The sequence below is a fragment of the Plecotus auritus genome (genome assembly GCF_963455305.1).
Source record: "Plecotus auritus genome assembly, chromosome: 6".
Classification (NCBI taxonomy): domain Eukaryota; kingdom Metazoa; phylum Chordata; class Mammalia; order Chiroptera; family Vespertilionidae; genus Plecotus; species Plecotus auritus.
This window is the reverse complement of record NC_137773.1, coordinates 24,107,517-24,251,695: the sequence shown is the minus strand read 5'-3', so window position 1 is coordinate 24,251,695 and position 144,179 is coordinate 24,107,517. Positions and strand designations below refer to the sequence as shown.

The 144,179-nt window shown below is 38.4% G+C and overlaps 1 protein-coding gene across 2 annotated transcripts; it reads left to right on the top strand.

Moving 5' to 3' along the window:
* Positions 1-60,475: 60,475 nt before the first annotated feature.
* SPINK5 (serine peptidase inhibitor Kazal type 5) lies at positions 60,476-130,223 on the top strand (the record flags this gene model as incomplete). Of its 2 annotated transcripts, XM_080673928.1 has the most annotated exons (34): positions 60,476-60,530; positions 61,750-61,775; positions 66,609-66,736; positions 69,207-69,279; positions 82,837-82,964; positions 84,717-84,780; positions 85,795-85,922; positions 87,384-87,450; positions 90,378-90,505; positions 91,708-91,795; positions 93,033-93,160; positions 94,406-94,481; positions 96,896-97,023; positions 98,309-98,387; positions 98,722-98,849; positions 101,193-101,241; positions 103,598-103,725; positions 105,542-105,629; positions 108,014-108,141; positions 108,783-108,846; positions 111,279-111,406; positions 112,830-112,926; positions 114,363-114,490; positions 115,407-115,479; positions 116,080-116,207; positions 116,895-116,973; positions 119,046-119,173; positions 119,954-120,026; positions 120,943-121,023; positions 121,126-121,253; positions 122,050-122,149; positions 123,994-124,124; positions 126,873-126,963; positions 130,160-130,223. In XM_080673928.1, 34 exons carry the CDS (start codon positions 60,476-60,478, stop codon positions 130,166-130,168), a joined length of 3,255 nt encoding a protein of 1,084 aa, XP_080530054.1. The 2 variants fall into 2 exon arrangements, with proteins under 2 accessions (XP_080530054.1, XP_080530055.1); XM_080673929.1 differs by lacking the exons at positions 120,943-121,023; positions 126,873-126,963; positions 130,160-130,223 and having other exon boundaries at positions 123,994-124,128.
* Between the last annotated feature and the right edge of the window lie 13,956 nt (positions 130,224-144,179).

Here is a 144,179-nt window from a genome sequence, read left to right as displayed (position 1 = left end):
CATGCCAATAATCTAACTCCTCAGAGGGAAGCAGCTTTTGGAAGGATTTTGCAATAGAAATGTGGGGATTAGTGGATAATGGGGCCAGCCCTGTTGAGAACACTCACAGAATCTGATTGGAAGGTTCTCATGGCACAGAGAACGCTGTGAGGTAAAGCAGATGGCACAACATCAGAGAGCAGTGGGTGGATAGTGAGCATAGAGTTGAAAGGCAAAAGACTGACCGGGAATGCATGGTTCAGGGAACTTGAAATGAAATCCCAGTCTTTCAGTTCAAAGTAGACAATTCCACTTGGCTGCCAGAATGTTTTTGAACAAAGCTCAGTTTGGCAAGCGAGATGATGCAAATTTGTGGTCAGTCTTTACCAAGAGCACAGTTGATGGATCCATCACAGACTTATATCAGAACCAAGGCTAATAATCCCAGTGGAACAGGGTACATCAGGAAGAGCTGGGGTTTTGAGACTTGATACACCTGTAAGGAGCAGGACATACAATTTAGAAGAGACTCAGCTGTAGGATACAAGAGGGCTATGATATGTGTAGGCAGCTTTGGCCAGAACTCTGGGACTTAATTCTTTCTACCTTTTACCAACCACTCTCTACATCCAACTAGTCACTAAATTTTATGAAGTTTACATTCTAAATAACATTGACTCCATTCCTTCCATTTCTATGGTTACTTGACTAAATTGAAAATGGTCTGCTCGCCCTGACTGGTTTGGCTCAGTGGATAGAGCGTCGGCCTGCGGACTGAAGGGTCCCGGGTTCGATTCCGGTCAAGGGCATGTACCTTGGTTGCGGGCACATCCTCAGTGGGAGGTGTGCAGGAGGCAGCTGATTGATGTTTCTCTCCCATCAATGTTTCTAACTCTCTATCCCTCTCCTTTCCTCTCTGTAAAAAATCAATAAAATATATTTAAAAAAAAAAAAAAGAAAAGAAAATGGTCTGCTCTTTTTTCTTTTCAGCTCAGTCTCTAGCCCCACTTTTCCCCTTTAACACATATTTGGAAAAATTGTCAAATTAATATTCTAAGGAAAATAAATAAAATCAGGTTAAACTTCTTAAGTACTTCAAAACCCACCCCTTTACCTATAAAATTCACCCAATACTGCCTACCATGGCAAGTAAAGATTTTTATGATTCAAATACTTTTTTTTCATTGATTAATGCCATGGACCCCACTTTTTCATCCTACAAACATTCATTGGATATTTACCTTGTATTCATTATTTGATATCCACTGGGCAAAGCACTGTGTAATATATATATTGAATATCATATATATTGGGCATATCACGATGCAAAGGACATGGTGAAGGCTTTGAGAAGCTAATTCTAGTAGACTAGACCACTATATAAACTCACATATAAACACACAGTTTCATGGGCATGAGAGGAGAGATGTCTCTATTTCAGGAAGTCAGGGAAGACATTTGAGTAGTTAAGTAGAAATTGTCAAGTGGACAGAAGGAAGGATGTTATTCCAATCATGGGTGATAGCACAGACAAAGCCAGGTGATCTCTAAGAATTTATCATGGGTAAGGAAAGAAAAAGTCTGGTGTGTGAGAGTGTGGGTGGTTGTAGTGAGGGGCAGTTACTGAAGAGGAGACTGGTAAGGTCTGCTGGGCTAGATCTGAAGGCACATTTATGCAACACTAGTGATTATGAACTTTCTCTTACTTAAAGACCTCTGTGGTTCCCTATTACTCACTGGAAGAATAAGGAAACAATAATATTTGCATGCCAGATAGATAACCCTGGTGCCCCTGTGTGGGATGAGAAGGTGGAAAGAGACTGGAAGCACAGAAATCAGTATAGTGACCATTGAAATGGGCTTGGGTTTTGAGAAGAATAAGAATGTGAATTAAGGTGGTATTGATGGCAATGAGGAGAAGGTGATGGATTCCAAACAGAATCCAAAGTTTGAGTCATCAAGATTTCTTTAAATTTCAGTGTATTCAACGTGAACAAAAGGAAAGAATGTGATATGATAGTTGAATGAAGCTGGTGGACAGCATGAACAGGAGGCATGGTTCTTCATTAGGAAACACCAACCCTGATGGTCCTGGACATTCAGTTCAATAAGTGAGAATTTTAGTTGTTGAACAATGAAACAAAACACAATGGGAAACAAAACACAGCGAGTAGCCAAACAAAAACAGGCCATCTTCTCTTTGTAGTACTCACAATGACAGAAAAATGAGGATCACTGTTAACTATTTTAAGACCCGAATCAAGATGAAGGTGGAACTTTTAAGAACATGCAGATAATCACAAAGTGAAGTGAAGGAAAAGTAAATACTAATTAAGTGGAACTCCTACCTAATAGGATTTTCCAGAAATATGTATAATCTTGCCATTACAAATCTTGTATCACTCCTCTTTTCACACCCTACACTCAGCCATAATTGTTTGTTTCTTCAATATGTCAACCTCTTTTTACCCATGCACAAATTCTTCTGTCCCTCTGCTTATAGTTGTATATTTGGAGCATTATCCCTTCTGCTGTGCTGAGAAGTGAAAAAGACAGTTTCTCTGCCAGAGACAAAGTGGATTTCACCCTGGAGAGTGAGAATGGAGTTAGAATTGGTCTGCTGCAGTGAAAACTTTAATTTTAAAAATCAGATGTGTTATTTTAATCTATGAATTATATATACACATACATATAAATTACACACACACACACACTCACACACACTCACACACACACACACAGCGTAGTCCCTCTTTATCTGCCTGCAGGGGATAGGATCCAAGACCCCTAAGTGGATGCCTGAAACTATGATAGTACCAAATTATATATACTATGTTTTTTTCTTATACCTATACTAGAGGCCCGTTCCATGAAATTCATGCACAGGTGGGGGGGGGGGGGGGCGTGTCTCTCAGCCCAGCCTGCACCCTCTCACAATCTGGGACTGCTGGCTCCTAACTGTTTGCCTGCCTGTCTGTTTGCCTGATCACCCCTAACCCCTCTACCTGCCTGCCTGATTGCCCCTAACTACTGACCTGCCTGCCTGCTTGCTCCTAACTGCTCACCTGCCTGCCTGATCGCCCCTAACCGCCTGTGCCTCAGGCCCCCGCCGCGGCGGCTTCATCAGAAGAACGTCCAGAATGACGTCCGGAAGGTTGTTCGACTGTCCGGTCTAATTAGCATATTACGTTTTTTATTATAGACTAGAGGCCCGATGCACGAAGATTCGTGTAAGAATAGCCCTTCCTTCCCCTGGCTGCTGGCACCGCCTTCGCTCTGGCCTGGAGCCACCTTTCCACCTTCGCTCCATCCCGGAGCCGCCTTCCACCTCTCGCCTTATCGCGTTAATTTGCATATTCCCTCCTTATTGGCTGTGGGCACCACCACCATCTTTGTCAAAGAGTTATGGTCAATTTGCACATTCTGTCTTTATTAGTTAGGATACCTCTGATAAAGTTTAATTTATAAATTAGGCACAGTAAGAGATTATCAATAATAAGTATTAATAACAGAACAATTATAACAATATACTGTAACACATGTTATGTGAATGGCTTTGGGGCTATGACTAAGAAAATAACGCGTGATATTTTGACGGTCAATCTGATAAACAAGATGATTGCTTGAGGAGGAATATAGGGGGCAACCTGGGGGGGCAATCTGAATCTGTACCAGTGACCAGTGTCCTAGTGCACATTCTTATTAGCCTGTAATTAAGTCACTGCCACTTTCTTAGGCAATAGTCTGTTTTCCTGGGTGCTCCCAGTTTGCAGGGGCCACGGGCCAGGAATTTGGCAGCTTGGCTGGAGGTGGGGGGGTTGCTGGCGCCACAGGCCAGGCATTTAGATACAATCTAAGTATCTGACTCAGGAGGGGCTGTGAAAGCCTGCCACATAAGCCTGGAAGTAAGGAAACAAATAATTTAGAAATATATATAAGGAGTAATCTCATGTATAATAAGGGCTTCAGGCTTTGGATCTTCAAATCCCCTGAGCCAGCAGCGCTGTTTTAAATAAAGGGTTTTTCCTGAATCTCCAGTACTTGTATATTTTCTGGTTGCCTGGTAAATTCTGCAACATGCTAAGTAACTAACCCCCAGTATCTCTGAGGTATTACTGTGTATAGTGGTTTGCATTTTCTTGAGTTTTACATAAGATCATGCAGTATGTAATCTTTTGTCTAGTTTCTTTCCCTCGGCATGGTTATTTTGAGATTTACCCATGTTGTAGAATGTATGATCAGTTCATTTATTTTTATTACTGAGTTAAGTATTCTGTTGTATGACTATAACACTTGTCTTTACCCATTCACCTGTTGATGGACATTTGAATAGATTCCATTATTTGACTACTAGAGGCCTGGTGCACAAATTCATGCATGGATGGGGTCCCTCTGGGTGGCCTGCGGGGATCGGGCTGAAACCCGCAGTCAAACGCTGCCTGCAGATCCTACCTGCTGCTCCCGCTCATTCTGACCCCACTGTGCCTGCCGTGGGCTTGCGCCCAATCAGTCCCGATCAGGAGAGGCTTGCGCTGCTGCAGCAGCACTCGCCAGCCATGAGCCCTGCATCTGGCACCCTCTCAAGGGGAGTGGCCTGTGGGATTGGGCTGAAACCCACTCTCTGGCATCCCCCAAGGGGTCCTGGATTGTGAGAGGGCACAGACCAGCCTGAGGGACCCCAGCAGTGCAGGTGCACAATTGGGCCGTGGAGGGACTACAGGAGGGGTCCAGGGCGTGTCCAGCCCGTATTGCTCAGTCCTGATCAGCCGGACCCCAGCAGCAAGCTAACCTACTGGTCGTAGCATCTGCCCCCTGGTGGTCAGTGCACGTCACACGAGCAGTTGAACAGCCTTAGCATATCATTAGCATATTACTCTTTAATTGGTTGTACTGTTGTTCTGCCGTTTGGTCTGTTTGCATATTACCCTTTTATTATATAGGATTCCAATAAAACTGCTTTAAGCATTACAATACAAGTCTTTATATAACAATACAGACATACCTCAGAGGTATTGCAGGTTCAGTTCCACATCACCACAATAAAGCAAATATCACGATAAAGTGAACCACACAGATTTTGGAGGTTTCCCTGTGCATATAAAAATTATGCTTGTACTACACTGTAGTCTATTGAGTGTGCAATAGCATTATTTTACTAAATAGTGTATATCCCATAATTAAAAAATACTTTATTGCTAAAAAATGCTAACCATCATTTGAGCCTTCAGCAAATCATAATCTTTTTGCTAGTGGAGGCTCTTACCTTCAATTTGTAAAAATTCAGTATGTATAAAGTGCAGTAAGCGAGATATGCCTGTATGCTTTCATTTCTCTTGGGTTAATATCTAGGAGCAAAGTGGCTGGATTGAATAGTAGGTATATGCTTAACTTTAAAGAAATTGCTAAATTATTTTCCAGAGTGGTTGTTCCATTCTGCAATGCTACCAGCTTTGTATGAGAGTTCTTTCAAATCTTTAACATCAGAATGGTCAGTCTTTTTCATTATAGCCTTTCTATTAGATGTATAATCATATCTAATTGTGGTTGTACTTTTCATTTCCCTAGTTACAGATGATGGCAAGCATCTTGTCATGTGCTTATGTGTTTTTTTTGTTTGTTTGTTTTGGGGTGAAATATTTGTTCCAATTGTGGACGAAAAAGGGCCACATGCTAACCTGACTGACTCAGGGAAGGCCTATGTGGCAGCCTTGCAAACTCAAGAGACCTAAGGTAACCACAAAGGATGGTCTGAAATTAAAAGCCTTTAATTAAAAAGCAGTTTTTAGTGGTAGTCATATCCTAGGCCAGTTTCTTCCTTGGCAAAGATAAGGTTCAATCTTTATTGAACCTATTGTCTTTTTGCATCTAAAATAACAAACTCATGAAATGTTTGGGTAACTTGTAACTCCCCTTTTTCTGGACCCCTCAGGGCACAACCAAAGCACCTGGGCACCTTCATTGTTATTATTATGTCAGTTGTTGACTGTTAACTATTCTGTACCACCTAAGTAAAAGAAGTGTGTGTCTATAATTTTACTTCTTACCCAATCCCAGAGGTTTTCCCACTTTGCTCTCTCCCTCTTCCTTAATCTATTACCAATGGATTTCATGTAACCCACTTATGTCTCCTCCTTTTATAGTAATGTATAAAACAAGGTAAAAAAAAAAAACCCACCATTCTCAGTAGCATTATCCCAATACATTGAGATTCTGTTTCCTGGCAATTGTTTACAGTTGGCTCAAAAAAACTCACAAAAATTCTTTACAGGTTTGAATGTTTTTATGTTAACAAAATCATTTGCCCATTTTTCAATTTGGCTTGAAATTCTGTTCTTATTATTGACTTTTGAGAATTCTTTACAAAAGAGGCGTGGGAAAACTTTGGAAGTGATGGACATGTTCATTATGTTGATTGTGATGATGGTTTTGATGGGGAGCATAAGACATTTTTGGGGGGCTAGCAATCTGAATTTGTTCCAGTAACCTGCCTTCTACTGCACACTGTTGCTAGCCGATATTTAACTCCATTTGTGAAAGAATGTAGGAGACTAGCAGCCGGACTCTGTACCTAGTTAATCAGTATCCCTAATGCACATACCTGATAGCCTGTAATGAAGTCACTGCCCCTTTCTTAATTATCTGGTTTTGCAAGACCTATTTACCTAAATACTTCCAATTTACAAGGGCCATAAACCAAGAATGTAACAGCTTAACTTGAAGGAGGTCACTGTCGCCATCCAGGATAGACATTAGATACAATCTAAATTAACCATTCTAACTAATTCAAGAGGGGCTGTGATTCAGAGCAGCGCTGCTGGTTCAGGGGACTCAAAGATCCAGATCCTGAACAGCTTAGACAATGAGATTTTCTCCTTATATATTTCTGAGTTTCTTTGTTTCCTAACTACCAAGCTTCTGTAGTGTTTACAAGGTCCATAAACCAAGAATGTAACAGCTTAACTCGAAGGAGGTCACTGTCGCCATCTAGGATAGACATTGGATACAATCTAAATTAACCATTCTAACTAACTCAAGAGGGGCTGTGAAAATCCACTACAGAAGCTTGGTAGTTAGGAAACAAAGAAACTCAGAAATATATAAGGAGAAAATCTCATTGTCTAAGTTGTTCAGGATCTGGATCTTTGAGTCCCCTGAACCAGCAGCACTGCTCTGAATAAAGGCTTTCCTGAACCTCCTGAGCGTTCAACTGTCTTCCACGCCAATTCCATAACAGTTTCACATATGTAAATATATGTCCAAAGTTATGAATTTATATATTTTTTAATATTTAAGGTATGTCAATTATATCTTAAAGAAAGAAGGGGGCTATGCATATATGTTATTTTATATGTTTATAATAAACAGGGAAATTTAGTTAATTGAGAATGAAAAGGGATAAGGGGGAACGGGCTTGCAACCTAGTTCAGTGTCAGGTTAAAACTGTAGTCTTACTTCCCCACTCTGATTGACTTGGGTGGAGCTTCAGAGCATGCCCCCAAGGCCCGCCAAGACTGACTTGGGCGGAGCTTCAGGGGCCCGCCACAGGAGGAGATACATAGGTCAGAGCCTCCCCACAGATTCAGTTCAGGCTTTGGATCTGGAATTCCCCTGGACTAGCAGATCTGCTAAATAGTTTAAACTCTCCTCCCTCAGAGTGCTGACTGATTGATCTCTTGTGCATTCTGCCACAACAAGTGTTCACAATAACCATTTTAAATAATTTTGAAATGGTTATTCAAGTAATTGATGTACACTTATGTCTTCAGGTTGAGATCTTGTTATGTAGTCTCAGTGTAACCGGACAATCAATGTGCTGCCTATTACTATTTGAGCCATTTAAGCAAAGACAGGGTTGAATCATATATATGCATTTATTCCAATACTTCCAGCAGTATGGGAGAGCAGCAGGTCATCCACAAAAATCTTCTCTGCAGCCCTCCATAAGCCAGCTGCTTATATAGGGTAGGACAAAGATTACATGGGGAAGTAGGGATTATAGGCATGGGGAAGTAGGCAATGTGGGCTGGAGTGGGACTTCATTGTTTGGGCAACAAGGTTGTTAATCTTTCCATGATAATAGGAATTCTTGAATGAGAATGGACCACATTCCAAGGTTGACTCCCAGGTCCAAGGTTGACTCCAAGGTCCTGGGGGCATACAACTGCTAACCAGATTAGAATGTCCTTTGTTTAACCAAAGCAGGGCAATCATGGTTAACAGAGCATGATTAATATTTCTCATAACCATAGTTACTCCCCAGTATTCTATTTCTGCCCCTAACATCAGTATTGCAATATAAGGTAGGTAAGTTTGTCAGGTTTACTAACTTTATTAAAAAATCATTAGTACTTAAAAAGTACTCATTTGTTAAACCAATTTGAAAAGGAAGTTAAGTTTATAAATGTAGTTTTCAAAGCCTTTGGTATTTAATTGAGTAAGTTTTAAAAAGATATCAAATGATTTTCAGAGGCTATTTTAAAGTGGATTTTAAAATTTGGTTAATTTAAAATGTTTTATTTATCAAACAACAAGCTTCACAAACTCGTTTGATTGCTTAAAAGGCAGCCTGTGAGATTTTACTGGCCAAGGCATTTTTAATCTGGTGGGGAAATCTATTACTCTGTGGTTTCTGTAGCAGTACTGCAAATAAAAGTCTGGTGACCAAAAAATAATCTCAGTACTTGCATTTGACCAGGAAAACCGCATAGCTAATAGTACCAAAGGCACACTTTCTCCCTCATTTCTCACTATCCATCTCCTCCAATGATCTTCTACAAGGATGGTCAACAATTACCCCATCACTATGACATTTATAGCCAAATGGGTATTAGATGTGAATATGTTGATTGTGTTTATCTACAGACTGGGGAATCAAAGATGAAGAAAAAAGCCCACAGAATATGACAGTGCCTTATGTCAATGACAGGGGTGGCAGTGGATGTGTCGCAGATGACCAAAGAAATACCAAGCACGCTTCCTAGAGAAAGGGAGGGACCCCGTTTATTAACACTAGTGAACTCTGGGAATAATTTCCAAATCAGAGTGAAGAAACATGCAGAGGGCTTCACTTTTTATAACCTTCTGGGGTCTTTGTCTTGCAGATATGGTTCCGCCCCTTTTCTTCGGTTTACAGGAAGGCCCCCAGGTGTTGGGGGTCCCCAGGCCATATCCAATGATCTGTCCTGGGGCCAGGGATAACAACCTTTCCCCCCACCCCCAGGGCAGTGCATTGTTCACAGTTTTTTTTTTTTTTCAGCTTTTTCATTTATTTTTTATTTTATTTTTATTTTTATTTTTTATTTTTATTTTTTTTTATTTTAATAAATCTTTATTCAGATTATTACAATTGTTTCTCCTTTTTACCCCCATAGCTCCCCTCCACCCAGTTCCCACCCCACCTTCTGCCCTTACCTCCCCCCCACTGTCCTCATCCATAGGTGTATGATTTTTGTCCAGTCTCTTCCCACACCCCCCCTTACCCCTTTCCCCCTGAGAATTATCAGTCCACTCCCTTTCTATGCCCCTGATTCTATTATATTCACCAGTTTATTCTGTTCCTCAGGTTTTTAATTCACCTGATTTTTAGGTTCACTTGTTGATAGATATGTATTTGTTGTTCATAATTTTTATCTTTACTTTTTTCTTCTTCCTCTTCTTTAAGAATACCTTTCAGCATTTCATATAATACTGGTTTGGTGGTGATGAACTCCTTTAGCTTTTTCTTATCTGTGAAGCTCTTTATCTTCCCTTCCATTCTGAATGATAGCTTTGCTGGGTAGAGTAATCTTGGTTGTAGGTTCTTGCTATTCATCACATTGAAAATTTCTTGCCACTCCCGTCTGGCCTGCATAGTTTCTGTTGAGAAATCAGCTGACAGTCGTATGGGTGCTCCCTTGTAGGTAACTAACTGTTTTTCTCTTGCTGCTTTTAATATTCTCTCTTTGTCTTTTGCTCTTGGCATTTTAATTATGATGTGCCTTCGTGTGGTCCTCTTTGGATTCCTTTTGTTTGGGGTTCTGTGTGCTTCCTGGACTTGTAAGTCTATTTCTTTCACCAGGTGGGGGAAGTTTTCAGTCATTATTTCTTCCAATAGGTTTTCAGTATCTTGCTCTCTCTCTTCTTCTGGCACCCCCATAATTCTGATGTTGGTACGCTTGAAGTTGTCCCAGAGTCTTCTTACACTATCTTCAACTTTTTGGATTTTTTTTCTTTTTGCTTTTTCGGTTGAGTGTTTTTTGCTTCTTTGTATTTCAATTCTTTGACTTGATAATTGTGTTCATCTAGACTGTTTTTGGGTCTCTGTATAATATTTTTTATTTCAGTCAGTGTATGTTTAATTTCTAGTTGGTCCTTTTTCATATCTTCGAGGGTCTCGTTATATTTATCGGCCTTTTCTAGGATATTCTTGAAAAGCCTTATAACCATGGTTATGAATTCTGTATCCAGTCGTTTGTTTTCCTCCATTTCTTTCGTTTGTGATCTGTTTCTTTGATGCCGCATTTTCACTGCTTCCCTGAGTTGGTAGGGTAGATTTGTGTGCTAGGTTTCCTATAGGGCCCAGTGGGTCTGCCTCACCAGTTAACCTGAGGTGGACACTCTTGGTGCACCCCTTTGTGGACTGTGTGTACAGCCTTGTTGTAATTAAGTCTTGATTGTTGTTGGTATCACTGGGAGGAATTGACCTCCAGGCCAGTTGGCTGTAAGGATCAGCTGTGTCTATGCTGGGAGAAGTTCGGTGCTAGAGACAGCCTTATAGGATTAGACTTGCCAAATTGCAATAGCCTCTGTGCTCAGCTTGGATGGGGTGGAGTCTCAGGGTGGAGCAGACAGTCTTGGCTTCCCGTCAGCCTTGCCCTTGCGCGCACGCGCGCGCCTTCAGACCTCTGCCTTCCCCGGCTCCCGAGTCTCCGCCCCAGAGTCCAGATTCCCCCCACAAGAGCGTGGGTCCCCAGGGGCTCACCTGGAACTGGGGTTCAGTGCAGTCATAACTGGAGCTCAGTGCAATCAGGAGCTTCTTACTCCCTTCCACTAGGGAAAGCCTGTGGCAACTTCCGCAGCCTTTGTGCGCACTGGCACGTGCGCGCCTTCAGACCTCTGCCTTCCCCGGCTCCGGAGTCTCTGCCCGAGAGTCCAGATTCCCCCCACAAGAGCGTGGGTCCCCAGGGGCTCACCTGGAACTGGGGTTCAGTGCAGTCAGAACTGGGGCTCAGTGCAGTCAGGAGCTTCTGACTCCCTTCCACTAGGGAAAGCCTATGGCAACCTCCGCAGCCTTTGTGCGCATTGGCATGTGCGCGCCCCCAGACCTCTGCCTTCCCCGGCTCTCGAATCTCCGCCCGAGAGTCCAGATTCCCCCCACAAGAGCGTGGGTCCCCAGGGGCTCGCCCAGAACTGGGGTTCAGTGCAGTCAGAAATGGGGTTCAGTGCGGTCGGGGGCTTCCTTTCCCCTTCCGCCAGAGAAAGTCAGCCAGGCTCTCAGCCACCCTTCCTCTCTGCGCGCACAAAGCCCCTTTGCCGTACCTCCAATTCTCTGTGAGCTTTTCTCTTTCCTTCTAGTTGTAGAATTTTCACTCAGCCAGCTTTCCTGTGGTTCTGGATGGTGTCCGTTCTGTCTTTTAGTTGTAGTTTTGAAATTGTTGTGCGAGGCAGCAGTTTAGGTGCTTACCTATGCCGCCATCTTGGTTTCTCTCCAGCTTTTTCATTTATAAAGTCTGTTCAGTTTTTATGGCCTGATATGACTTGCAAGACCAGTTTCCTCCTCAGATGAGGAGCTGGAATTTAAAACCTCAACTAAAGACATCCTTAATAAATAATGTAACCACTTTATGGATCATAATTTTTTACCAGATGGATTCACAGTTTCTTCCAAATATATATTTTTGTACCCTTTCCAAGTCGCTCTTTGGACTTTGCTACTTATGGTTAGATTACATGGCCCATCTTTCTCTCCCTTTTCTCAGTTTCCTGAGGTCTCTTTTTTCTCTCAGTACATTAAGACCTCTTCTCCGCTCTTGGCAAAAAGGCAATCTCAGAGGAGTACTTAGATAGTAATTGTGTATGAAAGTACACCCATAACTTTGATATTTTAAGGAACTGGGATGAGGTGGTTAGCTCTCTTTCCTGGCTGGGGAGCACTGATTTTCTTCCTCCCAGCAAAGCAGTATATAAAATAATTTAATAAAGGATACAATTCTTTATTTGCCACCACAGAAACTCTATAAACAGTTGAACAACATAAAGCAAATCATGGGGGAGGGGGCACAGTTTCATTTTAATGCAAAAAGCATTGTGCATGGAATCCATGGCCAGACACTGTCAGGACATCAGTTACTTCATCGGTGCAAAGAAGAGGCTAAGGACAGATTTAGCACCAGCATTCCTTGACCCTGATGAAAACACATAGCAGTATGGGAGAAGGGGGCTGCCTAGCAATGTTATATGCATTTAGAGATTCTCAAGTTGGTGGAGAGCAAGAAGGGGGAAAGATATTTGAGACTTAAGTGAAACTGGAAGGCTAGGGTAAATAAAGATTTTCACTCTGAACACCCTTCTGAATCCGAAGTTTATTCATTACAGAAAACAGATTACCTCCCTTCTGTGAAAGTAGTTTTGTTTTTCTTTTATACCACCAAACTAAGACCTGGGAAGATTCACCAGGAAGTCTTTACCTTTTTGATTAACACTTCCAAGAGCAGAGGAAGGATTACAGTGAACTCACTGGGATCTCCCTAAGAGATCTAGACTTGAAGTCTAGTCCTAGCCACAAGGTTCAGCAAACCCTTTTGTAAAGGATTTTTGGCTCTGCAGATTGGAGCTACTCAATTCTTTCATCTTGGCACTAAAGTAACTGTAGGCAATACTTAAAAGAATGAGTGTGGCTGTTTCCAATAAAACTTTATTTATAGAACCAGACAGCAGGCAGATTTGATCCATGGACCATAGTTTTATGATCTCAGTGAATTTGAAAGACCATTGGCATCAAAATCAATTTGCTGGTAGTCTGGTCTCAACCCTGCTCTCAGCCAAGGATGTAACTTCAGGAAATCCCCTTTCCTTTTCTGGAACTCATATTTAATACTGATTAACCCTTTCTTATGTTGCCATAACTTTATGGGCTGCATCTATTTAATGCTTATAGCAGCCCAACAACCAAGTGCTGTTACTAGCTTAAAGCACAGTTAGTGAGTTTCAGAGTGACAATTTAACCCAGGTCTGTTTATCTCTAAAGCTCATATTCTTAATTATAACTAAACTTTCTCCTTGTAAAGAAGTGGATTTGAACTTAATGTTCCCTATTGATCTTTTATAGCCGGCAGTTCATTTTTTATGGAAATGGAATTCTCTGTAAGATGTCAACTTTTCCTTAAGAGATTTGCCAAATTTTTGTTTTATTAGCTGTAAGCTTGTTTTCACATTTGATCAGCCTCTGGAATGACAGACTTGAAGGAAACACATGCCTCTCTGCTGAAAACAAGGTTAATGAAGCTTCCCCACCCTCTACAGAGTGATAGATCCTCCCTTTCCCCAACTGGTGGGCGGAGTATGATCATCTGCGCTGGGACATCCCCGAGACATTCAACCACCAATCAGCGCATTCTGAGTGCCCTGGTTCCCACCCCTTCCCATTCCGCCCTGGGTCCAACCCCTTCCTGTTCCTCCCCTCAAAAGGCGTATTCACCGCTGCACGTGTTGCTGTTCTCCCAGTCTGCAAGTCAGCCTGGCTGGGTCCTTCCTTCTCCTCCTTCCCCTCCTCTAATCCTGGTTTTTCTACCCTCCTCTGCAATGAATCTCACTCGTTAGTGTGGAATAAACCTCCTCTTTAACATGCCTTGGTCTCTGACTCCTGTTTCCTGCACCTTGAACCTTACATCTTGTGCAGTGAAACCCGGGAGGGTGCGAGCATCCCATTTGACCGTTCATGGTTCGGGGTGCCCCCCTCTTCTCTCCTTGTGGCTCAGGACCCTCAGCCTCCTCCCCCCAGCTCGGCAGCATCAGCGGTAAGTCCCAGCCCATGCTAATTCCTGGTGGTTGTTTCTCCAGAATCTCTGTCTGTAAACCATGGCCCATGTCAGAGATTGCCTTCTGGGCATAGCCCTCCAGGCCCCTCCAGGCGGGGTTCCGAACCTGGGGAGGCAGTGAAGACGTTCCTGTCCCCGCTCTGTTCTCCATCCTTTTGGCCTCCATAGCCTTGGCTCAAAGACTGGGATGCTGGTCCTTAGCCTTCACTACCCAACCCCAGGGTTTGGTATGGGTAATCAAAAATCCAAACCAGATCCTAGGATCCTAGCTCACCTCTAGGGTGTCTCCTCACCAATCTGGCTACTTCTGTAACGTGGCATGGCCTCAGTATGAATTGGAATGGGTCCAGATGACCTGAAAAGCGGGACTTAACATTCTCACTGACCTCAGTAATTTCTGCCGATGAGCCGGGAAGTGGCCTGAAGTCCCATATGTCCAGGCTTTTTTTAAAATTTTATCTGCGCTACCGTCCCTCCCTCTGCTCCTTCTGTTTCACAGCCCAGGTTCTCCTAGCTCGCAAGAAACCCCCTAAAACCAGTCCTCAGCCCCCTCTCTCTGTCTTCTGACTCTTTTGACCCAGCCGATCTTTCATTTACACCCCTCCTGCTCCCGCTGCCCTGCCTTCTGCTCCTTCTCTTCCTCCTCCTCCTTCTTCACTGCGGCTGCCCCTTTCCCGGTCAGCAGCCACCGCTGTGGGAGCCACCGTCACCGCCTCAGGCCACGAGCTGACCAGAGGCCGCCGCGCAGCACGAGAGCCACCTGCCCACCATCCCGCTAGCCGCTCCAAACAGCTAAGTGAGATTTCTGTTTTGGTTTTCTCTTCCCTTGTGTATTGTGAGCAGCTGCCATGTTGGCCACATGGCCTGCCGTTCCCATGGGGGCTGCCATCTTTAAATAACAAGTCCAACCCCTCTCTTTAAATAGTTACTGAGACCTCCCACAGCTCGTCCCCGCAGGCCCAGCCTGATGTAGCCGCCCACCACCACGCTCCTCCTCCTCCCCTGGCCCACGGCCCACTGCCTGCTCCGCCACGCCCTCCCCTAACACCTTCTCAGACCCAGGTCCGAGATTCAAATATGGCCTTTAATGTTTCAATGCCCGTGAGGAGCAGGCAGAGTAAGCCCACCTTTGACAAAAAGCGAATCTGCAAACCCAAGCCTTGGTAGCAGCTCTGAGGCCGACGGCAGCCATGCATGGTCCAAAGAGGACTGTGAGTGGTGGGGGTGCAACGAGAGGACGAACGCCACCTGGAAGATGCTTCAAGTGCAGAAATGAAGGCCACTGGGCAAAGCAGTGCCCCAGCCCCTGGCTCCAACCAAGCCCTGCCCGGTGTACAGTAAAAGTAACTGCCCCTGGAAAAGTGATGGGCCCTCTGCATCTCAGCGTAGAGGGGCCGCCCTTCCAGGTCATGACCTGCCACTGGCCATGACTGAAGACTGGCCGAAGACTGAAGATGCCCGGACTCACTGACCCCCATCACCCTCGCCGAGCCCAGGGTAATGCTCAAGGTAGCAGGTAAGCAAGTCTCCTTTCTGGTCGATATGGGGGCTGCCTTCTCTGTCCTGCCCTCCTTTTTCTGGGCCACTCTTCCCTTCCACGATCTTGGTCCTGGGTATTGACGATGGCAAATCACCCTTTAATGCTCTGAAAACTGCTCTGGCCTCAGCGCCTTCTCACGCCGCCCCTCCCCCACTCCACCCTCCCTAGAGAACAACTTTCTTGCTGGCACAGGGTTATCAGAAACGTAGATCTTTATCTCTAGGGAAAAGTGGCAGTTTTAATATTTCAAGCGGTTAGAGGCCTGGGAACAGACGTCAGGGCCTGTTCCCTCCTCCCCCTGCCTTTCCTAAATATTTTAAATAGCATACAATACTGAAACATTAATAGCTAGACATGTTTAGAAATATTTAATGGAAGGTATGTTGAAAGAAAGAAAGAAGTTCTAAAGTTAACTGTTGACAGGAATTTTAAAAGGACCCACTCACCTGGACGATTCTGCCCCAGGGGTTCAGAGACAGTCCTCATCTGTTTGGCCAGGCCTTACCCAGAGACCTCTGACAATGCTTGTTAGAACCCAGCACTCTTCTCCAGTATGTAGATGATCTCCTGCTCTGCAGCCCATCCCTGAACATGTCCCATTGGGTCCCAAACTTTGCTCTCCTAGCTAAGCCCCTATACCAGGATGCTAAAGAAACACCAGTAGGCCCCTTCTCCTCACCCTCCCTCATTCGCCAGGCTTTCTCTAAGCTCCAGAATACCCTTCAGTCCCCAGCCCTGAACCTGGCCACTCTCCTTCCCGCTGCCTCCACCCAACCTGTGGCAACGCACTCCTGCCCTGAGGTCGTCGAGGCCCTCACTCAACCTCGGGTGGGACTCTCAGATTTTCCTCTCTCTAATCCTGACTTTAACATAAACTGCACATACCCTACCACCTACAATCATCGGGTAAGATCAAGAGGATCAACAGCTTTCTTAAAGACCATCTAACTAAACTCTCTCTAGAAATTCGGAGCTCCTGGCCAGACCTCCTGCCCATGGCCCTGACCGGAATTCAGGCTACACCAAGGAGCCCCACCTTCTTAAGCTCCGGGAACACGCTGACAGGTTTCTGCCCAGGCCAGAACCAGCCGACCAAGACTCCCAAGGACCAGCCCTCCAGCCAGGGGACTCAGTCCTCCTCAAGAACCTTACCCCCAGGTTGTATTTCAGCTCCAGGCCCAGAAAAGCAACAAAACCAGACAAGTGACACTGTGGCAGCCTCAGGACCAGCTATTACCTCCCAAGTGACTCAACAGGATCGCTGCACCCCTCGTCCAGCACGGAAAACACTCCCTGTTTTTTGCTCACTTATCCAATGGCTCCTCCCATCATTAGGTCCACTGGTATCTATTCCTTTAATTTTGCTCTTTGGCCCCTGTCTCATGTGCTGTTTCACTAGTATTTTTTGCAGAACAGAATGCAGGCGTTCACCAACCAGAAGGTGGGAGAGATCTATCTGGCCTTGAGTTCAGAACCTAGCACCAGAATCCTTGAGACCCCGGATAGATGCCCCTAACGACGCCCCCTCTCAGCAGGAAGTAGCTATGGAAAAACGGACCTTCTCCCTCTGACCTTGCCCAGACTCTCAATTTTTTGAATATCACCAAAAGCCTGGAATGATAGATCCACCTTTCCCCCAACTGGTGCGTGGAGTATAAGCGTCTGCGTTGGGACATCCCCGAGACATTTAACCACCAATCAGCATGTGCCGAGTGCCCTGGGCCCCACCCCTTCCTGTTCCTCCCCTCAAAAGGCATGTTCACCACTGCACATGTTGCTGCTCTCCCAGTCTGCAAGTCAGCCTGTCTGGGTCCTTCCTTCTCCTCCTCCCCATCCTCTAATCCTGGTTTTTCTACCCTCCTCCGTAATGAATCTTGCTCATTAGTGCAGAATAAACCTCCTCTTTAACATGCCTTGGTCTCTGACTCCAGTTTTCTGCGCCTCGAACCTTACACAGAACACCTCAACTATGGCTGCCTCTTCCTCATGGTGACACTGACTTGCACTGGAAATCAGAATCTTTGTGTTCCACTTTTTAGGAAACACCATTACATTTTTATATTTCTAAGCTAATGAGAGATGAGGCATAGATATTCATTAAGGAAGCCACTCTCAGGCCTCTAGGAGGTCATGCATGATTTTTGCATTGAAGAACTACAGGCATCCAGTATGCATTCAAAGGGCAGTAAATACTCTAATTAGCCTGTGCTCATTTAAAAGCAAAATTTCCCATCAAGTATCTTTAGAAATCCTTAAGTGCAGGGTTAGATAGGAAAAGCAAAGGCTTTGGAACTTGAGTAATACATTAAGCAATGTGTACATACTAAACTCTCAAGAAATTACAAGAATACTTTTTTGCATTTCTTTTAGCTTTTAATTTAAAGATAATTACATTTGATGAAGTTATTCTTTTAGAAGATATGCAAGATGTAAAAAGACAGCTGGAAAATAATTTGCAAGTTTATATTACTATGTATGTGATACGAGTTTTTAATCTATTGCCTTTAGATTAAATATTTCATTATTTAATTGAAAGGTCTATTAGGAAAAAACTCTATAGAAATTCTTTTCTGACCTTTTGGAAATTGAAAGTTAGGAGATGGATGTCAGGTAGTAAGTGGGATAGAAGGTGAAAGCTGAAAGATAAGTAAAAGTATAGCCAGGGAAAGAAGAAAATAGTGATGAAGATAAAAGTAATTCTTCTAGAAACTAGTTGAAAGAAAGAGGGATAAAAATGAGACAGAAAAAAATAAAAAGAAAATTAGGAGAGAGAGATCATGGAACCTGTTAAAAGGCAGGAAGAAATGTAAGAGAAAAAGAGAAGTTGAGAAATAAAGAGGATGTCAGAGGAAAAAGGGAGATGGAGAGGTCAGACAAGGGAATGGAGAAGAAATGAGAAGCTGCCCTGGAGTGAACAGGCAGGGCTAACCAAAGAATCAGAAGCTAGGAATGAGATGTGCAGATGGGAGAATAATCACCAGAGAATTAGCAAGAAGGAGAAAGAAGAAACTCAAAGGAAAGGGGAGGAGGTGGAATGTGAGAACAGATTACAGATGGCTCTCCCTAACCTCCTCTTTTTAAATTTCCCCTCCCACACAGCTTCCTCACTTCCTCTTCCTTCTCCTCTTCACTTGTCTCAGTTTCAAACCTGACACTAAAAGGAAGCAAGTTGGTGAGACACTTGAAAATAGGGCAGAAAGGCTCTGGGAGGAAGGTAGTAATCATAGTGTCTCATGACCTCCTTTGAGTTGTCAAATGAGTTTCAATTTAAATGTCAGCTTTGATTGATGACAATGTCCCTGGCATGGAGGAGCCACCTGGGCCCAGTAGGAAGGGCACAGGGATCAGATTGGGAAGCTTCTCATGCCCTTGGTAATGGGTCGTGATGTCATTTGGACACGTATTTGTCATCCTTGGGCTAAAACCATAAAGGCACTGACAACACTCTCTCTTAAGACACTGGTTTTGTCTTTTTTTTTCTTAAGTTTTTTTTCTGGGTTGATAATCACTTTCCCAATTTCTGGTGTTCTATCTCCCCATGTAGATATGTTAGAAGTCCTATTTTTCAAGGATTTTGTCCCCTGATCCTTCTTAACTTAGTCACTCACCTCACTCATTTATCGAATATTGAGCCTTCACTAGATATAGACACATGGGATTAAAATAAAGAATTAAGAGGAGCTCCTGCTCCTGAGTCACTTGTAGTTAAGTAACATAGTCTGGCCAATGTAGGGCAATGACAGTATCATCTCAGGAATGTAAAGCATGGTGTCCTTGGGAGGTCATAGGTGGGACATCTCACCCAGACTTTCAGAAGTGAGGGTTAGAGTGCAATGAATGTCTGTAAGAAAATAATACAAAAAACTGGAAGATTCATAGGAATAGGGCCAGCGCTAGAAGAGAAGGAAAATAGTGTTCTAGGCAGAGGAATAGCACAACTGACTGGAGAAAAGAAAGTAATTCAGTATAGCCGAAAAGAAGAGAGAGGGTGTGATTAAATGATGTGTGGTACGGAGCAGTGGTGTGTTGATAAATCTGTTCTTAAAAAAAGAAAAAGCCTTTATTTGTAACATCTGCCAATTTCTGTGGTGTGAATATTCCCACCATGGCCTAATCCAAGCTACCAACAGTTTGTCAACTGCCTTATAAAACTCCTGCATATTTATTTATTAAAATTTTTTTTAATTTTTATTTATTTCAGAAAGGAAGGGAGAGGGAGGGAGAAATAGAAACATCAATGATGAGGGAGAATCATTGATCGGCTGCCTCCTACATGTCCCACACTGGGGATTGAGCCCACACCCAGGCATGTGCCCTGACCGGGAATCAAAGTGTGACCTCCTGGTTCATAGGTTGACACTCAACCACTGAGCCAAAAAGCCAGGCGAAAGCTCCTGGATATTTAATAAATGACTCTAAAAGGCCAGGAGGAACCAGCCCTAGCACATTTAAAGTAAGCAGCAGCCAGATTAAGATGGACCTCTAAGTCCAAACTTTATCCCCAAAGCTCTGAATGATATTGAATCTGAAAGTAACATAGTTTCATCCTCCCATTAGGAAGGATGTACCTCCAACTCTGTAGGAGAATGGATTGATGGAGGACAGAGACAACTTTTTCACCAGTTTTTCTTAGCTCAAACCTTAATTCTGAAATTACATGGAAACATTTTGTTAGATACAAAATTATTAATTCAGCCTTCCTTTACTCTCCCCTGTCCCATCCCTTTCTCTTCCTCTGTCTTCCTACCACACCCATAATTCTCAGCTCTGCGTATAGAGAATGTGTGATATTGGGAGCAAGAATGTCTTAGACCTGCACATCTGACTTCTCTGTTTCTTTATGTCACGGATTCGTTAACTGCCTCCTAGTTCTAGAGAGACAAAAACATTTGCTGAAAAAATAAAACAAGTGAATTTTTGATTTATTAACTAGCTATTTGTTTTGTGCAGAGAGGATGGATTGATTAAAATGATTGAAAGTCGATGCTTTTTTCAGCAAGACAAGTGATATGTGAATAACAGTGAGGCATTACTTCTGATTTAGTGAATAAGAAAGTGGCCTGTAGACAAAGTAGAGTATGAAACAATGAAATTCTGCTACCTTTATTTACTGGGTGATTTAAATCTTGGAAATTCTGCCACCTATGTCAATATTTTCCTTGGCTGGTAACACAGATACTTTTGCAAGGTATGTATCAGAGTTAGTTTATAATTTTTGGAAACCTGGAGTAGCACAGTGGTTTGTTTCTGCATCCAACAAGTTGAATATGTTGTTTATGGTTTTAAAAACCCACCTGGACTCTGAAATGGAAGGATTATCTCTGAAGATGGGAAATCTCCCAGAGGTATGCAAACAGACTCCAGGGCTATTTCCTACAAGGCCATAGAGCAGTGTTCTTACACCATTTGTGTGTGCTATGGACACCTGTGGAAGTGCGGGAATGCCTGTGGTTTTTGTCTCAGATGCTTGTAAGTGCATAACTTAAAATGAATAGGATTATAAGGAAAGCAATTATATTGAAATGCAGTCATCAAAATATTATAAATTGGTGATCTAGTAATGCATCTGCTTCTTTAATATGCTAATAACTACCATAATTTCTAAGTAGTGAAGAATATCAATATTTCAAGTAATATGATATGAAAATATCTGTGATTTATATTGGTGACAAAATCAGAGTACTACTTATACTATTGCCTGTATCATAACTAAAATGTATACTAAATTTTAGTTTGAGATTACGGAAAGCATTTAAAAATGTTTTTAAAAATTATCAAAGACCACAAATCATAAGGTTAAGACCATAAAGGTTAAACATTCCTTTAGAGGAAATTTAAAGTCTCAGGTTTTGGGGTATAGAGATGGTAGCAGTGATAAACTTTAGCATTTTTTTTTTTTTTTAGTTTTTGTTTTTTTTTAATATTCCCTAGATTTTATCATCTGTGACATTAGAAGATAAAATAGATCAACATTCCTCAGCCAAGGTAACATTGGTGCTGCCAATGTATATAAAATGTCACTTAGCACTGTTGACAAGCATTATGGAAAGAGCTTGCCCATGACTATTTTATTAATCCTTACAACAAGCCAGGGGTAGGCACTACTAACATATCCGTTTTGCAAGTGGTAAAAGTGAATCACTGAAAAATATATAAGCTACCTCAAATCTTATACATCTAGAAGTTGTGTTGGAAACTCAAGAGTGTTTGACTTCAAAGTCTGTGGTGTGAACCATTTTATCACTGTTTCCCATACTTTAATCATTCTGATAGCAGGTTCGTGACTTTTAATCATACCACCTGTACTATTATTCACTTAATATTTTCACTTAATATTGTAAAAAGAAAATTCATATCACCATCATATTTGGAAAGCTTCTATCATTTGCCATAAAGAGAAGGTGTTCATGGGATTATAAATACGATACAAAACAAAACTGCCCATTCTCAATTTCTTAAAAATGGAGGTAATAATGGTATATTAATACCATCCTGAGAGTTTTTCTTTGAAGTAAAAAGATTTTAAAAATTGATAAGGGAATTATTTTTTCATTTGTGATTCAACATTACCTAAAACTAACTAAATCTTCTTATAAGCTACCCGGAGTTCCCAAACTGAGAAATACTGCCTTGCCCTGCACTAGGGCCTAGGCTAAGTTTACTGCCCTAGAAAGCACACAGCAGCTACAGTAACACTAGCACTGTGTTGAGGAAGCAAAGATTAGAAGACATAAGCATTCATCACATGTAATGGAGTAACACAGGAGTATTCCACTGGGTCTTGCCTCTGTCACTCACTGGCATGTGCCCTGACAGGGAGTTGAACTGTGACCTCCTGGTACATGGGCCGACACTCAACCACTGAGCCACACCAGTCAGGCAAAATGCACAATCTTGGATCCATCTCAGAGATACTGACTTGGTGGGTCTGGGTGGAGCTTAAAGAGTTTGCATTTTTAACAAATATCTCAGATGATTTGATGTTGATAGAGCATGGACCACATTTTGAAAACACTAGTTGAATCATTAGAAGTACAGGCTTTGGAGACAAAAGAATCTGGACTCAGTTCTTTCCTCTGTCATTAGTTATATACCTGGGGCAAATTGCATACTCTCCTGAGTTTCAGATTCCTAATCTGTAAAATTGTAATAATAATAATAATAATAATAATAATACAATATCTATCTCAGATGCTTTCTGAGGATTAAATAAGATTGTATTTGTAAAGTGTCTATGTACTTAATACAAGGGTCATATTTATTATTAATGTTATAATAATAATCCTATCTAAGCTTTGATTCCATCTTTACATGATCAGATTATTCTTTACAGAGAGGTCTCTGACATGTCTTTAGTAAATATAGCTTGTAGTTAGCTAGCTGTCAACCCCACTGGTGTTGTCAGAGCTTCACGTGGGAAACTAGCCATGCTATCTATCTATCCATGTCTACGCAGTTCCACTTTTCAACTGGAATATAATGTCCATAATATTTAGGGTGTAGAAGTCACTTCTACATAACAGGGTCAACAATAAAGATTCTCCAATCCACTGCTGCTAAGATGAAAGTATGCATGCTTTTATTATATTTATTCATTATTTCTCATCATATATGTACATAGCTACTTCTTAGCCTTGACCTAGTGTGTTAGACAGTCCTCCCATTCTACTTTGCATATGACAGGAAGAAAAATGTGCCATTATAGTAACTTGCACATCTGTTTCCACCCCCTAACACACACATTGATGAATTTATGCTGGATATTCATGTCTAGAAACTACCCAGCATGTAGCACTTGCTCACTGACAAATTGATTAGTGAACTCGGTGAATAAATTGCTGAAAATAATAACCTATTATTGTAATTCTTGCATCCTTTACAAATGATCATTTTCTGTCATTCAAGTTAAAAACCAAGGAAACATATTGTCAGTCTAAAATGTCAGGTATTGGCTTCAATTCCAAGAAAATTTATAAAGAAGATTCTATCTTCTAATCTTAGGACTTCCACTGGAGAGTTCTTTCATGTGGGTCCTCTTCCCACACTGCAGATATGCCCATGTGTTGGCCTGTAGTGAGGATATTGTTTTCCTACTCAGTATTCTCCTCTCCTCCCAACAGAAGGCTGATTCTGCTCTCTATCCATCTCCTCCGAGAGCCCAGTGCCTCTGGAGAAGCTGACCTGACCCACTGAGTCTGATTGATGTGAGGCCAACACTATTCCCCTTGCCAGTGATTAGCTCAGGAACGACCTGTACTAGTGTTAGCTAATGGGGTGTCTGTCATGGGCTTCTGGGATAGGTTTCCGTCTTCTTCGAGGATGTCTGAAGACGATCCTTTCCTCCTCTGGCTCGATGCCAGGAAATGCTGTGGCCCTGCCTGAGGATGATGTGAACTGTGCCAGTGAGTCACACAGCCTTGAAGACTGCTCCACCTCTGGACTTCCTGTTGTAGAAATAATGACTCCCTTTCTGAGTAAGTCATTATCATTGAGACAGGCTCCTTTTAAATAGATCACTTTGCAAACTGTAAATATAGTGGTTCCCAGTAAGAGGACTCAAGTGAGAAGGACCTGGTTTGACCAGCTGCTAAGGAGTCCACAGGAACAGAGGTTACTGTTGTGAGACTGTGTAAATGGAGATATAGCTTCTGACTTGTGGAATCCTGGAATGATTTGGTGATTTTAAAATACGGTTCTCTGAGAACATCAAAGAGGAATGAAACAACTGATATTCAGTCCTGGGAAATAAAATTTATGTTTCAGAAAACGTTCTTAACTAGCAACCTAGACTTCTCCAGTGCCTATCCAGGTAACCTTAGATACCTGTTTGTAAAATGAGAAACATACATAATTGACTCATCTCCCTAGCAGTGTTGTGAGGATGAAATGAGATACAGCAAATCAAAACGCTTGATTCATTTTTTAAAAAGCATACTCCATGTGGAGAAGGTGATTTTGTTGCTAAGGCTAGTAATTTACTCATTCAGTATGCTCCCTAACTCACACCCATCTCCAGATTGGTTCTTGCCACAGTTTTTCAGGTAGTCATTTGAGGAACTTTCCCCTTTTCAAAGTTTGCCAGTGTTTCCATTGACTTTCAGTGCTAATACTTCAGCATGAAAATGTCACTTCATCAAATCTGAACTCCTAGCTCATGCTCAACATTGTACATATCCAGAGGATTATAGCTGATTTTTCCTGCCTCACCTATAAATTATAGAATCATTAAAATGATCCCATCATCAGTTCACAGGCGTCTAATTCACAGGTTTTATATCTAGGATTGGTATTTGAATCCTATAAGGGAAAGATGCACACAGATTTTCCTACAGACAATCTTGGCAGGTCTGGAAAAATAAACAAACAAAAGAAAACCTATTTTTTAAAGTTAGCCTGAAACACAAATCACCAAACAGAACACTGAAAAACAGAATCCTAAGTCTTAACAGCCATAGGCCTGGGAGGTGCAATGCAGGAATGTCGGGTGTGTAAACCTTGGCAGATGGGTGCAGGAGGAAGGGGAAGGAGATGACTGTTCATAGGAAGTAAAATTAGGGCAGGTACAGTACACCCTAGATAACAGGCTACAGTTGAATCAAATTGGGCATGGAGAGCAAAACAGAAATATATGAATATACATATACATGCATGCATCCATATATATGTATATCTATGTACATATATACATACCATGCAGTACCTGTGATTTTTGTAATAATATGCTAATATTAATACTAACAGTATAGACTATAAACTATTGCTAAATATACAATCTCATATTTTTCTTATAAACCTCTGAGGCTCAGATAAGGATGATTAGTCTTTTCATGTGAATAAAGAAACCGTAGTTCAGAAAGGTGGTCAGGGTTTCAGTTGGAATTTCAACAGATATTTCTGAAACTCAGAGTCCAAGGTTCATTCCACTCTCAATCCAGGATCCCAGAGTCACAAATGTTTCCAAGGACCTTAAAGTGATTTAATCTAACCACCTTGAATTTAAGGACTAATCCTGCATTTTATTAAGTAGTAGATTAGTTCATCATTGTATATTATAAAGACAATAGAAATATGGTTACAGTAACCAAAGAGCTGTATCAATTTTTCACTATCTCCTCTCATCCCCCCAAAAAATATTCATACTAAAAGACACAACAATCATCCTAGTACCTTACTTTCATTTCTTCTAGCTCGTACATGATCAGGTTTCATGCCAGGCTAATAGAATAAAATAATACCAAGAAAAGCTTCATTTACATAACTCCTGAGAGGAGGGAACACTACATTGGATGCTGATGCCCCAGCTTTCACAGTGACTCACTGTGTGATGTTGGGCAAGTCACTTATTCTTTTCTTTTCTTTTTAAATAAATCTTTATTGTTCAGATTATTACAATTGTTCCTCTTTTTTCCCCCATAGTTCCCCTCCACCCGGTTCCCACCCCACCCTCTGCCCTTACCCCCCGCCCCCCGCCACTGTCCTCATCCATAGTTGTACAATTTTTGTCCAGTCTTTACCCATACCCCCAACACCCCTTCCCCCCCGAGAATTGTCAGTCCACTCCCTTTCTATGCCCCTGATTCTATTATATTCACCAGTTTATTCTGTTCATCAGATTTTTTTATTCACTTGATTTTTAGATTCACTTGTTGATAGATATGTATTTGTTGTTCATAATTTTTATCTTTACCTTTTTTCATCTTCTTCCTCTTCTTAAAGAATACCTTTCAGCATTTCATATAATACTGGTTTGGTGGTAATGAACTCCTTTAGCCTTTTCTTATCTGTGAAGCTCTTTATCTGCCCTTCAATTCTGAATGATAGCTTTGCTGGGTAGAGTAATCTTGGTTGTAGGTTCTTGCTATTCATCACTTTGAATATTTTTTGCCACTCCCGTCTGGCCTGCATAGTTTCTGTTGAGAAATCAGCTGACGGTCGTATGGGTACTCCCTTGTAGGTAACTAACTGTTTTTCTCTTGCTGCTTTTAATATTCTCTCTTTGTCTTTTGCTTTTGGCATTTTAATTTTGATGTGTCTTGGTGTGGTCCTCTTTGGATTCCTTTTGTTTGGGGTTCTATGTGCTTCCTGGACTTGTAAGTCTAGTCTTTCACTAGTTGGGGGAAGTTTTCTGTCATTATTTCTTCAAATAGGTTTTCAGTATCTTGCTCTCTCTCTTCTTCTGGAACCCCCATAATTCTGATGTTGGTACACTTGAGGCTGTCCCAGAGGCTCCTTACACTATCTTCAAATTTTTGGATTCTTTTTTCTTTTTGCTTTTAGGGTTGAATGTTTTTTGTTTCTTTGTATTTCAAATCTTTGACTTGATTCTTGCAATGCTCTAGTCTGCTGTTAGATCTCTGTATATTATTTTTTATTTCAGTCAGTGTATGCTTAATTTCTTTCTTCTTTTTTTAAAATATATTTTTATTGCTTTCAGAGAGGAAGAGAGAGGGAGAGAGAGATAGAAACATCAATGGTGAGAGAGAATCACTGACTGGCTGCCTCCTTCATGCCCCCCACTGGGGACCGAGCCCGCAACCTGGGCATGTGCCCTGACCGGGAATCGAACCTGGGACTGTTCAGTCCCCAGGCCGACGCTCTATCCACTGAGCCAAACCTGCTAGGGCATATGCTTAATTTCTAGTTGGTCTTTTTTCATGTCCTTGAGGGTCTCACTAAATTTATCGGCCTTTTCTAGAAAATTCTTAAAAAACCTTATAACCGTGGTTTTGAATTCTATATCCAGTAGTTTGCTTTCCTCCATTTCTTTCATTTGTGATCTGTTTCTTTGTCCCCGCAATTTGGCTGCTTCCCTGAGTTGATAGAGTGGCTTTGTGTGCTAGGTGTCCTATAGGGCCCAGTGGCTCAGCCTCCCCAGTTACCTGAGATGGACACCTTTGGTGCACCCCTTTGTGGGCTGTGTGCACAGTCTTGTTGTAGTTAAGCCTTGATTGTTGTTGGTATCACTGGGAGGAATTGACCTCCAGGCCAATTGGCTGTGAGGATCAGCTGTGTCTACGCTGGGAGGACTTCTGTGCTGGCGACACCCTTATGAGACAAGACTTGCAAAAAGCCTCTGTGCTCAGCTTGGATGGGGCGGAGTCCCAGGGCGGAGCAGACAGCATTGGTTTCCTGTCAGCCCTGCCCTAATAGGCCCCTGTGTCTCAGTGTCCCGCGGTAATCGCTTGCAAGCACCTCTGAGAGAAAGCCGCCCTCGAGTTCCACCCACTGCCAGACAGTCCAGTTTCTCCCCAAATGAGTCTGGGTCCCCAGAATCTCCCCCGGAACTGGAGTTTAGTGCAGTTGGGAGCTTTTGTCTCCCGCGCACTTGAGAGCCGTGTACTCAGTTGCCCGCCCTCTCCGTATGCACGCCTCGGTACCTCTGCCTTCCGCAGTTCCTCTGAGTCTCAGTGTGCTTTTCTCTTTCCTGACAGTCCAGTTTCACCCCCTATGAGTCTGGGTCCCCAGAGTCTCGCCCGGAATTGGAGTTCAGTGAAGTTGGGAGCTTTTGTCTCCCTCCCGCTTGAGAAAGTCAGCCGCGCACTCAGTTGCCAGTCCTCTCTGCGTGCGCTTCTCAGTACCTTGCCTCCTGCAGCTCCTCTGAGTCTCAATGTGCTTTTTTCTTTCCTTCTAGTTGTAGAATTTCCACTCAGCGAGCCTTCCTGTGGTTGTGGATGGTGTCCATTTTGTCTTTTAGTTGTAGTTTTGAAATTGTTGTGCGAGACAGCCGTTTAGGTGTTTACCTATGTCGCCATCTTGGTTTCTCCTCTCACTTATTCTTTCTGTGCATCAGTTATGTCATCTTTCACGTGAGGTAGTTATAGGAGATGACCCTTGAGGTCCTGCCTACTCAGAGTTCTGAGGCGCTGAATGGAGGTGATTGTGTTTCCAAGCAAGCACAAAGAATGAGTGACTTCTTGATGCTTCTGGAGCTTTCTTGTCCCCTTACAATTTTTTTTTTTCAATAAAAAATGGCAGAAGTGGACAGAAGCCTTCATATTTATTGAGTCCTTTTCAATGGTGTTGATTGTTCCTCTTTCTCCGGGGGAAATAACAGATGTTCACATGGCTCAGCTAAAACTAGTTTGGGAAACCTAGGCCACCCTCAGAGGAAAATGTATTTCACCACATTTCAATCCCATTAACAAAATCTTTTCTGATTCCTATCCAGTTTGACCCATGGATTCTTTTTTTAAAAAAATATTTTATCGATTTTTTTACATAGAGGAAGGGAGAGGGGTAGAGAGTTAGAAACATCGATGAGAGAGAAACATCGATCAGCTGCCTCCTGCACACCTCCCACTGGGGATGTGCCCGCAACTAAGGTACATGCTTTTGACCGGATCGAACCTGGGACCCTTTAGTCCGCAGGCCAATGCTCTATCCACTGAGCCAAACTGGTTAGGGCCGACCCATGGATTCTTACTCACTTCACTGTTACTTCATTCCTGATCCTCTCCATTAATTGTATAATTTCATTCAAATCTACTGGGTCATGGGTTCTGGATCATTGAATGTGATTGCTTCATGCACTGAATGAATTATTGTTCTAGCATGTGAGTTAATAGAGATGGTGAGTTAGGATGAAGAGGTGATAACATTTTAGCCTCAAGCAATCACACAGAACTGGATTTCTATGCATTGCAATGTTCTGATGGTTTGGACTTTGTGCATATTGTTTTCCATATTCTTTACCCCTTAAATGTTTTGAGAGGAACTTAATGTACAGTGATTTGGTGTTTGAGTCAGGAAACCTGTGTCTGGTCATGGTTTTGCCACTTGCTAGGGATATTAAACCCAGAATATTCAAGGTAATTATCTGTGCTTTAGCCACCCTCTAGACAGTGGGGCGTATGATCTAGGTAGTGTCAATTTCACAGAGCTTTTGGGAGGATCAAATAGATGATGTCATATAATTCCAAGAATAGCCTGATTACATTCAGTGGGATTTAATGACTGGGAGAGGCTGGAACCTTGGAACTCCATCCACCCACTAGATGGGACAGTGGTGGGCAGAGACTCAGCTGTAGAAGGTGCAGTTAGGAATTTAAGGCCAACCAATACAGTTTATTATTGATTAGAAGGGCATGGTGAAAGGCAGGTGGTGGTTAAGGTAGACTCTCTGGCTGACTAGTTAAGAGCATGGCTTTTAAAGTTTAACAGATCTGATTAAAATTCCCTTGTTAGCTGTGTAACTTGAAATAAGTAGTCTCCCTGAACCTAGGTTCACTTATCTATGAAATGAAAATATAGTAATAATATTTTTCTACATTACTATTGTGAGGTAATACATATAAATCCCTTAGCAATCTCCTGGACAAAGTAAACTGTATTGCTGTTATCATTAAACTGCTAGCATTAGGGGAGTTTAGTATTAAATTTGAGGGAGTGTCTTCTCGTGGAGGAGGGTTAGCATTATGGCAGGAAGTTGAAGGACATTACTTGAACACCCATCAAGTGACAGCATCAGAGAACTGTATCAGCAAGTCATTGGACTCCACCTAATGTTCTTGAATTGTGGAAAGGGGAAAGCAATGTAAATCTCCAAGCTTTAAGGTGCTGGGACTTTATTGAGGTAATAAGACCAGGGGCCACGGAGAAGTCAAGTTAGCTGCGTTGGCCTCATGAGGAGTCCTGGAGCATTAGCCTGGGATGGGTCTAAATGAGATGCCCAGAAGCCTTGACAGCTACTAGAAGAAGAACATAGCAACCAAAAGTGAGCTGATGAAAAGTCTTTGAAGACCTTTTAAAAACTACGAAGTGCTAAACTTATGTAAGACAGCATTAGCATTAGCAGAAGGAATGCGGACAAGTTTCTTCCCAGGAGAAAGAGGACAGTTGGCAGTGTTTGAAGTGGACCTGTGATGTCATATTCACACCTGCAAGGAAACATCTACTGGGAAAAGGATTTACATAGGTAGGTAGATAGTAGTCATGGGAGTAAGTTCCTGAGGCACCAAAGATTGGATATGATACTCTTCTCTAAGGTAGTTTCAGTGTCTCAGTCGGGTAAGCGATGTGTGACCTTATCTTCTCTTATTTCTTAAAGAAAATATTGATTTTGACTCTGAAATGAATTAAACCACATAGATAGGCACTGACAAGCACATGTCTCATTTTTTTCTTGCGTCATAAAGACAATTTTAAATTTCACCAGTACAATTCCTTTATGTGACAGATGAGGAAGTTGTGATGCAGTGAAAAGGAATTTTGACCTTGCCTCTTAGCTCTGTGACCTCATGCAAGTCACTTAACCTTGTGGGGCTATATTCTCCTGATAGGAAAAAGGAGAAGATAATTGTGCCGATATATTTCAGTGTCTTGTTTTGATCAAATGAATTATTATATATGAAAGTGCTTCTAAATGATGAAGTCTACTCTAGGTAAATGGTTAATCATCATATCTAATGAGATATAAATCTGCACTAGAGAATCTATTTATTTTCTGCTTCTGGGCATATGTTAACTAGTATTTGCTACTTGCCTTTCTAAATTCAGTTAAAAGTATAAATCCTTACTTTTTTCTTTCCATTCACTTAGGACTGTGCTTTTCAAATTTCATATTAATGAGAATTATCCAGGGAACTTATTAAAATACAGTTTTTATAAGCTTTTCATAAGAGTTCTGACTTAGTGGGTCTACTAGTTAGGGCCCAGGATTCCAATACTGGTGCACCATGGACCTCAGCAATAGGAACTGAAATGTATTCCTAGTAAATTACTTTGCAATAGGAACTGAAATGTATTCCTAGTAAATTACTTTGCTAATAGGTGCAATAGGAACTGAGATGTATTCCTAGTAAATTACTTTGCTAATAGGTGCTTGGCTGCCCATGTTGTAGCACATGAGCCCAAAGCTGGGAGTCTGGACACCTGAAATGTATTCCTGGCTTAGATTCCAACCCAGTACTTAGTACAAGTCAGAGTTCAATATTTACCTCGTCCTGTGACCTTGCATAGGTATCACTTCCACTCTCTTCAGTCTCCTCATCAGTAAAATGAAGAGGTTAAATGCTGGGGTTGACCAGCAGACCCTGAGCTATGGATGAATGGATTACTTCTACACAACTGTTTACTGTGAAAGAGAGGGCTAAGGGGCTGCCTGGCTAAAGGAACTGGACAGCTTCGATTGCCTGCCTTGTTAGGCTTTTATTGTAACAGCAGTTTGAGATAAAATTTATCTCTTAGATACAATCAGTAAGGTAAGTCATCTTAGGAGGACACATGTGTTTGTAGTGTCTTCTAAGCAAGGACACTCAAAAGATTAAGCATAAGGATTCCAGTAAACACCCAGGGGTCTGCCCATGCACAGACCTGTTTGGAAAGGTCAAGGAATAATTAAAGGTACCTCCGTTGGTACTCCCCTAAGTCAGAATTCTGATAAACAGGGCAGGCGGCCTTCCCCGCACTTCCCTTTTCTTAGAATGTCCTCTTCACGAACTTTCCAACAAAATCTCATGCTTCCCCATGGCTAAACTTGATAATTTCTAATATCCTTTCCAGCTTTGAATGTCTTTGAGCCTTCCAACTCTGAGGCCACTATGGAAACAAGTAATAACCTCTAGAAAAAGTTGTTTAAGCATCTTGAGAAGCTGAACTTGTTCTTTCTAGCAAGTAAAGGTGTTCAGCAATATAACTTAATTGCCAAGTTGGCATCCTATAGACCTGAGTTATCGCAGTTTTTCAGTGTGGCTAATTTCATTTCAGAGAATCTCTTCAGCTAATGGAAGAATATTGTGGTAAATTTCTTAAGATAGGGTGCTTAATTTTTAGAAGTTTAGACATAACACCTTTAAAAATCCCCATACTTTTCTCATGTTATTAGTAAATGAGCATGTTTTTCCCAAGTTAATGTATAGCCTTGGGCTTTGGTAACTAACCCACATTTAATAATTTAATATCAAAGAGAAATAAAAAGGGGACTAGTTTGGTCAAGCTACTTTCTTAGCCCATATATATATATATATATATATATATATATATATATATATATATAATTTGGATAGAATTATAGATATCTCCCATTTTAGGATTTTAGGATCCTTATATTTTTACCACAATCTATCCTTTGTTCTGCTTTCATAGTTCTTTCCCAGAACTGTGTGTGTTTGTGTGAATAGTTAAATTTTCAGTGGCTCTCTTAGGATATTTGAAAGGTCTCATTATTTCTCTAAATTCTCAACCCATCCCCTTTTGCAGGTAGTTCTTTCTTCAGCAACACTGGGACCCTTAATCTTGAATTGTCCATGTTTTAATTCAAGCTGTGTCCTGTGCTCAGAATGTCCCTTTTTTGACTCTGTTTTTACTCCTCTGAACTTAAAGCCTAGTTCAAATGTCACCTCCACTTTGTGGCCTTCCTTGGTTACCCAGCCTTAATTTAGTTTCCCTGCTCTGAACTTCCATAATTCTTTTAGAAAGAGTAAGATTCTACCAGGTGGAAAATAAAGGTCATTTCAGGCAAAAGGAATGGCAAGAACTAAAGTATAAACAAACAAACAAAAATAATTACTATATAAAATGATTTATTAGATGGTATAAATTTGAGCATTTACTATATATTTTAAAATTTATTTTATAGTCAAGTATAGTTAACATACTATATTAGTTTCAAGGGTACAGCATAGTAATTTGATGTTCATATACTTTATGATGTGATCACCACAATATGTCTAATATTAATTATGGCAATAGTAATACTAAGAATATATACATAGACCAAGCTTGTATAGAAAAAAAAGAATATATAATGAAGACTTAAGTACCCACCATTCATCTTAAGAAGTAGCATGTTGCCGAAACCGGTTTGGCTCAGTGGATAGAGCGTCGGCCTGCGGACTGAAGGGTCCCAGGTTCGATTCCGGTCAAGGGCATGTACCTTGGTTGCGGACACATACCCAGTAGGAGGTGTGCAGGAGGCAGCTGATCGATGTTTCTCTCTCATCGATGTTTCTAACTCTCTATCCCTCTCCCTTCCTCTCTGTAAAATATCAATAAAAAATATATTTAAAAAAAAAAAAAAAGAAGTAGCATGTTACCAAATATATTAAAGCTCTTGGATTTTATGGCCTTCTCTTTCCTCTAGAGATAACCACTAGCTTGAATTTGGTGTTTGTAATTCCTTTCCTCAATTTTTTATTATTTATTTATTTATTTATTTTTTAATCCTCACTCAAGGATATTTTCCCATTGATTTTTGGAGAGAGTGAAAGACAAAGAGAAATATTGGTGTGAGAGAAACATTGATTGGTTGCCTCTTGCACGAGCCCCGACCAGGGCCTTGGCTGGTGAGGAGCCTGCAACCAAGGTACATGCCCTTGACCCCCTTGACCGCAATCCAGCTGGGACCCTTCAGTCCGCAGGCCGATGTTCTATCCACTGAGCCAAACTGGCTAGGGCAATTCCTTTCTTCTTTTTAAAATATGTTTGTTCCTTACAAATGGTCATCTAAATAGTTTGTTTAGATTTTTGTGTGTTTGGAACTGCATATAGTGTTATTGTACATGATTTTATATTTCTACCACTTGTATTATTTTTTAAAATTATGTATAGTTGGTATACAATATTATATTAGTTTCAGGTGTACAATATAGTGATTTAACATTTATATACCTTACAATGTGATCACCTCACTAATTCTAGTAATCATATATCACTGTGCAAATTTATCTCAATATTATTGACTATATTCCCTTTTACCTTTTCACCCATTCACCCCTTCCCCTTCCCTCGGGCAACCATCAGTTTGATTTCTTTTCCTGTGAGTCTCTTTTTGTTTTGTTTTATTTGTTCATTTGTTTTGTTTTTTGTTAGGGTCCACACATAAGTGATACCATACAGTATTTGTCCTTCTCTGTGTGACTTACTTCACTTAATACCCTCTCAATCTATCTGTGTTGCTGCAAATGGCAAGAGTTCATTCTTTTTCATGGATAAGTAATATTCAATTATATATATATATATTATATGATATACATATTTTATGTTTTCTCTATCCACTCATCTATTGATGGACACCTAGGTTGTTTCCAAATATCAGCTATTATAAGTAATACTGCAATGTACATAGGGATGCAAATATCTTTTCGATTTAGTGTTTTCTTTGTTTGTTTGTTTTTTTATAAGGAAAATGGGATTGCTGGGTGGCATGGTATATCTATTTTTAGATTTTTGAAGAATTTTCATACTGTAAATTTCCATAATGCAAAATTGTACCAATCTGCCGTCCCACCAATGGAGTATACTAAAGGGTTCCCTTTTCAGCACATCCACTTGTTTTTTTTTACTTTTTGATAATAGCCATTCTGATTGATGTGAGGTTGAATCTCATGGATTTGATTTGTATTCCCCTGATTATTATTGATATTGAGCTTTTTGCTTTTTTGCTTTTTTTTTTTTTTTTTTTTTTTGTCTATTAGCCATCTGTATATCTTCTTTGGAGAAGTTTCTCTCCATGTCCTCTGCCCATGTTTTTATTGTATTGTTTAATTTTTTGTTATTGAGTTGTATGAGTTTCTTATATATTTTGGATATCAACCCTTGATTGGATATATCATTTATGAATATATTCTCCCATTCACTTGGTTGTCTTTTCATTTTTTGATGGTTTCCTTCTCCATACAGAAGCTTTTAAATTTGATAACATTCCATTTGTTTATTTTTGCTTTTGTTTCCTTTGCTCTGTGGGACATATCCACAAAGATACTACTAAGTGCATTATTTCCTAAGGTTATATCTACAAAGGTTATACTCGTAAGATTTTGTCCATGTTGATATGGGTATTTCTATATATATCACATTTTTATTGCTCCCTACTATCCCATTGTGTGAGTAAACCACAATCTCTATTTAAATTTCTTGCTGATGGATATTTGTATAGATTTGTTTTTTCTCTTCTTCTTTTTTTTTTCCATTTAAAAATACATTTGAATATTCTTATCACGTTTCCTGGTACAGAGGTGCAAGAGTATCTCTAAGGTGTAAATTTAGGATTTGTAGTGCTTGCTCATGAGCTATATATATCTTCAACCTTGATGGATAGTGTTGTTTTTTTTATAGATGTCAATATGAACAAAATTGACTCCATCTCTGTATCCCTCCCACTTTCTTTCTGTTCAAGCTTTAGCTCTGACTAACTTAATTGGTCTCAGCCAGCAAAGTCTCATAACTAATGAAGAGCTGTGTTCTGTAATCTTGCACAATGTTAGGAAGTAGGATACCTGTCAGTAAACACCAGAATGGCATAGCAACAAAGATAAATATCAAACTAGGTGCTGGCCTTAATAGTAAGCAATTATTTGTCATAAGACCATCAGGAAGTATGGCTCCTGGCTCCTATGGCATTCTTTTGTCCCTTTGTCTTGTCAATTGTTAGTAGTTTAGCTATATTGTAAAACATTTACTGTAACAACGGTCTAGTAATGGAGATTATCAGCACAGACCATTGGAATCTCCTTCCGCTCAGACTCCATCCCTGTACAGAGGTACGAGAGTGTCTACCCTATAGTAACTACCCTTCAGTAAATCCTGTTATAGTCTATGGAGTTGTCTCCTTCATATTTTGGTCTCCAGTTACCTTCTTGGTTTGGTGGTCACATACCTTCCTTCTGCCAGTAGTCATTTCCCAATGGGTTTTGGAATGGAATTGGTCATGATTAAACCTTTGTGTTTAGGAAGTCCCATGGAAATAAGCTGAAAAGGAAGGTTGTAATCAGACTCTGCAGTAAGTTCGCATTTGGATTTTATTCTAGAGGCAAAAGGAAGCCATCACTGTGAGACCCTGTAGGTCGCTTACCTTCCCTAAATCTTAGTTTCCTTTTCAGTAAAATGGGGACAATAACATCTTCTTCACAAGATTGTTGTGAAGATCTTGTCGTTTAGATACTGTCTATATATATAAAAGCCTAAGCAACCGAAACAACTGAATGGATGACCAAACAGGCTGCGTGGGGCAATCAGGCCGGCAGGGGGGTTAGTGAGAGCTGACCAAACGACAGAGCAGTAGGCTGCATGGGACAACCTAGGCTGGCAGGGGGAGCAGTTAGGGGTGACCAGGCCATTGGGGGGGGGGGCAGTTAGGGGTGATCAGGCAGGCAGGTGAGCAGTTAGGAGCCAGAGGTCCCAGATTGTGAGAGAGATGTCCAACTGCCCCCGAGGGGTCCCAGATTGGAGAGGGTGTAGTCTGGGCTGAGGGGACCCCCCCCTCTCGTGCATGAATTTCGTGCACCCGGCCTCTAGTATTACTATAAAAAACAATTGTGAAGTAGACCTGATGTAAACAGATTTATATTTTAGAAAGCTAATGGCAACAGGGTATAGAATGAGTGCTTTCAGGAAGACAGGAAGCTATTGTGGTCATTTAAATGATGGGAAATCCTCATGAATTTTTTAAGACCTATTTCAGGGTTTTTTGACTTGGCACAATTGCAATTGTCAGGGGGATAATTCTTTATTTGGGGTTTGCTGTTGCGTGCATTGTATGATGATCCCTGGTCTCTACCCACTTGATGCCAATAGCAATCCTTCTCTTTGCCAGTTTTGACAATCAAAAATGTCTACAGACATTGCCAAATGGCACCTGAGAAGCAAAAACCACATTTAAGAACCTCTGATCTAATTCAAAAGTTTGCTTTTCCACGAAGCCTTCCTTGTATTCTCTAGGGAGACTGAATTGTTCTCTGCCCAATAATTGCCTTCTTAGTGTTGTGGTTATTATTTGTCTGCTTCTATATAAGTCTGTACATTCTCACAAATCACACTGATTATTTTTTTATTACCGCATGCAGAACATAGGTGGACCTAATGTAGATATTAAAGATGTGAATTATCAAATAAATGATAAAACAATTATTACCAAGCATATATTTTGTCTTAGAAACTGTATCAAGTATGAAGCTCCAATGTTGAGCAGAAAAACATGGTCCCTGGTCTTGTAGAACTTATAATGTATTAGAAGGGAAGCAATAGACATGTAGACAATAAATTAACAAAATAGCTCCAGATAAGATAAATGCCATGATGGAAATTCAAATGGTGCTTTGATAGAAAATAATGAGGTCCTTCACTTTAGATTAATTTTTCAGGGAAAACAGTGACGTTTAATTTGAGACATGCAGGTTAAGATAAGAAATAAGTTATGGGAAGAATCAGGTAGAAGAAGAGCTCTACAGGCAAGAAACCAACAGAAATAAAATCCTTAAGTTAGAAAAGAGATTGTGATATCTCAGAAACAGAGAGAAAGATAATGCACCAGAGCCAAATGAACAGTAAGAACAGCACATTAGGGAGATGAAGAGCTAGGCAAATTTGAGATTATACAGGCCATTGGCCAAAGTAAATAATTTGTGTTTAATTAAAAATATAACACAAATCTGTTGGATGGTTGCTAAGAAGACACATGACCTAATTTTATTTAGCTCTTTGGCCTTAAACAATCTATGTTACCTCTGAGCCTTGGATCTCAGAATTATCATAAAGATGAAATTAATATGTATAAGGCACTTAAACAATGGTTGGTATATGCATGTATTCTATGTGATGATGATGATGATGATGGTGATGATTATGTTTTTTTTTAATGAAGGCAATTTGGCTGTGTATAAAGAATAAATTTAAAGGAGGTTATGGGTTAAGAGTGATCGTAGGACAATTACTTATGATTTCAAAATTTAGGTGAGAGCCCTAACCGGTTTGGCTCAGTGGATAGAGCGTCGGCCTGCAGACTCAAGGGTCCCGGGTTCGATTCCGGTCAAGGGCATGTGCCTTGGTTGCGGGCACATCCCCAATGGGGGGTGTGCAGGAGGCAGCTGATCGATGTTTCTCTCTCATCGATGTTTCTAGCTCTCTATCCCTCTCCTTTCCTCTCTGTAAAAAATCAATAAAATACATTTAAAAAAAAAAAAAAAGTTAGGTGAGAGACCTTGGTGGCCTGACCCAAGGATGATAGTAGAGGTGGGGAGAATGTCATATTGGTTTGTGATGATCAGAGGTTGATCTTTAAGAATAGATGATGGATTACATGTGACAGTCGAGAGAAATGGAAAAAATTCCCAGGTTTTTGGCATCATCAATTGGGGGAATAGTGGTGTAATTTACTGTAATAGAACAGGCTGCAGGTAAGGATTAGGTTTGGGTGGGGAAAATCAAGAACTATATCTTGAATGAATAAAAGCAAGTAAGCAAGCATGCAATCATTTATAATGAAGATAATACAGGCATTGATATAGGATTTTATGAATAGAATTGATAACATGTTGTGACCGATTAGATATGGCTAGATAAAAGGATGTTAAAAATGATGTGTAGGTTTCTTGCCGGGGGTGGGAAGCTCTAATTATAGGAAACAAAAGCAGAGGAGATGTGGGTGTGAGGACAAAATACTGAGTTTGTTTTTGGACAAATGAGTAATAATGACTGATAAAGGGTTAGAAGTTCGGGTCAAGAGGAAGATTGAGATGGGAGATAAATATTTAGAGTTAACCTCATATAGCTAAAACTCAATGGGTCAGAAATTAAATTGTAACACATCAAATTTAAAAGGTAAACCATGAAAGAAAGGAAAACAAGTAAAGGAGATAAAAGTATTCTGTGTGATAGAAGCATATTTGAAGAGAATAGTACCAAAGAAATGAAAAGCAGAGAGAGTTCAGAGAAAAGTGTATTAATTATGCCAAATTTTGATGAGAGCCGAAACCGGTTTGGCTCAGTGGATAGAGCGTCGGCCTGCGGACTCAAGGGTCCCGGGTTCGATTCCGGTCAAGGGCATGTACCTTGGTTGCGGGCACATCCCCAGTAGGGGGTGTGCAGGAGGCAGCTGATCGATGTTTCTCTCTCATCGATGTTTCTAGCTCTCTATCCCTCTCCCTTCCTCTATGTAAAATATCAATAAAATATATTTTAAAAAAAATTTGATGAGAAATTAAAGAAAACATTTTAAATAGCTAAAGCTTAATAATTTTCTATAAAATTGTGGGCAGGAAGCTAACTTAGATATTTTGAAAAGTAAATGAATGAATGGGAGGCAAGGAAGTGGAAGCTTTAAGTAGACACTACCTTTTATTTTTAATTTTTATTGAATTTATTGGGGTGATGGTAGTTAATAAAATTATATAGGCTTCAAGTGTACAATTCTATAATACATAATCTGTATATTGCATTGTATATTCACCACCCAAAGTCAAGTCTCCTTCCATCACCATTTATCATCCCTTTACCTTCCTCTACTCCCCATCCTCTGTAGACACTGCCCTTTAAAGGAGCTTGGCAAGATGAAAGGCAAGGGGACATTGGAGGAATAAGTTACAAGAGAAAGATAAAACATGTTTGTGGGTTAAGGGAAAAACATCCTGTTGTGGTGAGAATGCTATAAGGAAATCTGATAAGGCAATGCATTGAAAATGTGGGAGTAATGGAATAGAGAGAAGGGGTGGGAGATTAGCTTTGGAGAACTGTAGTCATCTTTCTCCTGAGGCAAAATGGGAAAAGGATAGGTCAGCTGAAGTTGCAGACATGTTTTGAAGAGGAAAGAAAGAATTGTAAGTGAAATTAATGACCTTTTTCTGATATTAAAGAGGATAATATTAATTTTCATTTAATAAACAATCATTTGCATTTGATTTTTGTCAAGACATTTTGCTGGGGTCATTCTCAGTAAATCTGCCATATGTACAGAACTGAGGCACAAGGAATTTAAATGACCCCAGGTCATAGAAATAGTAGGTAAAAGAACTGGAATTTAAAATATATGTCCCTGAATCTGGAGCCTAGTTTCTTAAATATAAGTTATGCCCCCACATGAAAATAGCTGACCTTTATTAATTAGGTTTGGAATTTTGCAAAGAGAAGTAACAGAAGCTCCAAGTTATGTGGTACTAAAGATGAGATTGTATCTGATATTCCAGCATTGAATTTGGGATGGAATAAAGAGAGAGCCAAGCTAAAAAGGAATATTTAGCCAGAGGAAGGAGGGAAGGGTGATAGAAAGAAGGTGATCAGAAAGGGGACTTTAGGTTTTGCATCTTGGAACTGGAGGATTTCTATGTAATGATGAGGGCTAGGGTGTGGCTATGTTGTGTAGGTTGCTAAGGTAGACAATTTCACAAAGAAAACATTTAGGAGCATTCAAAGAACACATAAATAGGGGTAAAACAGTGCAGGACAAACAACCCCACATACCTTCATAAAATCCAGAGATTATAACTGTTTTAAACAATTGTCAAAGATAGATTAAAATATGTGGATTATATTTTTATTCAAGAAGGCAAAATGTTTGTGTTTAGAATATTTAATCCTGGACATGGGTAAACCATATAACATGCAAAGGGTAAATTCTTAATCATTTAGAAATCTGGACCATATTCAATAACTCATTCTCTATAAAATTGGCTTTCTGATGTCACTTTATTTAAAATTATTCCCTTTACCTTTATGCTCATTAAAGTGCTGGCCCCATTGTTTAACTGATTCTTTTGTTACACATGGCCAAGTTGGCTATGCATCTGTCAGGTATAGTCGCAATAGGTGCAGGCATCCTCAGATTCCCAAGAACCTTCTCTGTTCTTTGGTGATATCTCAATTGAGCTTCCCTTCTACCAAGTTTGTTAAGTTCTTCCCTCCTTCAGCTACTGTCTCAGGAAATTCCCACCCACATTCCACCCAGCTGTTTCTTTCCCATTCAGATATTTTTAAGAGCTCTAAATATATCTTCTGCCATCTATTTTCTGTCTTCTTGCTAGAAGTAAAATTTCTCCAGTAATAAGAGCAATAACAAATCTATGGTAGTTTTCAAAATGCTTCCATAAGCACATTTTTCTCTTCACTCCAATGTGAGAAAGCTGGAATTATTTTTAATTTGATGAGAGAAGACAAATGGCTTGTCTAAGATTGTTTCTCCTAGTAAGTAAAAGTGACAAATATGAGAACCTAGGTCTGCTGAAATCAAATCTCATCCCCAAGAGTTTCATCCTTTAAAGAAATATGGATTATATGACTTGGAAGAAAAATATTTCAGGCATCATCAATTGCAACTTTCCATTTATTGCTATTATCCCATCCTCAATATCCTTGTAGAGGTTGGCAGTATATCACCTCTTGAGGCAGGCTGGTTCATCTTGGATTATTTGCTTTTCCTTATAATGAGCTAAAATTGATCTCCTCATAATTTTTATCCTTGGGTCCCAGTTCACCTTCTGTAGCTACATACGCTAAAGGAATGAGGACCCACTCTCCCTAGACAACCTTTTAGTACTTTCTGTACTCTGGTCAATGTAACTTTTTTCCTATTATCTTACAGGACATATTTTTCAAGGTTTTTTTGTGGAAATAACTCTCCTCTAAATATCAGCTTCTTAAAGAAACTGGCATTTAAACTAAATTGCATTAATCATATCTGTAAAGTATGGAATCTACAATTGAGCACAATATTTCATTATTTTATTATCATTTTTATTGATGGATATTTATTTATTTATTTATTTTTTGTTAATCCTCACCTGAGATTTTTTTCATTGATTTTTGGGAGAGTGCAAGAGAGAGGGAAAGACAAAGAGAAACATCAATGTGAGAGAAACACATCAATTGGTTGCCTCCTGCATGAGTCCCTACCAGGGTCCGGGATGGAGAAGAGCCTGCAACCAACGTACTTGCCCTTGACCAGAATCGAACCCAGGACCCTTTGGTCTGCAGGCCGATGCTCTATCCACTGAGCCAAACAGGTGAGGGTGATTGATTTTATTTTTTAAAAAATTATCTTTATTGTTGAAAGTATTACAGATGTCCCCTCCCCTTTTTTTTGATTGATTTTTGAGAGAGGAGTGAGAACAATGTCAATTTTTTGTTTCATTTATTCATCCATTCATTCGCTTCTTGTGTGTGCCCAACCAGAGATTGAACCTGCAACCTGGGGATATCAGGACAACACTCTAACCAACTGAGCTAACTGGCCAGGGATCAAGCATAGTACTTTATTTATTTTTTTAAATGTTTATTTTATTTTATTTTTATTGTTTAAAGTATTACATGTAGTAGTACATATATCTCCTTTTTTTCCCCCCATTGACCTTCCCCCAGCCCCTCCACCCCCTGTCGCATGCCCTCATCCCATCCCCCCAGTGTCTTGTAAGCATAGTACTTTAGATGTGTTCTGTTCAATGGATTGGAGCACAGTGCAGCTATCACCTCCTTTGTTCCAATGCTTTGCTACAATGAATAGTCCAGAGGTCATATGGACTTTTGGGAATAGACACTAGTGATTTCATGTTGAGCTTAGAATCAATTAGAAATTTAAATGATTGGATTTCTTATGATAATCCTATAGCCATATTACCTCTAAACCGGTAGAACTGATAAAGCCCATCAAGAATTTTGTTGCAGAAATTACTGAACTAGTAAGGGTGACATTTAGAGACTCTGAAGTTTAAGAGTTGGAACATTATGTTTCATTCATGTAAACTATAGTAATTATAAGTTGTACCCCTTATTACCTATTTAATTTTATTTTTAATTTGATTATAAATCTAACTTGTTAACAATGTTTTGTATTTCTCCACATTTTATTTTTCTTATTTTTATATTTTAAATTAAAATTATTATGCTCTGAAAGAAAAATTAAATTTTAAAAATAATTTATATTTATTAATTTCAGGGAAGAACGGGGGGAGAGAAAGAGAGAGAGATAGAAACATCAATGATGAGAGAGATTCATTGATCAGCTGACTCCTGCACGCCCCACTCTAGGGATTGAGCCTGCAACCCAGGCATGTGCCCCAACCAGGAATCAAACTGTGACCTCCTGGTTCATAGGTTGATGCTCAACCACTGAGCCACACTGGCTGGGCAGAAAAATTAAATTTTTGATTCAGTTATCCACATAACAGTTATTCTACTACCCCTTTTAGCAAGTCACTCTTCCCCCTTCCAAAGTTAGAATCTATTTATTATCACTGAATATTGATTTTTAAAAGGTTTTATTGTTGTATCAAAAAATACATAATGTGCATGTAACAAAATTTTAATTAATTCCCAAAACTAAACATACCTGATTAAACAGTATTTCTTCACACTCTCTTCCAATAACTTCCTTTATCAAGGTTTACCACTCTTTTTATCATAATACTAGAGGCCCGATGCATGAAGATTCCTGCAAGAATGGGCCTTCCTTCCCCTGGCTGCTGGCACCTCCTTTGCTCAGGCCGGAGCCGCCTTTGCTCCTTCCCATGCTGCCCAGAGGCCTGGAGCGACTGGGGGTGGGTGGAATGCCTGTGTCCCGCCCCACTCCTGGCCACTCAGTGCCTGCGTATGCAAATTAATCTGCCATCTTTATTGGACTAATTTGCATACTCACTCCTGATTGGCTGGTGGGCATCACGAAGATATGGTCAATTTGTATCTTACTCTTTTATTAGTGTAGATCATAGAGTACTTTTGCCTTTTGATGAATTTTATGTAAATGAAATTATACTGTAATTCACTTCTGTGTTTTCATCTTTTATTCAATGTCATACTTATGACATCTAAATTGGTGCTTATATTTGTAGATTGTTTAATTTCATTGCTATATAGCATTCCATTGTATGAATATGCCAAATACATTCTACAGCTAATGGACATTTGGGCAGTTACTTGTTTTGGATATTAGGAATAATGTTCCTGTAGACATTCTAGGACATGTATTTTAGTAACATATGTATGCATTTCTGTTGTTAATCAAGAGTGGAATTATTGTGTGTCTTATTTCTCTTTTCATTTGTCAGTTTGTTGATTCCATATTACACTACTCAAATTCTAGCAGGGGGTGTTATTTAGCTAAAATAATATCCCTTGACCCTAGCCAGTTTGGCTCAGTGGATAGAGTATTGGCCTGCAGACCAAAGGGTCCTAGGTTTTATTCCAGTCAAGGGCATGTACCTTGGTTGCAGGCTCCTCCCTGGCCTGGGCCCTGGTCAGGACTCATGCACGAGGCAACCAATTGATGTATTTCTCTTACATCGATGTTTCTCTCTGTCTTTCCCTCTCTCTCCCTCTGTCTCTATACAAAATAATATCCCTTGGCACAGTTATGCAGAAGTCTTTGTGGAAAGTATCCTTAGCCTATGAATTGACTGCCCTTGGACTCTATGTCCACTTTTGTCAAATTAGTGGCCAGGCCTCTCCATGCTCACAGAACAATCTAGAGCTTTTTCCTCAAAGAAATCAGTGAGGCAATTTCTCATAAACATGTCAGGCATCCTGGAAGACAAAATTATTATTGTCATTATTTGAAATTAGAAGTCATTGGTCTATTTACTCTATGGTATACATAGTAATCTCTGTTCTGAGAGGACATTGCAGCTTGTCCAAGGCCAGATAACTTGTAAGTAGTATCCAAGTGCATTGCCTGTGTCTCTAGATGTCTACTTCCAATGGTTCTCCTATACCCGGTATTAGCAGCATGGTAAATCATCATGGATAAGGAAAACGAGCACGTGGCAACACTATTCTTAGCACTACCAATCTGTTATTGCATTCATCATAGTAACTGTTATCGCCACAGAATGTTTGGATAGATAGAAAGAAGTACATATAGATACAGGTATGTAGATATACAGGTATACTTAAAAACAACAGCTTGCAGCATTCTTTTTAAACTTTTAAATTTTTTACTTTACTGTTTTCAAAATATTATAAAGTTTGGCTCATTTCCAGTAAAACTGCTTATTCAGTTTCACCAAGTTTATAGCTTCCTGTCGTCAGGTCTTATTGATAAAATGAAGATATTTGAACATACTAGAATATACCAATGGTCATTTCAGTTCAAGGAATATGATATGTTTATTACTTTTCGTAAGTATACACCTAATTCTTTGGGTATTGAACTCTCAAAGACTATACACCTCAAGAATGTTGAGTGTGTTTTCTTGTCAGGGTCTTACCTGACCTGCTTTCCCTTATTGTTGCTGGGTTTTCCCCCCCTTTCCAAAGAAGGCTTATCCCTATATCGACCCTCACTGCATAATTCCATGAAAAATGGAAGGAAAAGAGTGCTCCAGCAAAGGCATCTATTTTGCCTTAAGACATTAATCATTTTCCCCCTCTGGAGAGGAGACCTGAGGCTAAGTAGTTTGGGTTATGCAGACACTTTTCTGAGCTCAGAAATGTAGCTTAAATGGACCAGGAATCAAGGGTGAACTTCCATGGGAATCACAGAGCCCAATTCTCTCTACTCGCCTCTCTTCCCAGAAGTCAGAGACTAGTCTCCATTTCCGCCATAAGTAGGCTGCCATTTTTCATTGCATCACAAGTCTAAGATGAGATTACACTAACTCCCAGGAGTTGTTTTCAGAGCACACCAGTTAATTAGGTGACAAGACAACAGGGTGGAGTGATACTTTATTCTGCTGGATGTCTCCACACCCACAGCGGATTTGGCCTGGTGCCATTGCCAGCCACCCTCAGAGCAGTGGCATCTTACAATGCAACCACGCCTAGATGACAACAAGTTGTATTTTTTAGCTAACTTTAATGAAAAATTCCTCACATTAATTTAGGGACAAAAGAAGAAAAAGCGTCAGCTCTTCCCTCTTCTCTCTTTTCCCACCTCCACCCCAATTTTTCTCTGTGGGGGGGAGGGGATTTTGAGATGTAATGAGCTAACCTTGTAAGTGAATATACCTGATAGAGGTAGTTTAGGCACACAATCTGGACCAAGATCAGTGCCTGGCTTTTACTTAGCACCTTATAGTTCGTGAAGTACTTTCACTTATAGTGCCTAATTATATCTTCACAACAAAATTGATACGGAGATGGCAAGATTTTTGTATGTTATAAATGAGAAAATAGTCTCAGTTTTAAATAAACACGACTAACATCACTCAGATAAGATGGAGGACCCAGGTTTTTGTTGTTTTTTTTTTACTTCAAATCTCACCCCCCACCCCACCCCGCCGCCGCACTGTTTTCCACAGTTGTTTCCTAAGTGACTTAATGGTAGAATGTTCTGGTCAAAAGAGCCATCAATTAGTTCACTGTATATTGAGTACTGCTATGCTCCAAGTAATGCTGCCTTTGAAGACAATATTTAAAAAAATATATATTTAATGGACTTTATTTTTTAGAGTAGTTTTAATTCACAGCAAAACTGATGGGAAGGTACAGATATTTTCCTGGATAAGCCCCACCCCCACATATGCATGACTTGCCCCATTATCAATATCCCCCACCACAGTGGTACATCCTATGTAATAAAAACATAATATGCAAATTGACTGAACAGCGGAATGACTGGTCGTAGGGGTCGGGGCTGGTGAGCAGGCCTAAGCCATCAATTGGACATCCGCTGAGGTCTCCCAGACTGCGAGAGGGCGCAGGCTGGGCTGAGGGACAAGCCCTCCTGGAGTGCACAAATTTTTGTGCACCGGGCCTCTAGTTGATTATAACTGATGAACCTACATTGACATATCATTATCTTTGAGTTCATAGTTTACATCAGGGTTCACCATTGGTGTTGTACATGCTATACGTCTAGACCAGGGGTGGGCAAACTTTTAGACTCGAGGGCCACAATGGGTTCTTAAACTGGACCGGAGGGCCGGAACAAAAGCATGGATGGAGTGTTTGTGTGAACTAATATAAAATCAAAGTAAAGGAGTGGGGGGGAGAGCAAGAGAACCCTCTGCTCTTTTGGCTCCGCGGGCCGGATAGAACAGCCGAACGGGCTGGATCCGGCCTGCGGGTCGTAGTTTGCCCACGGCTGGTCTAGACAAATGTATAATGACATGTGTCCACCATTTGTAGTATCATATAGAGTAGTATCACTGCCTAAAAACCCTCTCTGTGAAGGCAATATTTTTATGACATTGGTTGATATGCTCAATTAGTACAGTTTAGTTGGCCTACCTTTATTTTGTCCTCATTGGGCATTTTTTAGTGTGCCTCACCTCATGAGTGCAATTTAATCTGCATTCACAATCTTGTTTCAGCTAAAAGTGAGGACTGGAATTAACACACAGACTTCCTAATTCCACATCAAATACCATTATATTCATGAATTTGCTAATGAACTAGAGGCATAAGTGGGGCTGATGACAGTAAGAAAAGGCATTCCCCCACTTGCATTCATGGGTGGATAAAAGACATTTCCTCTCTTTTAAAAAAGAGCTTAAAGTCAGCTGTTTGATTTAAGAGCTTAAAGTTAGCTGTTTGATTTTCTGACCTATTTGAAAAGGTGTCACTTTTTCATGGCTCAAATGACCTGTCACTCCATCCAGACATGTGTGTATGTTGTTTATTGACAGTGACCCAATTCCCTGCAAAGGCCTCCCACCTGGAGTCCAGTAAGTTGTCCAAAGGAAGGGGAATGGCCTGGCTGGCATAGCTCAGTGGTTGAGCCAGGAGGTCACAGTTCAATTCCCTGTCAGGGCATATGCCCCCGTTGCAGCTCAATCCCCAGTGTGGGGCATGCAGGAAGCAGCTAATAAATGATTTTCTCTCATCATGGATGTTTCTCTCTCTCTCTCCCTCTCCCTTCCTCTCTGAGATCATTAAAAATATATTTAAAACACACACACACACACACACACACACACACACACACACACACACACACAGGAAGGGGCATGGATGAGGAAATGACTCCTCTACCCTGGAGGCTATTAGTTTGTGCCCCTAAAATTAGACACTGGTTGCTGACACTTTCCACAAAATGCTGAATACTTTAAAAGGCCCAGAAGTAGATTTCCACATTGTAATCTTTAATTCAGTGTAGTCAACAGACTAACAAAGAAGACATTTCAAATAACAGCTGTACATGCTCCATGTACCAGATACCATCTAAAGGTTTTACCTGAGTTACTCCATGTCATTCTCATGATAATCGCTATTATCATTCTCAGCTTAGTTGTAAGAAAGTGACTAGAGTGTTTAGGTAAATTGCCTCTTTTTACAAGGCAAATAAGCTGGTTTTTGAACCCAGGTAGCATTGCTTCAAAACCCAACAGGTAACTTCTAAGTTACATCATCCTTCTGGCTCTCAAGTAGACTTCACTTTGTATGACTTAAATTGTTACTACTAATAATAGTTGCTTCAGCTTTTTTACACAATTGTCTCAATCTGCTCAATAATCCTATCAAGGGAGTTATACTCTTATCATGATTTGCCCGAGGTCAAATGCCAGCAAGTCACACATTCCAAAAATAAAATCACTGGTCTTCCTTGGTGTCGATTGGAGAACTGGTCTTCTCTGTCCAAGCACTATGTGGCTCCACCTGCAGGAGGTGGTCCGGGAAAATCCTGAAACACTTTGCTTTGGCACTGTGAATTGGGAGTTTTTGAAGAATGAAAATGGCCCTCATCATGACATTTGCAGTTAGATCATACAGCTCAGAGGATGGGGTACTGAGGGTGTGTGTAACTTATTTTAACATTTAAATAATTAGGAAAATAACTCAGTCTTAGCCCTCATATCTTCTTCTGTAAACTAAAGCGGAGAGTTGTCGGATTTTCAATGTCCTATCAAGCCCAAAAAATATTAAACTAACTTTTTAAAATAGAATTTTTGTTTTTAAAAATAATACCTACTTAGTGCAAAACACTTAATAGATGAGAAAAATAGTGAGAGAAATGTAAAATATCACAAATAATTCCACTAGAGAGAGATAACAAATAGAATGATTTTTGGTGACTCTGTGTCTTAATGCATAAATATATAATGTTGTAAAAAATAGTATGTTATTGAATATGAATTTTTTCTAAAGTCATATGAAACTACCAGCACCATCAAGATATGGATTAGGGTCATCACCCCAAAATATAGGATGGGGCAAAAGTAGGTTTATAATTTAGAGTAAGTGAAACACAGAATTTATTCTTATACTATTATTTATTAATTATTTAAAAAAATATTTTTATTGATTTCAGAGAGGAAAGGAGAGGGAAAGAGAGATAGAAACACCAATGATGAGAGAGAATCATTGATTGGCTGCCTCCTGAACGCCCCCAACTGGAGATGGAGCCTGCAAGCTAGGCATGTGCCCATGACGGGGATTGAACCCGGGACCCTTCAGTCTGCAGGCTGACATTCTATCCACTGAGCCAAACCAGCCAGGGCTATTTATTAATTATTGTATTATTTTCCATATGAACAACTGTAAACCTATTTTTGCCCCACCCTGTATTTCCATTTGTACCTTCTTCCTTGATTCCCAGCCTGACAACTTGATCTGATTTATGCCCCTATTATTTAAAAATGGAATCCTAAAGAGCATAATATTTTATGTCTGGCTTCTTTTACTTAGAATGATGCTCTTGATGTTCATTCCTGTTGTAGCAGGTATAGTGGTTAATTTCTTTTTATTCTTGAGTAGAAATCTGTTTGTTATCTATTCCCCAAATGATATACATTTGGATAGTTTCTAGATTTTAGTGATTATGAATAAAGTTGCAATAAATATCCTTTTATAGTTTTGTATGGACATGTTTTAATTTCTCTTAGGTAAATACCTAGGAGTGAGATTACCTGGTCATATGGTAAGTGTATATTTAACTTTATAGAAAGCATGTAGGATTTTGTAGTCTATATTTTCACAAATTTTTTTGGGGGGGAAATAATTACAGATTCACAGAAATTTATAAAGATAGTATAAGAAGTCTTTAACCAGTTTCCCCCAATAGGTAAATCTTACATAATTATATCAAAAATAGGAACTTGGCCTTGACTAAAGGCATGTGTATAGTTCAATATTATTTTATTGCATGCGTGTATTTGTGTAACTGCCACCACATCAGCATATAAAGTCTTCTATCACCACAAAGATCTTTCTCATGCTACCCTGTATAGTCACATCTAACCTGTGCCCAACAACCATCCTTAACCCCTGGCAACCACTAAATTGTTTTCCTTGTCTATAATTTTATAATTTTTAAAATGTTATATAAATTAAAGTATATGAATTTTGGAGATGGGCTTTTTTCCTAAGTCTTGAGAGCCATTCAAGTTGTTGTGTATAGACATAATTCATTCCTTTTTATTGCTAAATAGAAGCCCGTGGTGCAGGGTACTAACATTTGTTTAACCAGTCACCTATTGAGGGACATTTTAGTTGTTTTCAATTTCTGGCTATTACAAATAAAGCTACTATGAACAATTGTGTACAGGTTTTTGTGTGGTTATAAATTTCCATTTTTCTTGGGTTAATGCCCCAAGGTACAATACTGGGGCATATATTTAGTTTGTTAAGCAAATGCATATCTATTTTCCAGAATGGCTGCACCATTTTATATCCACCAGCAACATATGAGAGGTCTGGTTTCTCTATATACTTGCCAGCATTTGATTTGGTCACAGACTAAAAAATCCTATTGTTCATTTTAGCTATCTGACACTCCACTTGTCTAAAACTATTTTCTACTCTTTCCTTTTTCTATCCATGCAGTCAAAAAGTACTACATATTCAGTCATGGAGACCCCACATTATTTTGCCCCTGGAACTTTGCTTATGCTGTTCTGAAAAATCAGTCACATACTCATCCCCACATGTACAAATATCCTCAACCCTTGAGGCCCAATTCAAAGGCCACATCTTCCAGAAAAGTCATTGCCTATCTCCCAGATAGAAATAATACATCTTCCTGGACACTCCATCTCTACATTTATGACTCTTTATGTTGTATATCCTATTGAATTGTTTCTTTTCTGATAGAAGTATTATCTTCCCTACTACATGGCTAGATTATTTAGGGCAAAACAGTCTTTTTTACTTATTTTTTTCTCTCCTTACTTTCAGCAACATTTTCAGGCTTTCATTTGATAAAATTTGGCATTATTCCTACAAATTGATATGAATCTAAATGTAGTACTACCATTAATATCACATGGGCATTGTCATTCAAAATAAACAAAACCCCACTAAATGTAAAATAATGTCTATATTCAATTTTAAATTCAACTCCTGCTCCCAGATAGTGTTAGATAATTAGCTAGTGATATAGTGGAAACTAAAACTATCAGATAAAAGAAATTATCAGAGGAAAAATTTGGTTTTCATAATTACTTAAGGATTAATTTAGTCTCATTAGCTGAATTTTTCAGATAGATGAAGCTTTGTATCTTTTTAAGCCCATCTTTTTTATTTTTAGAATTCAACCTAATTTCATCAGGGCCTCTTCATCTAGAAGCCAAATATCTGTATTATGTGCTAACTTAACATGATAGACATTTTTTTTTCATTGATTTCAGAGAGGAAGGGAGAAGGAGAGAAAAATAAACATCAATGATGAGAGAGAATCATTGATTGGCTGCCTCTTGCATGCAACCCCTCCCTCCCTCCCCGCCCCCCCCCCCCGCCCCACCCCCAATACACACACACACTGAAGATCAAGCCCGCATCCTGGACATGTGCCCTGACTGGGAATAAAACTGTGGCCTCCTGGCCCTAACCGGTTTGGCTCAGTGGATAGAGCGTCGGCCTGCATACTCAAGGGTCCCAGATTCAATTCCGGTCAAGGGCATGTACCTTGGTTGCAGGCACATACCTAGTAGGGAGTGTGCAGGAGGCAGCTGATCGATGTTTCTCTCTCATCAATGTTTCTAACTCTCTATCCCTCTCCCTTCCTCTCTGTAAAAAATCAATAAAATATATTTAAAAACAAAAACAAAACAAAAAACTGTGGCCTCCTGGTTCATAGGTCAACGCTCAACCACAGAGCCACATCAGCCGGGCATGATGGACATCTTTGAAAGAACATGTTCACAGATTCAGTTGAATAATGATTTGTATGATTATTTTTTACCTCCTCCAGTAGACTGTAGTCTCTTAGATGTTGGAGATCGATCTCCTTTTTTTACAAGTTAACCAGGCTCTCACACAGTCCCAGGCAAATGTAGGCATTCAGGAAATATTTGTCATATTCATGTGGGGAGTATTATGGAATCTATTGGATATACCAAAACACCTGCCTTTGGATTTCCATTTTTAACTTTTTAAATCACATTTTAGTCATTTGGTTCCATACCTGGGAATTCTCTGATTTCATATGTATCATTCATTCTCTTATTCCTTTTATCTGCCTCATGAATCAAGATTGTGGTATGACCCAATGATTAGTGCTATTTAACTTGTTACCTGATTTACTAAAAACGTTATCTTCAGGCCAAGTCTCAGCTTGATCACTTGCAAGCCATGTGGCCTGGTATAAGTGACTATGCACAGCATTCCTGGTGTCTCTCTGAGTATCCAAACTGCCTCCTCTGATAAGGACACCAGATAGTTTTGGTTAGGGCCCACCCTGATTGCCTCATCTTAACTCAATCACTTCTTTAAAGGCCCTATCTCCAAATATAGTCGCATTCTGAGGTACTGGGATGAAGGCTTCAAGGATGAATTTTAGAGGGACACAATTCAGTCCCAACAGTGAGTATCTGAGGTAAGTTATTAAAGATGTAGATAGTGTAGTCACTACAGTGTGTGGTACTTAAGAGCTTGGGCTCTTGGGTTTGACTGCCTTTATTTGCATTGACTGTTCTCATTTGCATAGATTATTGCTTACAGGCTGTATAACCTTGGGAAATTTATAGACTCCCACCCTCAACTTATTTACCTGTAAAAAATAAATAGAATGATACCTTTTAGGTTTATTGTTGTACCTGTCACTTAGTAAGTGTACAATAACTGCTAGCACATTTCATATTTCTATCCAAAAATTTTATAAAGATATATGGGTCACTTTTTTCTAATTTTGCTTATAAATCTAACAATGTTGGTCTTGCTTATTATATATATATACATAAATACTTTACATATAAAATATACAGTACTCTTTTGTCAAAATTCAGTATACTAGCTAAGAATGAAATTGTGATTTTTAAAAAAGACTAGCTTTGTAAACCTCTGTTTTCTATAGTCAAGATTAATCCTAGGAAACTTTATAATGTACTAAATTTTCAGGTGATGGTTCCATAGAACAGGGGTTCAAGTAGTATGAACTGTAGGGAGAAGCTGGATATATATTTAAGAACCAAATATAATCTATAATAATCCTAATATATAAAAACCCAGGGTCCACAACATCAAAACGACCAAAGGCTCGACCGACCGGAAGTCAGTGTGGACTGCCCCAGCTGCGGGAGCCCGGACCCAGCACTGACTGCAGAGGGGGCTGTAGATCAGGCCCGAAGAGAGGACTGGAGAGAGAAGCAGGGTCTGATCCATAGCCTCTGTGGCAGCTGTTGATCAGCACTTGCCTCTCTCTTTCACTCCAGCCCTGGCCAGCAGCCACACCTCTATTTCTCTCCGGCCTCTGCAAGGGTTGCTGATCAGCCCCGCTTCTCTGATCAGGCCCATTGATAGGCCCAGAGACGCTGACTGGCATAGAAACCGACCAATCAGAACCAAATCTGGGTAAAGTGTGAGGAGCCAATGGCTGCCTCGGAGGCGGAGCTTTTGATGCTGACTGGCATAGAAACCACCAATCAGAACCAAATCTGGGTGAAGTGCGAGGAGCCAATGACTGCCTAGGAGGCAGAGCTTTTGATGCTGACTGGCATAGAAACTGACCAATCAGAACCAAATCTGGGTGAAGTGCGAGGAGCCAATGACTACCTAGGAGGCAGAGCTTTTAATGCTGACTGGCATAGAAGCTGACCAATTAGAACCTAATCTGGGTGAACTGTGAAGGCAGAACCTAAGGTGGGGGCTGAGGAGGGGTTTTAAGGGTAACAGCTCTTTGCTGTAAGGTGTAAGAAAGCGGTTCAATTTTTTAATGACTGGTTTGGCAGCATAGAGCATATGGCTGGCTATCAGTCCAGATATAGGGATTATGTGATTTTGTCTGTCAAGAGCATCTCCTCCAGCTGAAAAAGGCTCCCCCCACCCTCATTTAAGCAATCCTATCCTATATAATCTATTTATACTACTAAAAGGGTAATATGCTAATTAAACCAGGTTGACCAGCCATCTTCAGGATGTCCAACTTTCTTCCAGACAAAGCCATGGTGGTGGGGGCCAAGGCAGAGGCCGTTAGGGGCAATCAGGCCAGCAGGGGAGGGCAGTCAGAGGCGAGATCAGGCCAGCAGGGGAGGGCAGTTAGGGGCATTCAGGCAGGCAGGCCCGTGAGCGGTTAGGAGCCAGCAGTCCCAGATTGTGAGAGGGATGTCCAACCGCTGATTTAGGCCTGACCCCTGTGGGCCTAAACTGGTGGTTGGTCATCCCCCAAGGGGCTTCTGATTGGAGAGGGTGCAGGCTGGGCTGAAGGAACGCCCCCCACCTGTGCACAAATTTCGTGCACCAGGCCACTAGTTAAAGCATAATATGCTAATTAGACCGGACAACTGGACATCCTTCCAGACATCCTTTCCAACAAAGTTGTGGCGGCTGTGAGGGCTTAGGGCAGGCAGCCACAGCAGCCAGCAGTGGTGGGGTGATGGGGGCAGTGCCTTCTCCTGATTGGCCCAGTCGCCTCCTGCAGAGGGAGGCCAGAGGTGGCAGCAGTGGCAGGGTGATGGGGGCAGTGCCTTCCCCTGATTGTCCCACTCGCCTCCCACAGAGGTGACAACCCCCCTGAGGGCTCCTGGACTGTAATCACGGGCAGGCTGGGCTGAGGAACGTTCCCCTTCAGTTCACGATTTTTCGTGCACCTGGGCCTCTAGTCCAATACATAAAACTTAATATAGTTAAAAATTAGATATTAAAAACTTTTGTTTTTCTTAATCCTAATCTAATAAAGGCAACAATCCTATCTAATAAAAGAGAAACATGCAAATTGACCATCACTCCGCTACGCCCACCAGCCAATCAGAATGAGTATGCAAATTAACCCAACTAAGATGGCAGCGGCCACAGAGCTGGAGCAAGCAGAAGGCTTGGGATGTTTCTGGCGATGGAGGAAGCCAAACTTCCCACCCTCCCTGGCCAGCCCTGGCCTCTGCTCAAGGCTACAAAGTTTCAATTATAGAAGATAAATAAATCCAAGATACCTGCTTCCAGCTGGCCCTGGCCTCCACTTGGATCTCTGGGGGGCATGGCCAGCCTGCAAACCTCCATAGGCCCCTTGCCCATGCTGCCCCATGCCCCAAGGGAACCCCCACCCTGATCCGGGACACCCTTCAGGGCAAACACCCTTCAGGGCCCCCACCCATGCACCAGGCCTCTATCCTATGTAATAAAAGAGAAACATGCAAATTGACCATACCTCCGCTACGCCCACCAGCCATGCCCACCAGCCAATTAGGAACTAGTATGCAGATTAACCCAACCAAGATGGCAGTTAATTTGCATATCCAGGCGCAGAGCAAAGACTGAAGACAGCGTAGAAGGAAGCCAAGCACTGCAGAAGGGAGCGAAGCTATGGAGAAGCAAGCGGGGCGGCGGAGAAGGGAGGGAGGCAGGAGGGGTGGCAGAGATGGCCGCAGGAAGCCCTATTGTTGCAGGAATCTTCCTGCAATGGGCCTCTAGTCCTATCTAATAAAAGAGTAATAGGCAAATTGACCATCACTCCAACACACAAGATGGCTGCCCCCATGTGGATACAAGATGGCCACCACAAGATGGCCAGCGGGGGAGGGCAGTTGGGAGGGACCAGGCCTGCAGGGGAGGGCAGTTATGGGCAATCAAGCTGGCTGGGGAGCAGTTAAGCATCAATAAGGCTGGCAGGGGAGTGGTTAGGGGGTGATCAGGCTGGCAGGCAGAAGTGGTTAGGGGCAATCAGGAAGGCAGGCAGGCAAGCAGTTGGGAGCCATCAGTCCTGGATTGTGAGAGGGATGTCCGACTGCCTGTTTAGGCCCGATCCTGGTAGACACCTACAAGCCAGATTGGAGAGGGTGCAGGCTGGGCTGAGGGACACACCCTCTTGTGCACGAATTTCATGCACCGGGCCTCTAGTTATATCTATAAATAGCAGGGTCTGTATACTCAGTGACCAAACAGTGCCCATCCCATCTGTTCTTAGATAAAATGAGATGCTTATCTTTATTGTTTCTTAGCCTTTCTAGACCAACAGAAGGGAATTCTCAGAAGATTTCAAGGTAATAAAGTGTGTAAAAGCTGTTTTCCAATTAGTGTCTTTCAAAAAGGAGAATATAGTAGAGACATGTTAATAGGAAAAATATAAGACTGATAGGAAAGACAATTAAAAATTAAGAAATTATAAAAGAAATTGCTACATCTTCTAAGGTCTGTTGGGACAGACACATACTTTTCAGCCATGGTCATAACATACCTCTCTCTCCTAAGTCATTATGAATGTATGTATGTGTGTGAGTGCGCGTGCACGCGTGCGTGAGTGAGTGTGTGTGTATGAGGGCAGAGGATTTTAGGAAAGAGATACATTAACAATAGAATGCTGTATGTAGTTTAAAGCTCCATCATATCTGTGTTCTCTTTGAATTGCCAGAAAGGCTATGAGATAATCATATAGGGTGTAAAAGGTGAGAAAGTGACAAGCTGGGATTACCATCCAACCTAGTTCCTACTCTGGGTTTTGTTAATAGTACCATTTTGGGCTGGCAAGGAATGGGTAATAACACCTACTCTGCCATCACACAGCATTGTGTAAACAAATCAAGAGAACTAATGAATAGCAGATTGGAAAGATGTGGAAGGTGGTTTGATGGTAATTATATATTAAACTATAATTATATATTAAACTATCATGATTAGCAAGGATATCTCTACATAGAAAAAGAGAAAATTTGAGCAATGATCTGATAACTTTGAATTTTTGGAAATAACCTTTGTCTTCAATAAGATTATTGGTCTGCAAAATCTTGTTTACTTCATACTTTTCTCATCTCTTACATCTCTATCAATATCCTTGATGTGAATACAGATTCTAGGCCACTCAATACATATGTTGAATCATAAAATTTATATTTTTTATATTAGCTCTATTTCTTTTTAATAAGATGAAATAGGACTTTACATGTTTGATGAATAATTAAAAGAGCTGAAAATAAAATATGGAATTTAGAATTTAAGAAAAAGTACTCTGATAACCTAATATAAAAGTATACTGATAACCCAAACCCTCATTCTCTAAAGCCTCAGTCCCATTCATTTGAATTTAAATTTGTTGGCTTTCCCGAAATAAGAAGTAACTAACAGAGTATGTGATGAATCACATCTGGATTTACAACATTCCTGAAATGAAATGGAGAAAAAGGACTGATGCCATGAGCCAGCTGACATGTACATCCAATTTTGGGAGTGCTCACTGAATCTTCTCTTGACTACCTTCTCCTGCTGGAAGAGGTTATCAGTTCCAAGCCTCTTATTCATCATTTCAGAAGCTTCTGGGTGTCAGTGAGAAACTCTTTCCCCGTAAGAAGGAAACCAACTCCTTCAGCCTTTCCTCATAGCAGAGATTCTTTAGAGATGCAATCATATTTTGGTTCTTTTGTTCCACCCTAGTACCACTTCCACTCCTGGGAATATCCATTTGGGTTTGATTTGGGATCCATCAGAGCATATTACACAGTCACCAATTATTTTGTAAAGCATTATACTTTCTTACCACTGATAATAAGTGTGAGTGGTTGGGACACATTTCATATAGTCAGACACAGCAGATGAAAGATAAAAAGTTAGCATTAGTATGTCAATATTTAGAAGAGACTTTTATAACTGGTCATAGGGAATCAATGATACTTAACATCTAGAGATGACTTTTGCAAGTTTTAAATGGCTAATGCTTTGATTTAGTTTTGGTAGTGTGGTTTAGAACATAGCAAAATGAAAAAGAACTTATATCTTCACTTTTAAATTCATATCAGAATGTGTTGGGGATGTTATTCTATGATGAGTAAACTTTTTCTGTTGTTAAAGGTCCATGTTCAAGAGATTTGACTTTTTTTAGAATCTCAGAAATTACCTACTACAAACATATCATTATAATGACATACAATACAAGACCAACTATCTTTAACTACATAGCTTATCACATATACTGTACTTATCCTAAGCATTACAAACACACACATACACACGAATTGCCTCTCTTACAATAGCTTTACAATGTAGTTTTATTATTCCAATTTTACATATTAAAAAACTGAGGCTGAGAAAAAAAATAAGTGACTTGCCCAACATAGCTAGTCAAGAGTTGGACCCAGATCTATCATATGCCAAAGTAAGGTTCATTTCCATTATTCTGTGTTGTTGCAAAGACAGAAATAGAAACAAATTTCCTGACTCCCTGTTCCATTAGCTTTCTATTAGGCCAGCGATTTTTAACCTTTTCATCTCATGGCACACATAAACTAATTACTGAAAATTTGCGACATACCAAAAAATATTATATATTTGCCTATCTGACTAACAAATAGGTATAACTTTGATTCATTCTCACTGGACATCTATCATTGTGTTGGCTATTGTCATTTTATTATTTTACAATCTAAGGGAAAAGAGTTCAGTGCCCCTGACTAAAATAGTCAGGTATTGCATGTTTTAAGAATTCTTGGCTGCACACCGATTAAAAAACACATCAATTTTCTTTCCTATAACAGTAATGCAATTTGCACTTGCTTTCTAGGTCACTAATTTTACTAAGCAATTGCAAATAAGCAAAGCTAATAGTGTTGACCTTGAAACTAATAATTGTATTTTCATAGGAAATGAATTATTTCATGGAAAAAGGAAATATTTTGGCTTTGATGTTATTTAGAATACTGACATGATTTCAAAGTCGTCTAGCTTTAGATCAGCTTTTCTGAAACAATCTTTAAAAGGGTTTTGATCCCATAAAGTTCAAAACTTCCCTTCAATGGGTGCACGACCCTGTGGAGCACTGGAACCCAACCTTTGGAACTTGGGGAACAATGGGCTGTGTGGAAAGTTAAACCTGGAGTCTCTAATGTTCCTGATAATGATGTGTGGTTAACTCTAATATTAAGTGTTAGAACATAAAATAATCCTTCAGATTGAGGATTTTAAGAAGTAGTTATGTGCCAACTTGGATTCTACAAAGTTTCTGACTTTACTGTCTGTAATGGTGAAGCAGTGTATAGAGTTGAGAAAATACTGAACTTGTGTTCTTCTTTCTTTTACTTTCTTTTATTTTTTAATCCTCACCTGAGGATATGTTTTTATTTATTTTAGATAGAGGGGAAGGGAGGTGGAGAGAAAAGGGGAGAGAGGAAGAGAAACATCAATCCGTTGCCTCCCATATGCTCCCTGACCAGGGATTGACTGCCAACTTAGATATGATGCGCCAACCAACCGAGCTACCAGCCCAGGGTGTTTGTGGTCTTTCAAGTCCCACCTCTGCCCTCTTCCACCTAAACTGCATGTTCTTGGAAAAGTCATTTTTCCTCCTCTGAGTTTCTGTTTCCCCATGTATTCAATGCTAGAATTTTTCTGGGTTATCTTTTAGGATCATTCAACTCTAACTTACATACGAGTATGTGACACTGAATGGAGACACTTAGAACATCTGTGGACGGAAGCAACAAGAATCCTTGCTTCTCTTCTTATAAAGCAGCTTTCTCCAGATGTGATGAAATCTTTCAGTGTTTACCTGACTGGTAGTACAACTAATCTGTCTTCTTTTCTCCTCCCTCCCACTTATGAAGGGAGCCAGGTTAGAAACATGTTTCTCTACATGGTAATGTGTCTGTGCGGCTGAAGAATTCAGTTTCTATATAAGACTATGGAATATTAAACTTTGAGTAACGTCCTTGGACTCAATCTATTATTGCCCTTTGAGGAGGTATCATGAAAACACATTAGAACTACTTTGGAAGCAGACATTATCTGTTCAAATCTGCCACCTTGACAGGATCCTAAAGGATGGAAGAAGCTAAATTGATGTGGTATCTTAAGTCTAGCACGACCTTGAACAACTGGTTTTGTAACGTTGGCTGTTGTGGGTGTGTGTCATCAGGTATATATAAAGTAAGCTGCATCGCCATGGGTTCAGTCCTAGAGCACAAGCTGGCGAGCAATGCATGGAGCAGACTTGTAACCAGTTTATATCATCTTCATCATGAAGATAACCACAGTGCGGGTACTTCTGAGCCTGGCTCTTTGCCTCATACAAGGTAAGTAACTTGCATGTAATCTAAGCCTCTTGCCACAAACTACAAAGCCCTGGGCAGAGACTTGTCTCCCTCCCCCTGCCCGTACTTAGTATTCAAGATTACATAAGTGTATGTAATCCTAAAATATCTTGCCAGAGACAGAGCTTTAAAGAATTATATATATGGTTTTATAATGTTGTTGTTATCTTTAGAAATGGCAAGGAGCTTGGGATAATCTGAATTTTATCCATGAGAAATCATTCCAGCAATTCTACATTAGTACTAAAAAGCTAGTGGATTCTTCTTTATCTGACCCTCTTAGCAAGCATATCAATTCATACTTATAGGAATTATGTATATAATAGATATTTAAAACTTCAATGTATGTTTTATATATAGGTGTATTATATATATGTAATAGCATATTTATAAAAATATTAACAATTTAAATTCAATCATCTAGTCTTACTTTAAAGCAGTAGTGCCCTCTAGCATATTTTATTTGTGCTAAATGGATTAAAGGCACTTCTTATAAAAGGGAAGGGACTTTTGTGGGAGCTCAGAGGTAGGTTTCTGCATTTGCTACTTGAACTTGGAGGGAACATGGATTGCTTAGAGCTATCTTGCTGTGAAGCATTTACATGTTTTAAAAGGAAACCCTAGATGGAGTTTTAAACATTATGCACAAATGATGCCCACTTTCTAGGATAAATGTGTTGGTGGAAAAAGGTGTCTCATATTGACGGAGTATAATACAGCCTGTGATTTTAATTAAACTTAATTCTTATCATATCTCTAATTTTTGTATCTGTCATAAGGAGGCAATGTTACCAGAATTCAGAAAATTTAATTTTATGTGTATATATGATCTAAACTTTCTGCTACATTATACTTTCAAATTGTAATTGATATGATATAATTGATATTTAGGGTATAATTTTAAAAGAGGTCTGAAATACTCTGCTAATGAAAGGATTTTAGAAATTAGATATTTTGAGGGGGTCAGAAAACATATAAACATTATTTTCCAAAGTAATTGGATCTTTCTGAGTGTATACACTGATCTCCTGGGGCCATCCCCTCATTTTATTTCAATGTGTTCAAAAATAATTTGTGGTTTTCTAACATATTTCCAGTAAAGTGAGCAAGGCACTGCACTGAGCAAATTGTTTCTTTTACTTATTAAATATTTTAGATCCCTTTGACTTTGTTTTTGTTTTGTTGTTTTTTTGTGTTCCAGATGCTGCCAGTATGAATGAAAATCAGGTTAGTCCTGCTTTTTCTGTTCATTGAATTCATTCCAAGATCTCTAAAGAAAAATCGTTCATGGCCAACACCTTGATATTAATAATGCAGACACTTTATACTGATAGGTGCTACTAGCTTTTCCTAAAAACACAAAAACAGGTCTAAATGAATCAAGGCTTGAATCTCAGACACACACACATCACTGTATTGATAATAATGGGTGTGAGCAAGAGGGGATCTACCATGCTATAGGAGTGCTTTAAAATTCCACAAACAAACACATCAGTGAATTAGTATTTTTCAGTTTAACAGCCGAAAGTCATGACACACACAGGAAGCAGAAATTAGTTTTCTTGTGATTACTATGTTAAAAGGGGATTGGCTATATCTTATATAATGTCAGTGTATATACTTCATTCAATAAATATTTATTGAGCATGTATTATGAATCAGACCTTGTTTGAGATGTTGGATTAATAAAAAGTAAAGGAAAAAGGCAAGAACTGTTCTGTCATGGAGCTTACATCTCAGTGGAGGAAAACAGACAAACCAATCAGTCAATTAGTAAAAACATATAGTACATTAATAATGATTAGTCTTAGGAGGAAAATACAGGAGGATGGAAGATAGGAATTTCTGGAGGTGGTATTAGTTTGTCTTGGGTTAGTCAGGTAAGTTCTCCCTGAAGCTAACAATAGAACAGGGATCTGAAGGTGATGGGGAAGGGCCATGAAGATATTTTTTCAATTTAAAGCAGATTAGGCAGAAGCATCCATGATGGCAGAGGCCCTGACTTAGGAGAGTGCTTTACTACCTCTTTCTTAGAGGCCTTTTGTTTGAGAGCTAAAAGAACTGTTTTCTATAGAAGTTAATCATTTTATATATCTGGAAAAAATTTAAAAGGGCCAGTTACACGCACACATACACACACACACACACAACTATGCCATTAATTCAACACTTAAAACAGTGCTATGTATATAGCAAATATTTGCTACATCTCCCAAAAGTCATAAAAATTAAGATAATAAAACAGTAAAAACAACCCCTTTCTACAATGAAACTATTAGAACCATGGTAAGACATTCTCTTGCTATATTTTATTATAACAATTTTTTTAAAAGAAACTTCTTACTAGACTGTTCTAAAGAATTTCATCATAGTCTCTATTATCGCATCTGTTTGCCGATGGAGGAGAAGTGGAGAAACCTCTATGGTGTAGTAGAGTGGTATGGTAGAGTAGAAAAGAAAAAGGCTGTATTGGGGGAAATTAAACAGCATGCTCACTGGGATGTTGCAGTAAAAAGAAGGGTATTGTGCAAACTTCATTTTTCAGGAAGCCATAATTTGTTTTTAGAGTTTATGACAATTGCGGTGATTTCCAGTGAATGTATCAGATTCTGCACTGATACTTTTTATGGCTTTAAACTCTATTTCACTAAACCATCAAAAACCTAAATTTAGCCACCTCTCATGTTGGAATAAGCAAGAAGAACACCAAGAAGTAACTATTTCTCTGGAAATGTTTCTGATCACAGAATTTGGATATTTTGTCAGAAATGAAAACCATTGATTTAGTCTTTCTTGTGGTGCTGGGGATTTTATTTTTCCAGCTCAGTCAGTAACTTGTTGAAAGTTATAAACATAAGCCAGAGCAGCATGGAAAAGTCCTCTAGTAACTGCAAGGATCTCTACCATGTGCTTATATTTGTCATCACAGAGGGTCATTATAAAGCCAAAGCAACCTTGTTAGTGCTCTAACACAGACAAGGAATGATGCCAACTCCCTGGCACATTTTATTATGATGTCTGGGGAGGGACAATGGAAGACAATGGGCTATATAACAGCCACTGATGGAAACAGAAAGTGCTTAGCCCTAGAGGGCTCCAGTGTTCCTGAGCGGTGGGGAAAACACAAACAAGAGTAACAATAACCAAGAAAGCGAGCCAAAGTCTGCAAGTGAGACTTCAAGTAAACAGTTGCTGGGATTTCACCTCTCTACCTCCCATGCCTTTTTTGTCTAGATCGGCTCCTATTTCAAAACCCTCTTTATTATGGTGATTGGGAATATATTATATTTTCCCCAGAGAAAATCCCAACCACTGCTTTCTATTTTTACAGCCTTTTCCTGTTTCATAATTCAAAAGGATAGTGTTGAGTCTCATCTTAACTAGTTAAACATTGTGAACAAGTTTCTTAACCTATTCTCTAGGCCTGGGTTGTTCATTTGAAAAAAAAAAAAAAAAAAAAAGAGTGGTGCCCATCTAATTTTGACACTGGAGAAGTCTGATTCAGGAATATCCTGATTGACAACGTTCTTATTCAATTGACTGCTAGAAACTATTTAAAGCTTTATTCAAGTGTTATGAATCTTGTTTTAAAGACCTACCTCACAAAGGATGTATTTCTTTTATTATTATTATTGATTGATTGATTGATCGATCTTTTCGGAAGAGAGAGAGAAGCATTGATTTGCTGTTCCACTTATTGATGCATTTGTTGGTTGCTTTTCACATGTGCCCTGATGGGGGATCAAACTCAAAACCTTGATGTATTGGGGCGATGTTCTAACCAACTAAGCTACCCGGCCAAGACTATAATGGTTGTATTTCTTTTACAAAGACACCAGGGTCTTCTCTGATTCTTGACAAAGTTTCTACTTAGATTTTATAGAATCATTTATATCTGGTGTGCTAAGCAGTAACTTGCAATGCTGGCATAAGATACTATAAAATTAAAGACCAGACACAGATCTCAGAGGCCCACTTGTCAGTCTGTTGTCAGGAATTATTACTGTGCTACTCAGATAAGATCACTGGGTGGTGACCATAAATTTAGAGATATTTCAGTAGGTTGTCCTTAGCAAAATTTCACAGGGCTGGTCTCTTACATTATTTAGTTACCTTTTTTCACCATTAATCATTTTTCAAGTACTACCTACTGCCTCTATGTTTAAGAGGCTAGGTGAGATACATCATTACCCACTAGGTGGTAACCAACATTTAAACAAGGGTATCTCTATATACTGTTATATCTATGGTACCTGGCAAAGTAATTTTGTAAGTGTTTGTTGATTGATTGAATAGTTATTGTAAAGATATAGGAAGCTGAAAAGAATTCTATAAGTAATCCTTTGGAAGAGGTTGTATTTGTTGGAGTTGGAGCAAAGACTTGATTTAATTGTTTTCTAATGCAAGCATCTCAAAGCAAGATTTTATTTCTTTTGCACAGGAAAAACTTAGATTTCAAAGACTTGCTCTAAAGAGCCAGTGGACTTGCAAAACTAATAGGGAATATAAAGCATTTTAAGTAATAGACTAGGTGGAAATAAGGACAGTGGACTGATCTTTAAAAATGAGGGTTCTTTCTTTTCATTCATTCTTAATTCAATATAGTTTATTGGAGAACTCCTATATGTCACTCAGTCTTTTTAGGAGCTTAGAATTAATGGTATATTTTTAATACTGGGTAAAATATTATTCAGAATGATTTCCTCTCTCCTCCCTAAAGTTGGTACAGTGCTGCTGTCTGCACTGAACAAAAAGAAAGCCAAAACCAAGCACAACACTCCATGTCTTGAAGGATATCACACAGAACAGGAAAACAGTAGTTCCAGAGAATATACAAAAAATACGAACAAACTAACTAACTAACTAACTAACTAATAAACATAGAACAACTAGGCCTTCCCAAGGATGTGATAGTGACGGGCTGGAAACTGCAGCTTTGTTAGCTTTTACTAGTAAGTCAGTCAGTTGGATGTGAGGTTTATTTCATTTCAGAAGAGGATCTAGCCTATAAGTATGTTTTCCAAACATATCTGACCAAGGAGTCATTTCATTCAACTTTTAACTTGTTTTCCACTTTTTAATTGAACCACTGTTAACACTTCCGGGAGCTGGTGTCTTGGGTACATCCTTTGCTGACACAGCGGAGGCTCTTTATTTTTTATTTTTTTATTTTTATTTATTTATTTTTTTAAATATATTTTATTGATTTTTCACAGAGAGGAAGGGAGAAGGATAGAGAGCTAGAAACATCGATGAGAGAGAAACATCGATCAGCTGCCTCCTGCACGCCCCCTACTGGGGATGTGCCCGCAACCAAGGTACATGCCCTTGACCGGAATCGAACCTGGGACCCTTCAGTCCGCAGGCCGACGCTCCATCCACTGAGCCAAACCGGTTTCGGCCGGAGGCTCTTTACAGTGTCTAGTTCACACACTGTGTCCCAGTCCTCCAGCCACTTTTCAAAGTCCTTCTTACAACACATGATGACCCACTGTGTGCTAGATGTTTAATATGTGCCATCAGCATATTCCAATAATAATGACAACAGCAACAAAAACAAAACAATAATAATAAAGGAGGAGGAAGAGGAGAGAAAGAGATTCGACTTATTAAATATCTATAAGCATCAGACATTCTTTGAGGGCTTTTTACATACGTGTTATGTTTCATCCTCAGAAGACCTCTGAAATGTATATATTTATAATCCCTCCTTTTTATTGATAGGGTTAAGTAAGCCTTTGAGAAGTTAATTTGCTAAGGCTATTGGACTTGTAAATGGAACCATGAAATATAAAGTTTTTTGATTCCCAGTTCCTTGTTCTTTCCATTCCACTAATTGTTTTAGATGAATGCTTATTAGGTGAATTTGCAATCTCCAATAGACAATACACAATATACAGAGTCACTGTTTTTGTTTGTATTATTTGTAACAACTGAGTGAATGTCTTCTATATAAAGGGGGTAGTGCTTATTAAATAATATTGTTCAAGGAAGTTTTTCTTGGAAGGTCTTGCTTTGATAAGGTTTCAGTAAACACAACTTTTTTCATCTTTCCCTTAGAATTTGTGCAGTGAATTTCGGGTACTGATGAAAAATGGGAAGCTGTTCTGTTCCCAGGATAAAAAACTTCTTCAAAGCCCTGATGGAATAATGTTCCTCAACAAATGCGCCACATGCAAAACGATACTGTGAGTTAACTTTCTCTTCCAGGTGTTTGAGTTACCAGCTGATCTCTGAACTAGTAAATGTATTCTTTTTATTTCTTGGCAAATATGTCTTTTTAAATCTAAATGGTTAAATAAAAATAGTTTGTAGATCACTCTGGCATCTCTCATCAGATAAAGTTGGGTAAAAGCTACCCACCTGGAAAGGTTGAATCATCCAACATATGGTATTCCAAAACACCCAGAGGGCCCAGCACGAATACCTTATGTAAAACTTAATAGTCTTTTGAGGATGCAGTTCCAATTTGAGTTTCCTGGTTCTGAAAAATTAATTTAAGAAAGGAAGTCAGATTCCGTGGGCCTGTTAAGACCTGATCCTGTTGTACCTTAGGGACTGAGAAAAGCCCTTTGGGAATGATGTCAAACTTTTCTTGTGGCAGCCAACCAGGAGAAGAATTTAAGCAGGATACACCCTGACTCTGTGAGCTGCCAGTATCTTCAGACATTTGGGATTATGCTAAAATGAGATGAATTAAAAAGTTAATTATAGCTTGCAATTACCCGCAATTCAGAAAGAATTAGTATCCAGGAAGTTAACCAACATCTATGCAATGCTTCTTGACTTCCTTCTCTCCAATGACACCTCAAAAGTAGAAGATGGCTTGAGCTGTCAATTGCAAAACCTCAAATCAAAGTGTCCTCATTTGTTTTTGAACAGGGAGGTCGTTCTCAATTTCTGACCAACATCCAAACTTCAAACTGGTACCACGCCAATACTAAGCTTACCCGTTTAAGATAATTAGCTTTTTAAATGCCAGCCTGGTATGTGTCAAGGGATTTAATTTGACATAGTCAATAATATTGACATAATGAAGTTCTGATCACACGTGCTGCTTCTACAGAAGAGACTGTGGAAGATGAGGGAAGGCAGGGCAAGATGTAGAGTAGGGTGAGACCCAGGGAAGGTTGAAGAATCCTTTCTTATTCTCTTGGAAGCTGAATGTAAACCAGCAGGTCTATTATTTACCATAAAGTTTCCTTCTTGTTTCATTGGATGTTTTGATAGTAGACCGATACTATGAAATAATAAGTTTACTGGAAACTAATTTAAAACAAATATAAAATGCCTTAAGACCATGGTTGGCAAACTGCGGCTCGCGAGCCACATGTAGCTCTTTGGCCCCTTGAGTGTGGCTCTTCCACAAAATACCATGGCCTGGGCGAGTCTATTTTGAAGAAGTGGCATTAGAAGAAGTTTAAGTTTAAAAAATTTGGCTCTCAAAAGAAATTTCAATCGTTGTACTGTTGATATTTGGCTCTGTTAACTAATGAGTTTGCCGACCACTGCCTTAAGACACATAAGACAATTTAGCACTAAGAAGTCACTCACTCCATTATTATATTTATTACCTATATAAATGAGTTGGAATAAATTTTTTTTAACCTGGAAAGAAGGAGACTGTATGAGGCATAAACACTATCTTCAAATTTCTAAAGTTGTCCTTTGCGTCCTCAGAGGTTGCAACTGGGTCCAAAACAGGAAGGCAGATTTTTACACATCGAGAATATGGTCTTTCTTTTTCTTTTGTTTTCCTTTTTTTAAAATTGAATTTATTGGGGTGATATTGGTTAATAAAATTACATAGGTTTAAAGTATACAATTTTATAATACATCCTGTATATATTGTATTGTATATTCACCATCCTAAGTCAAATCTCCTTCTATCACCATTTATCCCCCCTTTACCATAACTCTTCTACCTCCCCCCACCTCTATTTTCCTCTGGTAATGACCACACGGTTGTCAGTCTGTAAGGTGTTTTTTTTTCTTCTCAATCCATTTACCTTTTTTACCCGCTTCTCCCCTACCCTTTCCCTCTAACACCTATGAGTCTGTTTCTATTAGTTAGATTATTTTGCTCATTAGATTCCACATATAAGTGAAATCATCTGGTATTTGTCTTTCTTCGACCAGCTTATTTCACTTAGCATAATACTCTCCAGGTCCATCCATGCTGTTGCAAAAGGTAAGATTTCCTACTAATTTGAAAGAATATATGCACCCTTATGTTCATTGCAGTGATATTAACAATAGCCAAGATTTGGAAGCATCCCAAGTGCCCATCAGTAGATGAGTGGATAAAAAAAGCTGTAGTACAGTTACGCAATGGAATAGTACTCAGTCAATAATATGGTCTTTCAAAGAGAGCATTTCCATAATGGTACAGATGGCTTTAAATTTGGTAACCACCTGGATGTTGGAAGTATTTAAGGGGGACTAATCTGCTATGCAGTTAAACGTATAGATTCTTGCCAGTAGAACCATGTTTGAGATATTTTTCACTTCTGAGGAGAGATTTATGGTCCTTCTGCTCATTTCTGGATCTGCCAGACTCGGCTGAGGAAAACAGTCAGAATTAAGTTCACCATGTATGCTGTTATCCTTAAAAGTTGGGAGGTATGTCTAAGCCATGCTATTTCTGCTCTCTTCCAGAGAAAAGGAAGCCAAAACCCAGAAAAGGGCCACGCATTTAGCAAGAGCCACTGGAGCCACTGTCCCAGCAAAGGTAAGAGACAATTTGGAGTCAATTTGCCGTATTTGCTTTCAAGATTAAGTTTTACTCTATGTAGAAGTTTTTATTTCCTACTTACTAAGTCATACCTGTTGAGAAGCCAACTGAGAAAGGAGGGAACATGGCTTAGTCCATGGGTGAGCTAAATATCCGGTACAGCTAGTCCATAGGCCCAACCCCTGACCCAACGCTCTGCAAACATTCTGGGCACTGACAGATGCTAAAAGGAGGAGTAAATCAGTGTGACGCCTGCCTTCCATAGTCCTTTCTCATTCCTCCTGTTCTGTATTAACTCCAACAAGAGCCTTCATGGGACTGTACAACTAAATTCAAATCTCAGAGCTCTTATTTATTGTCATTGTCTCTTGGACCATTTATGTATTTCTCAGTCTCATTTATTTCATCTTTGAAATGGAATGTGGGACCAAATGAGAAACCAAGTTTAAAAAGCCAGCTACAGTGTTTAACATGTGCTAGCAGGCATTTGATTCATTTTATTTCCTTTTCCTTTACTTCTTTTACTTCCTATTGCCTATCTTTTCCAATACCTGAAGAGTTCTAATTTAACTAGAGTTGTTTGTCTTTATCTAATTTACAGATTGGATGTAGGCCAATATTTGTTTGAGAAAAGTGTTCAGTGGTAAAAAACAAAACTTTTTTAAAAATAAAAAATGATATAAAATGAAAGAAGCTGCACAAATGCAACCTAACATACATCCACTTCACTTTATATTTTTTAATTTATACAAAATATTTTATTTATGCAAAAGAATAAAAATTCTAGGTCCAGATTGAAGAAAATTTCTAGCCTACAAATGTCTCACAATAAATTATTGACAAGCTGGGCTTATTGCCAGGTATCCTGACAACTACTCACACCACTCCAAGTCTTCTATTTAGCTTCTTCTCTAATATCTTCTTCCTCTTCTTCCTTTTGTGTGTAACAAGTAATGAAAATGATTTGTCATGGCAGACACGCCCACATTACTTTAACATCCCTATTCTAACTAAGCTACCATCTTCCTTGTCAGTGTTACTTAGGAATGCCTGAGAACCTCAGCCTCCACAGAAAGCCTAGTCAAATTCTTTGCTGGGCTCAGCCAGTCTCACTTTTAAAACAATAACATAATCACCACTCAGTCAATTTGAAATCCTTTTTCTGAGCAAAAAGGACCTGCTTCTGTGCTCTAAAAATCATTGGGGGTCAGAACAGTTTACTAGTAACAATCAAATCTACCTTTGTTTGTCACATTTAGAGAGTGGCTTATTCTGTAAGATTTATTCTCTCCCTTCTCCTCCTCTTTTTCCTTTATGAAAAACTGGTACATCAGTGGGGTTTAAAAATGCAAAATACAAGCAATGACAAAAAAAGACACACACACATCCCAATCTTAACAAACCTACTATTTAAAAAATATTACAAGTCAGATGTTTTCATATATAGACACACATTTACTGAGTTTTCATCAAATAGAATTTTTGAGAAATAAAATTACAGAATTTTAAGAATGTTAACGTTTTATGCCTGAGTTAGAATTTTTACCTCCAGATAAAGTTCTTAAAGTTACATGTTTTGCTCTCTAGGAAATTACTTACTTATAAATTAAGACAATTAATGTTTGGCCATCTGTCCAAAGATTTTATTTTAAGGGTTTGAGTGGATTCATGCAATTACACTGTGTTTGTTTTTGTTATTTCTCTCTCCACTGTAAAAGAGAAAAATCTACCCACTTTTTCTGATTAGATTTCTCCCATCAAAAATTAGCCTTGATACTCACTCTCAGAATAAGGTACTCTGCCTGTTCAAGCATTTTCCTCCTACAAACATCCTCTCTCTCTTGCACCATCAATTTCTTCTTCACTAAGCTGCCATTCTTTCACCTCCCAACTCTAATATCCAATCCATAAATAAGTCTTGTTGGCAGTCTCTAAAATACTTTATCAAAATTTGATTCCATTTCACCATTTTCGTTTCTATCATCCTAGTCAAATTCTTTATAATTTCTAACCTCTAACGTATTCAGTCCATGCTAGACTTGTTTTTAATTAATTGACTGATTGATTGATTCAGTGTTTCTCATTGATTTAGGTTGGCAAGTTTATTGGCTACTAAGCTCATATGTGTATATTTGTGTTTCTGAGTTCCCAATTCTGTTCAGATTAGTTTATTGCTTTAATAACTAATAAGGCAAGTTTTCTGTCTTAGTTCACTTTTTTCAAATCTGATTTACCTATGCATAGATTGTTTTTTCATATAATTATTATAAATAAAAATATCACTGAATTTATGAAAGCCCCCAACTTGAGTATAGGAACCAATGTGATTAGGATACAAAGAATTTATAAGTTAGTTTGAGTAAAATTCACTTTTTAGAATATTAACTTGCTCAAATCAAGAGCACACAATACTCTCTCCTTAATTTCTATACTTTCTGTGTATTTTATGAGATTTAAAAGTATTCTCTGCAGGAATTTTTATAATTTTTGCTAATATCTAGAAAATTTGTAAATGTATTGCTACTTTGATTGCTATTTTGTTGTTTATGGTATTTGTATCTGGTTATTGTTGGTCAAATTCTATTGATTTCTATAGATTAATCTTATATTGAACAACTTTATAATACTTTCTGTTAATTCTTATAACTTATTTGTTAATTCTATTTTTTCTTGGTAGTTGCTTACATTATCTGCATATACTAGCAGATAATAGACATTTTATAACTTTTCTTTCAATCTTAACACTCCTTTATTTCTTTTTCTTTCCTTATATTATTGGCCAGGATCTAAGAGTTCGGTTATTAAACAGTAGTGATGATAATGAACATCAAACTGCCCTCTCTCCCCTATTTTAAGGGAATACATCTAAAGTTTCTCCATTAAGTATAATATTTACTATAGGTACTTTTTCCATAAACTGTGGCAAGTTTAGGAAGTTCCCTTCTTTTCTTAATCTTATGAATATGTTTTGGTCATTATCAAATGCAGTCTCTTCAGCTATTGAAATAATTTTCTGACTTTTTCTTTCAGTCTAATGAATTAAATTTCTTGATAAATTTGCTAATGATAAACTATTATTCTTTTCTTAGGGTAAATCATACTTAATCATAATGTATTTTTAATATAATATTGGATTTGGAAAGCTAATATTTTATTTAGAAATTTGAAACTATTTTTACAAGTAAAATGAGTCTATACTTTACTCTTTTTAATTATTCTAATGTGGTTTAGGAATCAACAGACAATTGCCCTGAGTGGTCACATTTCAGGCTATGGCTGAATAAAGAGGTCAGCAAATCTTTTCTCCAAAATGCAGCTATAAATCTAAACGAACTGAACAAAACAATCATTATGACCACTCTGGAAACTGAAGAACGGCAGCCTGTGTCAATCTGACAAGCATTTATGCTTGAAAAACTGCTAACCTTTGGATTAGAACAGTGGGAGTCTGCAATGCTCTTGCTTAAGGAATACATCTTACCTCTGTTGCTTCCTTGTTGTGGAGGATCTGCCAAAGCAGGGTAGTCTACTACCTAATTTTGGGTAGTAGACTACAATCACACGCAGAGATGTTTTCGATATACGTCATGACTGTCACTAAGAGTAAGTGGGGTGGCCCGAGGTTGTAGCATGGTTGGGGCAAATGTATTTCTGGCTGAGTTCTCACACATTGGCAGCCGAGACCAAATAGAGACCAAGCAATTCACATAGTCGTGGTTGACTATAAGGCTGTGCACAAACCCTTAGAAAACACACACATGAAAAATCCCAGTGTAAAACAAATGCTGGCGCAGATACAAAAATGGCCTGATCTTTGAATGCCCTCCCCAGTGTACACTAGGTCCATCTGCACAGGGTAGAAGCCTTACTGGCTTGAGGTATTTGAGCACAAACTGTGTCTAATAATTGGTCTGCCACAAGTTATACAGATACGGGGCGGGGGGGCGGGGGGGAGGACGGGAACCTAGAAAGCCATGCTTCAAAATAATAAAAATGAATAAACCAATAGAGATTTTCAGTGAAGAAAATATATATTTGGATTAGGACAATAGTTCTAACAACAATTTAAGACTTATGGGTTTCCACTTATGTAGTATACAGATACATATATAGAACTGGAAATTCTAGAGCTGAAAAGTAACTTAAATGAAATATTCAGTAGAGAGTTCAAAAGCAGCTTTTAGATTGCATAGAAAGAATTAATAAACCTGTAGAAAGATCAGCCAAAATTAACAGTGGAAGTACAGAGAAAAAAACTGATGAAAAATGAACAGTCATGGAGTCCTTGCGATAACAACAAGCCTGACAATACAAATAGGAATACAAAAGAAATATCAGAAATAGACCAGACAGAAAAATAAAAAAGTTATTTGAAGAAGTAATGACCTAAATGGTGTCAAATTTGATGAAAAAACGATCTTTACATTCAAGAATATCAATAAGCCCCAAATAGGATTAAAAGAAAAATAGGCAATTCAACAATAATGTTTAGAAATTTTAATACTCTACTCTCATAAACTGATAAACAACTAGACATAATATCATCAAAGATATACAATACTTGAACACTATCAGTTAATTGAACCTAAACTGAAAAATAGAGAATGCTTCCCCAGTGATTGCAGAAGGTGCATTTTTTCAAGTAACAGTGGAACATTCTTCCAGATAGACTATATAATAGGATATAAAACATATCTCAATAAATTAAATGTAATTAAAATTATACAAAGTTTGTTGTCTGATCACAACAGAATTAAATACAAAACCCCCAAGAAAAATAAATTATGGAAATTTCCAAATAACTGAAGGGTCAAAGAAACAACATGACAGAAATTAAAACATAATTTGAACCCAGCCACCGTTGCTCAGTGGTTGAGCATCAACCTATGAACCAGAAGGTCACAGTTCATTTCCCCATCAGGGCACATGCCTGGGTTGTAGATTCAATCCCCAGCAGGGGGCATGCAAGAGGTGGCCAATTGATAAACCTCTCTCATCATTGATGACTCTATCTCACTCTCCCTCTCCCTTTCTCTGAAATCAGTTTTTTTAAAAAAACAACAACATAATTTGAACTGAATATAACCAAAAACACAATAATTCAAGACTCAACAGGTTTTAGCTAAAGTAGTATACAGTCATACTTTGGTATCCATGGGGGATTTCACAGATACCAAAATCCACAGATGCTAAAGTCCCTTACTTAGTCCTCAGTATCATCGATTCCATATCCATGGATAAAAGGTCACAATTTAATAATCTGAGCTTCCATATTAAGAAAGATAGAGGAAAAAAAGAGCAAATGAAGCCCCAAGCAAGCAGAAGGGACACAAAGATTAGAGCAGGAATTAATGAAGTACAAGTCATAAGAAATAAAAAAATAATAATAAATCAAGTCTAAAAGTTGGTTCTTTGAAAAGATTAACAAGCTGACAAACCTGTAGGTAAATTGACCTAGAAAAGAAAGAATAAACAAACATTTCCAAAATTAGGAATGAAATATACAGTGTAAATATATATCTTAGAGAAATCACAAAGATTATAATGGAATATTACGAACACATTTATGCCATAAAAGTGGACAGCTGAGATGAAATGGACAAATTTCTAGAAAGAAAGAAATTATTAAAAATGGACCCAAGAAGAAATAGAAGATCAAAATAGACCTATAGCAAGTAAAATAATTAAATGCATAAGAAAATACCAGATCTAGATGACTACATTTGTGATTTTCATCAGATATTGAAAGAAGAAATAATACCAATCTTTTACAGACTCATTCAGGAAATAGAGGAGTAGGTAACCTTACCAGCTCATTCTAATGAAGCCAGTGTTATCTATAATAAAAGGGTAATATGCTAATTAGACCAGATGTCTTCTGGACAAAGCCCCAGCAGCTGCTGCTGTGAGGGCCAGGCCGAGGCTTAGGCAGCTGCGGCGGCCAGCGGTGGCAGCAGCAGTGGCGTGATGGGGGCATCACCTTCCCCTGATGGGCGATAGCCTCCTATAGAGGGAGGCCAGAGGCAGCAGCAGCAAGGGGGTGATGGGGGCAATGCCTTCCCCTGATTGGCCAGTCACCTCCTGCAGGGGAGCGGGCCTAAGCCATCAGTAAGGAAATCTAAGGGCTCCCAGACTGTGAAAGGGGGCAGGCTGGGCTGAGGGATCCCCGCCCCCCAAGGGCATGAATTTTTGTGCACTGGGCTTCTGGTTCCAGTATAAAATCCAAAGGAAGATATCACAGTACAAGGAAAACTGACAAATATCCCTCATAAACAGAGATGGAAATACTTCAAACAATATATTAGTGAACATAAAAAAGAAAACCATGACCAAGTAGGAATTATTTTAGGAATGCAAGTTTGGTTTGACAACAGAAAATTTGATACACCATATTGATAGAATGAAGGACAAACTACATGATCATTTCAATAGATGAATAAAAAGCACTTAACAAAGTCCAACACTCATTCAAGATGAAAATTTACACAAGAAAACTAACAACAGACAAACTTTTTCAGCTGATAAAGGGCATCTATGAAAAGTCTACAGCTTACATTATACTTCATGGTTAGAAAGTGAGTACTTTGACCTTAAGATTGAGAAGAAAGCAAAGATGTTTGCTCTTACCATTTCTATTCAACATACTACTTCTATCCAACTTGAACTGGAGGGTCTAGCCAATATAAGGCCAAATTTCTTAATTAATTTGAGACATCATGATTGAAAAGGAAGCAACTGTCTTTAATTATAGGGACATGACATTATATATAGAAAACCCTAATGATCCACAAAAAGAAAAATTACTAAAACTAATAAACAAGTTTGGCAAGGTTTCAGTATACAAGATCAAAACTCTAGTGTATTTCTATATACTAGCAATAATCCAAAATTTAAATTAATTTCAATCATAATAGCACAAAATAATAGAATATGTAAAAAATAAAATTGCAAATGCAAGACTTGTACATTAGAAACTACAAAACATTGAAATGAAAGAGCTAAATAAATGGTGAGGTAGTCCATGGTAATTCTTCTAAAATTAATCTCCAAATACAACATATTTCCTATGAAGATTCTAGCAGACGTTTTTTATTCTATTTTTTGGGTGGAAATTCACAAGTTGAACCTAGTATTTATATAGAAATGTTGGGACATTTAACAGTAACTGACTTCAAAACTTATTAAACAGTAACGGTGAGCACAACAGTGTGTTATTGGGTATAAGGACAGACATAAAGATCAATGGAATAGGATTGAGATACCTTACATTTACGATCAGTTAACAGTGCTTAAAAAATTGAATAGCTATAACCATAAAAATAAACTTATATTCTTACCTTATATCATACAAAAAAATTAACTCAAAATGGATTATGGTCCCAAGTGTAAGAGCTATAGCTCTAAAATTTTTATAGTAAAACTTAACAAAAAATCAGGAATTTGAAGGAATGTTTTTAGATTTGAGACCAAAAGCATGATTCATGAATATAAAATTAATAATTTGGACTTTATCAAAATTAGAAACTTTGTGTTTGAAATGAGATTACTGAAACAATTACAAAGCAAATAATAGGCTGGGAGAAAATGTTCACAAATCATGTGTTGTAAAAGACTTCTATCCACAGTATATAAGGACTTCTTACAACTCAATTATAAAAAGATGAACAACTCAACTAAAAATAAACATTACACTAAAGGTATATTAATGTCTAATAAGCACATAAAATATATTCCACATTGCTATTACTTAGGGAAATGTACATTAAGACCACAGTGAGATAGTTACACTACCACTAGAGTGGCTCTAATCATAAAGATAGAAAATACAGAATATTGTTAAGATTGTAGAGAAACTGGGACACTTCCAGATTGCTGAGAGGAGTATATAAGGGTGTAGCAACGCTGAAACACAGTTTGGCAATTTTAAAAGAACTAAACATGAATTTATGTTTAATATCATATGTTATTTTGTGATGTTATGCTAATATTTGCTGTGTTTAATATGATGTTATGTTAAATATGACCTAGCAAATTCAGTACTAGAAATCTACCCCAATGAAGTGCAAACACATGCCCACACAGTCAGGCATGTGAATATTCATAGCAGCATTGTTTTAAATAATCCAAAACTGAAAACAATCTAAATACTGTACCGAAATGTCCACTAGTGAACGGATAAACAAAATGAGCTATATTTCTACAATGAAATATTATTTAGCAATTAAAAAGGAATGTACCACTGATGCTGTTAAAATATAGATAAAACTAAATAATATTATGCAAAATTTAAGAAGCCAATTATATATTTATGAATCCATTTATATGAAATATCCAGAAAAGGTAAATTTATAGAGTCAGAAATTTCAGTGGTTGCCTAAGGCTGGAGCTGGGAGCTAGGATTAACTATAAATGGGTACAGGGGAAACATTTGGAATGATGGAAATAGTGTAAAATTAGGTTATAGTGATGGTTGTATAACTCCATAAATTTAATTAAAATTATTGAAATAGTACTTTTAAAATTAGTGAATAATATGCTTTCATTGTATGTATAGCCATACATACAATGTTTATATCTTTTTTCCAGTAAACATTGCATATATTTTTATTTTCATCTCTTTCTTTCTGTTTTATAAGTCATATAGAAATCTATCATATCAGCTTTTTTGTTAATCCCCAATATATTATAGTTTCTGAGAAGTGTGTGCCAAAATCTCTTATTCCAGTTGTTGATTTACCTATCATATTCTGTTGGTTGTTGACATATGTAGAACCTGTATTATTAGGTGAATTTAAGCTCATGCTTATTTTACCTTTTCCCCTTCTTATTACTTTATATAATGTCCATTTTTTTCCTTAGGATGCATTTTAGACTTAATTCTGTATCTTAAGTATTAATATTGCTGCTCTGCTCTCATTCATTTTTACCATATATATCTTTTTTATCCTATTGTAATATTGAGTGCCTTTTTATTTTAATTTTTCTCTTGTGATCAATAACTCTTTGTTCCTATACTTAAAATCTAAACACATATTATCTTTTAATTTGTGGGGTTAGTCAATTTACACTTCTTGTTACTTGTTTTACTAGGAGTTGATTTTCACAATTTTTCATATTTTTAGTTACTAGACTTTTTTTACAAATTATTTTTGAAGTAGTTTCTCCCTTTGGCTTTTCTTTGATGATGACTTAAATGTAACATATCTTTTTGTTGTTCTTTTCATGACTACCCTAAATAAAATATCTGTAATTATAATTGATCACAATTGCTAATGTCTGTGTTTATTGTTAATATCTCATGTATCTGTCCAATTTTCCCAACACCATTTATTGAAGAGACTGTCTTGACTCCATTGTATGTTCATGCCTCCTTTGTCAAATATTAATTGCGCATAGTGGTTTGGGTGGATATCTGGATTCTCTATTCTATTCCATTGATCTATATGTCTGTTCTTGTGCCAGTACCAGGCTGTTTTGAGGACAGTGGCTTTGTAATGCAGCTTGAAATCTGGTATTGAGATCCCTCCACCTTTGTTCTTCTTTCTCAGGATTGCTGTGGCTATTCGGGGTCTTTTTTTATTCCAGATGAATTTTTGGAGAGTTCTTTCTAGGTCTGTGAAATATGCCGTTGGTATTTTAATGGGGAGTGCACTGAATCTGTCTCTTCTCCCCTAATGTGTTAGTCTGCTCTCAGTTCATTTTGTTAAAATCCCCTAAACTTCCACAGTTTGTTATTGCCCAGATTATAGATTTGAGTTGCTATGGCTACTTTTCTTCTTTCACTTTTCACAAATTCTAGCGATGTCCTCTGTTTCTTCAGATATTCTTCCTGTATATGTTTACCTCTTCTTGAAGATTTCTAAATTTATTCTTTATGTTTTTATAGATTATTTTCTATTTTAAATTAGGTGGGTGTTTTTTTAGGTCTTCTATGTGAATTTCCTAATATGATCTTCTGGTTCATAAATTCATTATGTATTTGTACCTATCCTATTTTTATTCTTAATATTGGCTTATTTATTACCATTTAAATATTTTTCATACCTAAAGCTTCCACTTTTTCCTTCCTTTGTAACTTCTTTTTTTCTTGCTTTATATTGCAGTATCTTCCCTCATCTCTCTGAAGCATAGTTATATTCTCAGTAAATTATTTTTCTATGCATTCCAATAATTGTGCTTCAGTTGATACTTATTCTGTTCATATTACCATATCTTTTATGTTGTTTTACTCCTCAAGTATACAGATGTTTTACTATAATATTCCTTGATGGCTTTAGTTGTGTGTTTTTTCCTGCTAAGGTGAGTTAGATAATGTAGAGAGTGCCTGGGAAGGCACATGGGCATTTCTTTAAATTGTCAGCTGAACCCAAGGCGACAGGCAAAGCCACGCCCTGGGAACACACTTTGCCAAAAAGGCAAGGGTGTTATCAGCTTGACCTTCATTTCAGCCCAGGTGTTGGGCAGTGGGTTTTGATATGTAAATCCAGTCAAGTACCAGGAATGCTGGGGCCTACTCAAGAATGCAAATAATCTCCTTTGTCTTGACTTTTGGTGAAACTTCCTGGTATTTTGGGTATAAAATAAACACGCTGCATGGGCTCTGGTGTTTCTCCAGCAGAAGAGGGCAGCAGTCCCACCCAGTTCCCAGCTTTTTCCTTCCATTTTGTGTCTTGTCTCTTTCTTTTATTTCTCAAACCCCAGCTCCTCTCCTCAGGAACTGGACCTGCTCTCTAGCCGCACTGGACGTGGATAAGAGCGAAATATTTTTACATCAAGATAATATTGAAGGCCAAGCTTTAGTGGCTTCTTCTCCAGTGAGTGTAAGGACAGGAAAAGGGAAGGCCCACAGCTGAAGGTTCTGGAGTCAGTGTTGCACACTCTGGTTCACTGCCACTCCACCAGGTCAGGAATCCGTCTGTAAGCTCTCAGCAATTGTCAGCATTAGGAAGAGGTGTTCTCTGTAGGTTGTGCTCCACCAGCCCTTGGGGTTTGGAGGAGGAGGAGGTGGAGTAGTAAATGCTTGCACCTGTTCTCATCACCTCCCAGCTGGGCTTTGACCTGACCTGTCATCACTCTGCTAACACCTGTGACCTAGTATGCTGCGGTTGATTTTTCTGTTGAAGAGGGATAGCAGTGATTGAGGAAATTAATAACTTTGATTCACATTTCTGAGGTTTCTATAGTTTCAACAGAATGATATTCAGAGAAAATCATCAGCTCCCTGTTATCGTTGTTTTTTAAATATGTTTTTATTGATTTCAGAGAGGAAGGGAGAGGGTAGAGAGATAGAAACATCAATGATGAGAGAGAATCATTGATCAACTGCCTCTTGCACACTCCCTACTGGAGATCAAGCCACAACCTGGGCATGTGCCCTGATCAGGAGTCTAACTGTGACCTCCTTGTTTATAAGTCAATGCTCAACCATTGAGCCACACTGGCAAAGCCCCTGTTGTTTTCTTATACTCCATCCATACTTCTCTCCTTCTGCCCAGTGAAGAGAACAATCTAGTGCCTATCACAAATACTTTGCAATAGGAGTTCTCTATGCCTAGAATATTCTTCTCTCAGATCTTTAATGGCCAGCTCCTTGTCATTAATCTCATATCACCTCAAATGTTACCATTGCTGAGAGATCTTTCTTGACGCTATATTTAAAATAGCCACTCTTCTAGGTGCTATCATATTGTTCAGTATATTTTTCATAGAACTTAGTATAATTTAAAATTCTTTGTATTTATTGTCTATTTCTTCCCACTAGAATGTAAGTTTCTTGGAGCATGTATTTCTTTTCTTTTGTTGTTTATTTTTCTTTTCATTCTCCCCCACCCCCTACCCCCGCCTGTGGTGATGTGACAGTCTATGGAATGCCTAGATCCTAGTGAGTGTGTAATGTCTTTTAAGGAAAAATAAAAAACTGAATGGATGAAAATAACACATATGGCCATTACTTATCCTGTTTTCACTCTATTTTTTACCTCTTCCTAAACATATGGCATGAATAGTGGGGTATGTCCTATAGCTTTTCTTTTCTATTTTAATTTTTCCCTCTTTGTTGGCTTCTTTGTTTCTCAATGTAATCTTCTGTTTTATAAATTCATTATATATTTGTATTTATCCTACCTTTATTCTTTCTATTGTATTACATACTAGGTTCAGGTCTATATTTTAAATGTTTCATATCTATAATTAAATATTTTTATTATGACAATATTGACATCAAAAATTTTATTTTGCAATGTGATATCATAAAGAAAAAAAATCTCCAGTTTTATTCTTTGATTTTAGAAAGCAAGTAAATTCAAGTTAACTCTATGTATTTTTTAGTTAGCTTATGTCACAATAGTGAGTTGCCAAATAATGTTTCATAAGTATTCATTTGATCTTCAACATGAATCTGTAATGCGGATAGGGTGTGAATTTCCATTTTTCAGATGAAGAAAGTGAAGTTCAAAGAGGTGAAGTAGGTGGGTGGCTGATCTGAGAGTTAAACACTAGTCTTCAGTTATTACCTAGTGCAGTTGTTTTTCTCACTGTTCAAGTTTGTCCCTAAGTATATATCATATTACTAGAGTCATGATTTGGGGATTTCTCCAAGTATCTCTAAAAGGTGTTTAATTTTATTGGTTTGATTGTCAGTAGAGAAAACAACAGGGACAAGAACAACAACAATAAATGGTTATGATGTACTGGGCACAGTTTGAAATGCTGCACATGTATTAATATATTTAAATCTCTTTATGATCCTGAGAGCAGTCTGTATGCATTTTGAAAATAAGGATACTAAAGCACAGAGAGGTTAAGTAACTTTTCCATATCACATAGCTAGTAAGTGGCAGAGTTAGAACTATGCACCTAAAAATCTGGCTGTGATCATTACCCTAACTGGTAATAACAGAAACTTTATTGCAGCTTATAGTTTACAATGAGCTTGAAAATGTATTATCTACAATACCAATCTGTAAAGAAGGCAAGCAGAATTTTATAGACAAACAGTCCTAAGTTTCAGAGAGGCGATTTGGTATCTTACACAGATAGCACGGAGCTAAAACTATACTGAAATTCTTCTCAAATCTAATTATATCTCTGTTCTTGAACCATGTTTTATTATCCCTGATTTTATTATCTCAGTGTGGTCTCCTTAATATGTTTTCCTTCTCCAGTGAGTTATATTTTTATGGGCTTAAAACAGTAACCTATGCCCTAGCTCAGTGGTCGGCAAACTCATTAGTCAACAGAGCGGCAAACTGCGGCTCGCGAGTTTGCTGACCACTGCCTTAGCTGGCTTAGCTCAGTGGACAGAGTATCGGCCTGTGGACTGATGAGTTGCAGGTTCAATTCTGGTCAAGGGTACATGCCTGGGTTGAGGGCTCAATCCCCTGTGGGGGTGTTCAGAAGGCAGCCAATCAATGATCTTTCTATCTCTCTCTCTTTTCCTTCCTCTCTGAAATCAATAAATATATATTTTTCAAAAAAACCCGGTAACCTAATTAAGTACCTAAGGAATATTTTCCCTCTTAATATTTTTATGTTCTTTAACCACATCTCTTGCAGTTGAATTGTGAAGATTTCCAGAAAGGAGAAAGAGATGGGGATTTTATCTGTAACCTTGATAGTGCAGCTGTGTGTGGCACAGATGGAAAAACTTACAGCAACAGATGTGCCCTGTGTGCTGAGAACATGTGAGTATTCTCTGAAGCAGTCTTTTTCCCTACAGCATGTTCTCTGTATAATTACATGACACATTTTTTCTTATGGTCTTTAATGATTCATTTTGTGGGAGTTAGTCATCCATAAATTATTAGAACCACTTCTTTTACTACCCTTAAAGAACAATATTTATAACACTTTATATTTTACAAAGCACTTTTGTGTGCTATTTATCAGATGGTTATCACTGCCTCTATGAAGCAGTGATATAAGCTTATATCTATACATACATATAATAAGCATATAGCTATACATACAAACAATATACTACACACATTCATCTATTTTCTATTTATCTATTTCTGATTGTATTCTGTTCCACAGAGAATTATTTAATCATCAACTTATATTAAGTTCTCAGTAATTTATAGTATTAGAGTAGGTAATTGGGACTCTTAATGTTGAAATTCTTTTCATCTCTTCAATCTTCACCACATCAATAAAGCATCTCGCTGTCCTATATTTTGTCCCATTTGTTCCTTCTCCACCCTCAATACTAGTTTTGGTTATTGATTGTATTTAACTAACAAGATAGCATACTTGCTTTGCAGGTTCTGGCTTGTGACCTCAATCTTTAATTGTCTGCTCTTCAGTTTTTGTAAATATAACAAACAATGTCTGAGAAGACTGGTAAAGGCTATGAAAGATATTTAGTCTTCAAGGTTCTGCAAGCTTATCCCTCCTTGTGAATAAGTATTTTAACCAAGGCACCACTGGATTAAATCACTCCAATCCCTCACATGACTGCATTTTCAGAAATACACTCTAAAAATTATATCTTCAACTCTTACCAAGGGACAACATAAAGAAACAGAAAGCAAAAAACAGACATGGAAAGAACATACTGGTTTTTATTAGATATGTGTTTTCTAACACTGCTGTGAGCACACTGCACATTTAGTTTCTACTCTGACTTACGTGGGGAATTCTGTGGTAGATTCTTTAAATCTCTGGTTCAGGTGTAAGTATTTCTCCCATCATTTCTGGTATGCTTCATGTACTGTGCAGTAAGTCATTCTGCTCATTGCATTTCTTAGCTTGGTCTACAAGAAGATTCTGGAATCATGTTGGAATTTAATGTTTTTGTTTCCTTCAGCTGATATTTTTTGATATAACATTTTTCTTATCACTTTAACTACTAAGTTTTTACTTTTCTTATTTGTATTGGATTTTAGTTGTTATACAAATGCTTTAGTTGTAAGCTGCCTTATCTTTATAGAAAGTAGGAAGTGTGTCCTACATTTATGATTCTATGTTTTCAGATATGCTTTAAAGCTCTATTAGATGGAGTAAGATTAATTATTAGGACTTTATGAACTTCCTGTGAAAAACAAAACGTTAGCATAACTCAAGTGAAGGATGGTATAATGGAATGCTAGATACTGTAAACTTGAATTTGTTTATTAAAATCAACAACAACAAAGTTCCTTGGGAGGCATCTAATATCTAGTTCCAAGCTTTACTTTTTCCCACACTTCTGATGGGGTCCCCTCTGGACATAGCAAAACATTTACAGGTGTGCATCTTACTGTCCCATCAATGTGATTTCATTTCTTTGACTCCAAGTTATAAACCTAGGCTCTCCCTAGAGTAAGTAAAGAAAATAATGCAATGTGATGCCTGTTTTCAAGAGCAAAGAATCACAAAACGATGAAGATAAGTTAACACTCAAATGATGAGAAGTTCTGTGATACTAAACTATGTCTATGAACTTTCAATTCCAGTAAAACCAGGTCCCAAGTTGGCATAAAAAACGAAGGGGAGTGTGAAAGCAGTAATCCAGAGCAGGTGAGCACAAATGTCAGAGTGGTGGGAACACTGGGGCTGGGGCACTGACTTCGAAGAGAAAGAAGGCTCTTTGCTCCTCCTTCGTTGGTGGGGTGGTTGGAAAGAAGTAATTCTTGCTGTGCTTGAACTGGGATACTACTTGTTTGATGAAAAGCAACTGATAGTTTCTGAAGCTAGACTAGGTTACTTTAGTAGTTAGACCTTTCAGCTCTATTTCAGCTTTCTATGAAAAGACAGAAAGAATGAAGGGAGGGAGAGAGAGAAGGAGGGAAGGAAGGAGGGAGGAAGGGAGGGAGGGAGGGAGGGAGGGAGGGAGGGAGGGAGGGAGGGAAGGAAGGAAGGAAAACTAGTTAAAAAGGAACTACCTGTGTAGTAGTAAAGGTCACTACACTCGTGTCACTTACCTAAATTGAAATCCCAGCATTGTCACTTGCTGTCAGGAGAACTTGGGCAAATCCCTTAACCATCCTGTTCCAGTGTTTCCATATCTAAAAATGAGATTTGGATTAACTAGCTTCTTTTTATGCTAAAATTCTGTGAGCCTTTGATGTTAGGGGAAGGAAGTGAACATCTCACTATATCACAGTTGACTTGTTCTTGCTGAATGACTTTTCTAAGTCAAGTTTTGGTGCCCTTCTTATAGGCACCGGTGATTACCTCCACCAAGACTTTTAGAATGTATTTTAAGCCTCTCTTTGTCTGTGTCACCCAGTAGATTGTGAGCAAGCTGAGGGCAAGGACTGTGTTCTAGCATACAGTAGTTTATCCATGTTTACTAATAAATGAATTAGTATCCATGTTTACTAATTAAATGAAATAAATAAATTAAGTAAGTAAATGAGTTCCATACTTCACCACGTGAATTATATGGAGCTACTTCTACACGTCTCAGACTGCTCTAGGTGGCTAGTACGCATTGGACAGAGAGGCACTGAGTTCTATAAAGTTTCTGAAAGCAGCATTGTAAGCATTACAATCAAGGTGGCAAATGTCACATTCCTTCCCCTGTTCTAGGATGTTTGTAGTGCTTTTCGGCCTTATGTGAGGGATGGAAGACTTGGATGCACGAGGGAAAATGATCCAGTTCGTGGCCCTGATGGAAGGACGCATGGCAATAAGTGTGTGATGTGTGCTGAGCTGTTGTGAGTATCACCATCCCCAAGCAGGCCAAGCAGTGGGCTTGATGAGGATGCCCTTGGTGGCTGTCCTAAGTACCGCTCCACAGAGAGATCAAGTCCTTATTACAAGGCATGCAATCTTTTGTTTTCATAAGGCAAAATGGTCCTTGCTCCCAGAGTGGCTTTTCTCTTTTTAATTCATTTCATTTGCTAAAGTTTCTTAAAAGGAGTGGATAAGGTGGTTATGTTAGTTATTAAATTCAAGTCTTAATTTGTTCCATTATAATGACTTGAAAATGCACAATGTCTTATAAGGCATAACGTTTTGAAAATTAAAAGGCACTTTCATATGGAATAACCTAGTTTAGTCATTTGACATGCATTGCTTTTTGGGGACAGGTATGGAGACTCTTATTACAATGAAAGTCTAATTTAAAATAATAATAATAATGACAGCAATGTCATGTGGCCGAATTTATTATGAGTATAAAAGATGGAATTTATGAAAGGGAAGAACTGTTAGGCTAATCTTTCCCTGGGTGCCTGACATGGTTCTGAGCACTGAGACCCAGGTATGAATACGATCCAATGAGTCTTTAATATTCTGGATGTTCAACAAGATACAGACTCTAATCCGTATGCTGGCAAGCCTTAAAGTACGCTGTATACATCTCTGGGATCTTTAAAAGCTGGACAGAGAAAGATTTACAGATTAATAAACTTCACACCTGCCTTTGAAAATTACAGTGCGCTGTTGTAGAATTCAAGGGCATGTCTTAACAGGTTTACAATATAGTGATTATAACTGGTTTCCAGACTGGAAATCAGCCAAATCTTCACATGTTTGGAACTAGGAGACATGTGCTTTTAGTGTTCAAACCTGCACTAATTCTGCAACTTTCATTTTCTCTTTATGCACTAGCCAAAAAGGAGAATTTGACCTCCCTAACTCCTGGTTTTTTTCTCTGTAGAACTAAGATAATAATGTAGGAAGAGACTGTAATTAGATAATAGGTGATTTGAAAGGACTTAGAAGTTCAGTTTCGTGTAGCTTTTATTAACAATGATGCTTTTACATGAAGGCAAACAAAGTACTTTACAAGGTATAAAAAGCTATACATAGGGTGTGGATGACAATATTTCCAATACTCAGTTTGGTTTCACCTTGTCACAGCATTGTTTTAATGCTCTTGGTTCTGCCTGTTAAAGGGAATTCTCCTGACAATATGTTTGTCAATCAAGGAGTCACACCCATCAAGCTGCACAGAACAAAGATTCTAATTGACTGTGAGTGAGTCAGTTTCGCACCCTTTCTTATCTTTAGTAATTTTCAGGCTCAGACATTCAAGACAGACAAAAGCTGGTCTAATGTAAGTTGATCAGTTTAACAAGTTAGGGCAAAAGATATAAAAGAACTTAACACAGAAATGAACACTAAGAATAGGATCAAGGTATAAACTGACCAAGTGTTTTCATTCTTCACAGCTTAAAAGAAGCTGAAGAAATTAGAAAGCAACAAAATGAAACCAGAATTCCACGAAGTGCTGAAAAGGTAAATTATTCACCAACACAATTTGGTTCTTGTGGCTATAAATATTAATAAACATATGCTTAAACATTTGAGGTCATTTAATAATGTCATTGTCCTTCATTATCACATTATTCTTTCCCTTAATTTCACAATTCCCCAAGTTGACAATTCCTAGTATATTAATAATTAAATTCATTTTTAAAACAGCATTTCTCACCTAAAGCTCAAAATGCACAATTTTCCTCTTTGCTTAAAAAAAAGAATGTAGTCAGAAAGTTTAGGCAAATTAAATTCCACTTAATTTTCATCAGGCTTCTCTCTGGTTTTCGTGTAAATTAATCTTGCTTTGAATAAATTATAAAAAATATACCAATATAAATTAGGAATAACTTTAAAAATGATTTTTTATTATTTAAGACCTTTATTAACAGGTTCTTACAGTTTGTTGATGTTTTGGGGGGAAAATCAAGTTGTAAAGTTTTATTACAAATTAAAAATGAGATTCTAAGTTAAAAAACAATAAAATAACAATAATAGAGTCTTTTGAAAAATATATCCACTAGTATATTTTATGTATAATCCCATTTATAAAGGTCTTGCTTCTGTTACATGAAAATCTCAAACAAATATTGAGCTTGTGGTTTTAAAAATACACCCACAATTAAGTTTTTAAAAATTATTAGATGATTTAATTTTCCATCTAGCGTGAAAACGATATTCATTTTGTTAATAGAATAGGCATTGTAGGTAATTCAGCCTGGATTTCTTAAATCACAAAGGCTAGTAAACCTACTTTCCGTAAAAGTGATAGCAGTTACTTTGCTAAATAATTAAAATTATTGATGACTAACCTTTTGTTGAGGAGTCAGAGCGCCTGAGTTTTAGTCTGAGCTCTGTCATGCTCTTGTGTGTGAAACTGAGCCAGTCAGTCATCTCTTCTCTCTGGGCCTCCATTTTTCTTGGCAGCAAAATGAGGAGGTTGAATAAATGATCTCAATTCTGCTTTCCTGTTGGTTTGGGATTCTATGTCTTGCACCTTTTTGTACTAATACAAGTATACAATTCTTGTGGATTGTAGGGCATATGTTTTCTCAAGGGAAACACAGATCCAATTTATGGTAGTCAAGGCCTGACCTTTCACTTCATATTGCTATTCAATGAAGCAAACATCTCAACTTTCATAGGGTATTCAGTGTTTCAGTTAAGAAGCATGAAGCATTCAGAGTTGTCAACAATTTGTCCAATACTCACTGAAATTTGAAAAGCAGTTCTTTAGTGGTGGTTGTTAAACTTCAGTCTGAAACCTTGGGTCACCATGTGATAATCAGCATTTTACTACTCCATAAACAGAGAGTTCTTTTCCCTTGTCTTTCATCACATCTCAGCTACTTTCCCCTCATCCTCTCTGTGGCTGGGGTCATTGTTTTGGTGGGGTCATTGGACATGATTATGTTGAATAGGACAGGTTTACTGTGATGGCTCAATATCTGCCCCATAATTAAACTGTCAGTGGGTTGCTCACAAAAGTACTTCTACAGAATTTCCTTGGTTGAATCACAACTTATAAACTGAAATTAACATTGTTTCTCTTATGGGAATCATTGAGCATTGATTTTATTACCATGCTATAATTATCAGGTGACTTCTGTGTCTGTATTCCTAGATTGTTACAACCAGGAAGTTTGGAGCACACCCATTGCTCCTCCAAAAACAAATATCTTCTTATTAGGAGGTAATTAGGATTCTCTTTTAAAGTGTCCTAAGTAATATGTATTACTTAAAAAGAGAGAGAATTCAAATTTTTAAAAAGGTCCTGAAGAGCATCTGTTCTAAAAACTTCATTGTGTAGGTGGTGGGATTTGGGTCTCAAAGGTAGTGAGATTTTATGATGGTCTCCCAGCGGGTTTGAAGCACAATCCAGCTGCTCAGGTCTCTGACTCAAACCACACTTTATGTTCATGTTTTCTTGGCTGAAGTGGAAAAATGAAGGTCACACAGTTGAAGAGAGGTCTAAAGGGAAGTATTTTTGTAGGTTATATTGTAGTAATATATGTCATCACAAAATATGTTTATTGATAGAGATTCCCAAGTCTAGAGTAATTTGTGTGTGTGTGTGTGTGTGTGTGTGTGTGTGTGTGTGTGTGTGTGTATGTATATAAATTTACCCCACATTAAATAGTAGTTTTCAAAACACAAAGAAAAACCCAAGAATACTGAACCAAAGCATCAAGAAATAGATAAAAACCTCCCAGATTTTGCAGGGAAGTAATAATCTTTTTAAGGTTTTCTAAATAAATATTCATCTTGATATTCTATCACTCTAAGGAGAGGAGTGAATGAAAATTACATTCACTCTCTCTAAGGTTTCCACCTATCCTATTACAAATAAACATCTATAAAGGACCAAAGTACATAAAAATGATGCACAATTCCATGGAGAAAACAAACTAACATAAGCCTAATGCTGTTGGATACCAGATTATTTTTTTTCCTTACCAACTAGTTTGGATTATTCTTGATTTGATCCATATTAAGTAGCATGCAAGTATCTCACCTCACAGCTTGTATATTCTACTCATTGTCAACTTTTATTTATTTTTGGTTTTGGCTGCTGCATTTTGTTGGAATGCCATGAAAGATCTTTTGTTTTTTATTATATTTTTTCATATATTTGAAAGTTAACAAGAACTATCTAGTTTTAGAAAATACTTTCTCAACCTTATCCTTTCTAAGGCTCTTTTACCTTTTAATAAATATACCACATAGCAAATATAGGCACTGAGTAATTTTACAATGTAATTACTATTTTTTATTAATTCTCATTAATATGTAATATGTGTTCACCAACACCTTTAAGATCTGACATTTTTTAACTATGAAGTTCTGGTATACATTTTCTGCATTAACATGTAGAAACGTGTTCAATGTAATTGCTTGTCTTTTTAAAGGATTTTTGCAAAGAATATGAAAACCAAGTGAAGAATGGAAGGCTTTATTGTACCCGAGAGAGTGACCCAGTCCGTGGCCCCGATGGCAGGATGCATGGCAACAAATGTGCCCTGTGTGCTGACATTTTGTGAGTACAGATGTGGTTTCTTTGGAGTGACTCAGAAGGTGAAGTGGCAATTGATTGGAATGATGATTAAGAACAGTGTTGAGGTGAACATTTGTTGTTCAGAATTTTTGAGCAGTTTTATGTTCTCTACAAATTATAATACCACCTACTAAATAGATCCTAACGATATATGTCTATTTCTGAGTACGAATGGATTTTATTACCCGGTGAGAAGGCTGGATAACAAAATACTTCTTAACATTTCTTCTCATGAATTTTGTAAGCCTTCTATGAGATATTCATAATACAAAATGAGGGTAAAAGCAGGTACCAAGACTTTGTTTCCTTCAGTAATTTTCTCATTGTGATCATCACACTTTCTCTAGATCCTTGAACTCTCTCTGTTCTTTCTCTGTGCTCTCCTATTCCAGCTTGTCTCAGTCTTGACCAGTTAATGTCTTCTTTTCCATGGATTGCATTTTAACATTATCTTTCCTTGGATAAGACCTCCTAAAATCTCTAATTGAGATTCAATTATTATAACTCTTATTGATTTTATTTCATAACTATCATTGCAGTTGGTAACTGGAAAATGTTTTCTATGACTGCTTATTGACTGTCAGTCTTCTCTACTGAGCTATAAGTTCCAAAAAGACAGGCTTTGTCTTTGTTTTGTGTACTACTGTGCTATATGCCCAGGCTAATGCTTGCCAAAAAATAGTTACCAACTTAATGTTGAATGACTATATGAATGAAGCTTAAGGCTAAATAGCAGAAAAAAGCCATGGATATGCACGCGTGCACACACACATACACACACATATATAGGGCACAACCAAATGAAAATGTACCATAAGAGGTGAATATTCAGGTATGAAAGTAACGATGATAGATGTAGGACTCATTTTCACTTTGAGGTCTAAGATGTCTTCTTAAAGAAGGGAGAATTTAAGCTGGGGAGATTAGAAGAAAGGAAGATGATAAAAAAAAAGATCATTACAATGAAAGGAAATGGTATACATGAAGGCAAAATGAAAGAAAGGGGTTCTTTGGGGAAATAGTGGAGATTTCAATTTGATAAGGGACTTTAAAGTGATCAGAAAGTGTTTGTACAAGAACTCAGGAATACTTAGATGTTTTTCCACTTGTGCCTAAATGACAGTTTTATAACATGAAGATTTAAAGCATTATAGTCATTTGTTTGCTTTTGTTTCTTTCTCCAGAAAATGGCGTTTTTCAGAAGAAAAACGTAAAGCAGATGAAAACCTGAGAAAGGCTGAAGAAAAAGTTAAAGTTAAAAGAGAAATTGAGGTGAGGATTAGTTTGATCAATCTAGTTAGAACTTTTGTGGTATATGTGTGTATGTGCATTTTACTCTAGAATACATTTTCAATATTGGTTCATTTTTTTCTCTACTACTGATGGGTATTCTGGAAACTAATTTATAGTTATTATTTTATGAGATTTATAAGAATAAAATAATAACTATGACATTACAATTTTAAGCTCTATTTGGAGGAAATTAATCAAGTCATATTAATAAAATAGTTCCCTATTCCTAAATGAAGGTATATATCAAAGAATTACCTGACTCCAATTTCTTCCTTTCCTTTCTTCCTTTCTTTTTTTTCTATAGTTTCCCTTACTTCAGTCTCTAGTCACTCAAATCCTCCACATATATCACTGGATAGTTTTTCTAAAACAAAGGTTTGATTGTATTCTTCTCTGCTGTAAATATTTATCATTTCCCATTTCCTAAGAATAAAGTCCGAATTCCTCTCAAACTTTAGTGGCCTGGTTTTGACTTATCTTCAAGGTCTTCTTTTGACCAACTCCCTAACCTTTCTCTCTTTGCCCACTAATTCTTTAGCCACTATGCTCATGACTACAAAGGATTAGCTTGAAATGACATGTCCTTTTATGCCTCTAAGTCTTTACATATAATTCTTACCCTTGAAGGACTTTTTGCCACATTGTGTTCCTGGAAATTATCCTAATGATACAAATTAGATATAAGCTCTTCTCTGAACTTCCATGAATTATTCTTTCCTTTGTGCTTATATGCACTGAATTCTGACTTGTGCCATCTCTTAGCTCTTTATATTGTAATTCCTTATCTTTTTCACTTGAACGATAGAAGAGCTAAGCCACATTTATATTTATATCCCCTTAACTTAAAATTTGAGAATGAGTCTAAATCCTAAAAGTTTTATTTTTATTCTTAATTCTTCTTTTTAAATATTTTTTAAAAAGAGAATCCAACCTATGAGGGAAGGTGGGGGGCGGGGGGTTTGAGGGAGTAAGAGATCAACCAAAGGACTTATATGCATGCATATGAGCATAACCAATGGACACAGATGAGACCAGAGGGTGAAGGGATGTGGGGGTATGTGCTGGAGGTTGGGGGTAGCCGGGGAGAGGTCAATGGGGGAAAAAGGAGACTTATGTAATACATTAACCAATAAAGAATTTAAATGAAAAAAAAAGAGAGAATCTAAAATTTATAAGCATAGAACTAAATCTAAACTATCTCATTTTCATTATTCAGAAACTCTGCAGCGAATATAAGGGTCATGCAAAGAACGGAATGTTTTTCTGTACCAGAGAAAATGACCCTGTTCGTGGTCCAGACGGGAAAATGCATGGCAACTTGTGTTCCATGTGTCAAGCCTTCTAGTGAGTATAGAGCTTTAGATTGTCAAGAAGTAAAGGGACCTTACAGCTAAACTAAAAAAAACTACTTGTTTCAGATTTGAGGAAACTGTGGCTTGAAATAGGGAAGTGAATTGAGTAAGTTACACTGAAAATGTTAGTAACCGAACTGGGAGTAAGTACCTAGAGCTATTTATTTGAAGGTATCTGTTTTGCCTTCATTTGTCACTCATTCTCTTAGCACTGGAACATTCTGATAAGCATGGACTTGGACAAATACCAAATTTTTCCTACTGTTGAAATTGCATAGTTGAACAGTTTACACAAGTTTATAGGCATCTCATCCTCCAGAGGCATAAGGGCCCAAACTTAACACGTAATATGGAAATTGATTACTAGAGTTAAAGTTGTCCTTGAAACCACCATGAACCTTATAAAATTACAATACATGTTACTTTATATAACATTTTTCACTAAGTTACAATTGACAGCTTGCTTTCAAAATTTGGAGCTACTCTTAATTTATGTGAGTGAGCTTAGTTCAAGTAATTGATTCACATTTAGAATCTATGGCCTCTTGATTGATTGCTAATCATGCATGGTTGAAATAACATCAATTAACTATACATATCATGCAATTCTGTTGTTCAAAGCAAATTTAGGCTCGTTTGGTTTACCATGGTGCCTGTGGCCTTTTTCTACCTGCCATACATTTTGTCTTTAGATAACATAGCCTTAGTAAGCAATACATTTAAGATGAATTAATAAAGTTAGTGTGCATGATGAGGTAGATAGTTCATAGACTTAAGGGGAAAGACCTTGGCTAGTTGTAGTCATACCTTAAAAGTGCAGCCAAAACCCTCTCTTCCTCACCTCCAGTCCTGAAAAGAAGGGACCAGTTGATATGCTTTGTTACGGCCACCTTCAGCCTCCAGGTGTAATGTCGCCATAGTACCAGTTTTGATAATCTCCTTTATGGACATTAATGATGTTTCTTTTCTGACCACAGGCAAGAAAGGTAATTTAGAGAAAGCAAGTTTTCCAGATGCACAATTACACTCTTTCTCTCAAAGTTAAGCAGAAACTATGAAGAAGTTATGGTATCTTGCCATACTGGAGGCTGTTTTGTTGCTTCTCATTGGTATGTAGTGATAAAAGGACAAAATCGCTTCTTCCTAAGGAGGGAGGACAGTTTAGCAATGCAGGAATATCGAGAAACTATTACCTGTATATTTGGTCCTATGGCTCCTCTCATTTTCTCTCATTCAGCCAAGCAGAAGCAAAAGAAAAGAAAAAGGCAGAAGCAAGGAATAAGAGAGAACCTGGAGAAGCACCTTCATTTGCAGTGAGTTCAATACATCCAATAAGTCCTATTTAGCATGGTAATTTGAACATACTTCAAAGAGCCTAAAAGTTGGAATATCCTATCTAATAAAGAGGGAATATGCTAATTGACCCTCACGCCATCGCAAAGATGGCAGTGCCCACAGCCAATAAGGAGGGAATATGCTAATTGACTGCCATGCCCTCAAAGATGGTGGCACCCACAGCCACAAGATGGTGGCGCCCAGTCCCCTCAGCCCCGCCGGGACAGCAGGCATGTGGCAAGGCTGGGCCCACCCCCAGGTGGGCCTGGCCACTCTGTGCGCCTGCCTCCAGAGTCCCCCAGTCCCCTCAGCCCCCCAGCCTCCCAGGGCCGCCCGAGGCTCAGGTAACCAGGGTCGGCTGGGGCTTGTGCTGCCGATAGTGGCAGCAGCAGAGGTGTGATGGGGCGTCGCCTTCCCCTGATTGCCAGGTCACCTCCTGCCCTGAGGGCTCCCAGACTGTGAGAGGGGGCAGGCCAGGCTGAGGGACCCCCCCCCCCTCCAGTGCATGAATTTTCATGCACCAGGCCTCTAGTTGCCCTATAAGCCTCCCCCAGAAAATCATAACCCTTCAATCTGGGGATGACATTGACAAGAATGCTATGGGAACTTGATCAATTCTTGCTGCTTCTGAGACTAACCATGTACAATAAAAATAACTTATCCAAAACCTGAAAAACAGTTATGGTTTCATCAATTACAGACTGGGCTGACTTTTGCTTACCACCTTTCAGAAACTCTACATGCATGTTTTCTACATAAGAATTTTTGAAATTTTACGTCTGAGATGGGATAAAAATACCTTGATCATAGACATAAAAAAAAATATAATTTTTAGCCTGGCCAGTGTGGCTCAGTGGTTGAGCATTAACCCATGCACCAAGAGGTCACCAGCTCGATTCCCAGTCAGGACACATATCCCAGTTGCAATTCAGTCCCCAGTGGGGGCGTGCAGGAGGCAGCAGATTGATGTTGTTTCTTTCTCATCAATGTTTCTATCTCTCTCTCCCTCTCCCTTCCTCTCTCTCTCTCTCAAATCAATAAAAACATTTTTTTAAAAAGCATGATTTTTACCTCTGAAATGTCACAATATCTGTTCCCATAGCCTTATGTAAGTTATTGTCATCTATTGTTTTGATGATGAAAGTCTCCTAATCTTTCATCTAGGTTTTGTTCTATCCCTTTTCCAGCTGTTCTCCCACACACAGCCAGAGTAAAGTTTCAAAATATTATTCAGGTCACAATACTGCTCTGCTTAAATCCACAAATAGCTTGTTACATGTCTGATCAAGGATGAATCTTAATCTCCTTGTCTCCTTATTTGGCTTCTTTTTTTTTCCATTGATCCATTCCTCCCCATCCACTCTCCAGGCCTTCACCCAGTATTGTCTGTGTCCATGGGTTATGTCTGTATGCATATAATCTCCTCTTCCCTCCCTCTTCCCCTTCCCTCTGAGGATCCTCAGTCTGTTGCATGCTTCCATGTCTCTGGATCTATTTTGTTTGTCAGTTTATTTTGTTCATTAGATTCCACATATAGGTGAGATCATGTGATACTTGTCTTTCTCTGACTGACTTGTTTCACTTAGCATAATACTCTCGAGGTCCCTCCATGCTGTCTCAAAGGGTAAGAGATCTCTCTTTTTTACAGTTGCATAGTATTCTGTTGTGTAAATGTACCATAGCTTTTTTTATCCACTCATCAATTGATGGGCAGTTGGGCTGTTTCCAGATCTTAGCTGTTGTAAATAGCACTGCTATGAACATAAGGATACAAATGTTCTTTCTGATTGGTATTGCAGGCTTCTTAGGATATATTCCTAGAAGTGGGATCATGGGATCAAATGGCAGCTCCATTTTTAATTTTTTGAGGAAACTTCACCTGTAATCAGAAGTTGATATTCTGTTATATGCCATATATGCCATGTAGTTTTCTACTTGTATCTCTCAGCTCATCTTAACATTCCTGTATGCATATTCTCCAATCCATTGAGTAAGGAGTAAATCCTATTTACTCTTCATGGTCTCAAATTATTCTTATTCCCTGACATCTCCCCTGCTTTCTACAATCAGATTTCATGGTCCCAACTTCTTGAGTTCTCAGATTTTATTGTACCTCTATGTTCACGCATATTTTATTCTGATTAGGTTATAGTGGAGTTAACTTGTCTATTTCTTTTATTGTGTTGTGACATCCTAGTATGTCTTATTTGCTCCCATCTCTTAGCAACTGATGATTGCTATTTATTTAATTGAACTTTACATTTGAGAGAGAAATAGCTAAAATCCTGGGCTCAAAGAAACCTAACATTCGTTTCTGCCAATGCAGATGTTTTGATCTGCTGCTTTGAATAGAAATGAAATGTATGTCCCACTGATTTCTCTATTTTGACAGGAGTTGTGCAGTGAATACCGCAAGTATGTGAGGAATGGCAAACTGCCGTGCACCAGAGAGAACGACCCCATCCAGGGCCCAGATGGGAAAATGCATGGCAACACCTGCTCTATGTGTGAGGTCTTCTTGTGAGTAATGCTGTAGCTGGAAAGTGTGGGAGGGTTTTGTCCTTTCTGCTATGTTTCCTTATTTTTAGCTTTAATATTTTATTTTTAAAATTGGCTTTGTTTCTTATCCATGGCATTATTGTGCCACATTTTTGCACCATGTCATAATTATGTAAGAATAATTTTCATATCTCAATCACTGGTTGGCTAAGCTCCCCTGGAAGTGAAAAAAGATGTAGACCAAGGACCTGACCTGTGCAGAATGGAGGATGAAGTCATCTGAAATCACACCACTGATCCCCAAGCAAACAAACCCATATGCAAAGCAGGGCCTCGGTCCATACACAGAACCTGGAGGAATGATTTAGAATAAGGAATGACTGGGATCTGGCGGAGTGGACTCCTCCATGTGCCTTGTCAGCTTGAAACCTACTCTATGCTCCTACCCCCTAAATTTCTCCCTCATAGTAACCAGAACTTTTCCTTCATCGTAGTAATCACAGTCAGTAGTTGTAAATTTATACGTGTGACTATTTGTTTAACATTTCTCTCTTCCACTAGATAATTATTATTATGAAAGGGATTCTAGAAAATATAAGCACTGGGTTCAGATTAACCTTCTGCTTCATTACTATGTTCAATTATGAGAGAGCCACTTCAACAGGAAGACAAAAACATACTTAGAGGAAATGGAGAAATGCATGAAAACCATGGCCTTTGAGGACTATGAAGGCTTAGCACACTTAGCCAAGGGAAAGTCGCAGTCTGAAAATGTCCAAGTAGATTTTGTCTTTAAATGTGCAAACCAGACTAGTTCTAGGCTGTCTCCATGGGTGAACGTGGGGCCAGTGAGTGGAACCTGTAGGAGACAGGTTCGGCTCAATGCCAGGAGGCGCTTTCTAAAGCTTGAGGACTTTAAGGATGAAATGACCTAGCATGGGATTTCAAGGATGACATAGGTAGAAAATTGACTGGCAGATTAGAGCAAAGCTAGACAATAACCAGAGATACAGTTGTGAGTACTGGAAGTTTAGAAAGCCACCTCTGAATAGGTTTGACATCCTGTCTGAATTTATTAGTTCTATGTCCTTGGAAAGCTCTACATTCTGTCAGTTTTCTCATCTGTAAATTGGGCTTAAAATAGTACTTTTGCTACATGCACTTGTGAGGATTTCATTAGTATGAGCGCAAGGTTAGGCACAGAATTAAATTACTATTAACTGTAGCAATTAAATGATATTTGAGATGAATTTCAACCTGGAGATTTTATGACTTACTCATTTCTTTCTTAATCACTCTCTTTTAGCCAAGCAGAAGAAGAAGAAAAGAAAAAGAAGGAAGCTGAATCAAGAAATAAAAGACAATCTGAGACAACTTCCTTTGAGGTGAGGGGACCTTCTCCAAGTCAGAGGCATATGGACCTGGAATCCATAGATGTCATTCAGTGAATGCATAAATTCCCTGAAACTGTAGGGAACATGCGGACAGTTTCTGTTTGTGTGTTTGTTTACATGTGTGCATAGACACATATGTGACTATTTTTCAGTTGAGGATCCATTATTTCATCACTTGAAAATATTCATGTCTTCAAAATTAAGAACTATTCTAAAATAAGCCAGTTGCTGATCCCCACTTAAGAAAAAGTCCCATCTCCAGTTATTCTTGTAATATGATCCAACCTGTGTTCAATACCTCAAACTTGCCTCCTCTGTTTCACAGGAGTTGTGCAGTGAATACCGCAAGTATGTGAGGAGTGGCAAACTGCCTTGCACCAGAGAGAACGACCCCATCCAGGGCCCAGATGGGAAAATGCATGGCAACACCTGTTCCATGTGCGAAGTCTTCTTGTGAGTAAAGCTCAGGCCTTCTGAAGGAGTGGGGAGATAGAACTAAGAGAAATTGTCAAACAATTGCAAATAATACATTTCCCTCTTCAGTGTAGCATTTAATTTTGCGTGTCACATTTAAATAAGCTAAAAAAAAAAAAAAAAAAAAAAAAAAGCACAAACCCCAAATAGCAAGTAGAGCACTTTCAGGGAATTATTGTGATGTAAAAAGAAACAGAATGATTTCTTTTAGGGTATTTCAGAGTCTTTTATTCAGAAAAGAAAACATTCTACGATAATCTTACTCATTGCTTTAGTTTTGTGCAGGATTACCAGCTGACATAGGAAATGGAGGAGATTACATGTAAAATATCATTATGGTACACAGCAAAATTTGGGAAATTTTATTTTAATTCACTATCTGTCTACTCATTCTGTGTGTCCTCAAGGAATAGAATTAAAATGGATGGGAGCTTTGGGGGACAGGTCTGAGTGCAACATGAAGATGAACTTTGCAACAGTTAGAGAAGGAGAGGCTGCTTCGGGAATGGTGACTTTCTTGTGTAGGAATTGGATGACCGTTTAAAGGGGACTCAGTATAACTGTACAATAAATGACATGCTATGTCCCCTGAAACAAGCCTATAATTCTGTAAGTCTTTTGATCTTTGTCCAAAGGGATACTCCAATTTATTTTCTATCTACCAGAATCTCTGGATTTAGGATTTAGTCATGCAGTCTTTTCTGGTAGAAAACAACAGAACCCAGAAGATTGATCCCATAGTATTTGGGCCATGGAAACACTAAACATCTGTTAGATGGAAATCAAGATGATGACTATGTATTCATTGTCATCAGCGTTCATTGAATGCATATAATCGTCTTGTACCTGCCAAGAGCTTTGCTACCTAATCTCATTTAATCTTATCAACAAACATGAAATAAGTTCTGTATTATTATAAGTTTTAGATGGAAATTAAAGGCTCAGAGAGGTTGTGAATGATAGAAAAATCAACACAGGAAAAACAAAGTGATAATATTTCTCAATGTATGATGTAGACAGTATATGATAATTTAGCAAAGCCATGATCAACTTGTGGTAGTTGTATTTAGCTATATTTAGGCATGTTTCAGTCTTTTTTCCTTTACTTCTACATTAATCTCCCAGTGACAAGGAAGTCATTCTGCCATCTACTGGTCAACTCTGGTACTTCCTGATAATTTCCCTATATGGAAAGAAAATGCTTCTTGAATTTTTTAGTTAACTTAAGACTCATGATAAAGTTTAGATCAGTTTTCCTTTTAAATAAGTATGAGAAACCTCACAATTTTGGAGCTATTTAAATAATTTTTCCCATCACTGTAAAATTTCATATCCAAAAGAAATAAATAGTTTTTTCACCTCATATTTTATGGATATGTTAGTAAAGGGTATTGACTTTCTTGAGAATCATTCTTCCCTCCATAATCTTTTTTTGCACACTTAAAAATCATATTCAAACACTCTCTTAAACTTTTAAAAAGATTTAATTTGATTAATGGACAAGCTTTACATTGATTGGAACATATTAAAATATTTTCACAAATTATTTTATATTTTTCTGTCTATATAACATGATTAAATTGCTTGTATTATAGTTTCAATTATTCTATAGATCCATTCACTGAACTCAGCATGCAACACTGTTAGCTATCCAAAATGATTAAGAACTGTCACTCTCACTTCATTTCCATCCTGTTTTTGGAGAAGTCACTCTTAATAATGATTACAATGATGAGAATACCAATCACTTATACCACTCTTGTCAATGATTTTGTTATGGACCAGATACTTATTCTAATTGCTTTACATGTATCAACTCATTTCAGGCTCATAGCAGTCTAATGAAAAAAGTATTCTTACTACCTTTCCTGTCTCTCCGTTATCCTCCCCATTAAAGATGAGGAAGCCACAAAGAGATTAAGAATTCTTGTGCTTTTTATGCAATTTGGCTCGAGTTTTTCCTCCTAACTACCATGCTATATTGCCTCTCAAAAGCCAAATATTACCACTTTATAAAAAGTTGCTGCAGATGCAAAATAATCAGCAAATAAGAAATTCTTATTGCAGTGTATTTGCTGGGAAGCTAAGCAGATTTATTCATTAAGGGACTTTCTCTTGCATCTCATTCTCTTGAGGATAGGTGAGTCATTCTAATCTATTCCAATAAAATTACAAACAATTTTGTAATGACTGGATCTTTGGGGTTACTTGAGAATAGTCAAAGCAATGAATGGTCAACTGGTAAATGTTAAGAATCTATTCTACTGCACTAAGATTCATATCTTCTCTTGTTCCCCACACCCCTCATCCTGTTACTTATAGTCAACAAGAAGAAAGAGCAAGAGCAAAGGCTAAAAGAGAAGCTGCAAAGGTAATTTCCTCAGGAATGCTAGTGCTATGCCTTTCTCTCTGTAACAGCATTCTAGCTATCTCACCAGCAGAAATGTTTTCCTATGCAATTTTCATGCCTGAAATGAACAAAGAAAACCTTTAACCTGAGGGAAAATGATCTTGATTAGGAGTTTGCAAAGGACCAATTTTGTTGCATGATAATTCAAATTTTGAGTTTCATTTCATGAAAATTGGAGTGTTATTAACTTTGTAAGGAATAGTCTCCATATTTGGCTTTTCTTCAATTTCTGTTGTCAGGCACAGATTGTTAATATCAATCTTTTTAATTTACTAATTTCAATTTATGTAATTCAAATCTCTGTTATTTCTAATACAAAGTACAAGATCTCTAACATTCATATTAGTCCAATTTACAAAAAAAATGCACAAATATTTATCATGTTTCTTCTTTGTCGCTTCCCAAATATGGAAGAAATACTACTATTCTCACTCCTAGTTAACGATTATTACGTAAATTTTTGACTTTCTAGTTATTTTAATCACTGTACTTTTTCTACATGCTTTTGTAATTTTACTAGAGGTCCGTTGCATGAAACTCGTGCACTGGGGGTGGGGGGTGGGGCTTTGTCCCTCAGCCTGGCCTGCGCCCTCTCACAGTCCAGGATCCCTCACTCCTTACCGCCTGCCTGCTCTCTCCTTACCACTCATCTTGCTGCTCCTTGCTCCTTACCACTTGGCTCGCTGCTCCTTAGCAGCAGGCTCCTTACTGCTCGGCTCACTGCTCCTTAGCACTGCCACGGAGATGGGAGAGGCTCCCGCCACCACTGCTGCACTCGCCAGCTGTGAGCCCAGCTTCTGGCTGAGCAGCTGCTCCCACTGTGGGAGCACACTGACCACCAGGGGGCAGCTCCAGCATTGAGCGGCTGCCCCTGGTGGTCAGTGCGCATCATAGTGACCAGTCATTCTGGTCGTTCCACCATAATAGTCGCTTAGGCTTTTATTATATAGATAATTTTACAAGTAGCAGAACAAAATCTGTCTGTATGTAGATGCTAGATTACTGTCATATTAGAGCTCTATATAATATTTACCTTTATATATTCTATCTCCTAGCAATAGCTGCAAAGCATAAACCTGATAATTTATTTGGGGAAAGTTGACACAGTTTAAAAGTTTACCTTTAAACTGACTCACTTTCTCAATAACTTTATGTTAGCTGAAACCTTTTTTTGTTGTTGGTAATTTAGAATTGAAAATTTGTTTTATCCATAATATCTGATGAGTTGTTAAGTTGTCTTAGATTTTTCAAATGGTTCTAACACATTCCTCTTTCTCTCCACTCCTGTTGTTGCGCTCCGGTTTTAAGTCTACAGCCCCCACTTTAACAAGTAACTCCCTGAAAGGTGTCATCTTCTCCAGATGATATTTATTTCTTAGTTGAGCATCTTTTTCTCTTTTTTTCTCAGGCTCTAAAGACAAATCAAAGTTCAGCAATGTTCTTTTTTTGCACATTGTTCTTATTTTTTCCTAGCTTTCTTGAGACATAATTGACATAAAACATTGTATATGTTTAAGGTGTACAATGTGTTGATTTTGAAATGATTACCTCCATAGTTTTAGTTAACTCCTCCATCACATCACAGAATTACATTTATATGTGTGTGTGTGTGTGTGTGTGTGTGTGTGTGTGATAAGAACATTTAAGATATACTCTTAGCAACTTTTAAGCATATAATACAGTATTGTTAAGTGAAATCACCATGTATGGTAGGTCCCCAGAGCTGATTTGACTTATAACTAGAAGTTTGTACCCTTTGACTGACATCTCCCCATTTTCCCCCCTGCCCTCCAATCCTTTGGTAACATTCTACTTTCTGTTTCTATGAATTCGGCTTTTTTTTTTTTTTTCATTTCCACATAGAAGTAAGATCATACAGTATTTGTCTTTCTCTGCCTCACTTATTTTACTTAGCATCGTGCCCTCAAGTTGCATCCAAATTGTTGCAAATGGAAAGATTTCCTTTCTTCCTCATGAAGGCTCAGCAATATTATCAGTTCCTCTCTTTTGAGGCCTATTGATTCTTCTCACCTTTGATCTTCCATAGCTTTTATAGACTGATGTGCAACACACCATATATATTGTTCTTTATCAATCGTATCAGCCTTCTTCTACAACTGGATGGTAAGCACCCTCAGGAGAATGATGAGGATGTTTACAGATCCATTTTAGTGCCAGGACAATTCTGAGTCTGTGACATGAGCTTTGAAAAGACTTACTGATTTTTCCTTCTTACTCTTTGCCTATTTCTCTTAATAGGCACAGGTACAAGAAGGGTAGAAAACTTCTCTGAGAAAATATTTTCTTCATTTTCCAGGAGTTCTGCAATGAGTTTCGGAGCCAAGTGAGGAATGGAATGCTCATATGCACCAGGGAGAATGACCCTGTCCGTGGCCCAGATGGCAAAATGCATGGAAACAAGTGTGCTATGTGTGCAGCTGTGTTGTGAGTATCTACCCCTATCTCTCCCATGTAATTTCTTCATCATTAATCATCCCTGAATCTCACATTTTTTTTTCAGAGAGGTATAGATTATATACTGTATGCTAGGTAATTTTAAAAGCACTTGGACAAGACATTAGGTAATGTTGAATCACAGTGACAATGTTATTCTCTATTTAATAATCCTTCTATCTCCTAATTAAGCAATGGGGGAAAATGTCTTAATTTAGTGCCAAAATTTCCTTAACATTTGATAATTATCATTAATAACAAAGTGAGCAGAATTTTGATAATCTGGGTGGGATGATCTCTTTGGTCTCTCTCCAACCCCTGACATTTTACGATTCTGTGAGTATATTCAGATATTGGTTAAGGGAAAACCATTTAGACAAAGGTCTGTGGGTCTGGTATATAAAGACTCTTAAAGTAACCTGAATAAGAAATGGACTAGAGAGAATCATATTTATCCTTTCAGAAATATTACTATACACAGGTGGAATAAATACTCTGAGATGTGGTTTAGTGTAGAGAGTTAAACTCCTAAGAGGCAGGCCCATGTCATAGCTGTTTATTAAAATGTCTTCTTGGTAAGCCAGGTCCAGGGCCTAATAGGCCATTGTGTTATTCCATTGTGTGGGACAATACAGGAGAAGCTCACCCTAGCCAGTTTAGTTAGACGGTTAGAGCATCAGCCTGCACACCAAAGAGTTGCAGGTTCTATTCCTAGTCAACGGCACATACCTGGTTTGTGGGTTTGCTCCCTAGTCCCTGGTGGGAGAGCATTTGGGAGGCAGCCAATCCATGTTTCTCTCTCACATATCTCTCTCTCCCTCTCCCCCTCTCTCCTTCCTTCCCACTCTCTCTGAAAAGCAATGGAAAAAATATCCTCTGGTGAGGATTAACAAAAAATAAAAATAAAAAAAATACAGGAGGCTCTAATGACATATTACCACCTCTAGTTCTTCTCCTCCTTAGACTCCTAATCTCCTATCGAGCCTCAAGCTAAAATAAATGTTGAGAAAAATATTTAAATAATATCTCCTGAAAGAGGTGCAAAGTTAGTGTTGCTCCTTAACTTTCCCATGTCTTCTTCCAGTGTTAAGTATAGGATTTAAATTCCTTAAAAAGAGATTAACAGGGCAGGGCAGAAATTAGGGCTTTTCTCTCACCTGCTGGATTTGCTAGTGAGGTGATGACTAGGTTAGACGTGATAAAGGCTAAGGATATTTTCCAGCTTTACTATGCTTCATGTTAGTAGAAAATGGCAAGAATGTCAGTCAGGCTCATGATCAACCTCCAAATATTAGTTGTTGAAACTTCTTGGGCTTAAATCATTATTGCACTCTAAAACTTGAATTTCAACTTGAATATTATTAATGCCATTAAAATAATATTTATAATTTTTATGTTATAGTGAAACATGGTTTATTTTGATTATGGACCCATTTTTTGACTTGGTTTCATCCCTTTATTTAACATTGATGTGGTAGTTGTTTAAACAGGAAAAGTTTCACAATTTTTAAAAAAATCAAGGCAGTTGAGGCTTTCTTGGTTGAAGGCACAGACTAATAGAAAAAAGACCACCTCAAGTTCACATACTGATAAAAAATCATGCTGGTTTTAATTTTTAAATGATGCTGGGAACTACTGAATTTATCTGCATAAATGGGCAAAGTATTAGCACCTCTTGAACTGGATAAAATTGTACTGAAGACTGAATCTGACCTTTGGTCTGAAAGATCCTCATTCCTTCTGAAAAATACATTACCAAAGAGAATGAAAAATTGTATTTAGCTTGTATCTTCTTTTTTTATTGCAGTGAGCTTGAAGAAGAAGAGAAGAAAAACACTGACAAGGAAGTAAAGGAGAAAGGTGAAGCTGAGAAATTTAAGAGAGAAGCAGTACAGGTAGGTATTTCAGGTCATCGGAGCTGCTCACCTATTAAATTCTTATTAAGCCAGGCCTTGCTCCCTCCTCCCAATCCTAGTGTCTGTAGTCACTTCTCAAACTGAGAATATGTATTTGGATCCTCATGTATATGAAGATCCCTTCTTCCGGTTCAGTTTATTCATAACAACTTGGATCTAGTTGCTTGTGCATTTGAGATGAGGTCAACCACCCTTTTCTCTAAGCATGTGAATTATATTATCCCAATAAAGAAGTACATGCAGATTGTCTTGTTGTCTGAATGCAATCCAATAGAGGAAGATTTTAGATTTCCCCCATACCGTGTCATGTAAAGGTGTTTATTAGTTAAAGAAAGAAAATTACCTAAGTTTTCATCCCAATTAATTTTCTGTGAGATTTTGGAGAAATTACTCCATAGCATCATTTAGCCTTGGGTTTGCTTCTTAACATCTCCATGATGATGATAATGAGGTGATGATGACAACGACGATAATGACAATGATAATGGTGATGGCTATTAATTATTTCATTGCTACTGTATGCAATGTGGTCTAACAATTTTATGACTGATCTTTGTAGTAATCATTCAAGGAATGTATTACTATCTGTATTTTATAGAAGAGGATTCAGAGGCTCAGATAAGAAGTTCAGGACTGTATATAATTAGTAATTTGAGAGCAAGCAATTGGACCACAAGTTCTAGCTTTAATGCCCATGATGTATTTTAGATTTTACATGCTGTTTCAATTTGTAATTTTCCCATAGGCTATGCCTCAGATCTTTATTACTTATTTTCTTTATCCTTTTCTAATTTGGAAGATCTCATTTCTTCTCCCCACTCTTATGTTTGCATCCTACAATCTACTCCCAACTCTAAAGCTAAAGTAATTATTTAAAAATATAAGACAGGTTATGCTACCCAGTGTCTTCTCATCTCACTCAGAATAAAAACCAAGGTCATTCTAGTGGCTTCCAATGCCATACACAATCTGACCTCTGCCACCTCTCAGACCTCATTTCCTATGATTCTACCCATTGCTACCCTTGTCCAGACGTACTGGTCACCTTGTTGCTTCTTGCCAAGCATTAATTCAGGGCTCCCATTCTTATGGACTCAATAAAGTTGAGGTTAAAAACATGACTCTGGACTCAGACTGTCAGGGTTCAAATTCTGGCTTCATCCATCTCCACACCAGTGGTCAAACGGTTGACATGTTTGTGTCTTAGTTTTCTCATTAATAACAGAAAGACACTATTTTATTATTTTTTTAATGACATCTCAAGGAAGTTATCCATTAGTATATAACAGCACAGCCCCCCACATATCTAAAGTCCTCAATATTATACATACAATGAATTTTACCTTCTACACGGTCTTACTCATATTCAGTCATGAATGTACCTTTCCTCTGTCCATCAAAATTCTGACCAATTTTCATGGCTCAGAATCAGTATTAGGGACTCCCTGAAGATTTTCTCCATTTATACAATATACTTAATAGCTCTATCATCTTGTATGCCAATAATTTTTCTTTATTTCTCAATTATCTAATTTGTTGTATTCTAACTTATAAATGCTTCTATGTATTTCTTCAAAAGAAAATAAAAATTATTTTCTCTAACAAATTACCACAAGCTTGGTAGCTTAAAAATAATACAGACTTATTGACTTATAGTTCTTTAGGCTAGAAGTCTGGCACACATCTCACTGGGCTAAATCAAAGGATTGGTAGGATGTGTTCATTTCTAGAATATCCAGGGAACAGTTTGTCTCTTTGCTTTTCTAGCATCTAGAGGCCATTCATGTCCCTTTGCTCTTGAACCCCCTTCGTCATTCAACAACATTGCATCTCTATTTTTTTTTGCTGTCATGTCTCCCTCTCACTATCTCATCTGTCTCATTCTCCCAGTTTTAAGGGCTGAACTTTGTGATTACATTGAGCACACTAGAATTTTCCAGGATAATCTACCCATCTCAGTCTCCCATCTTCAATCACATCTGCGAATTCCTTTTGCCCTAAGGTGATATATTCACAAGCCCTGGGTACTAGGGCTCATACAAATTTGGGGGTTGGGAGCTATTGTCGTGCTTCCCACAAATTTCCTTACAAAAGGAACAATAAATTATACTTCTTTATATATCTCCTGCTGCCAAGCAGAGAATAATATTTACATTGAATTGAAGGTTTTCTAATAATATATGGAACAACAATCTTATATTCCAAATAATGTGTGACCTGGGCCTCTGAAAAGCATCTTGGCTATTATCAATCTTCTGCATCACCTTTTCCATTTACAATTATGTTTTGGTTCATTATATCATAGTTTTCAAAGGGGTAATGTGAGGAAGCTTTCTAATACTTAGTTACCTGATTCTTGGCAGGAGCTGTGCAGTGAATACCGTAACTATATAAGGAATGGACGACTTCCCTGCACCAGAGAGAATGACCCCATTGAGGGCCTGGATGGGAAAATCCATGGAAACACCTGTTCCATGTGCGAGGCCTTCTTGTGAGTAGATTTTCAGCCAATTGGTGATTTGGTGATTGGAGATGATACCTTCATCTGGGGCGGGCAACAGAGAGGATATTGGAGGTTTTCTCTAGGAGGTAGAAATTGAAGGCTATCTTTGAATTGAGTTTGGGGGTTTCCTATGATAAAGCCCTAGAGTTAGTGCATTTCTTTGTATCAGTGCTCTGAAAGGCACTTGAATCACCATCAAGGGAGGACCATGTGCTAAGGGGAAACTCCCCCGAGCTAATGGCATACAAGGATGGAGATTTCTGTTCTCTGCATACGTACTGTCATGAATAACCTAAAGATGTAATCATTGGGCCTATCAGTTGAAAATTTGCTAATATCTAGTCACTGTTTTTAAGTATTCTAGCTGCATTCTGGGGAGAAGGACAAATCTCTATTTTCTAAAAGAAATATGGTGAAAATGTATTTGCTGGCTCACTGTGGCATGTCTTATTGTTTAAGCAACACTAAAAGCAAGAATAATCCGGGGGTGTGCATTTGCCTTTTTACTCCCAAGCTCAGTTGGTTGTGATATGGAAGGAATGGAATATTTCTATCTGGAGAGACTTCCCCTTTAGGATAATATGTACTGGGTGCTGGGAATGATTCTTTCCACCCATTCTCTCCTATAGCCAGCAAGAAGCAAAAGAAAAAGAAGCTGAATCCAGAACAAAAGTTAAGAGAGAAACCGAAAAGGTAACTGTCCTGGAGTGTTCAGACCACAGTGAAAGAATGAGGTTTTGTAGTTTCTCTTTAAAAATAATTCCTGAAATTACTGAAGCCTGTGTGAGAGAACTCAAGGTTCATTTAGTCCTGGGGTTGAAGAAATTTTCTTAAAGGGCCAGAAAGTAGATATTTTATATTGTGGTTGTTTGCTCTCTGTCACAGAGTCTCTATTTGCTATTGTAGATCTAAAGCAAATGCGCATGGATGTGTTCCAATAAAACTTTATTTGCAAAAACTCTGGTGGGCCATATTTGCTCCCAGGCCATAGTTTTACTTGCAAACACCTAATTTAACTTATTCCCATATTTTTAAGTGACAATTTAAAGCAGATAGAAAGAAGTACTTGCTTAGAAACGTAATGGGGATATTGATGTCAGAATCCATGACTTCATATTTCAGAGTTTTTACAATTGAAACATGGAAACAATGGAATCCAAACCTGGACTCCCTGATACCGATCTAGCATTATTTCTTTTTTTTTAATTTAATTTTATTGTTTAAAGTATTACAAATAGTAGTACATATATCTCCCTTTTACCCCCATTGACCTTCCCCCAGCCTCCCCTACCCCCTGGCACATGCCCTCATCCCACCCCCCGAGTGTCTTGTGTCCATTGATCTAGCGTTATTTCTATCCCACCATGCAGTTTTTAGATGGCCACATTTGGTCAAACTGGGTTTGTTTCTTGCTTTACCCTTAAATATTTCTGGTGCCAGCAGTTTGGGGGAAAATAGAAAAGCAACTTTCCCAAATAATATTTTCTTGATTTAAAAGGACTAATTCCAGTTAGATTTTTTCCAATTTTGGGATCATTTTCTTGCCCCCACCAAAAACTATTGACATTAAAAATAATTTCTAAACAAAAGTATCACACTTGGAATTCTGCTTGATAGTTGTTTTTTTTACAAGTTTATTCCCCACAATTGTGGGTCCGGATTTTAAAATGATATGATATGCTCATCTGATCACTTTTCAACATCTACAAGAGGAAGTTCTTCAGAATCAGACTATTTCTTATTTCATATTAGCTACTACCAACAAACTGTCCTCTCATACCACATTTCTTTTTGATAACTATGACCAGTTAGGAAATCTGGCGGCAAACCTTAAAGCAGAGCTGGGAGAAAAACTCACTTTTGTCCTCATTGAGTTTGAACTAAAAGATGCAAACCAACAAATAAAACCCCTCAAAGTCAATCCTAATTGATACTCTATGATCTTAAGTGATTTCTTACTCTCTATTAATTCCTCAGATAATTCTGGAACGAACATTTTCTGAGTACCTCTGAGATGTCAGTCATGTGTATTATTTCATGTTATTCTCTTAACAACCCAAGACATATATGGAATACTTAATGCATAATGGTCTTTATTATTTTAACCAAGTGGAATACACTTCCATTTTATAGGTGAGGTAACTGAGGCACAGAGAGGCACCCCCCCATCTGAGGTCTCTTGATGGCAGACTGGAATTGTAATTAACAGTATGCAATAGCTGTCAAAATGTTAGTGCCTGTCCAGACACACCTGGCATATTATGTTAGATTCTTTAGGAAAGGGGAAGAATTCAGAATGAGAAATGGTACAGATGATTGAAACAGAATGACTGAGTATCTTGGATGTTTAGCTCTTGGAAGAGAACACAGGGAGAAGGACAAGAAAGCTTTCTCCAAACATGTGAAGAAAATTATTCTCAGTTTCTCTGAGGGAAGTAAAATAATTGGACTTTGTTTACTGGTCTAAAGAAACATACTCATCCTAATTGTAATGACATCTTAGAAGAATCAAACCTAAGACTAGGGATCCTATAGGATTTATTATTTTCTAAGATTCTCCAAAAGTAGCACTATGGCTAATTTGTTAGAACAATCTAATAGAAATTTTGGAATGAACTATATGGAGGGTAATGGATTCCTTATTCCTCAGGTATTCCTGTGCAAATTAGGTAACTTCTTGGCGGGCATGATATAAAGGGGATTTAGATATAGTATGATGGTTGGACCAGATAAACTTTGAAGTTCTATCTAAACCCTTTTTTTTTTTCTTCTATGATGTGTCCAGTGTTTTGTGGTGTGTTTTTTTTATTATTATACAGAGATGGACAATAAAACCCAGAGTAAGAAATGTGACCAGTCCTCAGAGAACCCACTTTATTAAAAGATTATTGCTTGCTTGTGATTGCAACTTCAGTCTGAATTCAGGGACTAAATCTCAAGGGGGGGGGGGGGAAGATATGCCACCTTTTAAGTCCTGTGTGCTTAGTAGGGATTGAGCAAAACAATTGCCAGAAAAGAAATCCTTAGGTCATTTTCCCTTTTTTTTCTAGGAAGCACTTATTAGGAACCCAACAAAGCAATTTCCAAGAAAATACTCAGGCTCTTACCTTTTCTCCTCCTTTTAGGATACATGCGGTGAATTTCGGAGCCTAATGCAAAATGGAAATCTCTTTTGCACACGAGAAAATGATCCTGTGCGTGGTCCAGATGGCAAGACCCATGGCAACAAGTGTGCCATGTGTAAATCAGTCTTGTGAGTGTACAAAGGAAGCCCCTGCTGTGGGTCAGCAGAGTTGGGGAGGCAAAGAGCTGGGAGATAATAAATATTGCAATTCTAGAAATAGACAATATATTAGATTGTTACTATATTCTCCATTAGTTCTGGGGTGGAGCCTATCAATAGATCACAACATTTGTCTCGATAGAATTGTTAGTCCTTTGCTATCATTGGATCCCTTTTCTGGATTATTTTTAAATTTCCTCTGGGAAGAAAACATGCCAATTTAAAAGCAATCTAACTACTCTATCTATATTTTTGAAAATACCACATTTTTAGGAAATGAAAATTAGCTCTTTACACAATGTTTGGAAGTACAACTACATTATTTGTCATTCAACAGTCATTTACTGAACATCTACAATGTATAATGTGTATAATGGTTTTACAAAGATGAATGAAAGAATCTTTCAAGAAATCATATAGTTCATTAGACATAGACATGGGCATTAGTTAATATAATATGCTGCTAAATGAAAAATGAGGTAGACAATATGTTATACTACTTCAGGGAAGGGAAAGTTAATAGTTCAGCTATAGAACTTGACCTTATAATTTGGATAATATGAGGACAGGACTGAAAGGAATGAGAGCAAAAGAAGGGAACAGCATAGGTAAAGATGTAAAATTAAGAAAACTGTTATATGTACAGTAAAGTGCAAGTTTTTAAGTTTAGTTAATACTTAGCCACTTCACCATCTTTGAATGCCAGATCAAGGATTTTCAGTCAATCCTATATAGAGTGGAAAGGCTGCTAAATTTTTAAGTAGTAGATGAATATGATTCCTTTAAGAAGATTCATATGTCAGCAGTATAAAGGAGAATAACAGAAGGGAGGGACTAAAATTAAGAATACTCCGGGTGGTGGTAGAGGTTCGCAAAGACCCAGTGTAAAGTCACTGGAGCCCGGGAAATAGGATAGAAGGCGAGCGGATCAGCATGGGAGATACTGTGAAGGTGAAATCGTTGTTATGTGGCAACAGCTATCTGAGCCGACCAAGAGGGAGCAGTGAGAGGTGACTGCAGTGTTTTGTTCTTCATGGAAGGGAGAGAATCAGGAGTAAGGACACATTCGGTAAAGAAGATAGTTATTTTTGGACCTCTTAAATATGAAGTAATTGAGAGAAATACCTGGAGATTCAGTGAGCCTTTATGAAATACTAATTAATTGCTCAACTGGTCTTGTTTGTGATTTGTATATATTGGTTTCCTTCTATGGCAATGAGGACTCCGCATAATTCATCTTTTTATTTTCGAAGAAGGCCTGCAACATACTAGATGTTCAATAAGTGCTGGTGAATTCTGTACCAATCTAATTTGGCCAAATGATGAGAAATGCATAGGCATGCACTCCACTCTGTAATCTATTATCCCCTGCCTCCCACTTTCTAATTTCCAGCCAGAAAGAAAATGAAGAAAGAACGAGAAAAGAAGCAGAAAAGCAAAGAATTGCTACAGAGCATGGTTCCAACGGTGGTGGTGGAGGGAAAGCTCAGGTGAGAGATACCTCTAATTTCATAACCAGGGTGAGCTCACTCATTGACAGTAGGACCATGGCAAAGGCTATGGTACAAAGTGAATGTGTGCAGTGCTGAGTGTGAAAATGTCCTTGGAAGAACAGTGGGCCGTCCCCTTAAAACATTAGGGTAATACCTCAGCAATTTTTAGTCTCTCCAGTGCTCATTGTGTCCTCTTCATACCTGGAATAATCAATGTGATGGCCTTATCCCAGTCTCCTGGCTTCTCTTTCTACAGACTAGCTCTCATGTCAATATGGATCACAGGAGAGAACATGGTGTAAACGTGGTTTCACATCAGTGTTACATGCTCTTCATTTTCTTTTATTTTTCTTGCTTTCCCTGAATGCAGTCACTTTGTTGAGGTATATTTTCTGTTGGTCCAAGGCAGCATAATATGGTGAAAGAGCATAGTTTTTGGGATCAGATAATTTGGGCACAACTCTGCCCCTTTCACTTAAGACTTGTGAAGCATTCGATCAGTTACTTCATCTCACTGAACCCTAGTGTCCCTGACTTAGCAGTACTCTTACAGGGATAATATACAATAATTCAGGCAAGTGTTTAGCATATTTCCTGAGATATTCTTAAATGTCAGCATGACAGTGTTGCATATAAGCCCACGCCTTGAGTGTGTGAACACAATTTCATAAGATTATAGCCCCCCTATTCCTCTCCTTACAACCTTGGGATATCAAGACCATTTCTTCACTTCTAGATCTGACACAGGCCCAATATTTGCCTTTGACAAATTTTGGTGTTTCTCTTTTTCTGTCTTTTCTCCTTTAGGAGGCTGAGTTCTCATTCTCAAGTAATAGACCTATGAAGAACCTTTGTCTGTCTTCTCTATACTCTGCTCAAGTATATCTTCCTTGGCATTTTGCATAACTTTATACTTTCTCCCAACATTCCTTTTTCCTTCCTACAGCAGAGGTCAGCAATTTTTTAAAAGTCCAGATAGTAAATATTTTGGGTATTGTGGGTCATATAGTGGCTGTTGCAACATTCAACTCTGACATTGTTGTGGGAAAGCAGCCATAAATAATATCTAGAATGAATGAGGGTATTTCAAATTTTATACATAAAACATTGTATATAAGAACAGGCAGGCAACAGGACAGATTAGTCCTGTAGGTTATGTGATAGCTGACCCTTGATCTATGCTGTTAAATTTCACCAACTTTGTCATTTCCCTGTGTGGAACATTAAAAGCAGCAAAATTAGGCATGACAACTGACCATCATAGGATATGGGTGGTCCCAGCCCACTTTTTCCTGTAGATAGCAATCCTAGATCTTATATTCCATGTAAGAGAAGGTTGATAAGAACATTCCTTACTCAAATTGTTTAACAAATTTAATAATGATACAACAGACCACGTAATCCAGAAAACCTGTTCTCTTCTCTCTTTTTAGGACCAATGTGCTGAGTTTCGGGATAATATGAAAAATGGAAAACTCAGCTGTACCAGGGAGAGTGATCCCGTACGTGATGCTAATGGCAAAACATACAACAATAAGTGTTCCATGTGTAAAGAGATACTGTGAGTACTTCTATTAACAGGCATGTCTGAAAGATAGCCACATAGTCCTCCTGAATGAATGCCTAGTTCCCTACATGAAAACTATTCTTTTTGTTAATTCCAAAATACTATTTCTCCTGCTTCCCCTAAGGAATGGTAAGAGGTTAAAAAACACATGATCCTAAGTTATTTCTCCATCTTTCTTCTATCATGGGCTCCATACTTTTAAAAAATAACATTATAATAAGTTGACCTACAAATCAAGGTAGCAGAATGGTGAGTTAATGGGGAATTAAAAATTACAACTTATGATGAAAAGGTGAAATAACTGAGGAAGCTGGACTTTGAGACCTGAAACTTGCTTTAAATATCTGAAGGGTTAATATCAGAAAGATGTAATGAATCAGCAGGCTTGTTCTGTGTTGTCCTGAAAATGTGAAATAAGACTAAAGGATAGAAATTACAGGGAGATATATTTGGACATAAATAAATAAAGGAGACTTTAAAATTACTTGAGTTGATCTACCTAGAATATCTACCTGTGATGAAGAAGCTTTTTTTAAAATATGTTTTTATTGATGTTAGAGAGAGAGGATGGCAGAGGGATAGAGAGATAAAAACATCGATGAGAGAGAAACATTGATCAGATGCCTCCTGTGCTCCCCCTACTGGGGATCAAGCCCACAACTTGGGCATGTGCCATAACTGGGAATTGAACCGGGGACCTCTTGGTTCATGGGTCGACGCTCAACCACTGAGCCATACCAGCCAGGCGAGGAAGCTTCTTAATAACCCCGCTGGCTGTCAATGATGGGGACATGCAGAGACATTCTCTGTTCAGGAAGAGATCTAAGATACATAAATTCTAAGGGGCCTTTGAAACCTGAGTACAAGATGACTAAACCTGTTAACAAGATGACTATTGATTCTTTTCTAGGGAAAAACAAGCAGATGGAAAAAATACGTATTCTGGCTATAGAGCAAATGGGACTGAATCAGCATCAGGAAAGGTGAGTCATTAACTAGGTTTTGGCAAGAATGGTCTTTCTATAAGTCAACATTTGGCTATCAAAAATATGTGGAAAGAAGTGTCATTGTTGCCAACCAAGATCTTGCCCTTAGATCAGAAGCCATCATTAATGTAAATATCACTGGTAACTTGTTCAGTGTGGAAATTTAATATCAAATGGAAATCTTACAGTCTTATACTTTACAAAGCACTTTTATAAATAGTAGTTTATTTAATTCTCTCAACAGCCTAGTAAAATTTTGAGTCAAAATCTTCAGATTTTCTTCTTCCCCCATCCCCTCCCCGCCCCCGCCCCCCCCCAAATACAAGCAAGAGTTTATTTAGAAAGTCATAGAGGTAGGAGAAGTGAGCCATGGAAGAAATGAGCCAGCTGAGCTGCGTGGGCTCAGGGAACAAGTTACAGCAGCAAAATAAAGGCCATTAGAACTTAGGAGAAAGAGAGAAGCAAGATATGCCTGAGGGAAAGGGAAAGGCATGGGCATGCTCCATAGAGAGAGCCGCCCAAATCTTCAGATTTCAAAGCCCAATCAAATACTGTATGAAAACAGTCATACCTAATGTAATCTTCCATTCTTTTCAGGATCCCTGTGATGAATTTAGAGGCCAAATGAAAAATGGACAACTTATCTGCACCCGAGAAAATGATCCTGTCCGTGATTCAAATGGCAAGACACATGGCAATAAGTGTGCAATGTGTAAGGAAAAACTGTGAGTATTTTTTCCAAAATGGGCCTTTAAAATAGAACCAGAGTAATAGAAGCAACCTATGAGGGAAGACGGGGGTGGGGGGTTGGGAGTAAAAGAGAGGGGGCAAGAGATCAACCAGAGGACTTGTATGCATGCATATGAGCACAACCAATGGACACAGACAATAGGGGGGGGGGAGGCTGTGAGGGCATGTGCTGGTCGTGGGGTGGCCGGGGAGAGGTCAATGGGGGAAAAGGAGACTTATGTAATACTCAAAACAATAAAGAAATTAAGTTTTAAAAATGGGCCTTTAATTGTGAGTCTTAAAGTATAATGATCATTTCTCATCAATTTGAGAAAATGACACATTTTTATTTATTTATTTATTTATTTATTTATTTAATTAAAATATATTTTATTGATTTTTTACAGAAAGGAAGGGAGAGGGATAGAGAGTCAGAAACATCGATGGGAGAGAAACATCGATCAGCTGCCTCTTGCACACCTCCTACTGGTGATATGCCCGCAACCAAAGTACATGCCCTTGACTGGAATCAAACATGGGACCCTTCAGTCCGCAGGCTGACGCTCTATCCACTGAGCCAAACCCGTCAGGACGAAAATGACACATTTTTAAAGACAGATCTAGTAATTAATGAGTGGTTGTCCACTTTGGTTGAAATGTTTCTTTCCATTCTTTTCCTCCAGGGAAAGGGAAGCAGCTGAAAGAAAAAAGAAAGAAGACAACGACAGGCAAAACACATCAGAAAGGAGCAATGAAAAACAGGTAATATATGTCAATACTTAAATTTGATGGTTGTTTGTATGGTTAATTTATCCAACAAATATTTATGAAATGCCTACTCTGTTGTAGTCATTATAACTATAATAATGGTAAACAAGAAAGACATGGCCATGTCTTGCAAAGAAATAGCATGTTAATCAATGCCCTAAGAGCACCTCTGATGCAATTACGACCATCTATAGGGCCAGTGACAGTTGTCAAATTATTGTTGTTATCAAGTAAATTTTTTTTCTGAAGTTTTAAGACAAAAACAAAATAACCAAGTGAAAGTTACAAATAAGAAAGCATGTATCATTGGAGCTCATGATGATAAATTCTCGACTTGGCATTACAGTGCCATCTTGTGTTCAGTTTTGTACTTTAACCCATGATGTCAATGTTTTACAACACCTACGAAATATATGACACAGCACCCTTTCTTATAACCCATCTCTGAGCTCCAATTAGAAGAGTAAAATTTCCCCAGGAAAGTTTTCCCATTAATGAGGCAACTTTTCACTGTCTATACTGACTAAACAAAATGAAACTTAGTAGTAGTTATCTTTTTAAAAATATGTTGAGAATATCTGCTATGCATTTTGGTAAATAAATGGTTTTGCGAAAAGGCTTTATTATACAACTTCAAGTGATATCTACTGGCCATTTATTCTATTTGTAATCCTGGTCAATTTTTTTCAATTATTAATTATCTATTTTAAGAATGGAAAACAAAAAAATCCTCTCTCTGTATGTATATATAAAAAATGTCCAGATATTGTGTGTGTGTGTGTGTGTGTGTGTGTGTGTGTGTGTGTGTGGCAAAAAGGGAGCTGTAGTCTTATCTACTCATGCAAAGTGAAATAAGCTTTACAAAGCATTTGCATTATCATATTTAAACCAACCCCAAATCTATGCAGTGGCTGGTATTTTTCCAATTTTACAGTTCAGAAAAACTCAGAGAAGATAACTACAGACAGAATAAATGGAAGATCCAGACATTGCACCCATAAAGCAAAGGTTGCAATACAGGAAGATGAATGCTATCATAAACATATATGTATTGTATGCTGAGCACCTGGAAAGGGAAATCATTCTGGTAGCTTTTAAAAATGATAGCTGTGAAACATTTAATATGTTAATCAGATATTGAATTCCAGAAAAAATTTTAAATGCTCAGCAAAAGCAGCTATAGAGTGGTCTATGGACATCACAATTTAAAGAAAGAAGGATAAGTATAATCTAAATTACTGGCAGTATTTTTAAGGTACTCTTTCCACATATCTACTTTGGTTCTTTGGGCTTAACAGAAGTTCAAGAAAAACTTCTATAGATGTCCAAAGCTTTCAACCGAGGCCAGATCCTGTGGACCCAGTTCCTTTGGCTTCTTTTTAGGAACGAAATAGTTTCATTTTCTCACAAATATACAGGAGTTTCATTTTCTGCCAGGTAAAAGCAATGAAGAAAAGGAAAACAGTGTGGTTATGAGCAGATTTTTTTTATCACAAATCCAACATTGACTTTAGTTACTTATTCTCTCCAAGCCTTACATTTCTCATCTGTAAAATGGGGATAATGCTGTTTATTGTAGGGTTTTTATGACAACTAAGAAATCTATCAGAGTACCCAACAAAGAACCTGGAATATAATGCAGATTTGATTAAAATTTTTTTGTTATTGGGGAACAAAGCTAAAAGTTTACATTTTAGTATGTTTTGCCCAAACAGCATCTTTTAGTTCATTCTGGGGTTATTTTTTCTGTGTGGAGTAATGGGTGCAGTTGTAGAGAGACAGGTTTTGGGCTCAGCCTAATAGAAAACGGCATAAAAATGGTATGGGCTGCCTTAGAAGGCAAATTCCATTGGGGAAAGACAGTTATTTGAGAGGGATGTTGTGGAGAGGATCCTAACTTCCTGAGCATATATTGAATAAAGTGCCTTTAAAACACATCCCATCTCTAAAATTTTATTTTCTCTAGATGTCTCCCTGAAGTGTTTTGAGTTTAGACCTTACCAGCCAGTCCTGTTTTCAGTTCTTCAGACCAGACTATTAACATCTTGCTTTGCTCCTTTTGGCAGGACCAGTGCCATGAATTCCGGAGCTTGGTGAGAGATGGAAAGCTCTTGTGCACCAGAGAAAATGACCCGGTCCGAGGTCCATATGGGAAGATGCACGTCAACAAGTGTGCGATGTGTCAGAGCATCTTGTACGTGAGGAGGTTTATTGGTCAGTTGGATATGTTGTGCCTGATGGCCAAAAGAAAGCCCAACCAGTTCCTAATTTAAAAATCCAGGCACTTAGAGTCACATGTGACAAATACAATAACAGCTCCTCCCTTGAGAAGAGGACAGTAAGTTTCTAGAGCACCCTCACAAGAAATTCATTGTGATGTTGAGCAGCATGTGGGATAGCGGGGAGAGCTAGTGGATTGTGCCCAAATTATTGGCTTTCAAAGAGGAAGCTTATCAGCTGAGTAACGTGGGACAGGTCAATTCCCTTTACAGAGCCTCGGCTCCTCCTGTATGTGAAGGGAACAATAATTTCCCAATACAGTTTTTATGGGCATTTGAGGAGATAATATTAAACATGCTTATAAACTTTAAAGCACTAAAACTATATAATGAACAATCAATACTGGAGAGTTTAGTTGTGCTTTAATTAGAAAAGTAAAAAGGAGAAATGAAGCAACTCTCTATATGAAACCCATAAGTAGATTCTACTAGGGGAAAAGAGTAATGGCCTGAGAGGATCATATGATTCTGACAGCATAGTAATTGGATTGAGGAAAGTTGAAAGCATTGCCATACATTATGAAAATTCCAACAAGCAGAATTCATTAGTAAAAAATCAAACAAAACTATTTTAGGTATTTTTGAAGCATGAAAAAACTCTTGAATTTGTTAATGTTTAGAACTGCAGAAATACTTGGTTTAAAAAATTCGATAATAATCCTGGAAAAACTACCCTATCCTTTTTTATTCTGCAGTGACCGAGAAGCTAGTGACAGAAAAAAGAATGATGAAGAAAAATCACACAACAAACCTTCAAATGATAAAAAGGTTATTTCTTTAAAAATATGAAGAAAACTATTTTACTTTTCATCCTCAGATCTTGAATTCTACTCCAGTGTTGGGATAATGCAGATGCTAATGTTTTATCTCAAAGAAAATTGATTTTGCCCATATTGTCGCTTTAGGCATAATAAGATTTTTTTTTTCCCTGGCTCTGAGGTTTCATGTTTTTCTCAGTTTTGTAGAGAATTCTCCTACAGTGTGTCATTACTTTAGTCCAGTGGTCGGCAAACTCATTAGTCAACAGAGCCAAATATCAACAGTACAACGATTGAAATTTCTTTTGAGAGCCAAATTTTTTAAACTTAAACTTCTTCTAGCAACACTTCTTCAAAATAGACTCGCCCAGGCCGTCATATTTTGTGGAAGAGCCACACTCAAGGGGCCAAAGAGCCGCATGTGGCTCGCAAGCCACAGTTTGCCGACCACGACTTTAGTCTCTTATCTTGGGAGAAATGTGGGTTGAAAAATAAAGGGTGAAATCCTTTTCCTCCTCCCCCTGCATGCTTATATCTGACACTAAATGTGAAAGGAGGTTTCAGGTGGCTTGCTGACATTGATTTAACAGCGCAGGAATTTAATCGAATCGCAAAGCCTCCCCTTCTGTCCTTGATGTCTTTTTTTCTGTTTTCTCCAGATGATTTTCTCAGCATCAACAAATCAATAGCATGCATGCATGATGCTGCCTTTTCTGTTTGCTTTTCAAGACTCCGAAGAAGACATCGTCATTCAGTCCTTTAACAGTGATAATCAATCCCATTTGTAGAGTTAAATTCCTGTGAGAATGTCCTTTGGCCAAGGGTACACCCCGTGTGGCAAATAGGGGAAAGGAAGGATAGAAGGAAAGGCCATGAGAGACCAGAAGGTCTATCAAGCATTGTTTTATGTTTCCTTGCATTTGCAGGACCAGTGCAAAGAGGGTCAGAAAGGAGCAGAGGACGGGAAGTCTGGGCATTCCTTTGCCTCCATTGCCAGGATAAGTGCAGTGAGTCTGAGCCCAGAGCCGAGACAGGACCCCTCAAACCCAGTGTGAGAAAACCGCCAAGCTAGAGGGAACAGCCACGTTCACGTCTTTCTCATTTTCCAGGACGAGTGTGCTAACTTCCGGAGGTACCTGAGGAATGACGAGCTCCTTTGCACTCGGGAGAATGACCCTGTGCGTGGTGCCGATGGAAAGCTGTATAAGAACAAGTGCTACATGTGCAGAACTGTCTTGTGAGTAAGAGTATCCTATGACCCCTTCAGCATGTGGGGGAACTGCATTTGTAGAAACTGCCGTTTAAATAAATATGGGGTCCTTAAACTACGTTTTTAGATTCAAGACCCTTAATTTGACAACACCTGATATAGGAGGAAGAATGCTTGGATTTGGAGACAGGAAATCCAGATGTAAGATCTAACCGTGATATTTACTAGCTGTCACTTAAAAAAGTTTTTTCATCTCTCAGGATCATAATTACAAGAAATTTTTTCAGAGTTTTGTTCCAACTTAGATCAGACTCAAAAGAGAAATATATATAAGTATATATTTATGCCTCCAAATACATAAAGTCAATCTCCAAAGTTAAGGGATTTGTTTTTGAGAAAGGGTTTCTAAGTTATTCTGATGAACAACCATATTTGGGGACCAATTGGCATGATAGATAATGATGACAATGATCACCACCACCATCATCAGTATTCATTTAGCTCTTTGTAGAATATTGCTTTTTTTTTGAGGAAGGAATTACCACTACTGCCTTTTTTATGTTATAGAGAATCTAAGCTCAAGGAATTTAAGCAACGTGTCTAAGGTCACACATCTATTACGTGATAAGAGCTCTAAACCAGAGCCCTGCTATGTACTTTCCTTAACATGTCACCCTGGTCACTCTCTATGTGCTGTGTTTGAACATAGAATATTCTAGGGTTCCATCCTATTTTATTAGAATTGCTTAACTTCCCACTGGAAGTTATAGGAGCTAGTTTTTGTGGACATAACTTTTAATTACTTTTTATTTTCTTTTTTTAGTCAAAAGGAAGCTTTGGAAAGGGCAAGACTTCAAGAAAAGCCATCCCAACCTAGATCTTCCAGTGAGGAAGACATCCCAGATTCCCCCAGATCTTCTCTGGTAAGAATGACTCTTTCAGGAAAGCTACTTATTAATTTAATTTGCTTATTAATGGGGGGGTGTTGTCACTGGCCCCCTATGGATCTCATTTCCATCGAAAGGCCTGGGAAGGGCTGATTCAATACAGCCTCAAGTCCTTTTGCCCATATTGTCTCTTGTGACTTCAATAATTACTTTATTAATTCAAGGAAAATAGGACTTATAACTTTCCCTCAACTCAATGCAAGAACTGCTATGACTTGTTAGTCTATACTTTCATTATCATTCACTTCACAGCATTTCTATATTCTGATTACTTTGAGTCATAAGTTACATAAAAGTGTTTTATTTAATTTCTGATTACCTAGAAACCTTATCACTGTCACATTTATTATCAGTATTATCCCACTGGGATCATAAAACTTAAATTTTATGACCTTAATTCTTTGAAATGTATTGACACTTGTGTAACAGCCCAGTAAAAGGTTTATTTGATAATAATTTCATGTGTACTTGAAAAGAATGTGTAATCTGTAGTTGTTGGATATAGAGATCTATGAATATCACTTAAGTTAAACTGGATAATTTTGTTTTTCAAATATTCTATATCTTTATTTTTGGCTATGCTATCAATTACTGAAAGAAGTATGTTAATATTTCCATTTATGTTTGTAAAGTTACCTATTTCTACTTTTAGACAATTTTTTTTTATCATATATATTTTGAAACTATATTTTAGGTACATGCATATTTGCGATTGTTATTAATAAAACTATTATTTTATCATTAGAAATTATCTTCTTTATCTTTGCTAATACTTTTATCCTAAATTCTACTATGTGATATTAATATAGATATCTAGCTATCTTTTGTATAATGAATGTTTGCGTGTATATATTTTCCATTCTCTTACTTTCAACCTATTGGTTGAAATAGAAATATTTATTTAAAGTATACTTCTTATAAACACTATATAGTTGAGTCTTTTTGTTTTTCTAGTATGATAATCTCTGTTCTTTAACTGGAGTGTTTATTCTTACTGTTATTTAATGTAATTACTGACACAATCGTATTTAAGTCTTCTATAATTCTGTTTTTAAGTTTGATTTTCCCTTTGGTCCTCTTTTCTTGAATTAATAAAGTTACTATTGAAATCACACTTCTAAAAGACTACAAAGAACAAATATGTTCCCTCTTCTACATGAAAGATATATCTTTAATTTTGGAAAACATACTGACAATTAACATATACTGAGCCCCTAGTGTGTGCCAAATACTGTGTTATGCATGCATTTAAATGCATTATTAGATTTGATCCCCTAAAACACCAATATGAGACAAGAGCTATTATTATTCGTGCTGTTCAGATGAGAAACGAAGGCTCAGAGAAGTGAGGTAAATCTTTCCTCCGGTTTAGTGGCAGAGCTGGGACTCAATAGCACATGCAATTAACTAATATTTGCCTCTGATTAGTATTTTCCTTTCTAGGTTGCATATAACCAGCACCTTCATTTAAGATAAAATAATATTATTTTTTGCATGATTACCATCCTAGAATCCTTCCTATGGATATGTCTCATTTATCTGTGCCCAATATCACGTAGAATTTTGGCTTTCTTATTGCTTTGTTCTTCCTTATGTCTTGATTTAGCTACTTATCCTCCCTAGTCTAAGGAAGCCAAATCCAGGAGGTTAAATTTACGTAATAATGCTATGAAATAAATAATGTGAGTTTGTTTGACCTATGTGACAGTTTCGTTACTAGTCATTTATTCAAATGTGATGGAGGAAATCAAGGGGACTTTCCCCAGCTCATCCCTCTTGAGTGCTATGGAGCAAATCTGATTTATGTTTTGCTTGTTCAGGATTCTGAGATGTGCAAACACTATAGAGTATTGCCCAAGATGGGTTACCTTTGCCCAAAGAATTTACAGCCTGTCTGTGGTGATGATGGCCAGACATACAACAATCCATGCATGCTCTGTCATGAAAACCTGTAAGTATACAAGTCACACCATTATATCTTTTAGTGTAGAAGCTCTTGTCTATAGTGTTTCCCATGGCAGTGAATGGATAGCAATTAGAGGTGTGCTGCAACCAGATGACTAATCATTGCAGTTCAAATCACATTTTGTGATCATTATTATCTAAAATAAAGGAGATCTGATGTTATCCCTTTACTGAAATTGGTTATATGTTTTACTGAGTGGAAGTGAAAGGAAAAAAGTGGTAGGGTTACAACAATTAGAGAAAATCTCTATAAGCTTGTGTATACTTATGGGAGTCACCCATCCTTTGTCTAATAGAAAAAGTTGAAAATCATTGCTATACAGAGTTAGCCCAGCCTGTAATCGCTAATGGGCCTTGGACTACCTGATAGTCACAGATTTCCCATCCTCCCTAAATCTTCTTCTTGGAGCAGGAAGGGTTACCTTCCTGAAAGCTCACTGGAGCAAGTGGCAGACCTGGGGTCGGCTCTGGCTTTCAGATTTGTAACTATCTGTGATCTGTGGGCCTGTTATCTCATCATGCTGAGATTCAGCTGCTTCACTGGAGAAGTGGAAACAGTTCTTTGAGTCAACTGACTTTACAGGGTTATTGCAAATAATTATTATTTTAAATTAAATACAAAGGATTTGTTTTAAGACTGCATGTATTGGTGGTAGCTTTGTTATTGTTTTTCTGTCCAATTGCTATCTGACACTCACCTCCATCCATATTCCTCACCTTTTCCCAGCCTCCATTTGACTAGCTTTAAGTGAGAGCATGGTGATAAAACTTAACTTTTCCACCTCACCCCACTCCAGTCTTACATGACAATCTATGGATATTCTATCCTTCTCAAGATACTATAAGCAAGGTCCAGAATAGGTGGATGGGCCCAATTGTAGAGAAATATTTGAAATTACATATATGTCCTTTTAAGTTAAATAACTCATAAAAGAAAAAGCTACTCTACACTTCATATACTTAGAATAAAATCTGAATATGAGAGTTTTATGTGATCTCACATCTGCAGACTAGGCACTTTCACATTCACCCCTCTCTGAGTTCTCACTACCTGCCATGGAGTGGTGATAGCTTCACAGAGTGTGAATCTGAAGCTCAGAGGGTGCAGGTAATTTCTTTAAAGTCACATAGCTAGGAAGCAGATCAGACAGGATTTTAACCTTGTTGCTTTGGGAATAATACAGTTTTCTTTCTACTATACTGCTGTTGTACGTCAGGCAGTACTTCCTTTAAAAATTGGAGGTCAAAAATTCCTTTGATAATATGAAGAGAGTTAATCTTTTCAGAAGAGAAAAGAAAATGATGTGACATTAACAATATTTATGCATAATGTCTATGGACACATTAATCTTTTGAAGTCCATCCATGGGTCTTAGAGAGTTTTAAGAATTAAGGAATCTTCTGTTTAAGAGATGAATACAACTATTCAGAAATTTGTTACTATGTAATGCCTTATCTTTAGCCCAGAAATCCTTCAATTTCTCTTTATTGTAAATGTAGCCAATGTTCTGCAAACATTCTATTAACTATATAAACCCATAACAAGTGAATTTCTATTTCAAGGAACTTTGCAGTGAGAAATCCCAATGATAAAAATATTAATAAAGGCATGCTTCAGGAAGGATTGTTTAGCTAAAGATAATAGAAACTGGGAGTATATATTATGAAGAGAAAATTTAGGCTATCCCAGGCAAAAGGAAACAGTATTGGTTTCTGTTGTTTAAGAGCAGTGGTTCTCAACCTTTCTAATGTCGCGACCCTTTTAATACAGTTCCTCATGTTGTGGTGACCCCCAACCATAAAATTATTTTCGTTGCTACTTCCTAACTGTAATTTTGCTACTGTTAATGAATCGTAATGTAAATATCTGTGTTTTCCGATGGTCTTAGGCAGCCCTGCTAGCGGTTCTCAACCTGTGGGTCACCTAAGACCATCGGAAAACACAGATATTTACATTCCGATTCATTAACAGTAGCAAAATTACAGTTAGGAAGTAGCAACGAAAATAATTTTATGGTTGGGGATCACCACAACATGAGGAACTGTATTAAAGGGTCGCGGCATTAGAAAGGTTGAGAACCACTGTTTTCGAGGAATCTAGAGGGAAGCAATTTCAACTTGAGAATGCCCAAGACAAAATGAACTATCTTGTTAGACAGTAAATTTCCCATCACCAGAGGCAAACAAGTAGATGTTTGATATATAATATTTCTTAAGTAAGAGGCCTTAAAATTCATATCCTTTAAATCTTTCTAATTCTAAAATATAGACTATATGATTAAGTCTTGTTATACTTTATAAAATATATTTATATGTCTATATTCTCTATATATTTTATATGTTTATATAAATACATTTATGTGAAATATATTTTATAATCCCCAAGTCACATTATCAGTACTCATTAAAGTCCAATTTCTCTCTGGGATCACATTTCCCCATCTGTAAAATAATGGCTTTTGGACTAAGTGATCTCTAAGTGTATTTCTAAAATTTAACAATTCTGAGTATACTGTGAGTGAAATATGACAGAATAGATCCAGGGATGGGGAAAAAGCTGGAGCTAAGTGAGGAGAGAGAGACTAAATGTGATGATGCCTACTAGAAAGGAGTTGAATGCAGATCCCAGGACCTACCCCTGATTTCAGTTCTGATTTGATGTTGAAATATCACCCACATCAATCCTTGATGTTTTTCTTTCCCCATCTCTGAAAATTACTCTGTTCTGTTTTAGAATACGCCAAACTAATACACGCATACGCAGCGAAGGGCCGTGTGAGCAGAGTAGCATCCCAGAAACAACACCTCTCAGCGTGCCAGCATCTGTAAGTACATTGGTATCCATGACTGCGGTTTTTAGAGCCAGTTGATGAAGATAATTAAGTAATTGCTGAAATATGTGGAAATAATAATATAGTAGATAAAATTTAAAAATGTATACTGGGATCCTTAATAGTTTTTTTTAGTAGTGATATCCCTATCAAGAATTTCACAGAGTAGGTTTTCTTTTATGTGGTCTACAATAAAAAAACGAGATAGAGACCAAGAGAGGTCAGATAGCAACAGAACTGGATTCAAACCATTTCTGTGTAACCCCCAAATCCTTGCATTTTACATCGTATTAAATGATCTTCCCTAATGAAAAGTTGACCTTTTCATTTAAATTCCTACAAGGATGTTTTGACACACATTATTGAGTTTGACATTCACCCTGGTGATTTCATTTGAGGAATCCTTTCTTTAGCAAGATGATATGTAACGTGGGGGGAGGGAGAACTGAGAATATTCTAATCAGAGAATTTATTTTGTTACCAGATAAATATGGACTCAAATTCCAGTTTTTGATGGTCTTCATATATGAGACCTTTGGCAAATCACATAAATATTTAAACCAGCAATTCTTCACTGCTGTGCCAGAAGAATTTTTAAAACATGCAACATCTGACTATGTAGTCAGGGACACTGACCTCTTTTCCTTTAGATTGTCAAATTTAAAAATGGCAACAGCCAACACCACAATGGCCATCCAGTGTGAAAGAATCAAAATTATACTTAAATTTTTGTCAGGTTAGCAAAAGATATATATTTTGGTATGCCGCAGAATTTTACTAATTAGTTTATGTGTGTCATGAGATGAAGAAGGTTGAAAATCGCTCATTTAAACTAAAGATCTTACTGAGTTACTGAAAGTATTCAAGAAGTGCTGACTTTTAAGCATTTGGCACAGTGTCTAAAAATTAATGGCATTTATTGTTATTATCACTATTATTATTATGACTAAGAGACCAAAGTATGACTAGCTTTAGAGAAACACACACTGGCACTGTGTTTATTTTTAATCACTTTAATGAATTCTCTTAATAAATTTATATTTGATATTCACAGAAAATTTAATTAAAGTAAACAATATTTAATGAATAGATAATTATTTATTATTATCCACGTTGTTATTTTACTCCCTTCCACTGCCAGCTTTGGCAATATGGAATTGGAAACTGTTCTGCCACATTTGAGAATCTTAAGCAACACTACATGAGACCATACTCAAAAGAACTACTCAGTGGTGCTTGATATGGGAAACTGGAAAAACAGGAGCTATAAGCTGTTTCTGCTTTCATACTAACAGCTGGAAGGCAGGTAGAATAGGTGGAGCATGGGCTGAAATCAGGACATTTTAATCTCTCATTTGGGCTTGAGAAAGACATCTATCTACTCTGGGTCTTTACATGTCTATAAAGAGAGGGTTTCAATTTTTGCTCCAGTCCCCATATTGTGTTTGCTTTCTTGTTACATATAAACTCTTAGCGATTTGCCCCTCATTTTATTGATGGACATACTGTCCCCCAAACTCACAAACACACCTGGTCACGTATATCCTAGAACAGGAAGGGGGAAATAATCTTTATATAAATTTTATAGACCACACCTTAGGCACACCTTACTGCAATCTCATTTAGACAACTTGACAAAAACTGCTTTAGGGGGAAGTTGCCATAGGAACATATGATAAGATGTATTTATTCAAATAATGAAGAATCTTGCCAGGCTAAGCACAAAACATTTGCAAGGGAGTTCCTTCCTTTCATTTTTGGGTGTATTCTTTCCACCAGAGGTATATATCAGGCATTATTAATGACAGGAATTATTTATGATGTTAGCTGATAGATCAAGTCATTAGAACAAAAGGTGTCCTGGGTGTGATTTCAGTTCCCTCTATGATTCAGTGCTGTGATTTGGAATCACCAAGGTGGTATGGGTGGGTCATGGCTCAGCACTGCTCTGGTAACTACTCTGGATTCATATCCAAGAGGTTGGAACCTATTGCCTGACCATTGTTCCTGGGTAGAAGATAATCTAAGAGAGCCTGGATTCCGAAGAATGGAATAAAAGGCTTTTCTGGAAAAATAGATTGAGGGTCCTGGAACCCATACTTTTGCTTACTCTCTAAGAAGGACTTTCTGTTATACAGTAACTGCTAAGATGAATGTAACCCTTTAGAGTTTCATGTGCTTTTTCCTTTTGCATCCTCACAATGGTCCTGTAATTAGGGCAGAGATCATTATCTTTCCCATTTTACAGAAAATCATCCTGCTAGAAATCCTGCAATTTATCAGTGGTATTCAGTATTGTATCTTGAGTCCAATGTAGATCTTCTGACTTTATTTCTTATGTTCTGTCACCATTTTTTAGGTATCAGGAGATTCTAAGCACCTGGGGTTCTGGAGAAGGCATTACCTCAATTAGATAAAAATTAGCTACTTTGGAAGGAAATTACTATGTTAAGGAAAATACCAATACTATTTTGTGTGGTGAATAAACAATGCTACTCAATTTAATGACAAAGATTTTCAAGGATTTAGCAAGACCATAGCTTGAGATTTTCTAACCAAAGGAAGTCTCACAATTTTAATTTCAATGTGAAAGTTGAAATGGAGGTTTGAGTTTGGAATGATAGTGCTACTAGGGCTCCAGGTGGTAATGTGTAGTTATATGGAAGAAAACTCCCTGAGGCACTTTCCCCCTTTTAAAAAAAATTTGTGTTGATTTAATGTTTTAAATGTTGATGAAAGAGTATATGAATATTGGATGCATCAGACAAGGAAGGTAGCTGGTTATATTCTCATGGCCTAAGACAGACAGGGACTAAAACATTAGTGTTAGAGGAACTGGATTTAAGTTCTGACCAAATGTGAGACTTTGGGAACTCACTAAACTTCTCTGAAGCCCAGTTCGCTCCTCTGTGAAATAATGTTAACAGCACCTCTTTGCATGAGGGTCCCATGTAATAGAGAGTAGACTTCATTTTTGCATCCACCTCAACAGGGAGTATGTTCTAGGTGCTCAATAAAGGCTCATTGAATCAATTGAATAAAATGTGAAAGTGATTTTAAATTGTGAGTCCTTGATAGAGTGCAGGAATCTATGGATTTCTTTGATTATGGTACAGCTATGAAGGTACAACCCACATTTCTACAACATCTCTGCATTTCTTCCATCTAACCTACTCATCTTCTCTTCTAGGTCAAATGATGTGAAGATTGGTGAGAGCCATGAGGGACCATTTATATCTTGATTCTGACTTGCCTACCTTCACCATCTGTATATACAAAGAATTCTTCAGAGCTCGTCTTATTTACTGTAGAAAAAATAGAGACTGTTGGGGGAATGGACTCACTGACTTTCAGTCTTCTCCATCTCTTTCCTCCTAGATTCTGCGATCAGAGGGCACAGAGACATCCCCACTCAGTCTGTGTCCACAGACCCTCTGATCACAATGCTGTCTGTCCAATTACTTGTTCAATAAAAGTAAACCCAGCAGAACACCCTTTTCGGGATTTCTTTGCCACTGCCTGACAAATAGGAAATTGTTTTTTACAGAAGTTGAATAAACTCTACCCTTTTGTCTGGCTAAGCCCATTGGTGAACAGAAAATTGCTCACTTTTTTTCCGATTCAAGTTGTTGTCACAGTTGGAAACAGAGGTAGGGAGGTATGGGCTCCCAGGCAGCCAGCAGCTATATAAAGCCAACCAACTATGAATGAACTTCACCTTCACTATCTGTCACCTTACCAGCTCCCCTATCTGGCATCTCTATTTCTGTAAATAGTATAATTACCTCTCAGTGAATAGACCTCATTCAATGACACAAACAAGTAATTTTTCACATCTAATAGTGTTGTTTCTTGACAATGAATATCTATATCAGAGCATTGGTTGCATATTCTGGGAGAAGACAGGAAATGAGAGTTCCCAATGTGTGTATGTCTCTAGAGCATCACTGTCCAATAGAAATATAATAGGAGTCACATATATCATTTCAAATTTTCTCATAGCTGTAAACCAAAAGTGTGAAGCCACGGCCAGCATGGCCTCGGGTTCAAAGGCCTGGAGAAAGGGCTGATGTGCAAACTGATACACAAGACAAGAAATATAAACTTGGAAATTATGGGGGAAGCCAGGGAAAGCTTAGCTGTAGTAGCCAAGTTCCACTGAGTCTCCATTCCCATCTGCTTTTATTTATTAGAATACACAATTGCCTTTTAGGAATGCAAACAGACATATCAATGGTAATGTTTAGTAAACAGTAAGATTATCAGGTTGGGGGAGTTTGCTTTAGGCCATTGAGTCAGCAGTAGGTAATAAAATGCAAATATTCACCCTGTGAATATCAAAGAGCCCAATTCAGTCTTCTGACCAGACTTCTTGCATTTATATTAATTACTGTTGATCTTGGTTCTCAGCACAAAAGGGTAAAATTAATTTTAATATTACATATTTTTAATTGTTTAAAGAATTACATATGTCTTCTTTTTCCCCAATTGACCCCCCTCCTTGCCAATCCCACCCCTGAGGGCTAGCCCCCTCCGTCCCAGTGTTTGGGTCCATTGGTTATGCTAATACGCATGCATACAAGTTTTTTGGTTGATCTCTAACCACCCCTCCCCTGCCATTTGTCTCTGGTTCTATTTTTGTTCATCAGTTTATATTGATTATTATATCCCACATATGAGTGAGATCATGTGCTATTTAACTTTCTCCGACTGGCTTATTTTTCTTAGCATGATGCTCTCCAGTTCCATCCATGCTGTTGCGAATGGTAAAAGTTCCTTCTTTTTTGTAGCAGCGTAGTATTCCATTGTATAGATGTACCACAGTTTTTTAATCTACTCATCTGCTCATGGGCACTTAGGTTGTTTCCAAATCTTAGCTAGGGTAAATTGTGCTGCTATGAACATAGGGGTGCATATATCCTTTCTGATTGGTGCTTCTGGTTTCTTGGAATATAGTCCTAGAACTGGGATTACTGGGACAAATGGGAGTTCCATTTTTAATTTTTTGAGGAAATTCCATATTGTTTTCCACAGTGGCTGCATCAGTCTGCATTCCCACCCACAGTGCAGGAGGTTTCCTTTTTCTCCACATTCTCGACAACACTTGTTGTTTGTTGATTTGTTGATGATAGCCATTCTGACTATGAATGACAGGTTTGAAATGGTATCTCGTTGTTCTGATTTGCATTTCTCAGATGAGGAGTGACATTGAGCATGTTTTTATGTTTCTCGGCCTTCTGTATGTCCTCTTGAAAAGTGTATATTTTGGTCTGTTGCCCATTTTTTGATTGGATTGTTTTTCTTCCTTTTGTTAGGTTGCATGAGTTCTGCAAATTTTGGAAATTAAACCCTTATCTGAAATAGCATTGGCAAATATGTTATCCCATGCAGTGGTCTTTCTTGTTGTTTTGTTGATGGATTCTTTGGCTGTGCAGAAGCTTTTTATTTTGATGTAGTCCCATTTGTTTATTTTCTCCTTAGTCTCTATTGCCTGAGGAGCTGTATTGGTAAAGATATTGATACAACATATGTCTGATATTTTGCTGCCTATGGTGTCTTATAAGATTTTTATGGTTTCCCATCTTTGGTTTAAGTTCTTTAGCCATTTTGAGTTTGTTTTTGTGTATGGTATAAGTTGGTGATCTAGTTTCATTTTTTTGCATGTATCTCACCAAATTTCCCAGCACCATTTATTGAAAAGACTGTCTTGATTCCATTGTATGCTCTTGCCTCCTTTGTCAAATATTAATTGAGCATAATGGCTTGGGTCGATTTATAGGTTCTCTGTTCTGTTCCATTGGTCTATATGTCTGTTCTTGTGCCAGTACCAGGCAGTTTTGGGAACCGTGGCTTGGCAGTATAGCTTGATATCTGGTGATCCCTCCAACTTTGTTCTTCTTCCTCAGGATTGCTGTGGCTATTCAGGGTCTTTTTTTTATTCCAGATGAGTTTTTGGAGAGTTTGTCCTAGGTCTTTGAAATATGCCATTGGTATTTTAATGGGGATTGCATTGAATCTGTAGATTGCTTCAGGTAGTATGGACATCTTAATGATGTTAATTCTACCAATCCATGAACATGGTATGTTCTCCCATTTGTTTATGTCTTCCTCTATCTCTTTTTCAATGTCCCATAATTTTCTGAGTACAGGTCTTTTACCTTCTTAGTGAAATTTATTCCTAGGTATCTTAATTTTTTTGGTGCAATGATAAATGGGATTTTTTTTTTTTTTTTTTTTTTTTTTTTTAGTTTCTCTTTCTGTGAGTTCATTATTGGTGTATAAAAAGGCCATAGATTTCTGGGTGTTAATTTTGTATCCTGCTACATTGCCAAATTCATTTATTAAGTCTAGTAGTTTTTTAATGGAGTCTTTGGGGTTTTCTATGTACAGTATCATGTCATCTGCGAATAAGGACAGTTTTACTTCTTTTCCAATTTGGATGCCTTTCATATCTTCTTCTTGTCTGATTGCTATGGCTAACACTTCCAGTACTGTGTCAAGCAGGAGTGGTGAAAGTGGGCATCCCTGTCTTGTTCCTGTTCTTAGGGGAAATGGATTTAGTTTTTGCCCATTGAGTATGATGTTGGCTGTAGGTTTGTCATATAAGGCTTTTATTATGTTGAGGTATGATCCCTCTACTACCACTATGCTGAGAGTTTTTATCAAGGAAGGGTATTGAATTCTGTCAAATGCTTTTTCTGCATCAATTGATATGATTATGTGATTTTTGTCTCTCAGTTTATTTATGTGATATATCATATTTATTGACTTGCAGATATTGTACCATCCTTGCATCCCCAGAATAAATCCCACTTCGTCATGGTATATGATCTTTCTAATGTAATGTTGGGTGCGATTTGCTAGAATTTTGTTGAAGATTTTAGCATCTATGTTCATCAAGGATATTGGCCTGTAGTTCTTTTCTTTACCTTTTTTTTTTGTGTGTGTGTGTGTGTGTGTGTGTGTGTGTGTGTGTGGTGTCTTTACCTGGTTTTAGAATTAGGGTAATACTGGCTTCATAGAAAGAGATTGGAAGTGTGCCTTCCTCTTGAATTTTTTGGAATAGTCTGAGGAGGATAGGTTTTAATTCTTCTTTGAATACTTGGTAGAACTCTCCTGTAAAGCCATCTGGAACAGGGCTTTTGTTTGCTGGAAGATTTTTGATTGCTACTTCAATTTTTTTGGTAGTTATCGGCCTATTCAGGTTTTTTTTATTCTTCCTGATTGAGTTTTTGGAGCTTGTATTTTTCTAAGATTATGTCCATTCGACCTAGGTTGTCCAGTTTGTTGGAATAGAGTTGCTCAAAGTACTTTTTATAATCCTTTGTATTCCTGTAGGATCAGTTGTTACTTCAACTCTTTCATTTCTGATTTTGTTTATTTGGGTCCTCTCTCTTTGCTTCTTGGTGAGCCTGGCTAGAGGTTCATCAATCTGGTTCATCAAAAAACCAGCTCTTGGATTGCTGATCTTTTGTATTGTTTTTTTTTTTTGGTCTCCATGTGGTTTATTTCCACTCTGATCTTTATTATTTCCTTCCTTCTGCTTATGCTTTTCTTGTGGTCTCTTTCTAACTCTGAGTTCTAGGGTTAGATAATTTATTGCCATTTTTTCTTGTTTTTTTGAGGTAGGCCTGCAGAGCTATGAACTTCCCTCTCAAGACTGCTTTCACTGTGTCCCATAGATTTTGGATTGTTGAGTTTTCATTGTTGTTTGTTACCAGGGTGCTTTATTTCTTCTTTGACCTTTTTGGTAACCCAAACATTGTTTAATAGCATGCTATTTAGCTTCCAAGTGTTTGATTTTTTTTCATTGTTTTTATTGTAGTTGATTTCTAATTTTATGCCATTGTGATCTGAGAAGATGCTTGATATGATTTCTGTCTTCTTGAATTTGAAGAGAATTTGCCTGTGTCCCAATATGTGGTCTATCTTTGAAAATGACCCATGTGCACTTGAGAAGAATGTATATTCTGTGGCTTTGAGGTGAAACATTCTGAAGATGTCAATTAATTCCATCTGATCCAGTGAGTCATTTAGGATTGATGTTTCTCTGCTGATTTATTGTTTAGAGGATTTATCCATTCGTGTTAGTGGGGTTATGAAAGTCCCCTACTATGACTGTATTGCTGTTGATCTCTCCCTTGATATCTTCCAGAAGATTTCTTATGTATTTGGGTGCTCCTATATTGGGTGCATATATGTTAACCACAGTTATACCTTCTTATTGAATTGCTCCCTTTGGTATTATGAAGTGGCCTTCCTTATCTCTTGTTATGTCCTTCACTTTGAGATCTAATTTGTCAGATATAAGTATTGCTACCCTAGCTTTTTTTTTTTTTCATGTCCATTCGCCTGAAAATTTTTTTACCATCCCTTCACTATCAGTCTGTGTGAGTCCTTTGTTCTGAGGTGGCTCTCCTGTAGACAGCAGATATGTGGGTCATATTTTCTTATCCATTCAGCTACCCTATGTCTTTTGATTGGGGCATTTAATCCATTTACTTTTAAAGTTATTATTGATAGGTACTTGTTTGTCACCATTTTTATTCTTTATGCCTGTGTTCCTTCTTCCCTTCCTATTTTTTCTTTTTACAGCAAGTCCCTTTAGCATTTCTTGCATTGCTGGTTTGATGGTAATAAACGCTCTTAGCCCTTTTTTGTCTGTGAAGCTCCTGATTTAACCTTCAATTTTGAATGATAGCCTTGCTGGATATAGTATTCTAGGATTCAGACTCCTGCTTTGCATCACTTTGTATATTTCATTCCATTCCCTTCTGGCCTGATGAGTTTCTGTTGAGAAATCAGTTGATAGTCTGATGGGAGATCCCTTATAGGTAACTTTCTGTCTCTCTCTAACATCCTTTAAGATTTTTACTTTGTTGGTGGTGTTTGCCAATTTAATTATAATGTGTCTTGGTGTTGGTCTTTTTGGGTTCATCTTGTTTGGGACTCTGTAAGCTTCTTGGACTTGTGTGGGGGTTTTCTTGCCAATATCAGGGAAGTTTTCTGTCATTATTTCTTCAAACAGGTTTTCTATTCCTTGCTCAGTTTTCTCTCCTTCTGGCACCCCTATTATATGGATGTTGTTTTGTTTCATGTTGTCCCAAAGCTCCCTTAGGCTCTCCTCTTGTTTTTTAAGTGTTTGTTTTTATTTTTGTTTTGTTTTTTTTCAGTTGCTGCTCTGTTTGGGTATTTTTTCATACCTTGTCTTCTAGCTCACTGATGTGGTCCTCAGCTTCTTCTAGTCCACTGTTGATGCTTTCTATTGTGTTTTTTATTGCAGCTATTTCATTCTTCATTTCTTTTTGGTTCTTCTTCATTTCCTCTTGGTTCTTACACATGTTGTTGAATTCGTCTTCCATCCTTTTCAGCGTCCTTATGACCATTGCTCTGAATTCTTTCTCTGACAAATTGCTTGCCTCCATGGTGTATGATCTTTCTAATATAATGCTGGATCCAATTTGCTAGAATCATTTACTTACTTTTCCAGTGCTTCCTCCTTTTCTTTCATATGGGGGCTGTTTCTTTGTCACCCCATTTTTGCTCCTCTCAGAATGTCTGGTTATGTGGCTCACTCTCTACCACATTGACTTAAAGGCACAAAATACAATTCGACCAGACACAACACAGGGCACAAAATGCGATTGTATTCGTGATACCAATAACCCCAAATAAAGGTGACCATCTGAGAAAAGAGAATTAGGGGAGAGAAAAGAGTGCAAAAATGATATTGAGAAAAGGAAGAAAGGTAATAAAGAAAAGAAAAAGAAGGGGAAAAATAAATGTATATGGGAGAAAACTCCAAAAAACCAAAACTAATCCAAAAGATGCAAACAACAAATACCCAGAAAAGAAGAAGGGAAGCTGAATCTGAAGAGGCAGAGCTTATATCCAGAAGGTAAGGTCAAGGAATTGAATGAATGGGGAAATGGCCATGATTCATTTTAGAGTGGGTAGAAAGAGAATGTATAAGAAGAAAAGTAAAAAACAAAATCCAAAAAAAATAGAAGTAATAATTAAAAAATAATTAAAAATGCATACATGTTAAAACTATATATGCATATATATAAAAGAAATATATATATACATATATATATATATGAAGTTTTCCCGTTCTTTATCTATGTATTCATCTATTTTTGGAAAAAGAGAATAGAGAGCAGATAGGCCTGAGTTGGTGATTGAAACTAATTAAGCTATTAGTAGAAGAAGAGAACAAGCTAGGAGAGGAAAAACAAAAGCACAAAATAAAAAAGATAAACAATAACAAAAAAGAGAGAGAAAAAAGATTGGCTATGAAGAAAGAGAAAAGAGAGGTGTGCATGGACTTGGAGCAGGGGAGAGGAAATTATGTATATGAGTAGGCCAACAGAGACTACTTTAATAGTAATGCATCAATAAAGCAGATAAAGAAGATAAATTTTTAACAGGGAGTAAAAAGAAAGGATAGAGAAAAAATAAAGCAGGAACAGGAGAAGAGAAGCAGGATGAAAAAGGGAAAGTGAAGAAAGTGTTGGCATAAAGGAAAAAATGAGATAGAATAAGATAATGATAAAAAATAAAAATAGAATGTAGAACACTAATCCAAAAAATGATTTACAAATGGTAAAATAATAACAAATAAAATAATAAAAAAATAAAGTGAAAAATTTTTAGTTTCTTAGGTAAAAGATAAATAAAAAAGTGAAGTAGTGAAGTTCATTTGCTTCAGTGGAGCTTCAATGACCCCTGGGGCTGGTTTAAGACCCCTCTCTACTGTTCTGCCTGCCATGTCTCAGTTTCCTGTCAAGTAGTCAGCACAGTGTTGAGGCTCCCAGCCATCCACTGCTCCTCTGTGTTATATGCCACAACCTTGGTTTCAAGCAGGCAGAACCAATCTGCCCATTTTGTTTTCCTGCCTGCTTTCAGTCATATTTACACATGCATCTATTTCTGACATGGCCCCTAGGTGGTGGTGTATTAATTTCTGGGACCAAATGGCCCCTCAACCTAGTCCCCCATTGCTCCCTAAGGGTATTTAGAATCTTCCTTTCCCTGCTGTGCTCAAGACTGGGTGCAGCTGCGCTGCTAGGAGGAGCGTGGTCTTCAGGAGAAAAATATCTGTTCAGGATTGGAGGGATGGACTGTCTCAGAGCTGGCTTCCTGCTCGTCTTATTATATTCTCCTCAGTTTCCACAAAAACCACCATCCCTTGCAGTCTTGGTGACTGTTTTTAATTGAAAAATCTTATGCACTGGGTTTAGTAAGTAAAGCAAGGAAGTTATAAAGACAGAGCAACCATGCTGCCTCACGTCTTTCTCTCCCTAGCACTGGGGCCAGTATAGAACTTCAAGCTGCCTTTCTGGGCACAGTCTCCCACGGCTGTGGGCTTAGATCTAGAGCCCCACTGCCAGCAGCCCTGTGGACCCCCTTCCACATTTGAAGGCTACACTGACTCCAAGGGACATAGATTTGGTGCAATGCAGTCTCCCTCTGAGACTCTAGTCATGGCTGTACATATTTCTTCCTCCAGCCCAGATCCCTGATCCCACCTCTCTGCAGGTGATCTCTGACCTTTCCATCCATGGATTGCCTCACCAGCTGTGTTTAATTCATAAATTCTGGGTAGATGTTATTTGATTCAGCTGTTTCTTCTATCTCTGTGAGAAAGCACTGGACCTATCTGTCTATTCAGCCACCACCTTGTCTCCCCTGGACAGACTTTTTGGAGCCCACAGCCATGGAAGCTAGAGTCTTAGTGTTCATGGGTTCGCAGCCGAGGCAGCTGGTTCCTGGGCGTTGTGGCTGTAGGGTCCCAGGTGGTATCTAAGGTCATCCCAGGTAAAAGTAAGGCTGGGCTTCTGATCACAGCCACTCTCCCCTTCAAGATGGTGCAGTCTCTGCGGCAGAGCTGGCTGCCCTGGGACAGATTTCAGCTGTAGTAGAGGCTGCCCAGCCACGGAAGCCTGGTCTGCCAGTCCCTGACAGTCCTGTGGAATATAACTGTCCCTCACTCACAAATACACACACTCCCTCTCCTTTCACTCTCTTACTCATACTATCTTGCTCACTGCCGTCCTATCGGCTGCCATCTTGGATCTTTTTCAATAATATTTTTATTTAACACAATATCTCAAAATGATTATTTCAAAATGTAATCAATATAAACTTTTTTTTTAAACTATTTGATATTGGTATCTATTTTATACTTCCAGCTTGTAGCTAGAGGAGCTAAAGCACATGAGAAATCTATCAGCAAATGCAAACTCTAGATCAGGGTATGATGGAACAACCAGTAACTCTGTCATTCTCAGAATCTTGCTACTGGGATCTTGTGACAGTACTAAAGTATGTTGTTCACTTTTAGATTCTGGGTTGGTCCTGAACATACTCTGGAAGGAGGAAGCCTGTGGAGAATCCATTGTGGTCCAAGTTGTTCTCGGCTACAGAGCAACTGTGCCAAATGGCAGGCCTGGTTGGATTTGGGAAACTAATTTTGCATTTTTTTCCTCTGCCCTTTTTAGTTTAGTTAAATTGTCACTAGGCTAATTATAGTGAAGCATCCATCTTATATAAATACTGCTGTTTGAAATTTTAGCCCTGCTATTTGGCTTCTGTAAATTCTTGCTTGCTAAGACTACTCCCACTTCAGAGAGGCCATTAAACCTTCCCCAGACAAGGTTATCAGTGCTGGTGCCAGGCCAGACCTCTGGTTGAGGTCTCGAGGCCCCAGCACATATGGGCTCTTTAAGAACTTGCAAAAGGGGCCGGAAACACCCCATATTTGGGAGACAAAGAAGGTAAAAAAAATATAAATAGGGAAAATTCCTGCATGTTGGGGCCCAGAATTTGAGAGACATTCTCCTCTGGACCTGCGCGTAATAAATGTAACTCCATCTCTCTAAGTATTGCTTTGTTCTTCTTTCGTTTTCTGTAACATGATTGGTTCCCTGAACCGAGGAACAACTGTGCTTGGCCTTTTTGGCCTCCGGTGAATGGACCGGGTTTGGGGCCGGGGGAGCCGGATAGGCCTCCGGGAGGTGCCGCTCTGCTGATTTAGCAGAATTGAACCAGGGGACTCCGGGCACTCCCGGACCTCAGCCCAGGACCCGGCCGGCATCTGGAGAGAGTGGACGGACACTTCTGGACCTGTTGACAGAATCTGTAAGGTAGAGGGCCCGTCAGTTCAGCCCACTCCAAGTGAGTGGAAGGGGGAGCTTGATCACCTCCCCGGAAGCCATACAGCTTCCTCAGGCAAATTAATCAGGAGTCAGGAATCAGGTGATTGTTTAAACTCTGGGTAAATATCTGGTAGAAGTAAAAAACTCGAACTAGCTAGTATATAAATGTGGGACTCTGGAGGTGAATGAAGGAATTATGAGTTCACTTTGCTGTTTGTTTGTGTGGGACTAGCCAATTTGCTACCGAGAAGGGGGACTGGACGCAGTCTTAACTCCTCCGGTAGGTTCTCACCAAGACGTTGGTTGAGAATTCTGTTCTGGGGCATGAGTGCCGGGAGTGCCCCCATTCCCGTCTGGGAAGTTGGGCATTGTTTCGTTTATCTGCTCAGCTCCAGTTCGGGCTAGTCTACTGAGAGAGTGTGAGTATGGATGTTTGTCTGTCTTGGCATAATTATCTGCTCATTAACTAGTCTGTGTGAAGCAAAAGCCACTTGGTGCCTTCTGGCTGTACACAGGAGAGTATTTGTTATCTCTTTCTATTCTTTAATTTATTAAAGATAGGGCGGACCTGTTGTGATGGTCTGCAAATGTCTTAAGCAGCGCTGCTGAGTTATTTTTCTCAGAGATGTTTGCTCTCTATCACAGTGGGAGGGAATCAGCCCACTTAGCTAATAAAAATTTCTCTCTAATTTTGTATAAGTAAGGGTTTCAGTTTACTCTGATTTGTGAAATTGCTGTATTAAATTGAAATTTTAAAGTCCTAGTATTAATTTAAAGGTATAAATTTATGACATTTCAAAAAACAAAGAACTTTTATTTATGGCTTTCTTATCTCTTTTGGTGATCGGAGACTTCCAGGGGCAGGGCTTACAGCTCCGCAGGGCGGAGAGATTTACAGGCCCTGTCCCTGCCTGTGACATCATAATCCAACGTGAGGACAAAGGGTGAAGTTATTATTAACTATCTATGGACCTCCGATTCTAATAGCATCTGTAACTGGATTAAAGATCTTTTCTTTCAGGAGGCCATCCAGGCTTTCAGTTCGTAAGAAATCTCCCTACGCACCCTTATCTTCCTCCTCCCTATCTTTCCAGGCTGACTAAGAGTCATTTTTCTCCACAGGTTGGACCTCAGCCTTCAAAAGGGAGGACTACTACAGTGGTAGTCTGAAACAAAACAAAACAACAACAACAACAACAAAATACAGTGGTAGTCTGTAGTTTTCTCTGAAACTCCCACTGTTTCTATTTCTCCCCTCTATAGGAATTGTCTTCCTCTGACTCACAATCAGAAAGAGAGACAAGCAACTGGACTGGGGGACAGGACGGGGGGAGGGGGGGGGTTGTCCACAGTTAATTATGAAGCAGGGAGAGATAGGTTTTTGTTGATTTTACTGGCTGCAGACCGCTCTGCTGGCGTAGGGGTATGGTCCAGGTGTCTTATCAGAACTTCACTAGATTTAAGGTTGCAAGTTTTCTGCAATCATAATTAATCTAGCTGCCCTGGTGATTTAAAACTGGTTGCTAGGCAGACTCAGCCCCCAAGAGCCAGATGAAAGAAGCGGGTGAGGGGGGCTGGATGCCTGAGCTGCCTACAGTGGCCCTGGAAGAAGCCACAGCAGTGAGAAAAGCAGGGGACAGCAGACATTTACCGGACACTAGAGCTGCCCCGCTGCTGCCCAGTGAGTAATGAGTGTTTTACAACAAGCAATACAAGACTTAGGCCTTTGGCTTGCTGGCTACAACAGTTAAACCAGAAGCCAGTGACTGCTACTGGCCTTCCTGCAGCCCCAGGAATAGAGCAGTGAGCCCGGGATCTGTAAAGCAGCAGATAGAGCTAGTGAAAGCTCCCTGTTTGCAAATGTACTGAAAGGGTTCACTACCTGTTGCTGCTGGAAGGGAGGGGCTGAGATCCCCTTCCAGTGCACTCCCTTGGGAGCGGCCTGGTCGCTGCTCTGCCACAAAAGGGACTGGCGGGAAAACAAGGGGTCTAATACCCAAGCCACTGCCACAGAAGCGCTTTGCAATATGCAAAGCTGTTTCTAACTGCAACTCCGGCTGTCTTGGACTGGCAACCTAAAGTCAAAGAGCAAAGGAAAGGCACTCTCCCTGGACCAGGGAGCTTTCAGGACTTTGAGATTCTCCAAGAGAGGAGGAGTCTGACTGAAGGATGGCAGAGACCCTGTTAGGTTGGAAGGACCTAAGGCCACATGTTAAACTTATAAATTACGGCTTTCTAGGCAGATGTCCAAGCCCAGTTATGTAAGGGTTAAGCCGCCTGTTTACAGCAAAACAACTTTCTCCCGTGCAAGAATAAAATTTAGGGAAATTAGACAGGCTGTGTTTGTGGCTAGAAAGAAGAACTGGCCACCATGCACAGCCCTGAAAGTGACCTGCAGAAAGCTGTATAATAGATTTAGATGATGCCTGCGTCTTCATGGACATGACGCCAGAAAGACAAGGAAGGTCAAGAATAGACTTTAGTCACCTCCCTAAGATATTTGTATAGCCCTACCATATGTCATATATGGTAGCAGAAGATTTGGCTACCTAAGGTGGCCACAGTGCCAATGTTACTGTCTTGCAGGCCTGTGTGACCATGCCCATGTCAGGGGTGGCACAAACCTCAGCTTTAGGAAACGGGAAGGCCTGTTTGGAACAGAGGAAAGTAGTGAGTACCAGCCCTTTGTTACAGGAATTACAGACCCCGTGAGGTCCTGTGACATATGAGACCCTGTAAAGCAATAAAGCTCCCTTAGTCCTTTCTCAGAGGGCATGTTACCCCTCCCAGAGACCATACGAAATCTTAAGGACAAGTTAAGTAGGGGGAACCCTACTACAAGAACAGCTATAATTGTCTACTTGAATATAGACACATTTTGAATTTTTCCTTGTCATTTGAAGACAGTTATATTACTCTGAGGAATCCATAGAAAGGACTGAAAGGAAAATCAGAAGATCTTAAAGCAGGTCAGTATATTTTTCTCCTTGTATAATTCCTCTGAAATTTGGCAATGCTTAATAAATCATGGCAATACATTTCTCTGCATAAATTCAATAAGACCGGTTTCTAATAGTGGTTTTATTGACCAGAAACTTTGACTGGAGTGTCATATTTTAAAGAGCCCTGTCTGAACTCTAAAGACTTGAAGCCAATAAGAGTGCCAAGAAAAAGCCTGGTATCCTGCTTGGGAGCCCTGAAAATGGCTGGCGCTGGAGCGTCAGGCCCATACCCTACCATCACTGGTGGTTGGTCAGAGTAGAAGGGGAGCAATAAGGATGACTCAGCGTCCCTGCGGAACGCCACACACTCTAGGCCACGATGAGTAGGAGGGCTACTGAGATGGGCCTTAAAACCTAGGGCGTGGGCCCAGGTGGAGTCGCTGCAGGTGAGGGATTCACCTAACTCAGTAGATACTACAGGCAGGCCTGACAGCAGCTGGATGGCTTGGCTTTCTGGCCCTATGGGGCACAATAAGATTCAATCATGAAATTCCAGCAAAGGTAGTCAGTTACCATTCTTGTTGTGTTTATGCAAACAATCAGGCCAAATTAAATACAATAGGTAAATTAGTCTTTATCTGGCTCTTTTGATAAACATAGAGGTAATTTTGAGGAGAAAAATTCTATTTCAATAGAGGTCATTAAAACTGAAATGTTTTCTTTCCCTCCCACCGGACCATTTGTTACAGTTTGTCTCTGCCAGGTCACAAGCCCACCTGCTTCTAGGCCCAGGCCTCATCGTCCCTGTGACAGACAGCAAGGATCTCTTGGCTCTGAGAGAAAACTCCGTCCCTCCTCAGCACGAAGCAGCTACAGAAGAAATTCAACGTCCATTTTCCCTAAAAGAATTCAGAGCCAGGATCCTTAAGGTAATATATTAGGCAGTTAGACAGACATGAGCAGAGCAGGGACGATGGGCCAACTAGCGCTATAGGATGTAACTAAGTCTTTCCACCTCTACGTATGTGAGACAAGGGGCATAGGCAAAGAGGTACTCACCAAAGTCTCAGCCCCTAGAAAAGGATGGTAGCCTATTTGTCCAAAAACC